The following is a 127298-nucleotide window of genomic DNA, read 5'->3' as shown; positions in this document are numbered from 1 at the left end:
ATCGAATTGTGCAACATGTACTTACACAAAGCTTAGTCCATTAACCTACCACAGCATAACATCTTAACCTACCACACCCCTCCTCATCCTCCAACACCACACCTTAACCACCCACATCCCACTTTAATCTCCCCCACACCACACCTTAACCACCCACATCACACTTTAACTTCCAAAATCAAAACGCAACCTCCCCCACAATGACCTTAACCTCCCACATTATAACCTCAACTTCCCCAAACCACCCTATCTCCCATACCACACCTCAACTCTTAACACCACACCATAACCTCTCACACAACACCTCAACCCCGCTCATCCCACACAAACCACACAATTTTCCACCTATTTACACAACTATGTTCTAACACTTTAAAAAAAAAGTCCGTAAAAATGCAAGAAACCAATTAATTATCTAAATATGACCTCATTTATTACTTTCTCATCATACTAATTATCCTTAACGAGCAGCGCAATTCCTTCAAGTCAATAAACAAATGTTTCTAATGTACCGGCTAATTAAATTTGCTGAACTCAGAGTTCTGATTGGGTGATCTCCCTTCTATGTTGATACAGACACAGGAAAGCTTGCCTGAAGATTTTAAGCGCTTTACAGCATGAATAATTAAATGTGTTTTAATTGCGTTTATAAAGATGTCTTAATCTGAGTACATCATTAATTTAGAATAATTAGCGGTGACTAGACATACAGATTTGATGACAGGCTATTAAAGCGGCTAACATTTTTAATTGATAGCATATATATGTAAAACTAGGTTGCATTTAAAATTTTCGCTAGTGTTTTTGACAGTTCTGACATTTTATTCATGTCTAGAAGCCTTCGTGTTTGCAGTCTTGCCTCGTGTGTTACTAAGGCAAATGCATTTTTTTCTGCCTCAAAAAATTATTCTAACAAAAATATTGTGTTACAATCTAACTATTCGATACCTACTGGTAACATAGATATGGTATCAATTCTTCTAACACATCTATTGTCAAAATGCACCTAATACTTTCAGATGTGTCTTAATTCACCAATTAATTTTAGTATAAGTGTCAACTGGTTATGCGCCATGGAGGCGATCGACTCCGATTTCTACCAGCTTTCTTTTTGGATTTGCTTCCATAGCCTTTGTCCAACCAAGAACAAACTACAAGGCAGCAGTTGTTTGATTTTGGAGCTCTTTCTCCTAGAAGAGTGGCTCGTATAGAAGAGTGGACGTCCCCGGTTAAAGAGCTTCATCTGCCCGTGGGTTCGAACTCGAGACTTTTCGGTTTAGCAACAAGAGCTTTACCGACTCGATCACGCGGACCCTTATTGCCATTGATAGGCGCATTTTTTTTTCTCTCCTCCTAGCTCTAATCCAGGGTTGGGCCACGCATTTTTGGAAATCGTGGATTTAATATTTAGCCCTGATATTTTGCTATAAATAAAAAGCTGTCTAAAGCTCAGTAGCCTTGGTGAAACACTGACTCTGATGTCACACCCACGTGTATTATCTCCTCTAGAGTCGAACGTAGTACTCACCCACAGCCCGTCCCAGTGGGGCCAGCACACGTCAGGTTCTACTCTAACTCGAAATATTGCACTCTCTGACCTCTGTCACAAGACCCCCACCCACCCATCCCCTTCACATTCTCACACACAATACCCCCACCCTTGCTTCATAATGATCAGTTCTCAGGGAAATTTCAGTCTTCAAAGTAAATAGTTTTTAAGATATTTTTTTTTAACTTTTCGTCATTTGATCTAACTTTTTTTTTTTTTTTTACTTTTTGTCATTTCATCTATTTCAAGGGCGATAAATTGCTGGAACCGAGGATAGAAATAAGTGGTAGTTAGGTCCCAACCACTAGACTGTTAACCTTATTTTAGTCATTGAAATATTTCAGGCGGAGGGCGCGACAATTCTGGGGACAGAGACTTCCTGTCCAGGGAATAACCTTACGATTCTTCTCATTTCCAAACGGCAGCTCGGCAATTCTTGCTCTTGAATTTTTAATGGAATGGTTACGATAGCATTTATCTGCCTCGGTTTCAGCTTTTTCTCGGAGATCTTTAATATAAGCCTCTAGAAAGGCAGAAACTCGGATTATGTGTACACACAGACACGAATATTATATATATATATATATATATATATATATATGTATATATATATATATATATATATATATATATATATATATATATATATATATATATATATATATATATATATATATATACATATACATATATATATATATATATATATATATATATATATATATATATATATATATATATATATATATATATATATATATATATATATATATATATATATACATATACATATATATATATATATATATATATATACATATATATATATATATATACATATACATATATATATATATATATATATATATATATATATATATATATATATATATATATATATATATATATATATATATATATATATATACATATATATATATATATTTATATATATATATAGGGTAGTCCATTAACCTTCCACAACACCCCACCTTAACCTAACACAACACCAGATCTTAACCTACCACACCTACCACACCCCCTCCTCATCCTCCAACACCACACCTTAACCACCCACATCACGGGCAAGTGTCCATTCGGGCATTTGTCGCATTCGGGCAAGTGTCCAATCCGGTATTTGTCGCATTCCGGCAAGTGTTAATTCGGGAAATCGGCCTTCGGGAAAACGGCATTCGGGCAAGTGTCTTTCTGGAATTTGTGGTAGTCCCATATATATATAAAGGCCTATATATGTATATATATATATATATATATATATATATATATATATATATATATATATATATATATATATATATATATATATATATATATATATATATATAGGCCTACATATAAAAATATATTATTATATATATATATATATATATATATATATATATATATATATATATATATATATATATATATATATATATATATATATATATATATATTTGATGCAACCAACTCGGATTATTTGTAAAATTTAATTACGAAATTTGATGCACCACGTACACACAGGTCTGAAATCGATAAATTGAATGTTATATATTATGACTGTATGTGACCTGGCTCCGTACAGATTTCACAAGAGAATTAATTTCGCAATTGACCTATAAATCCGACGTTGTGTGTGTGTTTTAATCTTCTTGTCTATTATATCTAAAAATAATTTTACAATTTTGCTCAATAGATGGTGGAGATAAAGAAATTAACTTTCAGTTTTAATATTTATAAAGTTTTCTAAGATTAAGTCAATATCTTTAAAATAATTGAAAGCTTAAAATAAATTCATAATAACATAATTGAAATTATTTTTTTTAATTAAATTAATTTCGATTATTTTTATTAAATTGACCCTTATCAAATTATTAAAAATTCTGACTACATCGCTTAACACAACTGTTTATTTTTTTCTGTGACCGATATTTGATTATTTCTTGGCCGTTTTAAAACTTGAGAAAATCTGGTGTTTCAAAAAATGATGTTTGTTTTACGGGAGAAAACATCACGACGACAATTACATGCTAGTTATCTCGTCAAACAGACATTGCCTCGTGGCAACAGAGTTCCGGTGGCGTCCTTCTATCTGCATCACTTGAGTTATATGGCGTCCGCATAGCTGTATCATTAACAGAGTTCTGGAGACGTCTGGATAGCTGTATCACTACACAGAGTTCTATAGCGCACTTACAGCTGTATCACTCTATACAGGTGTATTACTAAATAGTTTTGAACGTGTACGGAATTCCGACTTCCGGTATCCACTACCAGACATACAGCCACAACATTCGGCATATGGGTCTGACTAACATTGTTACATCTATTTTAAATTTAGACATACAACTTGGCGTCTATGGGATACGTTTAACATCAGACATAAAACACCAACACTTACACAACTTGAAGGATACACAATTCCAACAACCTTCAACAACAGACACACAACACCAACATCACGTACACAATTTCAAAGACACACCACCACCACCAACACTAATTAAATAACTTTAACAACAGACATACTTCTAGACCGAATAAAAAAGAAATCCTGTATTTCGTCAATTAGCAGTCATGTGATATATTTCTGATTGCAGTTCATAAGGTAAAACATGATCCATAGTTTCCTTGGTTTACGGGGTTTTTTTTTTATATTTTGTTTATTTTATTTTATTATTTTGTATATGCGATGTATCTGTCATGTCAAACGCAAATAAGTAGAAGGCCAAAAAAAAAACAACTTTGGTGTAAATTTCATGGATTAGAAAATTGAAAATAATAAATGTATCGTTTGTAGTACACAGACAAACTTTGAGAGGAAAGTTTGAAATTGTGCTCATTAGAAAATTGAAAACATCTATGACAATTTTATTGTTGTAATTCAAAGATTCATCTTCAAAAATAAGGCTTAAGTTTGTATTTAATTTGTTACAAACATTATGGCCATAGTTAGAGTAATATTGGCCATCATATTATCTTATGATTTCGGTAAATAGTTTCCAATCTTATGTAACATACATACGAACCTCTCTATTAGAAATGTAGAGCATTCAAAGTCAATAACAAATTAGGATCTCATCTTCTGAGGAATCGATTCTGTTTGAAAGGCGTCACATTGAGGAGTGGTGGGGTGGTGGGAAGGGATGGCCGGGCGGGGAATGGTTGGGTGGGGGTAGAGTATCGATTCCCTGAGTGTATCCGAGAGCTGGAAGTGGTTTTTGAAGTAAAATAAAACTTTCGCTGTTTTAGTGTTTAAATTATTTTATTTTCATTTTTGGGGGGTTTATTTTATTTATATAGGCCTACTAAACATCGTTTAGTTCATTCATTTGAATGTGTTTGTTCTTCTTTTATTGGAAGTGTGTGGTGGGAAAAAGGGGGAAGATTGTTGTTCTTTTTTTTAATATATTGAAGTAGTTTTTAACATTCTTTAATTTGATTTTGTTAATTTCTTTAGCTTACTGTTTTAAAATTACCTGTATCTAATCGACCACGTATAGGTTCTTCCGTTTTCTTGAATTAGTTCTAGAGAAAAATCGAATAGAACTTCGTACATCGTTAGCATCGATCTTAAAATATTTTCACAGTTTTGATAAATATTTGATTATTACCTCCCCCGCCCCCGTTGTTGTTCCATTTTCTCAAGCAACCATTTGCTAATTATAGAACACGCACTTTTAAAATGTAAATCTGTTAATGGGTGTGAGAAATTTCAAATGTTTTTCTTGTAGTTTAGTGTGGGTGTGAGTGTATACGTGGGTGGGTAGTGTGGTTTTGTGTGAGTGTGTATGTGTGTGGTTAGTTTAATGTCGGTGTAAGTATATGTGGGTGGGTATGTGGGTGGAGCTTTCTATTTTATAAATAAAGATATTTATTTTTAGATATGAACGTTTAATCGACCCTACCTTTCCGAGGAGTTGAAAACACTTGGAATTAATGGCAATTAATTTCCGCCACTAATTGCTAATTTTAATGAGAGTAGGTATGTCAGAAGTTCATAAAAACATGTTTATTTTTTTCTGTTTTAAATGTGTTTTTTTTTACTTTGAAGAAATCGCCTGATTTCATAACTAAACGACCTTTGAACCCGGACATCCGGGCAGACGTTACAACTTCAGACGACACAGCATCTCGGTACTTCCGGTCCGTGACGTCTGCTGATTTTTACTAAATCTCGTCTGCTCTGGGAGCGGCCATCTTGAGGCCTTGTTAGTGACGTGTTGCACGACATCAACCAGTCCATTCAGATGATACAGTCGTTATGGGGGTTGGGTGGGGGTGGGGGGTGGGGGGGTGGAGGTGGGGTGGAGGGTGAGGGCGGGAAGTGTCAAATTTTATGTATCTTCAGGACTACAAGACAAAATGCTGAACAACTCTCTTTAGATGGTCATTGACGATGTATGTGTGTGTGTGCGTGCGTGTGTGTATGTAAGTGTGTGTGTGTATGTGTATGTGTGTGTGTATGTGTATGTGTGTGTGCAAGTGTGTGTGTGTAATTTAAATTAATTAATAAAGAACTTCTTTACACTTGTATGAAGAACGTATTTCCCAGAATTGACAAACTATTTTGGCGAGTTTAACAGTGTATGTTGGAATTGCAGTTTGTAGTTCTGTGTGTTAATGCAGAGTGCTTTATTTATTCAATCATACTTTGTACAGGTGGATCGGTGTATATGGGGGGAGGGGGGGTCTTTACAACCTATTCACAAACACGTTACCTCAAGTTATTTTGTATCACGATAAACCCCTTGCCTCTCACTATAACAGTTATTTATACATCTTTATTTCTGTCAACTTTTCCTCACGAAAATAGAACATATCACACTAACATTACACATTTAATAGATGTATAGCAAAGAAATGAAAATTTTGACTTCTATGTTGTTTTCGTGTTCTTTAGATAAACTTTAAATCACAGATAATTAAAGTTAATGAGGATATTTTTTTTAATAAATACTTCAAATAAGGACTCCCTCCCCTTGTAGTCCCCCCCTACACACACACCCAACTCCACCCACACCGGTCTGCGGAAAGGATTATCTGGATGTCAATAACTGAGAGGCCAATTAATCAATGGCTAATTAGTTATTGCAGCTATCTGTAGGATGAGTTTTAATTGTGAGGATTATGTGAAGTTTGCAGTTTTTATTTTAATTAGACTGTAAACAGAAATCTCTAATTACGACATAAATCTGAGATCTATAATTACGACAGAAATCTAAATTATCAAAATATTAAACAATTGTTAATGTCAAATTACAAGAAATCTAAAATTTCCGATTGTGGCAAAAATCTTTAAACTCTAATTGCGAAAAAACCTAAAATCTCTAAGACTAATCTAAAATCTTGAAATGATATAGAAATCTGAATAAGCAAAAGGACAAAAGCCATGAGAATAAAAACATAAACAAAAATTCAGATTTCATCCGCTTCCTGTTTTTTCACTGCCACTGCGCATGCATAGCCCTCGATAACCAATCACGTCCGACGAAAGTCGAACACGATAAATCACGACCAAGTACCATCGGGACAGACCCAGGGCTGCTGAAATGTCCACTTCCATCACGTCGGCTCGTGAAATGTCCATTTTCATCACGCGGTTGTGGGCTCTGGCCGCGACCTTTCAGACAAGGTCACATTAGGCAACGGTCCCTGGTCGAGCGGGCGGACATCTTGCGGCGATCAATTTATTTTTTCAGCCATTTTGTTTTTTACTCGCTCTAAGCGACGAACGCTGGAATTGATTGCTAATGACAGTACTACTAGATGGTGTCTTTTGATGCCTGATTAGTGTATATTGTTGAATGATACAAACATACTAACAAAATGGGTTAAAATATCTATTTTATTCTTAAGATGTAGCTGTATGTTGGTGAAAATTGGGTCGTAGGGATAAGCTTTCCCCGACGGACAGTACCAGAGTATAAATATCACCTAAAGGAGACCCAGGATAGTTTAACCCCTCCCTTCCCCCCCCCCCCCCCCCCCCACACACACACGCACAACCACCACTGCAAACTTAATTTGCAATTCGTTAAACAACATGTTTTGAAAGAAAAAAAAAGTTCGGTTTGTAAAGAAGTTTAACTCCAGTTCATGTGAATCAAATAGACTGTGTTCTGGTTATCACTTAACGAGTGTCGTAAAATGTCAGATTTTTAAAAAAAACCCGGACATGTGCGAGAGGCCGAATCTAATTACGGAAGTTGCGAGCTACATAAGCGTGTCATTAGGAGACTGGACAGCACGCGGGCTGGCCGGAGATCAGAACAAAAGCCGGCATAGATATCTGGACATTGATTTGCTCTTCACACCATTATTAACATCGTTATGGGGCTAAAAATAGAATAATTCAGGGCCGGTCTTGTCCACGTAATTGTTGTCGTGTTATCCTGTTGGCTGATATAGAGTTCACACATATGGCGGAATTATAATACGATTATATATGATATATATTATATGTGCTTATATATATATATATATATATATATATATATATATATATATATATATATATATATATATATATATATATATATATATATATATATATATGCATATGTGTGTGTCTGTCTATGTGTGTGTGTTAGAATAGGCAAAGCTACTGAAACGAAATTCTCGAATACTCGCTGGGTCTGCTATGTAACACTTTCATTTGACACTGTTTGTGACAGTATAAATTTGACACTGTGACACTACCCTTTGACACTGTTTGATACTCTATCATTCGACAATGTTTGTGATATAATCATTTGAAACTTTTGACACTATCGTTTGACAATGTAACACTGCCATGTGACACTACCATTTGACACTGTAACACTACTGTTTGACACTATCACGTGACACTAGTTCTTACAGTTATATATATTTCATTCCCTCACAGGTGACGCCATTACAGCGATGGCTTCTCCTCGTCTGATTGGTCAGTTCAAAAAGGCCTTGAACACAAGGTGAATCTCAAGGTCTCGACTTACGTCACCGATTCATCAAACACCACTACAAACAATGGCGTCTGCTGGCTGCATCGATCTCCATTGAAACAGCTCAGAAATCTGGAATTCTTGAAAACTTTGATGGTGTTTTTTTTTCAATCATGCGCTGAATGAAAGCCCAACACACATCTTACAACTTGGGTATCCGGTCACGGTGACGTCAGGTGGACACACGCAGACGACACAATGTCCAGACAGGCAGACAAGAAGGGACGCTACTCTCTAACCATGGAGAGCGCGTCCAACTCCATCGCCATGAAACAACTTCCGGTTCCCGCCAAGATGACCTCCGAAGCAGACGAATGCGCACATCCGATTGTTTCCGGGACCGGCGCGGTGGCCACGTGTTTCTTTCTGATTGGTCTGTTGATGTTCCTGGTGGCCTTTGCCTCCCACGATTGGCTGGGGCTGGAGAAGGGTATCACGATTAGCCTGTGGCGGAAGTGTACCCGCCATTTTGATGTGGACGTGTGGAGTTGTCAGCCTTGGGACAGAACACCAGGTAGGTGGGGTGGGGGTGGAGGGGGAGGGTGGGGGGACTAGATAGAAATCATAAACAGGAAAATTGACGGTGTAGCGAAATGCCATCTATATGGACATGCTTCGGTTGCTCTAATAAAGATCCTAATTCAACAACAAATTCCTAACACACTAAAACAAGAAATAAATGGTTCTGAGTCTATTGTATGTGTATGTTGTATGTGTGTGAGTATGTGTGTGTGAGTGAGTGTGTGTGTGTTTTTGTGTGTGTGTGCTAATTCTGGCTTGATTTCCGTTGTAAGATATTTGACTTAAATACGCTTGATTTCAGCCAATCAGCTCCGTTTAAAATTTTGTCACCTACTTTTTAAGTCATGCCCTACATTCTCATTCATGCCCTACATTCTCATTTATGCCCTACATTCTCATTCACGCAATACATTTTCATTCATGCCCTACATTCTCATTCATGCCCTACATTCTCATTTATGCCCTACATTCTCATTCACGCAATACATTCTCATTCATGCCCTACATTCTCATTCATGCCCTATATTCTCATTCATGCCCTACATTCTCATTCATGCCCTACATTCTTATTCATGTCCTACATTCTCATTCATGCCCTACATTCTCATTCATGCCCTACATTCTCATTCATGCCCTACATTCTCATGCATACCCTACACAGCCTTTTCGATAAAACTTGTTAGATGAGTTTTTTCCCCTTGTGGCCATACTTTTTTACCTCCCTTCCCACCAAACTTCTCTCCTCTCTTCACTTACAACTCCCCCCCCCCCCAATATCTGACGTCATTTCCTGCGCCGTGTCTAATAGAGTCCAGAAACACGATTACACTTCTTCTCAAGAATCTTGATAACCCAGTAACATAGCTTCAAGTAGGTGGGAGCCGGTGAAGGACGAATTTTTTTTCACCTGTGACTATTTTACTTTTTATAACTTCAACCTGAAGTCACTGAGACCAGTCAACCTAAAGTCACTGAGACCAGTCACCCTGACTAAATTTTAGACGCCACTGTCAGGAATTTCAATCAAACTGTCATTTCGTCGGCTTTAACTCCACCAGACACTTCTGTTAGATCAAGTTACTGAGGTGCGGCGTGCAAATTATTTTCTAAATTGCTTTTTTTTTTTTTTAACTAGATTGTTAAACAATTTTAGAAACGGACTTTAAACTATTTTGAAATACTATTCTAAGCTTAAAAAATGAACTTTAGAGGTTTTATTTAGTCGTGAAAAAAAGCTACAAATAAATCATGGATGTTACATTAAAATTTCACGAAGTCAGGTGCTTTTTTTTAACATCAGAGTTTAATTTTCTACGCCATTTTATCCCATATTTTTCTAACATATACATTTTTTCTATACCTTTCTAGCCTTTTCTATCCCATATCTCTTATAACAGATTCATTTTTCTATCCCATCCTATCTTAATTTTCTCAAACATAAATTTGTTGAACGCATCCTATCCCGTATTTCTCAAACAAAATGTGTTAAACTATCCTATATATCTCCAACATAAGTAAATGCGTTTGAACCCAACCTATCCTATATTTCCCTAACACAAATGTGTTTATCCCATCCTATCCCGTATTTCTCAAACAAAATGTGTTTATCTCATCCTATCCCATATTTCCCTAACACAATTGTGTTTATCCCATCCTATCCCATATTTCTCAAACAAAATGTGTTTATCCCATCCTATCCCATACTTCTCAAACAAAATGTGATTATTCCATCTTATCCCATATTTCTCAAACAAAATGTGTTTATCCCATCCTATCCCATACTTCTCAAACAAAATGTGATTATTCCATCTTATCCCATATTTCTCAAACAAAATGTGTTTATCCCATCCTATCCCATACTTCTCAAACAAAATGTGATTATTCCATCTTATCCCATATTTCTCAAACAAAATGTGTTTAACCCATCCTATCCCATATTTCCCTAACACAATTGCGTTTATCCCATCCTATCCTATATTTCCCTAACACAATTGTATTAATCCCATCCTATCCCATATTTCCCTAACACAACTGTATTTATCCCATCCTATCCCATATTTCCCTAACACAACTGTATTTATCCCATCCTATCCCAAATCCTCCAACAGATTTTGTCCGCGCTGCCCAGGGCTTCTGTATCGTGGGGTTAATGACCTACTCCCTCTCTGTGGTCATCCTCATCGCCTACCTCACCGTCCAGCTGCTGCAGAAGATCCGGGGAGTCTTGATTGCTCTTTGTTTGTTGATCTTTACCTCAGGTAGGTCAAAGGTTAACCTTTACGTCAGGTAGGTCAAAGGTTAATCTTTACGTCAGGTAGGTCAAAGGTTAATCTTTACGTCAGGTAGGTCAAAGGTTGATCTTTACGTCAGGTAGGTCAAAGGTTAATCTTTACGTCAGGTAGGTCAAAGGTTAATCTTTACCTCAGGAAGGTCAAAGGTTGATCTTTACCTCAGGTAGGTCAAAAGTTTATCTTGTTTGTTTATTTTTATGTCAGGTAGGTGAAAAGTTGATCTTGTTTGTTGATCTTTACGTCAGGTAGGTCAAAGGTTAATCTTTACGTCAGGTAGGTCAAAGGTTAATCTTTACGTCAGGTAGGTCAAAGGTTGATCGTGATTGTTGATCTTTACTTCAGGTAGGTCAAATGTTGATCTTTACGTCAGGTAGGTCAAAGGTTAATCTTTACGTCAGGTAGGTCAAAGGTTGATCGTGATTGTTGATCTTTACTTCAGGTAGGTCAAATGTTGATCTTTACGTCAGGTAGGTCAAAGGTTGATCTTTACGTCAGGTAGGTCAAAGGTTGATCGTGATTGTTGATCTTTACTTCAGGTAGGTCAAATGTTGATCTTTACGTCAGGTAGGTCAAAGGTTAATCTTTACGTCAGGTAGGTCAAAGGTTGATCGTGATTGTTGATCTTTACTTCAGGTAGGTCAAATGTTGATCTTTACTTCAGGTAGGTCAAATGTTGATCTTTACGTCAGGTAGGTCAAAGGTTGATCTTTACGTCAGGTAGGTCAAAGGTTGATCGTGATTGTTGATCTTTACCTCGGGTAAGGCAAAAGTTGATCTTTATTTTCAATTTTCTTATGTCAATTTACAACTCCAAATGATCCCCTCTTGTTATAATAAAATTTCCACTTATTTTATTTTTTCTAAATTTCACTTTCTTTTCTCAACTCCAGGCTGCATGACCTTGATGGCCTTGGTGGTGATGGGGATCAAAGGACACGACTACCTGAAGACGCTGAAGCAAGATGACCGCGAGGTCGTGAGGTTCCTGGCCATGGGCGTGGACGCTCTGGGCGTCTTCTACGTCGGCTGGTCCTTCGTCGTCTCCGTCATCTCCGCTTTCATCACCCTGGCCAGCTTCATGTTCTGCATGATTGAGTTCGTCCACATCAATGACGTCATTGACTAAATGAAAAAGAAGGAATTTTAAACATTGTACGGACATAATTCAATGGGTGCAGTGAGCGTTTTGATACAATTTAAATGCTTGTGTGATGTGGGGAAATGTTACTGGTATTGAGATCTGTTGCTATTGGACAGCGTGGTTGAATGGTAGAGTGTTCGGCTGCTAGCCTGATGGTCTCCAGTTCGGATCTCGGTTTGGACTTGTGACTGAAGGACGTCCCTGATTCCACCCATCTCTTTTGGTTACCTGACTTACATAACAGAAAGTAAGGACGACTAGACAAAGTGCTGACCTCACCATCACTTCATGTGCTCAGTGCTGAAGTCAAGTTACATATGAACTCTACTTCATCTGCCCAAAAGATCGTTTGGTCTAAGTAGACCATTATTAACATGTATTGTTAGTCTAACGGTTGAGAAATACGACAAACGCGACTTAGTTTACCGGTGTTTTCAAATCTTCTATGTTAAAATATAGTAATCTGAGCTGGGTGCGTGGAAAAGTTGTTAAATTGTTGAGTAAAAGTGTTGATAGATGTAAACATTGGAGTGAAATTGTTGAATAAAACTAGATCTAAGACTAGATTGAAATTGTAGAATGAAATTAATTATGAACCATTTCAAGCTATTATTGACACGTATATTACAATTGTATTGCTTTTATTTTGTTGTTGTTTATTATTAATTGCTGACTAATTTGATACCATTAGTATGTCGTTGGAGCATGTCGTGGTGAATATGAGGCAAATTACAGCATGCATGACGAATGTATGGCGAATGACAGAATGTATGACAACAGCATGTAATGTGAATGACAACATGTATGCTGGAGGGCAGCATGCATGAAGAGTGGCATCATGTATAATGGTTCTCATTGTTTTGTATAAAAATAACGGCGTGTATGAAGAGTGACAAAACGTTAATTTAAACTATTCTCAGATGTGAATATTGAAAATAGTTGTGATATTAATATGTGTAATGTTGCATACTGTCTGTGTGACGTAGACTGCCGTGATAATGTAGACTGTATATTGTAGACTGTATAACGTGGACCATATATCGTAGACAATACAACGTAGACTGTAGCCTATAACGTAGACTGTATAACGTAGACTGTATAACGTAGACTGTATAACGTAGACTGTATATCGTAGACTGTATAACGTAGAGTGTATAACGAAGACTGTATAACGTAAACAGCATAACTTAGACCGTATAACGTAGACTGTATAACTTAGGCAGCATAACATAGACTGTATAACGTAGACTGTATAACTTAGACAGCATAACGTAGACTATATAACGTAGATTGTATAACTTAGACAGCATAACGTAGACTGTATAACGTAGACTGTATAACGTAGACTGTATAACTTAGACAGCATAACGTAGACCGTATAACGTAGACTATAACTTAGACAGCATAACGTAGACTGTATAACGTAGACTTCTATTTAGGCGTAGATTGTCTGTATAACACAGACTATCTTACATAGAACTATGATACAAGCTGTACGACGTAGACAATGATTTTGTCTGTCTATAAAACGTCGACCAAAACTTTGTCTGTCTTTATGACGTAGACCAAGACTTTGTATAACGTGAACTTTGACTTGTCTATCTGTATAACGTTGACCAATACTTTATCTGTATGAATGACGTAGCCAAAGACTTTGTATGACGTAGACCAAGACTTAGTATAACGTGAACTTTGACTTATCTGTCTGTACAACCTCGACTGCCTATTGCCGAGACTAAATCAACGGTGCCTACAGTCTCAACAACACACAACACCTGGTCTACAATCATTGCGGTCTATTTTTAATTATTTTAATTAATTAAAATTTAATTGATCCAACACTTAATGTTTATTAATTCTATTCGTAAAATAAAAAATAATATAATTACAATGCGTTGTTTTTTTTTTAATTAAAAAAGGCGTGCATTTATAAAAAGATATATAGATATACTATCCGTATCACTAGCTGGATATAGCTTAAATGGTGGATGTGACACAGCTATAGTATAGCTAATACGGTGAACGTAAGACCGCTGTAGTATAGCTTACAGCTAGTGCGGTGAATATAGCTATACTAGTTATGGAAGTGATTACCTAAAAGATGTGGCTTGTCTACACAGAGGCGAACATGTGGAGCTTATGTGCCCGCCCTGTACTCATAATCATGTGGTGCGGGGAGAACCTGACAATCTTTGTGTGGGTAACGTGTGGGTAACGGTGTGTGACTGGCTTTGTGAGAGGAGTAATCTCTCTCCTAAACCCATAAACACACAGTCACACACACTCACACTCACAACACCACCACCACCACCAACTATCACACTGTACCACTTGTACTAGCCTAACCGCACTCACCGCCCATTAGTCCTTATTTATTATTCATCTTCTGACATAATCAGTCGAACATTGCACAAACTCTGTCTGCAGAACCCTCTTGCGAAAGGTCACAGTCCTAATTAAAGCCGATAACTGCCTGGGTTTAAAAAGTTAAAGACTTGATTAATTATTAATTAGTGCTGTTAGGGCAGGATTGGGACAAAAAAGAAGCGAATAAAACCGATGAGATTGAGTTTTGAGAGTTATATTTGTGTCAAACATTACATAACGTGTACTTCTAAACCTTAAGGTCCATGGGGCAGGTGAAGTAGAGTTCACCTGTTTCAGTGACTTCGGCATATGAAGGGATATTGTGGTCAGCTACACGTACGGCCGCCTTTACTTTCCCTAACGTGAGTCAGGTATCCGTCAGAGCTGGGTGGACTCAGGAACGTCGTATACACTTAAGTACGGGATCAGAACTCGGCATTCGTGTTAGCAGATGATCGCTCTATCATTCGACCAGATCGTCTCACATAGTTTAAGTAATTCTTTAGACATTTGGTGTTATAAACTGATTGGTGGGCGAAACGCTCAATTCTTACAGACGTTATGGTCTTTAATGGCTAATGACATCCCTCAATTCGGTTATACCAATTTTGATATTTTATTGCAGTAGTTTTTTTTTTTTGTTTTTTTTTTTTGTTTTTTTTTTTTGCGGTGGGTGGTGGAAGGGGGGTGGAGTGCGTGTATGACTGACAATTGTATACACTCGCAGGAATGTGTATTCCATAGGCAGTTCCTATTGGCGTGGTGGTAAAATTGTCCGAGTCCCTTGCAAGGTTTCAGCTGACAATATGTTGACACACGAGCCAGGCTTACCTTACCTTGTTATACCTTCCCCGCTGTTTGTGAATGTTAACTCAGGAAACCATATAAAAAACTATTTGTTTGTTTGTTTTTTTTATTATTTCCTGGAACTGCTCTAGAACGCGAGGCAGGAAAACATGTTTGACAGCTGCTGATTTATTTTTTCAATCAACAACAACACCGCGACAAACAAACGCTGTGAACGGTTTTGTTTTATTTCGATCATTTCTTAAATTATTTCCCCTGACTGAAATCACCCATCTAGGCATACTGACACATCCACTTTACTTGTCAGAGTTATGGCCTTTAAGCGTTTGTTCGCTTGTGATGAAATCACAATTTTGAATACTATACTTTCTATCTCCATTAAGTTATACATTTAAAGAATTTTAAAGCACTGTTGTGCAACTTATTTCAATGAATAACATTTTTACATATTTGTTTTGGAGCTTTAGATTTAAGATTTACATCTGCTTCCGTGTTTTTAATAAAATCGTTCGAGTCTGTCAACTATACCACAATGTGTCGGAAGTTTGTAAAGAAATGTTTGAATAAGAGTTATTTAACGCCAAGATGCTAATCCAAAGAAAAAAAATTAACTGAAAGAAAACTTTAAAAAAAAATTAAAAGAATTTTTAAATTGATTTTTTTAGAATTCTAAAAAAAAAGAAACGGAATTTCGTTTGTTTTGCTTTAATCTTCTTTCCTCTGATTTCCCCCAAAAATAAACATTCAGCCTCAATAAGATTGTATGCAATAAAATATTTTTAAAAATAAAACGTAATCCCCTTGATTGTAAAATAATGTATTTTTCGACCGCCATGTTTTTGCTTGAAAACTCTGCTCTTGGTAAAAAAAAAAATGCTTAATCAAACACTGTTTTGTTTATTTCGCCTACGTTCCAAGAAAGATTGGATAAAAGAACTTATTTGCATGTAAAATAAGATCAATAAACATAAATAAATAAAAGCAGTTTGAACAAAGAAAATATCGTCACTATTAAAGTGGTTTTTCCTTTCTAATGTAGACATACGTCAAAACTTTAAAGTACTTCTAGAGCCAGAATATGCTGCTAAATGCTATTTGATTGTTAAGCCTATGGTTTCTACAATCCAATAGTGCGTATGTGAATTTTTTTCTTATTGGAAAGGAGAGGGGAAGTGTGGTTTAAATATGACGTTGTACGATTCAATATGAACGCATTCCTTCCTTGACTTCGCAAAATTTGATATCACAAATCCGTCTAAGCCACAATTTCCTCCTTATGCTGTCATAATTTTAACCTTTAGCCTTTAACCTGTCGCCTCCAGCCTCTACAATATATGCTTGTATATCTTTGGATAGGCGTGACGTGCTAGAAACTGTTTCAAAATGGCGCCCTAGTTAAGCATCTACCTGAGTTTATGATGTGCAAATATTTTATAACACGAAAGTCATCGACAGATGTCAAACATTTTGTTAAAATTTGGCATTGAGCGTGTATTATATACAGTGTTTCTTTCAGACGTTTTTTTTTTCTCCAGTGGGTCGGGAAGCACTTAAAACTTTCGGACGATGGCGTTCTTAAATTCCGGGGGGGGGGGGGGCGAACACTGGTTACAGTATTTATCTTCTAGATATTTTTTTTATTTCATCCGTGGGTGCGGTGGAAGTGCGAACATGCTCTTTGGGGGTGAGGGAAATCCCTATTCCCCACCCCGACATGACTGAAAGAAACTCCGATTATCTAACAGAGAAGCGCTGAAGTAGTATTGAGAAGTGTTATAGAACAACGAATCGAAATTTCTGTTGTTTTTTTCAAACATTCCCCCATGTCTAGATAAACACACCGACAGTTCGCTGGTCTTGTTGACATAAAATAATGGGTTAATGACGACCTACACATTGTTTAATCTGATGTGACTATCTTCAAAATCACATTTTTTAGTACTAAACTGTGGTTGCTAAGGTGGGTGGGCTTTAGATATGCCTTATAACATGAGAGGTAATGCACTAGTGAATTGTTATAAATAAGCGCACGCTTCCTAAAAAATTTAAGATATATCTTAAAACACTTGAAATAAAGAAATTTGTTAAGTCGTATTTAGGTCAAGAGGAGAGTGTGTCACTGTATGTCGTTGTATGTCATTGTGTGTCATTGTGTGTCATTATATGTTATAGTGTGTCATTGTGTGTTATTGTGTGTTATTGTGTGTCATTGTGTGTCATTGACACTCAATGAGTGTCATTGTGTGTCAATGTGTGTCGTTGGTGTGTCATTATGTATCATTGTGTGTCATTGTATGTCATTGTGTGTGATTTTGTGTCATTGTATGTCACTGTATGTCATTGTGTGTCATCATGTGTCATTGAGTGTCATTGTATGCTATTGTGTGTTATTGTGTGTCATTGTGTGTGATTGTGTATTATTGTGTGTCATTGTATGTCACTGTATGTCATTGTGTGTCATCATGTGTCATTGTGTGTCATTGTATGTCATTGTGTGTCATTGACACTCATTGAGTGTCAATGTGTGTCAATGTGTGTCGTTGGTGTGTCATTATGTATCATTGTGTGTCATTGTATGTCATTGTGTGTCATATTGTGTCATTGGGTTATAACCCCCCCCATAGACCCCTCTGTATATATATATATATATGTATATATATTTACACACATATATAATGCTTGGAAAAAAATTGAACCCCCCCCCCCCCCATGAGACGATCCTGGCTACGCTACTGTGTTATTGTGTGTCATTTTAATAGACACAGATTGGATTAATGATTAAGCTAAGTGCACGCATGAGCAAGAACTCGGTTCAATTGGTTGTTTTTGTTATAATAATTAACTGCTTAATGTAAAACGGTTGGATCTAGTTGGGATTAAGTTTTCTCAGAACAGGTTACGTTAAAGGGCGATAATGAAGGATAGAATTATTTATAGTTGCCAGTCTATAGCCCAGTTCTTGTAACTAAAGTCCAAATCTCAAGGGCCTGTCCAAGCTGTGGTGACGTTAGTTGTGCCAGGCATACAGGAAACCATTAAATGTAGGACAGAGTTGACCCGTTACTTGGGGGGTTTTCTACAGGGTAAACAATGTTTTGTAAAGAGATATGACGTGTTGTGATGTGTTTGTAAATATTGGAAGCGTTTCCTCAATATTTTGTTGATTACAAGTGGACGCTTGAAATAATATAACACCAGAATCAATTATAATTATTTTGCGTGTGCCCTAGTACTAGCATAGTTGGAAGGTGTTTACATTTCTATGGACTGAGATGAGTGGGTTTTTTTTTTTTTGGTTTTTTTTTTGTTTGTTTTTTGTTTGTTTTTTCTTGCTTTAATGTTGCAAAAAACTGGTAAACTTTCGTTATTTTAATAATCCACTTGAAACTGCGTCCAAGTTTTACAATGTTGCTATATGTATAAAATACATCATTGAAATATAGTAAAGTCTTAAAAGTTAAAAAAAAAATATTATAAAACAAAAAGCTATAATCTTGTGACATAATGAAAATTATACCTATGCAATTTAAGAATTTGAAAATTATTTTTAGTTGAGCTTTTTAATGAACTACTTATTCAGGTGTAACATACGATTCATAATTTGAAAATGATTTCTATTTTAAACCTTTAATGAACTACATTTACAAGTGTAGGTCATCTCTTACTCCGCCATCTGCTCCACACAGTAATTAAAATATTTTTCTGTCATTAAATTAAGACCTCCATTAAGCTACATATATAAAAAGTACATGTCCCTTGCCCGAACAGACTGGTCTGCCTCAGACAACATCATCTGCTGGGGCATTAAAAGCTTCCTCTAATTAATTCCCTGACCAGCCATCAAGATGGAGATAATCAAGAACAATACAGCTCACTCGTAGTGGGATTATCTTCTGCTGTCTGTACTTGTTTTTATTTTTGTTCGATAATTTTACGCGCCCTAATTTCTGGGCCAGTTGATAATTATGTATAATTCATGTATCAATTCTTGTTTAGACATTTCTTTTATTTTTATGTAGGCCATTGAAATGGCGGTGTGAAAGGGGGGGGGGGGGGAGGGTCCTGCTCTTCTGTACTTGTAGCCGTCTGCCTTGAACAGCAGAATGTTGCGTGTACGGAATGAAGTGGTCTAGAGATAGAACACACGTTGGTTAAAACGAAAGTCACGAGTCTAAAACCCACGCCCGAGATCTAATTCTTCCCTCACCCCCAGCTCAATGAAGTGAAAGCTGTAGCAGAGAAAGTAGAAAAACTGGCGTTTACCCACTGAACCGCAGAAAGGGAGAGGAACATTCTCGATTCTTCAGGATGTTGTAGCCTGCATGACTATCGAGGCTGCTATACCCGTGTTAAACAGATGTTTATTAAAGTTAATATGTTTGTTGTAGGGGTGTTTGTTAGGTGTGTTATTGAGGTTATTATAGGTTGGTGTGGGGTGTTTGTTTTGTGTGTTATTTAAGTTATTACGTTTGGTGTGGGGTATTTGTTATATGTGTTATTGAAGTTTTTATGATTGGTGTGGTGTATACCTGTATCACTAAATTGAACATACACTTCGTTCCACTCTAAGGAACCTTCACCCCGTTTGCTGTGTATAAACTGACATAGTGTTAAAATTATTCTACTCCTTGCATGGCTTCAGTTGTCCACAAGTCGTTACAAGCCAGACTGGATTCGGAGATTCTCACCTACAACAGACCCACGAAATATTTGTCTTCACTAGTTTATTACAGAAATCTTTAATCCTTTCTGTAACGGCAGTCAGACAGGTTAAATACTCGTTACAATATCTCCCTGCATCGACTTGCCGATATCCAGATCATCACGTGATAGCTTGCTATTTATAGTTCAAAGCCTGAGTTCATTTATTATATAACACTAGATGATGAGTATTAAAAAAACAGGAAAAAAACAAATATTTGAGAAATTTGTTTATTATATTGCACAGGCTATAGTCATAGACAATCATACAAAATTACGTAACAGGGGTAACTACAAGCGGTGTATGTGAGAAGTCATTACAGAGTTGTCGGTGCTGTTACGGGGGGGGTGTACCCAGGGGGAGTGCTGTGACACACAACTGGACCCAGGGGCTGTGTAGTGACACACCAAAGCGGGACCCAGGGGCACACCACAAGATGGTCAAACTATTCGATGGGGGGGGGGGAGATGACCGCAGACAATAGACTAATAACGATATGGCCGTAGATGGTTAACATGATTCAGAGTTAATGACGTTATGGATGAAGTGCTAAAGATAAACAGCTAAACGTGGTACGTTAACAACAGTGTTCATGTTGAGCTAAAGATAACAGCCTACAGATCATAAGAAAGATAAAGATAGATGATACAAGTCATAACAATGATAAAGATATATGATAAATGTCATACGAATGACAAAAATAAAAGAAAATGTCATAAAAATGATAAAGATAAAAGATAAATGTCATAAGAATGACAAAGATAAAAGATAAAGATCACAAGGATGATAAAGATACCGATGAAATGGTAAAGATCATAAGAACTACAGAGATACTGAGGTACCTACACGAGAATGTGTGATATTGAAATCACGCAGAAACACACAAAGACATCCGCTTACCAAAACATGCCCAGACATTTTATACATGTGGCTGAAATACAACCCAAAACCGATGTCAACCTGGAATGGTCAGCACACTCTAGACACGTTATGTCGAGACGGACAACACGGAGGAAGTTGACACCATGTAACACACCACAATCTTACAACTGGGTAGCCCAAGTACGGGCGTGTTGGAGTTGTGATGAATGGGGCGCTGATACTAGTTGCCAGAAATAAAGACTGGAATTTAACTAGAGGGTTCACTGCATTCGTCAGGAAACGACGTTCATGGAAAGTAATGCAGTGCATTATGGGGGAAAGTCACGAGACATTCCCATAATGCAAGCAGAGGAATGAACGGGAGGGTGGGTCAAGTAACACGCAATAACTTGGCCCGGAGTACTTTTACTAATGAAATGTAAAAAAATTAAATACGAGCTAAAGACGTGGATAATCAAAGACGATTTAAGAATCTGAGATGTGAGGCTATTTTTAGCCAGGTAAGGGAAAGCGTGAAGACTTAAAAATTTAATTACAAGGCGTTAGAGTGTAAGAGAGAAATCGGTGGCCGAGTGGTCACAAAGGAAATCGATGGGAAGTTTAATGAAAGAAGATGTTTTCGAGTATCGACCATCAGACCTGTTTACAGATATAATTAAAATCAAGTAAATAGAAGTTGATGTTTTCGAGCATCGACCATCAGATCTGTTTATACAGATATAATTAAAATCAAGTAAATAGAAGTTGATGTTTTGGAGTATCGACCATCAGATCTGTTTATACAGAAAGAATGTGAAATCAGGTAAATAGAAGTTCATTTAATGTAGGCATATCTATCCCTAAAATCTACTCGTTGAGACAAAATGACCATATCAGAAATCAAGTAAACAGAATTTGATGTTACAACGAATATCTACCCTCAAATCTGTTCGTTAAGATATACTGAATATGATAGTGACCATATCAGAAATAAAGTAAATAGAAATTGATGTTATAACGAATATCTACCATCAAATCTGTTCGTACATACAAGCAGGTATAAAAAAAAAGTTTGAACAAAAGCTACGTATTAAGTCTATTGGTGGATGGGCAGGCGGTGAAAGGGGACATAATCGGGGCTGTGAGGTTCAATAACCGTGTCAAGCTTTGGAATAGCGACTTCTTGGCCTAAGTTAAGCCATAAATTAACGATCCCTTGACCTAAGCTAAGCATTGAAACGGCTACAAAATGTAAAGCTTTGCAACAACGAACCATGACGTTAATTTAAGCTTTATAACAACGATCCCTTACCATGTGCAAAACCTTGAACCAAAGGATCTCTTCTTACCCAAAATAAAGATATTCACCACCGAACCCTTACGTTAAGTTATGCTTTGGAACAACGACCCAAAACCCTTAAGCAAAGCCTTATCACACGATCCCTTACACAATAAAAAAGACAGTGAAAATAGAAAGAACAATCTGTATGTAAGTAACCAGGAATCTACTACTTAACATTTTAAACTTCTGTTTGCTAAGTTATTTCGGAAACACGTGGTCAACACGACCTCTTCCATCTTAAATTAGGACCACAAGAAACATTGTTTTAAACAATACACAGAACCCATATTGAAATTTACATACATGAGGATAAGTAGGAAACAAAAATATACTTTGAAGAAATGTACAAAGTTATAAGAAAAAAGTTTGGAAAATATACAAGAACTTAAATGGAAAAAGTGTAATTTTGTTTAGGCTACAAGAACATACAAACAAAACCATAAATAGTGAACACATTACATTTACATGGAATTAACATTAAGAAAAATAACATTTCTATACAATAATTTTTACATTCTTATTTTAACAAACATTTTTATATAAATTATAATTTTTGATTCAAATTATTAATAATATTTAAATATTTTTTATAAATTAGGTTTTTTAAAAAATAAAGTAAACAAAAGAATAAGCTTTCAGCAGTTATGGCAGTCAAAATCTCTAAACAAATAAAAATCACTGGCTTAATTTTGAACACTTTAAAACATAGTTACAAAATCTGAGAAAATTTTAGTCAATGAACACTGCTGCTAGATGTGGAATTTGTTTGTTTTTAAATTGTCGCATTGTGTTAACTATCGATTGTTTTATATTTTGACAGGTAAAGTGAGAAAATAAAATTAGATTTGAGAATGTAAAGGAAACAGAAGATTCAAGTACAGGTTAAAAATACAGTAAACAAAAAGTGGGACGAGACACTTGGTCTGACACTCGGTGTGTGAGGATCTGAAGGTCTTTAACATAAGTCTTTCCACACGGTTCTACCATCCTATTTGTTTAGCTGTGTGAGGGTGTGAAGGTCTTTAACATTAGTCTATCCACACTGTTCTACCATTCTACTTATTTAGCTGTGTGAGGGTGTGAAGGTCTTTTACATTAGTCTATCCACACTGTTCTACCATCCTATTTGTTTAGCTGTGTGTGAGGGTGTGAAGGTCTTTTACATTAGTCTATCCACACTGTTCTACCATTCTACTTGTTTAGCTGTGTGTGAGGGTCTGAAGGTCTTTAACATAAGTCTTTCCACACGGTTCTACCAACCTATTTGTTTAGCTGTGTGAGGGTGTGAAGGTCTTTAACATTAGTCTTTCCACACAGTTCTAGTTCTACCATCCTATTTGTTTAGCTGTTCATCTTTGTTCACTATCTGAGTGAGGGTGAGAAATGTATGTGTGTTTGAACAACACTTGATATATGATGATGCAGTCACTTTTTGTGTGGCGTAACACTTATGTCATTCTTTGACTTGACACTTAAGTCAGTCCATAACTTGACACTTATGTCAGTCTTTGATTTGACACTTAAGTTAGTCCATAACTTGACAGTTATGTCAGTCTTTGACTTGACACTTAAGTTAGTCCATAACTTGACACTTATGTCAGTCTTTGACTTGACACTTAATTTAGTCCATAACTTGACATTATATCAGTCAGACGTGTGGCCCTAAGGAGGTTTGATGTAAGTTACAGGTTGAGGTATGAGGTAGGCAAGAGAATGGAGCTCTAATCACACCATATATATAACATGCAGACAATGCAATAGTTTGTCACTGTGGGATACAATACTTGTGTAGACAGCAAGCAGTTGGTTAATGAATGTAAACGATATGCTGTAGTTTGATGGGTCAAATTGATAAATATTTCTTCTAATGAGTTAAGGCTCCTGTGGACTTTTCCAAATAAAATTTGTTTTGAAAAATGTGAAACTTATGAGAATATTGTTAAGTATCTGATATAAGATGATGAGAATTGAGTTTTTAATAAGGCTGGGGTGTTAATATAATCTTGATTTATCAATTTTTAAAAACTGTGTGTTAATTGTCATTAGGCTGATTATACAAGATACTTTTTGCATCTTAAAACTCGGGTCTAGGCTTGTAAATGAATTAAAATTTTGTTCCATTTCAAAATATCTATTCAACCATAATCTTCACAAAATTTCATTTGCTTTTACATTTGATGAATCGCCATAGTCTAGTTGTTATTTTGTTGCTTTAATGCATGTATATATTTTTTTCAATATTTAGAAAAAAATTTGTTCTGTTAAATTTTGTGACAATTTTTAAAGGACAATCTGTATTTCAAAATATTCTTCTAATAATAATTCAAAAATGCTAAAAACTAAACCAAACATGTTGGCTTAATTCTTTTAAAAAAAAAACATATTTCAACAAATGAAGTAAAATAAAATTTCATATAATATGAGGTAATACCATAAAATATATCAATAAATATTTTAAGAGAGTACTTGTTTTGTTTTCATAAGTAGACTGACACAAAAATGAACACATACAATAATTGAAAACTTATTCACAACATAATAAATCTGTGTTCACACTGTTGGGCAGAGCAAATAATGTGTTCACTGGTCTAACAAAAGCAACAAAAATAAATAACAAAAAACTCAACACCATCTCACACAGGAGCAAAGTAGGCTTGGTACAAGCACTAGACCAAAGCTGGGAATGAGAGCAGTCAAAACACTGGTGCAATAGTGAGAGATGTGAACAGGTGCAGTAGAGCCACCCACAAACAAAAGCTGGTGTCATGGAAACACTTCATTTACCATTAACAATTTAATATTATTTTATTAAAGGTACAAATTATTTTAAAAATTGGCATACTTAACAAATTTGGTTACCTTAAATTTTAGTATCGTTACACTGAATGCAAACATGATTTAAATCATTCACTACATTAGCAAACTTAAGGTGAACTTAGTCTCAACTGTAATTACACTGTTTTACACCAAATGTCATAGTATATAATATTATCTATATTTTTTATTAAAAAAACTATAAACATCAACCACAAACAATTTATGTCATATTGAATTAAGTGGTTATATTTCAGCAATTTTGTTTATACACATCAATAAATAAATTATTGCATAACACACAAATCAATTAGCTTTAAAGAAGCAAATGCAAACTTGAAGCCTATGAGTTAAATAAAAAAATATTCAATATTCTAGTTTTTTAAAAATGTAAAACATTTTGAATAGTAAAACTAACATGAAACATTAGTTTATATGGTTGACTCATATGCTGAGAGAAACATAAAAAAACAAATAATAATTCCAGAATCAAAAGTCTGAGATATTTCAATGAGATTTGCTAGATTAAAGTCAACCTTAATCAGTAGTAACAGCATATTTGTACCAAAACTAGTTAGGAAAAATCACTTTACAAATGAAGCATACATTTTGCCAACTTAATGTTATAGGATTTACTCCCTTAAAACATAGGTTGTTTCCCCTTTCTTGCTTGTAATAAATGGTAAATATTATACAATAAAGAAATATAGTGAGAGTTGACATGGTTTTCAAACAAATAATTTGTACAATAATTGTAGAGTACCAGGGTCAAAAAATGTATTTTCCCATCCAAAAGAATATCACATTAAGTTGCCATTTTTTTGTTGAATAATTTAATTTTTTTTAAGTAAATAATTGGGGGTAAATATTAGTAACATGGTCGGCCATTTCATTGTCAGCTGCAAGGCACCAAAGTTCATTTTTTATTTCGTTGTTTGCATTATCTAGAGCAAAACTAAGCCGTGTGTTAAATATATAAAGCCATATTAACTAGTCAATCACCTGTACATACAAAATTTACATATTGTCTATGTTATCTAGCTCTGGATCATTCCTAGTTAGATGTAGACATAAGCTAGCCATATATTTGTATATACTAAACTAACACTGCATTTATTAATACATTAACGTAAACTAATTCCGAGTCGACACTTATAAATTAGCAGATTTCTATGATCTTTGTTTTAAAACTAAGTTCAAACTAATTTTATACACTATACGGCATAAATAATTTATGAATAAATGCTTTTAAATATGGAACAAGTTTAGAATTTCATAATTAAAGATAGGAAGTTAGAGTGGCTGTTGCTTGCAAATATTTCAGATCAAGTTGAACAAAGTAAGTGACTTGGGAGTGTAAAGGAGGAAAAATGTTTTTTTAAATGATGAAAAATAGAAGTAAATATAAATCAGATCTTGAATAAGTTAGGAATAGAGTAAAATATATATTAGTTCAATACAAAGAGAAAAAGTGGTTATAAGTAAATGAAACAATAAAAGGAAACTGAAATATTTTAACAAAGAGTTTTTTTAGGTCCCATTACTGCCTAAAGAAAATTAAGAGAAAACAAACATACAATGATATCACTTGTTGGTTGGTAATTTATGGAGATCTGCAACCATTTTTTATTATTTAGGAAACATTCTAAACAATGTTTTTGCTACAAACATTCTGGGAGCCTATAGGTTAAGATTTAATTTTGGGGTTTTGTAAACTATGGAAGGTGCACAATTTAATACATACATTTAAATCTTTACTAAGTAACAACTCTAATAAATATTAATGAAAAGGCTGCAATTATTCATTCAAAAAGCACCATATGGCTTAATCTGAAGATTTGCTATTATTGTGTTAATGGATTAAATTAAATTTAAAAAAAAACACTGGAAAATAACATGGGCATGATACATTTTGACTACAAAATTGATGGCAAGAAAATTTATTGAACTACTTAACTGTACAAGCAGATTTAGTAAAGATTTAATTTTTATCAGAGGAATGAATTTTAAAGTTATTTACAAGAGATCCAATATACAGTACTTTAAACTTTGATTTATTGTGTAAATAAGTTGGGTATTTTTTACAATATAATACTTTACTTTTAATTGTGATAATAAATTAAAGTGGAACAATTCTCAACAAAAAGATATAATATGAAAAATTAGTCTTTAAAATAAAATAGAAATGTTTTTTTTTAATTAAATGGAGAGAAAAAAAATCACTTATGTTTTAAAAGTTGTTTAGCAACAATACACAAAATAACAAGTATGTTTAAAAGCTTTGAAATCAAAATGAAATCAAAATGAAATCAAAATTCTAACAAAATAGATTACTGATGAAAAAGCAGTTAGCTTTTGTAAAATAAGCAATGATTTACACTTGTAATTTACAGCAAAACTGTAACAAAACCAAATTTGAAATTGCAAAGCCAACACTTAGGCTATGAGAGCATGACTCTACATACACTGACAGACTCAAATATGTGTAATTACTAAACTAGACAATAAAATTCAAGTTGGTGTGAAAGAAACCAAACAAAATGCCTTCAATAAAAACCCAAATGAAAAATGCAAATGAAACAATATTTAAAGCTTTTGGCAACAAAATAAATTGTTAAATTCGAAAGAATACCCTTCAACTAATTGCACTTTTTTTTTACATCTAAGTAAAAACTAAACAAATTAAAAATTATAATGTTGTACAAATACTGAAAGAAATCTTTACTGTTTTTTATTCTCATATGTGTACTTAATTTTCACATTCACCATTCATTCGTTCTCTTTTAAACTTTTAAAGAGTTAACTTTTTTTAAATAATAATTCTGCTTCAATTTGTACTATATTTTTTTTTAAAACTAAACTTTAAAAATATATTACATTTATACATGTCATAATGTACAAATTTGCGTTAAATTTACATATAAATTATCTCTTCTGCTTTTTGACGGTTATATGAAACAAGTAACATAATAAATAGATCTTTACTAAAAGCAAGATATGTACATCCATAGTTTCTTTCTATACAAGTGGTATTTGTACACAGTAATTTATAATACTGAACTAAATCATTTGCTTGACAACAAAAAGTATCACTAAGTTTTTGGGGAAATATTTTAAATGTGGAAATGCTGATATGTGGAAAACATATAAATGACACATTTATCCATAAGAAATGTGATTACATGTTAATGCTGCATGCACAGTAAGACAGTGACATAATGAATTACATGAAATAAGTTTCAGGGTCAAAATTAAATTTTGAAAAAATGTGTAGTGAATTTATAAAAAATATTTTTTAAATACATCAGTATATACTGGCTCATAAATATTGATAAGTTTAAAGTGTAAATATTTATATTGCAAATTAAGAAAAACAAACAAGATATGTATAGTATTTTAGCTAGTAAGTTTTATCATATTACCTTAAGCTTATATAGGTTGTCCATAAATGACAAAGTCAGGCAATCACACTTCAGAAAACAAAGAAATAATTTCTTCCCCAAAGCAGCCGCCATAAATTTAAACTCATTTGAAGTAGTGTTAAAAAAAATCATAGTCTTAGATTTTAGAATGTTTCACTTTTTTATATCTTACATTTTTCTCTTCACAAAGCTGATTTACGGAAATTTTGAAAGAATATCTATCTAATGGATGAAGAAAGGGATCATTTTTTTAAAAGCCTGTTCAACAAAAAGGCGTGAAGATATAGAGTGAACCAGCCTGAAATTATGAATGGACATCCCAAGTGTAAACAATAACAACTAGCTTTTTTAATGATCAAACATTTCTAGTCAAATAATAGGAACTTAGTATGAGCAAATAACAGTCCAGCCAAGAACACAATCTATGCACAAACAATGACACTAAACCACTCCTCTTGTGCAAATAATCTCAGGTTAAATCTAGTTTAAATGAAGATAAACAGCATTTGATAAATAACTAAGCGTTAGTGAGCATTTTTTTTATAGTTAAATACAAGTTTTGTAAGGGAAGTCGTCAGCTGTGGCTTAACATAACAAGCGTCAAACTTTGGAGTGAGGACTGAATGTGGGTAAATAAATTAAACTGGAAGCAGTGAGAAAAGACAAAACAGAGTTACAGCTTAGTTATGACAACATCGGCTTCACTGGCGTCAAACAGACTGATCCCACCCTCAGCACAATGGTTCTCCTGGCCGAAGTGGTTGGGATCATAGCTCCCGTTTGTTAAAGCCAAAAGAGGTTTGGTGAATTCTCCACCCTTATGAAAACTTTCCCTGCCAAACTCGCCTATCACGGGGTCATCCTCTTGCTCGCTATCAAACGGGTCTGGCACTTTAACATCCACCTCACTGTTCTCATCATGTTCACCACAGCTCACATAACTGGACAAGCTACAGCAGCTGAAGCTCTCGTCACAGCTCCCATACAAGACAGCGCCACTGGTCTCATCCTGGTTACTGAAGCTCCGGAACGAGTTTGTGGCCATGCTGTGATTGACATTCATATTGCACTCAGAGTAAACACTCTCATCCTCAATCTCATCGGAACTCTCGCCAATGTTAGAACTCAACTGGTCCTCGACGCTAGACTCACGTATCCTGGAATTCAGCCGGTTGCAGTAACCTTTTTGGTGGACCGCATTTTTCCTGACCCTGGCCTCCTTGGGTGCCCCGAGGGGGTGCCAGAAATCTAAACTGCCAAGACTTCTAGTACGGCTACAACCAAACCTGGCACGTTTCTCCGCCGCGGCCGTGGCATCGCTCTCCTGGTTGTCGGCGCTCACACTGGACCTCACCTCCGCCTCGTCCTCAGCCTCCACGACATAGCTCCCATGGAGTGAGGCCTGGTGCAGCTTCTCAGCAGCCTTCCGCAGCATGATAGGTGAACAGGGCAGTGATTGGCTCTCTTGCTTTGTGAAAATGCAACCAGCTGTGAAGGAGGATGTCAGATGATCTGCGTACCGTATCAGCGACACACCAAATCCATTGCCGTTGAGACTACATTTCCTCTGCCTGGGGAACTCTAGCAGCTTTCTGCCATCCTTGAACTTGCTAATGGAAGCAAATGGGTTGGCATTGGCAGGGCAGTAGTGTGGGTCATCCTTGGTCATGGCCTGGGCTATAATCTGAGGCGTCATCAGTAGCACTTCCTCTCCAGGTATACCGGTTAGGCTGTCACTGTTTTGTATTATGTTGTCCTCTGACCTTGACCTCTTGTGAAGTTTACCTGTAAAACACACGGCAGTAATGTATGATATTAAAAGAAAACACATGAGAGGTGATAATGTAAAAAAGAAACCTAAAATGTTGCCACATATTACAGGGTTGAGTAGATCACACAACTACTGAACAAAATCCAGACACAATACAAAATGCTGTTATCAACCTCTAAGCTAGACTTTTGTAACAACTTTCTCATCATAACAACATTATTTACCTGAATACTCAAATGAATTAGTGCGCAGATTCTTATAGATCTTCTCTAGGTTGCTAATAATAGTCATAGAACTGGGCCGTAGTTCTGGCAAAATCTGTTAATGTTCAAAGTAATATTCACTTTAAGTTATTATTATCTGTATTATTATCTTTAGTAAGTTACAAAATTTGTTTTAAACAGGCAATTGCATCCATGCGATAATTAATATTTCTGATGTCACAACAACATTCATACCAGCCCCATCATTTAAAGCATTTCTTCTGACTTAACAACAACTACACACTAACCCCATAATTTAAAACATTTCTGGCCTAATAACAGCTACACACTAACCCCATTACTTACAATATTTCTATCCTTTAAATTTAAAAAATTCCGGCTTACCTGACAACATTTAAATGCCAACTGAAGAAAATCCAAAGGGCAGTAATCAACCATTTCACACAGTTTGATGTAATCAACACCAAATTTCTGTTTAAAAAAAAAAACAGAATAATATTTAAATCAAAATGCTGATGCCAAAAACAATAAAGCCATTTATTAAAGATAGGCAAGTGAATTTTGTAAGATTAAAAAAAAAAAAAAAATAAGCAAAAATTAAGCAAATGAGCAAACCTTTGTTCTTGGCATGGTCTCTGGGTCAGCATCTATCCTTGTTGTGATCTCCAACAGGATTATCCCATATGAGAACAGATCAGCCTGAAATAGAATGGTCTCAATGAACAATGATGGTCAGTCCATGTAAGACTAACTGGCTGGCTTAAGAATTATGTAAAAACTTTAGTCTAGCCTCCAAACCTTGTTACAGTAAAATTGTGTGTAAAAGATATAAGGACCAAGAACTGCACATACCCTTTCATCATAAAATTGTCCATGTATAACTTCAGGGGCCATCCACCAAGGGCAACCTACTGATGGTAGAGGTTCTTTTGACCTGGGAGTAGGAAGAAATAGAAATATCAACAAAACAATGACAAGCAAAGAAAAAACACAGGCTAACAATGTGTCACATTCAGTGGATCAAACTAGTGATATTCAATCTAACAAGTGATATACAATCTAACAAGTGATATATAATCAAACACAAACTTACTTGGGATCTGGTATTTTTGTGGCTAAACCAAAGTCAGCTATCACAGCTTGGTAGTTTCTGTTATCTCCTTTCTTTATTAGGATGTTCTTAAAAGGAATTGTAAAAAAATTAATTAAATTTATGTAAAAACATGCTTAAATTAGACCAAATAAATGCCATATTAAAGCTACACAATCTTCAAGATTCCACACACTAACCTTGGAAGTTAGATCTCTGTGAAAGACTCCTTCCAGGTGGAGATAATGCATCCCTCTGGCAATGTCCAAGGACAGTTTGATTCTCAGCGTCCATGGCAACTCTTCATCTTTTTTAGCCAATAACTCCTCCAGGGTCCCACCGCTTATGTACTACAGAGACAAAAATAAAGAAATAAAACAACTAATTCTAACAACTTGTTAATTCACATGTCTGTGAGAAAAAAATATTTATTTGTAGGTTAATGTAACTTGTTTTCTTTGGATTTCTTACCTCAGTTAAAGCATGCAGCTGTCCTTCATGAACGCAAACACCCAGAAATCTGAAATATTGACATTAAAAAATGTACCATCAAAATATTAATAAAATCAAATAATATCAAAATCCTCATATAACAACATATCTATGAGAGGTCACTCTGTGATAAATAAAACATTTCCCCCCTAAAGTGAAAAGGATTAGTGATAATAAAACAACTTCCTACCGTAAAATATTTGGATGTGATAATCTGTTCATAAGCTGCACTTCACGCAAAGCACTTGGGCGATTTGCTGAATCTTTGTTGATTTTCATCACCATCTCCTCATTTGTCACTCTATGTGTTGCCTACATGGATGAGCAGTTTGAAGTCAGTCACAGGTAAAGAGAAATGTTTTACATTATCACTTGTTTTGTACAGGTATAGAGTGATGTTCAACATTATCATTTGTTTAATATTGAAATTAAGGTAAAATTTATTCACTAGGTTTGAGAAAAGAAAGTTAGTTGAAGGAATTACTGCCTCACTGCTAACCAAAATAGTTCCTTTTTAGAACAGAAAGTCCATGGTAATGATAAAGTTTATTTATGTTTTTTGACTTAAAAATATAAAATGATTGTGTGGTCAGCATATTTGCGTTACCTAACACAAGTCAGGTACCCATCAGAGCTGGGGAAACCAATGGACATTTTAAGGGCTTAAGACTTAAGCTTAAGACTTGAGGGTTACTGACTGAGTGCTCTTTACACCACAAATGTCAGTTATGTCTAGTTTTGAATGTTTATCGTTACACATTTTTTCTTTATAATAATTGGATTAGAAAAGAATTCTAAATTTTAATTTAAAGTAGATTTATAAACATTAATACACTTCACATGCATATACCTTCATTAATTGTAACTTTCATTCAATATTCTACTAACAAGTACACAATATATAATTAATCAATGTAAAATTGTTAACAAATTAGACATTTAATTATACTATTATTTCTCCCTGACAAAAAATGAATAGCTAGTGTTTCTATATAAAAGATGTGTAAGTGTCAGCACTTGATCCGGTGTCAGTTACTGCCAACAACTGGAGCTGTCAGTATACATGAATGGTGTCAAGTGACCTAAGTAGCTCAAGTGCCCTGTTTATGTCTGTCATTTGTCCTTGACACACATTTCTCCAATTAGGCTATATTTATACACAGCTTTATCAACCATACAAGCAGGTTTAAAAACAATGCATCAATCAGAGATAAACACAGCCATCAAATTCACTGCTTAATATATTTATAAACAATACCACAAAGTGTTAAATACTTTAAACTGCTATAAATATCCAAAAAGCAGTATTAGTTACATTTGACACTTACCTTGTACACATTTGCAAAAAAGCCATCCCCAAGTTTCTCAAGGATAAAATCATCAATCCTTGTAAGGGCAGATACTGCATGCTTCAGGGCCTGGCATGACGAGGTAGGGGCCGGAGATGGAGATCTTTTCCCAATGGCCTCACAGTTAAATGATACTGAGTTTGGAATGAACAAAACACTCATGATTTGTTTGTATTGACTCTCATAGAAGAGCAGGAGAAAGCTGGTCCTCACTGTTAGATAAGGGAAGCTCAAGTAGCTAATGAGATGAACAGTCTAATTTTAGTAAGACAAGGTTTCAAGTGCATGACAAGCTTGTTTCAGGAAGGGAAGAAAGTATTATGCACACATCGTAATTTGCATTCACAACAAAGTTTGACAACCAAAGTCAGCAACAATTACATAATAAAGAAACTGATTAATAATGGGTAAACAAAAGGTTTAAAATATGTATCAAATAGAAAGGATATTAAACTTCAAAAATTTGAGTAACGTTATTTATATAAATCTGAATCAATCTGAATGTATAAAAGTTATTTCTCTTTGATTAATGTGAAAGTTAAGAGTTACAGTGATAATGCTAGAAAAAAGTTCCATAATTCTTCTACAAGTTTATAAAAAAAAATTTTTATTTTTTTTCTGCTCAATAGAATACATAACAAATTAGAGAGTATACATGTTTTAACACAAATATGTAAGTGTTTTTTTTCAAATATTTAAATGTAACAGTCAGTTACAAAACAGATAATTTCTTTAAAACTTTATCTCCCCTTACCTTCAGTGTCTGGTCTACCATCATTTCCCCCAAAGTGAGAAACATTGATGGTTTTACTACGCCGCAATTTCAAAATGGGTTTCCCTTCTAGACCTCTGTCGACTGTTTTATCTGACATTTTGAGATGTTGTTTGACAATAAAGATTGTCATTTTTGTAGGTCACCATAATGCTAAAGAGTTCTGGTGACACAAAGCTGCTGCTTCTGGCTTTTCCAGACCTTCTACCTACAAAAAAACAAACAAATCCATGTGAAACAACCTCTTTCATGTTTACCCGTGGGAATATTTCAACAATCGTGTCATCATACTTTGTGTTCAAAGTGGGTCAGATATGATCTAAACATCCTATGATAATGACAATAAAACAGGGCCAAATATCTGTTAAGTCATACTTATATTAAACTTTGTTGACACTGATATACACAGATTATAACTTAACTGCTATAAATATTGGGTTGTCTAAGTATAATCATACTTACTTGGGGCAGGGGAGAGATTTATTTGAGACTTTTGTTATGAAGAGTCATTAGGGAACAGGGTTTTAAAAAATGACAAGCAACTTACTTTTTTTTTAATTACATTGTAATTTTTTTACAACTATAATTTATTTAATTTTGTAGAGGATGGATCCAGTTCAAATAATGATTGAGGATAGAGAATAAACATTGGCAAATAACACACCCCAAAAAATGAGCTAGATTCAAAACAAATGCTCCATAACACTGATTCACAACGTCAGAACAAGTAAAGCTTGTCAACAAGCAAATTTCATGGTTGTACTAATTAAACAGAGAGGACTTACATTTATACAATGAATCAGTACCTTGAAGGGATTCTAAAGAAATTATTTCATGGTTATACTAATTAAACAGAGAGGACTTACATTTATACAATGAATCAGTACCTTGAAGGGATTCTAAAGAAATTATTTAGATTTTTTACTGTTTTAAAAATATCCATTCCAGGTTAAATAAATCTCACATTAAAAAACTTTAAAGGAAAATTGCTTTTATTATAGTCGCAAAACACAAAAATACCAAATGAAAAAAATGTGTAACAAAAAGTAAAAAATAAAACAAATATAAAAAACTTTAATAAAAGCTCATGATATCGCTTGCATATTTTAGCAGCTAAAGCTTTCATAAAAGTTTTTTACATTTGTTTTTAATTGTGTTACTTTTTTCTACATTTTTTTAAATTGGGATTTTTTTTTTTCTTTTATTTGTGAATAAATATAGATCTAGTTAAAGCTTTTTTCTTTAAAATAAAATGTGTATGTGAGATTTATTTTCCACTACATTAACCTACTACTTAAAAATGTTTGCATTAAAATCCATCCGGTAGCTATTAATCTCTAAAATGGTAGCTTTTATTTATACTTTTAATCTCTAAAATTGAGTTATCTGTACCCAATTAGTTCGTGGATGGCGAAAGGGCACGAAATCAGCCTACTGTGAACTGAAAAAAAGTTCTCCCTCAACAGCCCACTGACCAAGCGCTGGCTAGCATTTTTTATCTTGTTTTCTCCCCTTTTAATATTGATTAAAGTAGACAAAAATTGAATGATAGGAGGGGTTGTCGTGGTCGAGTCGGTAAAAGCTCATGGTTGCTAAACCGAAAAGTCTCGAGTTCGAACCCACTGGCAGATGAGGCTCGTTAGCTGGGGACAGCAACTCCTCTAGGAGAGACAACTCCAAAATCAAACAACTGCTGCCTTGTAGTTTGTTCTTGGTTGGACAAAGGCTATGGAAGCAAATTCAAAAAGAAAAGCAGGCTGAAATCGGAGTCAATGGCCTCAATGGCGCATAACCAGTTGACACGTATCCTTAATTGTGTTGGAGGGGATCACTTCCAACACTAAAATTAAGAACGAAGAAGAATGATAGGAAATAGGGCTAAATTAAATTATTTTAATGGACTCCAACAAATATGAAAGGCTTTTTCTATCATTATTGTTAACATGGATAAAAATTGACACCAGCCAATAAAACATAAGTAACATACACCTAGGGAGCAGTTGTGCTGCCAAAAATTCTACTAAGCCCTACTCCCATTTCATATAGATTACATTATAGAAATAGAACTAGATCTACTAGTGGCAACTTTAAGAGTAGAGTAAGGCGTACAGTCGTACGCTAATAAATTTTAATATTGGATCTACAAATATATTCTAGATCTAGATTTTATAGAATAGTTAGATAAGGTATAAAACTCACTAATTCTAATCTTATGCTTATTTTATGCTACTAGAATCTAGATCTAGAATCTACCTACTGTAACTTTAGTAATAGTCAACATTAGAACTTCAACTTTAAACTCACTTTAGACTGAGTGTAGACTCAGGGAGTACTTTTCTAGACCCCTAGTGATTTGGATTTAGTGAGTAAACTTCAGTAAACTAAGTACTAAGTATTACTATTAAGTATTAAATAATTAACTAAGTAAACTTCTAACAGAACTTTTTATTTTAGCAAAAAGGAACAAGGAAATATATTGAAAATTGCATGTAAAAAAATCCCAAACCAGATTTAGTTTGTTTTCTATTCTTATCTAGATTCTAGATCTAGACTCTAGATCTAGAATCTAGATCCAGAACCCAAAAGAAAAACAAACAAAAAATTTTGTTTTTGACTCACTGAGTGAAAAAGATGTGATTTTGTCTTACGATCTTTCTAACAATTACTAACATCTAAGCAATAACTTTCCTCCCTCCTCTTGTTTACTAACCACGTTTACTCTTTAAATAACTAAACAAAAATGCAATCATTTAGCAAAGGGAAGTTATAGAACTTAATACTAACAAACCTGTCAATTCAAAGCATTTTGGAAAACAAAATTTCCGTAGGCGACCTAAGATTTGTTTTTTCCTATTCAGCCCTTCTGACCTCGGGTTGACAATAGATATTTTTAACTTTGCCAAAAATAATTAAAAAGCTAGACACAGATACACGACTCTATTTTGAAAAGGAAAGCGAAAGTACGATTGATCAGTTAGCAAAGATTAGAGTTAGAGAATCTAGATCTAGATCTAGAATCTAGAATAATTTTGATTTTATATTTTAATATAATATATAGATCTAGGTCTAGATCTAGACCTAGTTCTAGTTTACATTTTATTTTTAAAAAATAGGCTGTTAGTTCTAAATCTATTTATTTAGTGAATTTAATTTAGGTTTTTAAAAGTTTAGAACTGTGAAGTTAATTATTAATTAAAGTCACAAGTGTAAACCTCTTCTGAGCTATCTGGCCTGGTATCTAATCTAGTCTAGATCTAGATTAGATCTATATCTATTATCTAATCTAGCAAGACTAGATCTCAGATCTATCTATGCAACGTAGGATACTCAACAAATGGAAACAATACAAATATCGTTTTGTACCGTGGCTCATTTTAAATATGAAAGACAGGTAGGTAAGATAATTAATAAATGAATGTGGTGAGAAAAAAAAGTAAGTTAACCAATAACATACTAATACTACCTATCGATTTACTGTAATTGAGTTAATTCATTAATTGTTAGCCTACTTTGTTATTATTTTGTGTATGCAAAACATCGTAAATGTTTGTTTTCTTTTTTGTTTGACGTCGTTGTTTTTTTTTTTTTTTTTATATTTTTTTTCCAGTGTCAGTACTGACCTTTAATAACAAGCTTATTATTATTACGCCTGTGATTTATGTAACGAAGCGTAGGAAGGGGGGGGGGGGAGTGTCAGAAAGTGTGAAATCACATTTTTTTTCTTTTTAATTTTTTTTCTAATGAATAGGCCTACATGATTAGCAGGTGTTTTTTTTAATTTACCTTCAACCCCCCCCCCCCCCCACCCCATCATATTGAGAATTGCTTGAAAGCAAGTTTCTTCCAGGCACCCCCCCCCCCCCCCCCCCGAAGAACGCCTACAGCCCCCCCCCCCCCCCCCTCGAACGAAATTATATAGAAAATATATACTTCGACCATTGTCGTCGCCCCCCCCCCCCCTCCCCGGAGTTAAAAAAGTCTGGAAGAAACACTGCTTGAAAGTGCCATTGCATTCCTGGACTTATGGGTTACACCTGTCTTCGCAGTACATCGTTACCCCACAACGTATTTTTCCGAAGCAACTGGCGGTGACGTTTGAAATGTAAAATATGTGAACTCACCACCACAAGACCGGCAAGCTGTTGCTCCGTAGAATGTGTCACAACTGGATCACGTGCGTTTTACTGGCGCTTTTACTTAATTATAGCCTCAATTAATTAGATCTGGGTCATAAGTTTTCGGGGTTGATTATATCTCGGTCAGAAAAAACACAAAGCGTTTGGATAAACTTGTTAATTTTTGCTTTCCTGTTTGATGGCGTTTGGTTTCGGTTATTGGGCTACTGATTCAACACCTTATTAAAACTGTGATAGGATCGAATACATATTGTATAGCACAAAAATATTATATTTTTCCATACCGCAGAGGCGTAGCGACCCCTCCCTGCGCCCGGGGACAAACTTTTCGATTTGCACCCCCCCCCCCCCCTCAAACTTTCGATTTGCACCCCCTCCCCCTCAAACTTTCAATTTGCACCCCTCTCAACCTTTCAATTTATTTTTCCAACCCATTTTGGCGCCCCCTGAGGTCGGCTCCCGGGGACATATGTCGTCGTCCCCGCCCGCCACCCCCCCCCCTCGCTACGCTACTGCCATACTGACCCCCAACTAGCTTTATATAATATTTCCATAGACGGTTATAACGCGCGACTGCTGTACCGAAAGTCTCAGGTTCGAATCGAGTCCGCATGACGTCCTTGAGTCCACCATATTAAAGACATTTGAGTCCACAATGGCACGTCCCCAAGTCCACTGTAGGACGCCCCTGAGACAACTGTGGGACCTCCCTGAGTCCACTGTAGGACGCCCCTGAGACCACTCATCGAGGACTGATAGGCCAGCCTGACTCATCTTAAAGAAAAGAAAGGCGGCCGGGCATGGAACAGAACATACTATATTCCCTTATATCCCAAGGTCACTAAAACAGAGGAACTCAACTTCATCAAATTCATAAATTTTAAAGTGTACAACTACCCCCTCCTTACGCAACGAGTGTGTCAGTCTACTATCTTTTAGACTTTTTTTCTTTAACAAGAAAGAGAAACACCATATCATAATAGTAAAAAAAAAAAAGGTCTTTTACAACATCACCACAAACAGTTGTGGAGAAATATTCAATTGTGTTAAAAGAAATAGCTGATACGTTGAGGGAGGGGGTGAGAGGGGATAACACAAACTACTTTACTTAACTCGGAAAGGGGGGGGGGGGGAAATTCAGTGTTTCTTCAAGGATTTTGTTTCTCGGGGGAGGGGGCACTTGATGAAAAGATGCCTGGAAGAAACACGTGTGTGTGTGTGTGGGGGGGGGGGTCTGATTTGTTTAGGTTTTTCTTTAAATACGACGTTTCCAACCGGTAAATCAAACGGAACTAAATTGCAGTTGGGCGTATGGTTTCTAGATCTAATATGTATTTCAACAAGTCAACAAGCAATGCAATCTCTAAAAAAAATAATTATATATATAAATAAAATCTTACCTTTTAGCTTTATCTAGACATACAAACAATATCTTCACATAGGCTACCCTATTGTATTGATTATTGATCCCCAGTGGGTCACGGTCACCTATACCTCACACATATATCACACACATATACTTAACACGTCCATTTCACGCCTAACTACGTTGAACTCAGTTGTCACCGCTAGCGTCTAAAGTGCACAACACGGGGAGATAACCAAATATTTTGAACGATAGCATGTTGACAAAATAGCTTGTTTTTTTCTACCTCTTTTAATTTTTACTAGTGACTATAGAAATGATGAGTAATATGAAGGGGGGGGGGGGGGGTGTAGTGTTTAATTAATTGTAGAATGTTGATGTCATTAGGGGGCGAATCAGCATACTTGTCAGGCTGTACAACAGAAGGCTGAAATTTCGAAACTGCTTTTCCTGTAGGCAAGGGCCTGTACTATATAGATCTAGACCTTGATCACTTTTGAGATCTGTTTTTTTTCTTATAAAAAAACTAAATCACAAATTTAAATGTATCAGCGTTTGATAATCGTATATAATATGACTGTCAACGAGTTTACTAATGTTGTACCCTAATGGTCTAAAATAATAGTTAAATAATGTAACTTAATGCAATGGTACGATAGTGTTTGCCTCTGACTTACGGGGACAACGTTAAATCAACAAATATTCGTCTCTCGCGTGAAACTAAGTCATGGGCAAGATAAGCTTTGATAATAATAAAGCTAGCAACAGTAAACAGAATGTTATAGAACTGTCACTGAATAATTGGCGTAGCCAGGAATTGCTCATGGGAGGGGTTCAAAAATGTTTCCATATTTCCATACGTATATAATCTCTTATATATATTTATATATATATATATATATATATATATATATATATATATATATATATATATATATATATATATATATATATATATATATATATATATAGGGGTCGGGGTCCATGGGAGGGGTTATAATCCCCCCCCCCCTTGCCTAAGCCACTGCACTGAATCCATGTCCGGACTGAGGACTTAGATTTTAGATCTATGTGAACTTTGAAACTTTGTAGTAACAGGCACGACTAGTGTTTCTTTCGGGCATTATCCGATGGTCCCTCCCCTGGAGCACGTCGACGACACAAGAAATAAGTGCAATTCACTGCATGCAGTTTAGTCTTTAAGTTATAATATTAGTCAATAGTTAGGTCAGATAAACATTAATTATAATTAGATAATTAGTTATGCCTACTCTACAATAACTAATTATATACTTAATAAACTCTCTAGGGGTCGTCCATAAATGACACCACACTCATAGGGGGAGGGGGGGTCGGTAATTTTGTGACGGTGTGTGATAAGGGGGAGGGGGGGTGTTCAGATGGTTTGACGTCACACTTTTGCATTATAAAAAAGCAATGTTAGAAAATTTTAGCCGTTATTTCGCGTTTTAGAAAACTGTTTTAATAAATTGTAATAGGAATTGATTAAAAAACTCAATTTTGAAAGGGTTCAGACAAGATTTTGGAGAAATATCGTATTTTAAGAAAAATTCAACTGCAATTTTGAGGGGGGGGGGGGGGGGGGGGCAGGGGTTGTAGGCTGAGGTGTGACGTCATTTTAGGGGGGGGGGGTGGGAGTCTGGCTTTTTTTTTTGAAGATGTGTGAAGGAGGAGAGTGCGGGAGGTAAAAACCGTCAGAAATAGCGTGACGTCATTTATGGATGACACCCCCCCCCCCCCCACCCCTTATTGATATGCAATACACAGTCAAAACATGAATACAGCCTTATTTAATTTTTTTTTTAAACTCGCATCGACCACTAATCTCGCCTGTTGATTTCGAAGTTTTTATTTGTTCAAACTGTCCTTGTTATTGTTATCTCGTTATACTTTTCATGATTCTTGTAGTTCTTATTTAAGAAATTAAGTTGTCTCCCTTGGCTCATTTTTTTTTATTTTTCGATAGCTAGAAGAATGATAGCTGTTTCACTTCAAAAAACAGCTATTGGCATTGGCTTGCCTGTTTTCCTGCTTATTCCATCGATCACCTGGCTAAGCACAAATATATCAATACATATACATAAATATGTATAGATCTATGCATATCAATATCTACATATACTTGTATATATCATACATCAAGTATCATTAATTTTAAGACACTATTTATTTAATTTTTACATATACTTGTATATATCATAGATCAAGTATCATTTTAAGACACTATTTATTTCATTGTTTACATATACTTGTATATATCATAGATCAAGTACCATTTTAAGACACTATTTATTTCATTTTTTACACATATTATAAGGAAGTAGATTATTTTTGTCTGACTGAAAGCAAATATACCAACATGCTTGACATCACATCTGGCCCTTTACTTGAGGAAAACAAGATGACTCAAACCAACCAAACAAGGTTAATCATCTTAAAATTTTCATACATTTTTCAGGAGTGTGCGATCTGTTTCAGAGAGTGAATCAGAAGTGATTTCTGAGAGTCTCTTCATCTCGTACCTCTATGGGTTCTTAACTAAACTTCATCAACAGTTAAATAATGGAGCGGAGGTAAATAAACTTGAAAAAAACAAAAATATTAAAAACCTAACCCCATAACAAAAACTCGCCAACGTCACTAGTTCAGAGTATTTGTATTATTTACGCCACATTGTTTCATATTTTCATTCTAAGATGGAGAAGTACATGACGGGTCTTAAGGTCATGAAAGAAATCACTGGCTTTACTGTAGAGCGTGCTCCAACCAGTCTTTCATCTGGTGGTCAAGGTGTCAAGGTCACCAGTGGTACCATTCAGCCATGCACCATTACAAGTCTATACCCAGGTTAGTTGAAAATTTTCTTTATGTTAAATATGGAATGGCAAGGTTGAGTACAAGATTGCTAGCCTGAAAGTTTCTAATTGAAGTAATAGGATTGTGGGCTTAGGATACTCCAAAGTAACTCAACTCTATTAGATACCCAACTTAGGTCATGGAAAGTTAAGCTGTGACCACACAATACCTAGATAAACTGAGGTCAAAAAAGTGGATGAACTCTACATTTTCTGAACTATGGACATTAAGGTTTAAAAGAGTTCTTTATTTTATACCAAGTTGTTTATGGTATTATTGTGAAGAGTATGATAAATTTTGATACATTTGTTTAATGTATTTCTTTTTCAGGTTTGATTTATGAACCTCATGAGCCAATTCTGTTTCAAAGTATTGGAAATTCATTTATATTTCGCTGTGCTGATGGGGTGTTATTGGATGGCAATGATAAAGGACTCTCAAAGTATTTGTACAGGTGAGTCTTTCTACCCTGTTTCATTATTCTAATTTATATACAAACATTTATTTTATTCAAAATTAGAAATAACTGCTGGTAAATAGTTTGGTATAGTACCTAATGCTATATTAAGGCCAAAAAAAATAGTTGAGAATATACAAAAATTGTAATTGTTTACAAATTTAAAGGAAGTAAATAGTGCAACTAATTATTGTAATAAGAAATAATTCTAAATATAGGACCAAATTTCCTTTATAAAGGCAATATTTGTTTTATAAGAAAACTGTTGAATAATTTTTTTTAACATAGATCATGTCGAGGGCGAGACAGTTGCTGGCCTTTACCTGCTTGTGATGATAGCTGGTTAACAGAACATACCATCTGTCCTCTCAATGTAGGGCAGTATGTCAATAACCATAACAAACGTATGTAGCTGCAACTATATTTTGTTTGACTACTTAAACTAAAATATATAAGTAGGCCCTATATTCACTGTGTAGTTTAAATTTATATTTTTTTAGTGTTTTTTATATCATAAATCTGTTTGAATTATCAAAATATTTTAATTGGTTAATGTAATTATTAATGGTTTTGTCAAAAAAAAGATATGGGAATGTTCTTTTAATGCGGTATTATTTAAAGGCACATAATTAGTTATATAATTTCCCAGTGCCTGTTTCCACTCCTTTCTTGTTGTCCAAATCAGCTCAAGCTGATAATGACATAACTCATCTATTCACTGTTATGACCAGAATACCCAGCCAATGTGGCATATCAAGAGTTCAACATCCCTGAAGATTTTCCAGCCCACCTCAGACAGTATCTACCCAACAATCACAGCGCATCCTGTCTATCCGTCCCTGAAGGTACACAGAGGTAAAAACCATTCTCTGACTCATAAATAACAATCCTAGCTCATGCTACCTATCAGTAGATGAGGGTGCACAAAGGTAAAAACCATTCTCTGCCTCTCAAATAATTGCTCTTCATAGCTAACAAATATGTTAACATATTACAAACGTTGAGTATTTCACTCATGACAAAGCACCATAGTATTTTAGAAATATCTGTAACTGTAATTTTCTATGAATCATCTCTCTACAGGTTGCTAAGGGTTGTTGCTCTTGTCTCTCTAAAAGAAATCAAATGTGGTGAAGAATTATTTTCATCTTATTTTACAGTAGTACAATAAATTTACATTCAAATTTTTTTTAAATTTTGTCAGAAAATTTCTTATACTTTTCTTTATTACTGTAAAGCAGTTAAGTGCCCCTTTGACCAAAGAGTCTACTGGGCAGATCAAGTAATGTTAATTTGTTTATCTGGCCATGACATGAAGAGATTGCACTAGGCTTACTTCCAATAACAGAGTTTGGATGAAGATAATTGTTATCAAGGTTTGAACTCAAACCCTTTGGTTTAATAATAATGTGCCCAACTTCTTCACATCTTGCTTAAAAATGAGGTATACATTTATCACTGTTACTAGTGACAAAGTTATTTAGAAAAAGAAATGAACAGATTATTGGATGTGGAAAAAAGTATCAGTAACTATGTAAAAAGTGTTGTGTTGGTCAATAGATTTATGTGACTACGGTTTACTTCCCTTATTTACTTCCCTTGTATTAGGCATACAATGTGTTTTTATGTAGCTATCACGTAACTAATAAGCTTTTAAGAACTGAGAGAGCTTAGGGGTGCCCTGAAGTTTTAGAAGAAACCGGGTGACTTACAAAATGAAGACACAATAATTAACAGTGACGAAAATTTCACACAATTTTATTTATACCATTTTGTAAAAACTAAAACAACAAAAAGTAGGGTGTGAGTGATATTTTTTTTTATTTTTAAAGATGTAATAATATAAAAAATTTAGCTATGGATATTTTCTACAAGAAAATATAACCTTTACATTATGTTGTATCAAATGTCAAAATACAAATTTTTAAAATAAATGTTAAATTTCTATGTAAAATCATGAATAATTTAACTTTTAGTTTACAAACAATTATCACAACTATTGTTTTCTGTTCCTTTTGGGAATGAAATTTTAAAAAAAAACTTATTTCTTTTATAATTTTATTGTGGAACATATAATTTAATCAACTGCATTTTTACAAAATATTAAAAACTGTTTAACATATCAATAACATCAGTATATTAGTACTGTACTCAATAACAGTAATTTTTTCAAAAAATGAAATAATGTAAATAAAAAAAACTACTTAAAGATATCACAGCATAACATGAGATTCATGCTATGTGGAGGATCTAAATATTTGACAATAATGTCCCTTGAATACCTCATGCAGGTCAAACAAATGAAACAAACAAAATCCCTGATATTTTGACAAGTAATAAATAAAACTACTACTGTATACACTAATTTATTTGCCAACTTTTGTACGAAAATATTGCAGATGGGGGAGGGGTGTACTTATGAATAGGTGAGGTAAAATTTTTATAATTTGTTTAGGGAAACCAAATATTAAATTGATGGTGCTATACAATTTGGTGACCTTTTGTATAGAAATCTGAATTTTTCCCCAAAAAATTAGTAGTATTGGCTTATAGAAAAGTTGGCTTTAGTGAAAGTTAATACAAGTCATCATGATTTTTTTAAACAGCTAAAAATTACTCCAAAATACATGGTTACATTAAAATGTTTAAATGATGAATGAAACTTGAAAGACTGTAGGATTCAATTGTAACAAACATCAGAGCAATTACACTGGTGTAAACATATTTTCTAAGTTAAATAAAGAAAACATTTTTTATTACAACTGAAACACAGCACAAATTTGTGTAACCAGTATCACAACAGTATCAAACTTTAGAGTTTAAGGTCCAGTCATAGTCAAGGTAGACAACTTTATAGTTGTTGGTCTCCATCACTTGCTTGAGGTCATCCAGCTTTTGCCCTTCACCCATGTGACATGACACAAACTCTACAACCTGAAACAAAATAACGAATCAAGTTTTAAATGGATACATGTTACTGCTTGATCAAAAATAGATTTGTAAAAAAACATTTTACTGTTTCCCAAATTAGGTATTAAAATACTAATAAATACTAAAAAATCACATTATGTTTTCATTTTAGAACATTTGATCAAATTCCTTTGCTGTATTTTTTTCAAAAGGATAAGTGTGAGTGTTAAAGATAGTAATAATAGAAAGTTAAGCGAGGGGGTTGGACAGCTAGAATCACTCAAGAAACCCTGTTGTTAGTGTGACCTTAAGATTGATGTAAAGTGGTCCTTGCAAGCTGGATATAGACTTTTCCTTACTCTAAGACCTATGTCAACAGCAGCCATATATATACTGAAACATTGGAAATGAAATTTGAAAAAATTTCTTACCTCCTTTTTGTTTTTACCAAAGTCCACTTGGAACCATTTGAAAATAGCAGACAATTTAATGGTGTTACTCTTCAAATCTACTTGGCAAGCTTCATCACTATCTAAAAAAGCAGCAGCTGACATCTGTAGTTCACTGTATATATTCTGTAAGACAACATTGTAGTTAGTAGTAGCAGCAGTAGCAAATTACTGTTGGATTTAATGGCCCAAGCAAATGAAATAGAACATGTTTTTTGACCTCTTCATAAAAAGGGATTATAGGGTCATAAGTGTTAAGAGACTCACTCTATTTTTCTGTGGTATGGATTTAGTTTCATCAGTTAAAGATTTAGGAATATAAAACAACCTGTTAAAATGTATATAACAAATACAAGGGTATAATTTCATGACTTACCTGGGCGGTATAAGTTTTTATAGGGGGACAACTCTTAGCTCCACATACAAGGGCAAAATGAATTAGAGGCTCGTGCCTTGTTAAGGCAACTTTTAGTCTGGGATCATCTTTATTAAATGGATTTGAGATCTGACCTGATGTAGAATATTCAATAAGTGATTCATTCATTTTTTTTATTTATTATATTTTACTCTATTTGTCAATCAACTATACAAAATGGGCAAAATTGTTTGTCTTAAATTAGTTTAAAACTTACCAACACCCTTTCTATTAGCTCTAAGAACTCCATTTTCAATATCTTGTAGAGAATAAGCATGACCACTTATAATGTACCTAGTGCTGTTAAAAAACTAAAACAAAGTTAATAAATATAGTTTTTATACATAGCCATTATGAGGTATCAAACTTTTAATTGCAATCTACTTTCATTTTGTCAAACGATAAAAAAATGTGTAAACTATTATTACTCACTTTGTAACGTCCCCATAAATTTGTAGGTGGTCCCCTTTCAATATTGGCATGGATGACCAAAGCATTGTAAATGTTGATGAAGAATGCCAGCTTTTCTTCTCTTGTGGAGTTCTCTATATCAACTCTTATCAGCTCCCTTGTCATAGTTTTGTACAGTTGAAACTCTTCACTTGCTTTAATTCCTTCATAGTCAACAGCCTGTACAAATAAAAATCTGTGTTAGACTACTATGAAAGACTGCATCTGTACTATGGAGAGAAACAAGTTTTAAAAAAACATAACTTTTGGACCAACTCAGTGTTCTAAAATCTCTGTTGTGATAAAACTATTTGAGAATTGGTTCCATATTTTATATTTTGCACTTTTTAGCATTCTGACCAAAATATGTAGTCAGTTCTGCCTCTATGCCCATTGAATGGAATATAATTAGTTTGTTCTGTTCTTTATAATGTGATTTAGATGAGAGCATTTCACATATGTTATGTTTTGAAGTTCAATGTTGAACAAACCTTTCCATCTTGAGACAAAAACACTGAATACAGGTTGAGAACCATCTTTCTTAGCAGTTCACCAACTTCATTGGCTGTAAATTAAATATTTGAGTTTATTTTCATCTCTTAAACAATGTTTACTGCCAGATTAATATTTGGATTTTGATGTACAGGTATTTGCTTGATTTATATTCAAATCATATAATTGGAAATAGTTTAGTTCTTTAAAATTATAGGTTATCAGTATAAACGCAACAAATTCATGGAAAAAATAGCAAAATATTAATTGCGCGGTTTGTTCTTCAACATACTAAAATCTGATATGAGCAATACAATGCCTACATGAATTCAATGATAATTAAACCATTTGAAGAGAAGATGCAATAATTTCTTTTAAAACAAGAGCTACCTGTTTTTGGAAGACAATCAGATACAGGTCCGTTATTCAAAGCATCAGTCTCATCATCTTCAATAAGAACAAACAGATCTTGTCCTACTGAAAATTGTGGGTTATGATTCTGTGACTTTACAAAGCGTCGATCTAGTAAAGCTTGGCCCATCTCAATAGCTTTACTTTCATCTGTGGTTAATAAAAAACATGAAACTGTTTTATGAAGGTGAACTGTTGCTATTGATATTATATTTCTGGACTCAGAGAAGAATATTCTTTTAAGTAAAAAGGTTGATTTCATCTCTCTTATTGTTAATTTTACTGTTGCTATTATTACCTAAACCTTTTTTCTCAACTACCCAATTCAGAAAATCTTTGCCACTAAAAGAATTTTTCTGGGATTTGAGAAAACTCCAGTTTGTTCGGATCAAATTATCTTTTTTCATTTCATTTACAAGTAGAAAATATTCATCTGGTTCACATTTAAAATTGAATGGATCTGAGGAAAAAAAAATAAAACATAATTTCCAACACAGAGAATATAAAAATATTTTTTTTACTGTAACTAGTAACTAATCATATCTTCTATGAACTTTCCTTAAAGATCTGAAGACCAAAATAGGGTAATAATAAATCTGGAACACTGCATTAATTATTGGATGTTTATATTTATATCACTAAACTATGGCATGAAACAAAACTGGATTATTCCCCTTATCCCTGCACAACCCTTCTAATCTACAAAGTTAAGAGCCGTAGGTTTAAAATTAGAGCCTACCACAAAACAAAAATCTTATCCCTACAAATTGGCTAAGTAAAGTAGATAAAAATACCGGCATCAGATACAGCAGAATTGGGATCAGGTATAACATGTGCATCTGCAGGACATAGATTATTCACAACTTGGTTGAGGGCTTCTTCAAGCTGCTCTTTGTTATGAAGCTGAAAATCCATTTATAAAATATGTTGTGTTAACTTTTTACAATACATCAAAATGAAAGCTGAAGACAGTCTACAAATTTCAACATTAAGCCAAAAACTTTTGTACTTAGCAAATCCTGACCTTAAATTATGATTAAATCATTTAGCCTATAATCAGACCTTAAGTAAGCTATGTGTTAAAAGCCACTTCCTTTTATTTATTGAATTTATTTTTTCATTATTTTATCATTAAGCAGAAATAAAATCTGATTGGTTGGTGGGCAAATGTGTAGGGTATACACAGCCAAAATATAGGGGCCCTAATGCTGCTACCGTCAGCTTCTCCTCAAGTCCTAAACCCACAACTGGCAAATGCAACCAAACAGAAGGTCTATCATAAACTATTTACTGTATTAATTATATATTATGTAATAGATCTAACTGTCACTAACATTTGGTAAGTTAAAGATGGAGTGTATGCATAATAATTAAAAATGGAGTGCATGCATAATAATTTGAATATTAATGATTCATATGATACATAGTACATACCAACTGTGTTAAATTATCGTTTCCTCCGATTAATCTCTCATTGAAATATATTTGTGGCACAGTCCGCATCCCACTTCTCTTCATCACTTCATCTTTAATATGAGGGTACAAATCAAGTCTTATATCCTTAAATGGCAAACCCATTTCTCTTAATGACTTTTTTGCTCTCATGCAGTGAGGGCAGCCTAAAATTGAGTAAACCACTACCTGTCCCTTTATATTCTGTATTGAAGGTTGTTTATTTTCATCCATTTTGAAAATTGTACTGTAAATGTTACGTTTAAATGGCTTAAATAATTTATTGTAAGGTTCATAAAATAAGATCAGCGACGACCCCAGTGTTATCCGCGTCTTAATAAACTTTGATTTGCATGAGGTGGGCGGGGCACACTGTGTTTTTATTTTTGACCCATTTAAATTAAAATTTATTGTGTAAAAATGTCTCAGGAATTTGCATTTTCCATTGTTAGATCTAGGTACTAAAAAATGTAATTTAAATGTCAAACAATAACTCATGCTTTATTTTGATCTAGCCTAATTGTAGAGCAAAAGTCATTCTAACTCAACACCACACGCTGTGGATAGAAAACATAATAATAAAATAAATATGAAATAACACATCGCTCTTTCATTTTAAAGTTTTAAAAAATTAGGCCTAGAATGTTACGAAGGGTTTTGCTAAAGCAAAAAAGTCAAAACTGTTAGAAAAAGCGGAACAAAACATGATATGTGATCAAATAAGCCTTGGCCTACGTGAAAAAGAACGTATACAATTTTCAAAGCATTGTGTGCAATTTCAATTTTGCCCCAAGATCTAACGCACATTTTAAAATAGTGTCGGTGCCCGCTGATTATTTAGCAACTGTCCTAAGCAATGGAGGCAGAGCACGGTTTCTTTCAGACATTTTTATTCCGGGGGAAGAGGACTCGAAACTTACAGGGCAGGGCGCACTCAACAATTTTCGTATAAGGTCAGAGTTTCTTCCAGGCATCTCTTCGGGGGGGGGGGGGGGTCAAAGCCCCCCCGAGAATTTTTTACCGCCCCCCCCCCCCCCCCCCCCCCGAACGAAATGAAATTTATATAATTTATATAGAAAATATATACTTTTAACAGTGTCCGCCCCCCCCCCGAAGAAAGTTTACCGCCCCCCCCCCCCCCGAAAATTTCAAGTGCCCATCGGAGAAAAACGTCTGGAAGAAACACTGTATAAGGTGGGGTGGGGGAGGGACGAACATAGGTTAAAGTATTTTTTTTTTCTATGTCGTCTGAGGGACTGGATGTGTTGCGGGGGTTAGTTGTGTCACTATGGATGGTGAAGGGTAAACTTGAGAGTGGATCGTGTGTAATGATGAGTTATTATGGCGTTCTTATATTGGTATTCTTTATTTAGTCTGTTTTCTCGTAGAGCTTCTCAGTGTATTCTCTGCATAAGCTATGCACAGAGGCGTAGCTACGCATCTGTCTTCGTCAACTTGTCTAATGATATCTAGGCATTATAAGCATATATAAGCGTTTTAGTTTTTTAATTACTCCACAATGGCAGGCGTACACATAACGTTATTCAACTGATTCTTGTTTAGGATGTAAGGCCATAAGTCAAGCGAATATTTCCGACCTGTCAGATCTTTAATATAAAAACAACTCGTTGAGATGAACATTCGTTCAGCAACACTAGGAACATGTCTGAACTAACACCTGCACTAACACATGCCTGATCAAGCAGAGGGAGGGGAGATGCAGTCATCCCTCCGTACTGCACCCTTCTAGTGCACTCACCCTTCCCCATCCAGTGGGGGGGGGGGGGCGGACTACAAATTTTATTTTCTTTGTAAATTCCATTCTGTTCGGGGGGGGGCGGTAAGTGAAATTACTGCCCATGTCTTAGTACTGGATTTTGTATCGCCATAATAAATTACTTAATTTGCATAGTTCGTTCAGTGTGTGTTAGAATAAAGAAATAATTCCTGTTACCGAATCCCATCATTCTCATCGATTGCTAGCACGTTTATAGCAGGGAAAACATTGAACTGCATAATATTAATTATGCTTATTAACTCGAGCAAACCAGGTTGCACACAAAGGAGGCTGATTCTGGGGCTTTCATGCTTGAAATCTTCTTTGGCAATCCATGCATATAAATTGTGACAGCTGTTTTATTATATTTAGGCACGATCGTATTTAGGACAATTCATTTGTCTACAAAATATACATATAGGCCCATGCGGACCCCACCTTGCCTTGTGACACAATCTATTTTACGTTACGGCGTAATACATAATAATACAGTACAGTAGCAATACACAATCCGGAGGTATAAAATACAAAATGTACATTATTTAAAACTCCTCTATCGTAAGTAGCAGTCGGATATTTTCGCTGCCCATGTTTAACTCCGTTGTAGCCTAACAGCTGACGAAAGGGCCCACTGATAAGTTTTGCATAGGGGCCCGAAAATCCACTGGACACTAAGAATAAAGTATAGTGACGTGGCAGGGGGTGACATGAAACAAAACCATCCATCCCATGTGCACATGCTGCATTCTTAACATATGACAATACTTTTTTTGCTTCAGAATAACAACTTTTTATTAGCAGTCAAATAAAAGTAAAGTAAACATGGACGAAAGATTGCACAGAAATAGAGACTGGTTCACGTGGCATTGGCAGAGGCGTAGCGACCCTTCCCGGCGCCCGGTGACAAAATTTCAAAATTTGCCCCCCCCCCCCCCGCCATATATTTTTATATTTATAATGCAAAACTGTAGCTAAAATGAGCTTCTAATTTATTTTTTTTCAAACCCATTTTGGCGCCCCCTAGGGTGGCGCCCGGGGACATATGTAGCCCCTTCGCTACGCCTCTGTGCATTGGATTTTGTTGTGAAAACAAACACTGGCAAAAAGAAATGAAACGAGTCGTTGATTTAGCAGGTCACCCTATCCAGGTCGTCACCGGCTTTCTCCACACAGTCCCAGGCATACATGTGGTCACAAGGCGGGGTCTCAAGGTAGTCGACTCCATTGGCGAAGACAATGTACCGTGCGGCGAAGTCGATGTCTTTTTCACATTCATCTTTCACGGTTCGGCGAGTTAGGAGAGGTCTGTTTGAAGGAATGTTGCCCTTGTAGACTTTGGTGAGGGCGAAGATTGATGTATAGTGGGACACCTGGAATGGAGAGATTAAATCCAGAGTTTCATCCAGGAAGAACTTCTACAGCCCCCCCCCCCCCCCTCGAACGAAATGGAATTTATATAGAAAATATATACTTTTACCAGTGTCCGCGTCCCCCCCCCCCCTCCCCCGGAAATTGTATAGGTTAGATGAGATGCATAGACCTCATTCTGCTGTCGTGTATTCAACCATGATTATAAAGTAAAAATAACCTTTATATAGGCCAAGTATCGTAAAAATTACACCATAATTTATGCAATTTTTACAAAAGGTTGTATGTTACTTGTTTAATGTTTCCTGTTCAATTATAGTATTATACCTATACAACAATTATTCAATTTTAAATAGCATAAAATATGTTCTTACAAGATTTAAATGCACTACAAATTAGGTTTTTAAAAATTTCTTAATTGCTGCAATTTTTTTCAATAACTTTTCTCGACAATATAACTCACTTGTAAGACACAACATGTGATATAAATAAAACTTACTTGATTTCCGTTCTCGTCTTCGGAGAGAGATGAACTACCGGAAGTCGGACGTCCCGTAAAAACAACATCAGCATCGCAGTACTTCTCACGGTACTCGTCACGGCTCAGCGGATAGTTGCAGTTGTCGTCTGCCAGAGCAAAGGACGCAACAAGGGCGGCTCCAAGCAAAAACTTGATCATGGTTCTTGGTCTGTAGAGAGCAAGTGTTTACACTGGTGGATTCTAATGCTTCCAGGCACCTCTACACCCCACCCCGGAGCACGTTTTTTTTTTCTAAATTTAAATGCTTGTCTTTTTTTTTTTTAAGTTAAGCCCAATTATCATCATCATTATCTTTTCCCGTTCGTGCCCGAGACACATGAAAAATGAAAATGAAATAGATCTCATCTATTTCAGTGACCTCGGAATATGAAGGGATAGAGTGGTCAACCGTGTTTCTTTTTTCCTACGTGAGTTAGGTACCCATCAGAGCTGGGTGGACTCAGTGACATTCTACTGACTTGAACCCGGATTCGAACTCGAGATTTTTCGGGTTAGTAGACCAGCTCTTTACCGCTAGACCATGTCGTCCCATTTATCATACAAATTGATAAACACATTAAGAGACAACACGTAAACAAAAGGTTTTGTTGGGGTCGTGTTTTGTGTTGTACTAAGATGTATCAAACCATAGTGTTAGCGTCTTTTGGTTCAGTCCGACCCAGGGTTTGTTCCCTTGGGTTTAGAGATACATACAAGGGTACTATGGGCAAGTCAAAATGTCAGCAAAAACTTGGACGGTCATCCATCTATACATCCTACATGGTTTTACTTAAGGCTAAGGGGGTCTTCATTCATCTATACGGCAAGTCAATGACGGAAGGGGGGGAGGTAGGAGGTGTTGTATGTGTGAAAATGTGAAAAACAAACATTGTAAGTTTTCGTTTGAATTTAGCGAGGGATTTTTAGGGCCTGATTTTTTCTGGTGCTGTGGAGAGGTTATGGCTATTTTTTTCTGATAAGATGTGTAAGTGAGGATTTAGGGAAAAACAGCTTTAGAATTTATATGGTTGTTGAATCACATATCTGCATCTAAGTAACAGACCTTTTACCGAGTATTAAAGCCCATAAAAAGATTAAATAAAGTCTTTGATTTATTTAACAGTCAAGGACGGAGTGTCCTAGCGATAGAAAGCTGGTCTGCCCACCCATAAGTCTCGAGGTCTAATCCGGGTTCAAGCCAGTAGACCGTCCCTGAGTCCACCCATCTCTGATGGGTACCTAACTCACGATAGGGTAAGTAAAAGCGGCTGCGCATATTAGTGTCGACCACACTATCCCTTCATATGCTGAGGTCACAGTAACAAGTGAACTCGACTTAACCTGCCCCGTAGCCCGTCAGGTTTGAAAGGGAACTTTACAAGGGCAGGATAAATAATCAAAACACTCTCCACTCAAAGAATATTTGTTATCCTTTCGTGTGTGGAGTGAGACACTAAGCATATATATCGGACACACAGCTGTAACCGGCGAAAACTTATTCGGCTAATCTGTACCTTGTTAGACATTTTGATACTGATTTTAATTTAAACTCAAACACTTATTTTGTTTAGTTTCTTTGAAAATGGTTTAAAAATGTATTTATATTTAAATTATTCTGTACGCTACAGTAAATTAAAGTTTACAACTGCGTGTATTATCCAGATGTTGCGGGTGTAAAAAGATTTCAAATACAACAGGGGAAATACTTGTGAAGATTTTAAAATTGGGTGCCTACAACATAGTCAAGTAACGGTACAAAGGGCATATTCAATGGAGTTCTAAACCTATTCCTTTGACTTTATAAGTGAATTTGTGATCATCACTAACTACAGTAATCTTTAATTTCTCAGACTAGTGGAGGGAACCCTTTAGGGCTGAGTAGACTCACAACCACGGGACCCACGCTACCTCACATCTTAGTGGCGAAAACATTTTCCAAAAAAAAACCCAACAACTTTTTTATACAATTATCCATTAAAATAATAACCTCAGTCATATGAAGTAATATTTTTACATACTGCAATATTTTGCTGTAAAATAGGTTGTTATTTAAAGTAATGTTTCTACTTAATGCAATATGTGCCTTAAAATAGCTTGTTATTTAATGTAATATTTCTACTGATCACACAATGTGCCTTAAAATAGCTTGTTATTTAAGGTAAAATATCTACTTACGGAAGCGTTGAATCTCTCGAGAACAATACGAGCAGGCTTGCAATCTGTGTCTTGATGACGAGCGCACAGCTCGAGTTTATATACACGTCGAGTCTTGAGTAGGTCAGGGCGGCTCAAAAAATAATACAAATTGCCCAACATAACAACCAACCATAATAGTGGCGTGTGATGAGAGGAGGTGGGGGGGTGACAAAAGGGCGTCGTAAACGGGGTGGGTGGGATATATTAGAGCCTAGTTTTGAGGGGGTGGAAGGGTCCAAAAGGGGTCGAGAATAGGGTGGGTAGTTTTAAATTAAGGCCTAGTTGTTGTTGTTGTTGTTTCTGACACGTTGGAGAAGTGTATGAAGGGCGTTATAAATGGGGTGGGTGGGTGTTTTTAAGGGTCTCATTTGTGTTGGGATGGAGGGATCTAGAATAGGACGGGTGGGTTTTTATTAGGGCCTAGTTTTTGTTGGGATAGCAAGAGGGGGTAGGGTAGCGTTATAAATGGGGTGGGGGGGGGGGGGGTTACTCAGGCCTAGTTTATGCTGGTGATCTCACACGTTTTTTTCATTGCCAACCTGCCGCCAAAGGTTGAACTCAACCTAAAGGTCAAAAACATAATGAGATGTTGTAGCACGGCATCACGACTGGGCGTGCTGGTTGCAGAACGTGAGTACCTAAAGTACGATCATTACATCCAGACTGCAAACATCATTTTAGTCGTTAGTTGTGGTTTAACATCGTGAGTAATTATCATGTCCGAGAAGTACGTCAATCATCGTTGGCCCTGGTGCCAGACAGTGTTTTAATGGGTGGGTAATTTGCGAACCAGTGAGTACCACCCAAGTCTCTCTGTTTTTGTATTAGTCACTCCAGCCGCCTGCTTAAATTTGTGTTTTGTAAATTTAATTCCAAAAAAAGTTGTCTTTTTAAATTAACATTTTGAATTAGCATCGTAATCCTTTTTAAATTGTGGCTTTACAATACGCACGTAGGCAGTGGCGTAGCGAGGTCGCCCCCCCCCCCCCATCGCTACGCCTCTGCAGGTAGGACCTATCTAGAGAGAAAAAAAAATTAAATTTTTATTTTGTAGGTTCACTTATAAAACTCATTTTATTCAATATTCGGGTGTGGGGTTGGAAAGGGCGGGCTCAGAGCATATTACATGATTTTAGCGGATTTATTTCCCAACCTTCAAGCCTGCAGTTGACACTCCTTGCAGCTTCATACCAAATGGGTTTTTAGTTCTTAGAACAAGCATTTGTTTATTAAAGAACGTCAAAAACGCATGCTCCACTTTTTTTTCTCCTCCGTTCTTAATTGAATTTATGTTGGAGGATTTAAACAAAAAGTCCAACTTTGTAGAGGAACTGGACTGTGGTCTCCACATCTGCAAGTGCCTCATATAGTTCCTCCCTATTTTTTTTTTTTTTTTTGGTTATCAGTTTAAAAATCATTCAGAAGTGGTAGAGGTACAACAAACGTCGCTCATTACAAAACTAGGACATTTTGGACGCACGTTGTGATTTTAAAATTAAATAATAAATCATCGCGTTTTTTTAAAAACATCATCTTTCACTTCCATCTGAAATTATTACTATTCTTTATGTTGTGTTAAGATAAGCGTATAAGATATTTTGTAAAAATAAGAAGAAAAAAAAACGATATCATAGCCCATAAGTCATCTCTATAACCCACCCCACCCCTACCAAGCAGCCCAACAAATGACATACCACCCCATACCACCCCATACCACCCCATACCACCCTCGTGCTGACAAGACCTTCGTACATGCAGCGTTACGTCATGACAATATGTTTTACCCTGTTCTTCTAACGCAACATGTGTGAATGTTTGTCCAGTGAGCTCATGAAGTTAAAATAACATTTTTTTTCTAACACCCAGTTCCTGTGCATTTCGTGTTACCGGTTTTCATAAACATAATAACAGGCATTTCTATACTTAACCAAATATAAAAGCATAGACGGTGTTAGAAATGTTCTTTATATATTTTGCGACCAACGCTTTTAAATTTTTACTATTTCAGCAATGTATGTTTATCTTCTTATTTTAGAGCATTTAAAAGCTAGCTGCTATTCGTGTTTTTTTTTACTATAAAATAACTGGTAAAAATCCCACCCCCTCCCCATCCCTTATGGCTACTTGACATGTCCTTAGAAGGTCCAACAGTGCACAGAACCTTAATGGGTACGTGACATGTCTATAGAATATCCACTAGCCAACTCATCCCTAATGCTAACATTGGATTCCTATGGCAAAAAATGCTAAATTTACCTCCCCCTCCCTCGACTTCACACTTCTGTTCCCCCCCCCCCCCCCATTACTACGCCACTGCCACAAATAGGTCTAAAAGTGCAACAAATTACTGTTATGTAATTGATAGCTCTGAGCTAGGCGATGACAAAACCTAACCGATGTTTGTACCGGGAACATGAGTCATGAAAGCATATTAGGCGATTTTTTAAAAATATATTTGTAATCACCAGGTCCTATTTATAAGAATCCTTGACACGCCCTCATATGGAAAAAGTTTAAACCTTAAATATACCAGATGTTAACTAAAAGACGCACATGTTTACGGCCATTTAGCAACAGCTTAGCAATGTTTATCCACTCACCACACCTCATTAAATATTTAGATAATTGGACATTACTGGAAATATAATGTAAATATTAGTTTGTAATTCTAAGTTTAAACATCCCGTTCATTACAATTTATAATGTAGCTAATTAAATATTTAGATGTTTTGCGATAACGTTATTGCACTAACCCCTTGAACTATTTCAAACCTAAATCCTCTGACGACGAAACCAACGATACAGAAGAGACTTTCAGTATTAGCTTGAACATCAAACGCCCAGGCTGCGAGTACTTCCGTGGCATTTCACACGATCCTTGCGTACCAATTTTACAACAAAAAAATAAATAACATTGTTTAATAATGTAATGGATCGCTTACATCCACATTGCTCTGTGACCGGCAGTTCACACATTTAGAGACTTCAAAGGGTTGGGTTCAACTTTACTGTATATTTCGCACAACTAGGCAAAGGATGTGCCGACGGTAAGTAACAAAGCTCACCAGTATGTGTTTATGCTTGTGTACGCGTGTATGTATGTGCGTGTTTTTATGTCCATACGTGCGTGTGCATATTTCCGTACCAGCTTGCGTGTTTATGTTTCAATGCTTAAGAGCAAAACAATGGTGTAGAGTGTTGATCGTTTTTCTTTGATAAATGCATTCAACTTTTGTCACAGACATCTCATAAGGAACACAACTATTGACACTAGTAATTCCAATAATTCATCAGTCCTCAGTTTAATTTGAATGTACAAGCCCCCCCCCCCCCCCTCACCCACACATGCACACACATACACAGATGTCAACACAGATGTGCTAAATGCGATTGATGACTTTTAATGGGGGAAAAAGTAGAATGTTTTATTTCCTATTTTACCGTATCAAGTTGATATAAAATATTCTGAAAAAATAAATAAAAGAGGAGGCATACATTTGTTGTGTGTATAAAAAGAAGTTTTAACCTGGCTCGCCCTTCAAGACCTTGGCTCATCTAGCTGGTTCACGGTCTGGGCTCTGTGAGGGGGTGTGGTGGGGGGGGGGGAGGGTGGGGAGAAGGTGGAGAAGACATAAAAATTAGAAGATCTAGACAATTGTATTTTATTTGGAACACAAAATACGTTATAATATTGAGTCCTATATACAATGTCTTGTTAACAGATTTTTACCATTTGTCAATTATTTCCCTTAAAGCATTACATCGCCTCAGGTAAATTATCTCCCTTTGTCGATTTCAATTCTACCCTTCACCAATCCTAACAATAGCATTACAACTGGGAAGGCTGTTTAGACATTGTGTGTAGTTGTGTACTATAAGGTGTAGATGAAGTCGGGTAGTGAAGGAGGTAGATGTGGTCGGGTAGTGAAGGATGTAGATGTGGTCGGGTAGTGAAGGATGTAGATGTGGTGGGGTAGTGAATAATGTAGATGTAGTCGGGTAGTGAAGGAGGTAGATGTGGTCGGGAAGTGAAGGAGGTAGATGTGGTCGGGTAGTGAAGGAGGTAGATGTGGTCGGGTAGTGAATGATGTAGATGTAGTTGGGTAGTGAAGGAGGTAGATGTGGTTGGGTAGTGAAGGATGTAGATGTGGTCGGGTAATGAATGATGGGGTGGGGTAGTAAAGGAGGTAGATGTGGTTGGGTAGTGAAGGATGTAGATGTGGTCGGGTAGTGAAGGATGTAGATGTGGTCATGTGGTGAAGGAGGTAGATGTGGTCGGGTAGTGAAGGATGTAGATGTTGTGGGGTAGTGAAGGATGTAGATGTGGTGGGGTAGTAAAGGATGTAGATGTGGTCGGGTGGTGAAGGATGTAGATATGTTGGGGTAGTGAATGATGTAGATGTGGCGGGGTAGTGAAGGATGTAGATGTGGTCGGGTAGTGAAGGAGGTAGATGTGGTTTGGTAGTGAAGGGTGGGGTGGGGTAGTGAAGTATGAGGTAGGGTAGTGGAGGATGTAGATGTGGTCGGGTAGTGAAGGAGGTAGATGTGGGGTTAGTGAAGGATGTAGATGTGGTCGGGTAGTGAAGGATGTAGATGTGGTCTGGTAGTGAAGGAGGTAGATGTAGTGTATTAGTGAATGATGTAGATGTGGTCGGGTGGTGAAGGAGGTAGATGTGGTGAGGTAGTGAAGGAGGTAAATGTGGTTGGGTAGTGATGGATGTAGGTGTGGTGGGGCAGTGAGGGAGGTAGATGTGGTGTGGAAGTGAAGGATGTAGATGTGGCCGAGTAGTGTAGGATTAGATGTGGTAGTGAGCGAGCTAGTTGTCGTAGGGTAGTGGGCGAACTGGTCGTGGTCGGGTGCAAGACTATTGCTCCTAACACATTTCTAAATACATTCCTAACTAATGTTATTTCCTTAATGTGTTTGCTTTAATGTTGAATTGTCTACTTTTTTTTTAAATGGTTGCAAGTAATTAGACAAACAACCAAACAGAGAGATATACAATCTGCTGATACGTACGTTTCTCAAAGCGTAGTATTGTTTCCTGTGGTTCAAGATGTCTCAGCATTCTCTTGACCGCTGACAGATCCACTGTTGATGTCACCCCCGTTGGTGCTATCCTCTTCTTCCTCATCTGAGAGTTCTTCAGCCTCCATTTCTCGTAACCTTGGCCCCCGTACTATTTCTATTGCACGGGACCGCCCTCGTTTAGCTCTTTCAAGGGCCCTCCGCCGTTCTCGCTCAACTCGTTCTAACGCTCGTGCACTTCTCCTCTTCGCCCTCTCCACTCTCCTCAATGCCCGGGCCTTTCTCCACTCCGCCCTTTCTACCGCTTTTTGCGCTCTTCTCTCCGCCCTCTCCGCTCTCCTCAATGCCCAGGCCATTCTCCTCTCATATTTTTCCACCGCTCTTTCCTTTCTTCTCTGGTATTTTTCAAAAGCCCTCTCTTGCGCTTTTCGAACTGCTTCAGGGTCGGATGACTTCGGCTCGCTATATTATTTGAAAAAAATAATATCAAATGTCAAATGGTTTTTAAAATACGCATGTAATATTCTAATTGAGTTTAACGGTATACTTCTAATTTACTTCTCGTTTTTCAACTGTCAGCTTTAACATATTATTATTGACCTATCAGAACAGCCTAGCCAGTGGTAAATTTTACTGACTCGCGATAATTCGATTAGTCTTCTAATTATCCAGTTAAAACTGCCAAATCAAGACAGCGTATAGTTTTACATCGATCAGTGAAGTCATGCAATTATTTTTGTTTTTAAATACAACACAAAATTACACTTTTTAAAGTAGCTGTTAGAAGACTTAAAAGAAAATTGATTAACAAATGTTTTTCCAATTATCTCTCAAATCAGCGATAGTTAAAAAATCTAAAAGAAAATGTTTAGAATAACACTTTATCTTTTGCTTAAATCCTTAAACTAATCTAAATCATTTAAATCTATAATGTAACGCTAAACGCAAATAAATTTTTTTCTAAAAATATATACTTTCAGAGTGCTTGATAAAATGGGCAGGGTTAAGATTTAAAATTGATTTACATTAAATACTTATTAGGCTTTAAAACAAGTGTAGTTACTACTTTAATGTTAAAACTAACTACCCACAAATTTCGTTCTTCAGAGTTTCAATTACCACAATTTCTTAAATAAAATAAAAAGAACAACAGTAATTTATAGATTTCAAGCAGATTGAGGTTAAAATACACAAAACATGTTTATTGTGTTGCTCATGTGTCGGACAACATAAACAAACAGAAAAGTAATATCTTTAATAACAAAACTGACAGAACAGGTTGTTATCTACCTTCCACTACAATCGCTAGTGAGAGTTATCTTTCCTGAACAGTTGCTGACAGTGTATCCATTGATGATCAGCTTACCCTCATCACTGCTGTAAATCACACTGTCCTTTACTCTGCCGTTTACGAAGGTCACACTGCTAAATTTGCTCGAACTGCCGTTTATGATGGTCACACCGCTCGAGTTCTTAATTATACAACCATTTCTTGGCAACTCGAGACAGCTTGAGACAGCTTGTGGCAGCTTAAGACAGCTTGAGACAGCTTGTGACGACTGGTTCGGATCTGACATCTCCATTCTACCTCTCTATAGCCAACCGTCAGAGATCTAGGGAATTGTACACATCTTATATATATATATATATATATATATATATATATATATATATATATATATATATATATATATATATATACATATATATACATACATAAATATATATATATATATATATATATATATATATATATATATATATATTATATAATATATATATATATATATATATATATATATATATATATATATATATATATATATATATATATATATATATATATATATATATATATATATATATATATAAGTGCCCACACCCCGGAGAGCAATGTCTGAAAGAAACCCCGTTGGAGGAACAAGGAACAACAAGATCCGTATATTTTTTCACTTTGATACAATTTTTTTTTTAGTTTTAGGCGACTAAAAGACGAAATGGCTGTAACAAATGTATTACACGTTAACAGAGATATCCTATATCTATATCAACGCATATACCATATGCACAGAGATATTTCATATATACAGAGATATTCAATATCAACAGAGATATTCCATATCAACAGAGATATTTCATATCTACAGAGATATTCCATATCAACAGAGATACTCCATATCAACAGAAATTCCATATCAACAGATATTCCATATTAACAGATATTCCATATCAACAGAGATATTCCATATCAACAGAGATATTCCATATCAACAGAGATATTCCATATCAACAGAGATATTCCATATCAACAGATATTCTATATCAACAGAGATATTCCATATAAACAGAGATATTCCATATCAACAGAGATATTCCATATCAACAGATATTTCATATCAACAGAGATATTCCATATCAACAGAGATATTCCATATCAACAGAGATATTTCATATCAACAGAGATATTTCATATCAACAGAGATATTTCATATCAACAGAGATATTCCATATCAACAGAGATATTCCATATTAACAGAGATATTTCATATCAACAGAGATATTCCATATTAACAGAGATATTCCTTATCAACAGATATTAACAAGGCACCTCACTCCTAACACAAGATGCCTCTGTAAGAACCCTCAAAATTTTTAACTTTTATATTTCTTTCGGTTCTCATTCAAAGTAGAAAATGAATGTTTAAATATTCAAAAATAAGATTCATATAAACATTAATCAAAACACATTAAAATAATGTAGAAACACCTTACATTTTTTTGTTTACTTTTTTACCAGCTAAACATCCTTCTTGTCTCCAATGTCATCATTTTGAACGTGGTTTTTTAAGCACGTTTTTGCGCATTTTGGTGCACTCGCTCCCCTGCTTATTTAGCGCACCACCAAGTTATTTTTAAACAGCTATCGAATATTCAAGCAGGTAAAATCAGAGAGGAACAGAAAAAAAAAATTCTCACTGCTAACTTATATTTAAACAGCTATCGAATATTCAAGTCGTTAAAATTACAGAAGAGCAGAAAAAAAAATTGTGGGCGGCTTCGACAAAACGTTTTCCACACTAAAATGCCTAAACAACAAACACCACTTTTTTTTAAAATTATTTTACGATTATTTGCACACACACACACACAAACACACACACACACATACACGTAAGTGACATTGGTATCCAAATCAATGGCAATACAAGCCTATCTATTTTTAAAAAAAATAATTAAATATTTAAGTGGTCATTAAAAATTATTAAACGTTTTCGAAACTAGTGGGAGATAACAAAATTAAATCATTCAATAACAGAAGGGGAGATAACTAGCTAGTCTAGTGAGCTGTGGTTCACGAGAATGTTTACAGATGATAGGGCCGGTCGATCTAGTAAAGGCTATTAAGGGCAGATAATATAGTTTTTGAACGATTTGAAACTAAGGGGAGGTAGTAGGATTAAGAATATTCCTTCGATTTATCAGCTTACTGTTGTGTGTACATTGTGGTCACGGACGGCTGCTTTCATGGGGCATTTAACTGTGTTTTAGATATTGCGAGCTACTGTTGGTGTTTTAATGCAAATAATTTTAGATGTGCCGAGTTCACAAATTAGGAATCACTTAAAAGTAGGGAAAAAACAAATATAAAAAACATTTATAGTAACAAACTTTTAAATGCACTGAAAATAAGAAAATAAAACTAATTTGATTTCTTTAATAAAAGCTTTGGCCGCTCATGAGATCTTTTACATATTTTAGCGACAAAAGCTTTTAATAAAGAAAGCAAATTAGTTTTATTTTCTTATTTTTTTTTTGTGCATTTCAAAGCTTGTTGCTATAAAGGTTTTGTTTTAAATATTTTTTTAAAATATCGATAGAATAGGAATCAATCATTTTGACTTTTTAAAAATTTCTCTCTTGTCCAAATTAGTTATTAGTTCATTTAAACATTATACATCCGTATTTTTATCAATATTAAAAATTGGTATTCAGTTAAAATTTCATATGCACTCAGTAATTGAAACGATACCATTTCCGAACAGATTTAGCTTACCTAGTTGGGTTAACTGCACAGACAGCGAATGAGGGGAAGGCCGTTTGGAACATGGAGGAGAAGGGGAAGAGGTGCTGACGACAGTAAAACCTGGCCTGAACTCAGGGGGGGGGGGGGGCATGGTGGAGTTTTGTTGCTGCCTTATGCCCTACAGGGAGGCATGGTGGAGTTTTGTTGCTGCCTTATGCCCTACAGGGAGGCCTGGTAGAGTTTTGTTGCTGCCTTATGCCCCACAAGGAGGCATGGTGGAGTCGTTGCTTCCTTATGCCACACAGTGAGACACTGCTACTAAGCAATTACTTATGTAAGTAAGGCAATTTTATAACATATCATAACTGAGATGAGACGAAAAATTAATGTTTTAATCGTGCATTCCAGCTCAAGCTTTCTCATTGGCACCTTATCTGCAGAACAGTTGTGTGTTGTCAGATATATTTCATAAGGAACAAATAATTTCAAGAGTTAACCAGTCTTCATTTCAACTTCACAATATAAGTACAAGCAACACCCCCCCCCCCCCCCCACACACACATACATACACCCCTACCTAGTGTCTAACAGATGTGATGTGGTAAATGCTTTTAAGGACAAGTAATATTTAAAAAAAAACAAATACATCTGTGATAGTAAAATATTTTATTTCATATATTATCGTATAAAGTCGAGATAAAATCATCGAAAAAAGAGTACAATTATTTGTGATTGTGTAGTCAATATATCAATGTCAACAGCTCGTCTTAACGTCTAGTAGTTGGTTCATATCGTGAACTGCTGGTGAGGGTGGGGAGATGGTGGGGAAACAATTCGATGTTCTGAACGAAATACATTTTATTTTATTCAGAACACAAAACACGATTATAATACCGAATAAAAGTGGGTCTATGTGTAACTTTTTGGGTTACCCCCCTCCCCAAGTATAACAAAAGGTTAAATGATTTCTTTTTACTGATGTAAGCAGGGGTAGTGGAAGCATCTGCTGCTAGGAAACAGGACACTGACCCTTAGTGGTCAATCACCATACTCACACCTTTGACATTTTACTCCTAAGCTCAATAATTTCCCCTTGAGTAGGATTTAACCATTCAGAACATTGTCTAAGGCACGTGACTAAAAACTCGGAACGCTGTTTAATTAGTATGTGCAGTTGGGTAGTGAAAGATGTAGATGTGGTGGGGGTAGTGAAGGATGTAGATGTGGTCGGATAGTGAAGGATGTAGATGTGGTCGGGTAGTGACAGGATGTAGATGTGGTCGGGTAGTGACAGGATGTAGATGTGGTCGGGTAGTTAAGGATGTAGATGTGGTGGCGTAGTGAAGGATGTAGATGTGGTAGAGTAGTGAAAGATGTAGATGTAGTTGTGAACGAACTAGTAATCGTAAGGTAGTGAACGAGCTAGTAGTCGTAGGGTAGTGAACGAACAGGTCATTGTCGGGTGCAAGTCTATTCCTCCTCGTCTGATATCGTGATAACTTCCATCTCCTGTAGCCTAGGCTGACGTGCTTTCCCCAATGTACGGGACCGTTCTCGCTTAGCTCTTTCAAGGGCCTTCAAACGTTCTTGCACAGCTCGTTGCTCTGCCTTTTTCCTTTTGATCTCAGCTTTTTCCAAAGCTTCTTTCTTTTTCCTGTCCCTTTTTTCTTGAGTCAGCGCTCTAGCCCGTTCAGTTTCCTTGGATACGCTAAATAGGTTGAAACAAACTTAAAATTACATCATTTGTTAAATTGTCTCTTTTTTTAAAATATTTTGTTCATTAAACATATGGACACTACATTATTAGCTAAGTTTTTTTCATACTTCAGTTTCTGTATAATATTTTGACAACTAACCCAAGTTAATGAGTGTTATTTTATACGGATTAATAAAAATGTGGTCAGCCGACTGCCTGCTAATTATGTAGTTAATAAGCGAAACAAGTGAGCGTAGAAAAAATTCAGCATTCGCATTTGAATCTTGTAATTTATTTTCAAATATAATACCAAAATTACATTTCATAGCAATTTTTCGATGAACAAAAAGTAAAATAAACAATAATTTTTCTTTTACTATCTCTGAAAACATCGATTCTATAAAACAAATAGTTGGAAATAAATCTAACAGAAATCGCATTGAATACTGACCTAGTCAGATATTACCTAAATTCTTACATGAACCGTAATCATTTAAATCTACAACATAACGTTAAATTCAAGATTTCTCTAAAAATATCAGTTTTTAGAAAGCGATAGAAAACGGACAGGGTTATATCAAATAATTTAAAATATTCAATACTAACTAGGCAGTAGGCGGATGAAAATGGGGTTATTTGAATCTTATTCGGTATAAGTATAATGTTTTAACTTTTCAGCCACAATTGTATTTGGCTACCAAAACTTTATTTCATTTAAATATTTTCAAGAAAATGTGATGTTTTAATTTAATTAGATGCAGGATAAAATACACAACCTATACTGTTGCGGGTTTCTATGTCCGAAAATAAAAACTAGCCGGGTAATATCTTTTATAATGAAACTCAACAATCAGAAAACTGGTTAATAAGTAAAGTTCTCTTGACGGTCCAGACATGAGGGTATGGTATGATCAGCATTATGCAAAGTCGACTTTATTTTCCATTGCGTGAATTAGGTACCCATCAGAGCTGGATGGATTCAGGGACGTTATGCTGACTTGAACCCGGATTCGAACTTGAAACATTCGGGTTAGCCATACTATAGAAAAATTGGTTGTTACCTACCTTTTTCTACAGCCGGTAGTTGCTGAACGGTAGCTGAAATTGCATCCGGTAACGTTTCCATTGATGATTACGTTCCCACTTCCGGTGTTTATAATTGTTGTGTTGTACAGAGCGCCAAAGGACCCATTGATGATTAAGTTCCCACTTCCAGAGTTACTAATTGTGGAGTTGTACAAAGCGCTATTTATAATTGTGCATCCGCTACAGTTCTTGAGCCAATCAACACTTGACATTGTACGTGATGTCTGAATTTGATCCGATCTCTTTATTTTGCACCTCGCAGTAACCGTCAGAGAGCTAGGGAGTTGTACATATATATATATATATATATATATATATATATATATATATATATATATATATATATATATATATATATATATATATTCGCTTATGTGCAGAATAACGATTTGATTTTAACAGTAGCTATTTAAATTAACAAGCATTCCATGCTTTCTGATACAGTATTGGCATCATGGCACACCTCAAACTTTTTTTTTACTGCGCTGTAAAAGAATTAGAATTAAGAAACAAACAAAAGCTTTAATACCTAACTGGGCAAGTGTAAAAAGCGGGTCTAAAATTGGTGCAAGAAATTAGGGCTAGCAGCAGATCGAAACTTAGGGCTTGGGTTTAACTAAACTTTGAAAAAGTTCATTGAAAAACGTAAGTACATTTCCGGCTCCGGAAGCTGAGCGTAACTACCCCTTTACCTAGACGAGCATAGGCCTACCTTTTTTTGTTAAATTGCTCGGCTCACTGGCTTCACGGCACTTAGACCAGAGTTTCTTTCATGCATTTCTTTTAAAAGTATCCGCCCCTCCCCCGGAAAATGTAGTCCACCCCCGCCCACCCCCCGGAGAAAAAAGTCTGGAAGAAGCACTGACTTAGACAACATATTTATAGAATATTTTTTCTATCAAAGACGTTATTAAAGTTAGTCAGTATGGTCAAGTTGGAGTTTTCAATAATTATATTTATAAACACACGTAGGGCGTATTTTTGCAAGTATCAATACTCTAACCATAAACCTTGCTCTAACCAAATCACAAGCCCTAAACTTAAGCGTGGTTAAGTGGTTTTAAAAAAACAATAATTGTGTTTTAAAAATTTTATCGGCAAAGTTTTTGAGAACAAATTACAAAGAAGTGGGGATTTTCAGAAGATCGATCACGGAGTTCCTGTACAGCCAATCAATAATCCACGAAAGTAAAACATCAGGCTTTAACCTGGGTTTGCTTTTAAAATAAATAGAAATGTAGCCTTAAATTAAACTCAAAATTTATTTTGAATGAATGCTAAAATCCTTAGAAAACAACTAGCCGTTAAATATTAGCTGAAACGCGCTTAAACAACATTAAAATAAAATAGAAACATCTTAAATTTTTTGCTTCGTTACCTTCAACAATCTGTTTGGTATCTGACGTCATCATCTTGAACGCGTTTTTTGTGTGTTCGTTTTTGCACGTTTTGGTGCGCTCTTCCCCTCTATTATTTTTTGCGCCTGTTTGAGTAGGTCCTGAGCTCATAAGAAAAGATTTAATAATTTACTTTTATTATACCCTAAAATGACGAAACAAAATGATTTTCTTTAAATAGGTCTAGAATATATAATTATGCTCTACTATTTACTTAACTTTAAACTAGCTTTCCTTGTGATTTTTTACTCTCTTGATCATAGGCGGAAAACATTATCAAGATCATTAATGCCCAAATCCGTTATTATTTCATTTAAGTTTTTCACATCAATCTGTATTCTTTTAATCCATACTTTTAAATCTTCAATGAAACTTGTAGCAGGTGTGTTCGTAATTTCATTTTACTGTGTATCAATTAATTACTATCTGTATATCGAAACACAGTTAAAATTCAATGAACTCCACGAAAAATTTAAAAGGCAAGATTTAGATGCAATAAATAATTGAACCTTATGCCCTACATGGAGGCCATTTTTTGGAGTTTTGTTGTTGCCTTATGCCCTACAGGGAGGCATGGTGGAGTTTTGTTGCTGCCTTATGCCCTACAGGGAGGCATGGTGGAGTTGTTGCTGCCTTATGCCCGACGAGGATGCCTGGTGGAGTTGTTGCTGCCTTATGCCACACAGTGAGACACGGTTATTAAGTTATTACTTATGTAAGTAAGCCAACATTATAACACTGATATCATAACTGAGATGAGACGAAAAATTAAAGCACGTAGAATAATAATTTAAACGTGCCTTCGAGCTCAGGTTTTCTCATTGGCACCTTATCTGCAGAACAGTTGTGTGTTGTCAGATATATTTCATAAGGAACGAATAATTTCAAGAGTTTATCACTCCTTATTTCAATTTCACAATATAAGTACTAGCAACTCCCCTACCCCCCCCCCCCCCCATACACACACATCCCTAATAAAAAAAATGTGGTAAATTATTTTAAAGACAATTAATATTTTATAAAAACAAATACACAAGTAAAAGTGAAATATTTTATTTCATATATTACCGTATAAAGTCGAGATAAAATCATCGAAAAAAGAGTACAATTATTTGTGAGTGTGTAGTCAATATATCAATGTCAACAGCTCGTCTTAACGTCTAGTAGTTGGTTCATAACGTGAACTGCTGGTGAGGGTGGGGAGATGGTGGGGAAACAATTCGATGTTCTGAACGAAATACATTTTATTTTATTCAGAACACAAAACACGATTATAATACCGAATAAAAGTGGGTCTATGTGTAACTCCCCCCCCCCCCCCCCCCAGTATAAAAAAGGGTAAATGATTTCTTTTTACTGATGTAAGCAGGTGTAGTGGGAGCATCTGCTGCTAGGAAACTGGACACTGACCCTTAGTGGTCAATCACCATACTCACACCTTTGACATTTTACTCCTAAGCTCAATAATTTCCCCTTGAGTAGGATTTAACCATTCGGAACATTGTCTAAGGCACGTGACTAAAAATTCGGAACGCAGTTTAATTAGTATGTGCAATTGGGTAGTGAAGGAGGTAGATGTGGTCGGGTAGTGAAAGATGTAGATGTGGTCTTTGCGTCTAGTGGTTGGTTCATAACGTGGACTGCTGGTGAGGGTGGGGAGATGGTGGGGAAAGCAATCATATGTTCTGGACGAAATACATTTTATTTTATTCAGAACACAAAACACGGTTATAATACTGAATAAAACCCGCAGTGGTCAATCACCATACATTTCAATCCTAAGGTCAATTATTTTACCTTGAGTAGGATTTAACCATTCAGAACATTGTCTAAGGCACGTGACTAGAAACTCGGAACTCAGTTTAATTAGTACGTGCAGTTCGGTAGTGAAGGAGGTAGATGTGGTGGGGTAGTGAATGATGTAGATGTGGTGGGGTAGTAAAGGATGTAGATGTGGTCGGGTAGTTAGTAGATGTGGTGGAGTAGTGAAAGATGTAGATGTAGATGTGGTAGTGAACGAGCTAGTTGTCGTAAGGTAGTGAACGAGCTAGTTGTCGTAGGGTAGTGAACGAACAGGTCATGGTCGGGTGCAAGTCTATTCCTCCTCGTCTGATATCGTGATAACTTCTGTCTCCTGTAGCCTAGGCTGACGTGCTTTCTCCATTGTGTGGGACCGTTCTCTCTTAGCTCTCACAAGGGCCTTCAAACGTTCTTGCACAGCTCGTTGCTCTGCCTTTTTCCTTTTGTTCTCAGCTTTTTCCAAAGCTTCTTTCTCCCTCCTGTCACTGTTTCCTTCAGTCAGCGCTCTAACCCGTTCAGTTTCCATAGACACGCTAAATTAGTTGAAACAAACTTAAAATTACATCATAGGTTAAATTGTCTATTTTTTAAAAAATATTAATTAATTAAACATAGATATGGACACTTCATAATTAGCTTAGTTTTTTTTTCATACTTCAGTTTCCGTATACTATTTTGACAACTACGCCAAGTTAATCAGTGTGATTTTATACTGATTAATAAAAATGTGATTAGCCGACTCATACAGTTAATAATGCGAAACAAGTGAGCTTAGAAAAACATTCAGCATTCGCATTTGAATCTTTTAATTTATTTTAAATATAATACCAAAATTACATTTTGCAGCACGTTTTAGATGACTAAAAAGTAAAAGAAACAATATTTTTTTTCTTTTACTATCTCTGAAAACATCGATTCTATAAAACAAATAGTTGAAAGTAAATCTTACAGAAATTGTATTGAATACTGACCTAGTCAGATATTACCTGAATTCTTACATGAACCGTAATCATTTAAATTCAAGATTTCTCTAAAAATATAAGTTTTCAGAAAGCGATAGAAAACGGTTACATATAATATTAAAAAATAATCAATACTAACTAGGCATGCAAATGTGGTATAATGTAAAATTTACAAGCACAAATGTATTTGACCACCAAAACTTTATTTTATTTAAATCTTTTCAAGAAAATGTGTTGTTATTTTAATTTAAGTAGATGCAGGATAAAATACACAACCTAAGCTGTTGCGGGTTTCTATGTCCGAAAACAAAAACCAGCCGCGTAATATCTCTTATAATGATACTCAACAATCAGAAAACTGGTTAATGATTAGTTCCCTTTCGAACCTGACAGTCCAGGGGAGAGTAACCTCGGTATATGAGGCATAGTGCGGTAGGCCCAGTCGACTTTATTTTCCCTAGCATAAACTAGGTACCCATCAGAGCTGGATATACTCAGGGAAGTTATGCTGACTTGAACCCGGATTCGAACTCGAGACATTCGGGTTAGCAGTTTAGGCTAGGCCGTCCCATAGAAAATCGGTTGTTACCTACCTTTTTCTACAGCTGATAGTTGATGAACTGCAGGTGTAAGTGCATCCAATAATGTTCCCATTAATGATTAAGTTTCCTTTTCCAATGTTAATAAATGTGCAGTTGTAGGCATTGCCATTGATAATATTTGTTCCGCCAACATTGATGGCCGATTTCCCACTTTGGGTGTTAATAAATGTGCAGTTGAACACATTGCCATTTATAACATTGCACCCGCCAATGGTCCCATTGATCAACGAGGTCAGACCACTTCCGGTATTATTAAATGTGCAATTGTACACATTGGTATTTATAATATTCCATCCGCTATAGTTGTTGAGCGAAATACCACCGCTTGACATTTTACGTGATATTTTTACACCGCGTAGTAACCGTCAGAGATCTAGGGAGTTGTACAAAGCACATATATATATATATATATATATATATATATATATATATATATATATATATATATATATATATATATATATATATATATATATTTGCTGCGCTGTAAAAGAATTAAGAAACAATCATAAGCTATTTTACCTAACAGCAGAATGGTTTCATGTTTTATTCTTTAACTGGGCAAGTGTTAAAATTGGGTCTAGAATTGGTACAAGGAATTAGGGCTAGCAGTAGGTAGAAACTCAGGACTTAGTCCTCTTTGCTCCTTATGGAACATAGGACCTCCACCATTTCCTTCCATTTCTTCCGATCCCCGGCTATTTATTTTGTCATCTCCCAAGACATCCCTGTTGGCTTCAGTTCTTCAAGAAGACTCCGCCTCCAGGTCTGTCTTGGGCGCCCTCTTTTCCACTTTCCCTGGGGGTTCCACTCAAGCGCTTGGCTTGTAACATTTGTGTGAGCCTTTCGCAGTGTGTGACCCACCCAGCGCCACTTCAGAAACTTAGGGCTTGGGTTTAGCTGATCTTTAAAAAAAGTTCATTTAAAAAAGTACATTTCCGGCTCCAGAAGCTTCCCTACCCCTTTACCTAGACGAGCATAGGCCTACCCTTTATTGCTAAACTGTTCGGCTCATTGGCTTAGTAGAAGATACCGGTGACATCACGGCACTTAGACCAGAGTTACTTCCAGTCATCTTTTCGGGGGGGGGGGGGGAGATGGAATTTATACAGAAAACATGCATTTACCAGTGTCCGACCCGACCCCCTTCCCCCCCCCCCCCCCCACACACACACACACCTTCCCGTCTGGAAGAAACACTGACTAAGACCGCAGTTTATGGGAAATTGGAAAATATTTTGATCAAAGACATTACTAAAGTTAGTATGGTTAAGTTGGAGTTTTCAGTAATTATATTTATAACCACACGTAGGGCGTATTTTTGCAAGTATCAATACCCTAACCATAAAGTAGTTTTAGAAAACAATAATTGTTTTTTAAAAATGGTATCGGCAAAATTTTGAGAACAAATTACAAAGAAGTGGGGATTTTAAGAAGATCGATCACGGAGTTCCTGTACAGCCAATCAAATCATCCACGAAAGTAAAACATCACGTTATAGATTTCTAGATCTAACTTAAGTTTGATTTTAAAATAAATAGAAATGTAGCCTTAAATTAAACTCAAAAAAAATATATTGAATGAATGCTAAAATCCTTAGAAAACAACCTATCTTTAAATATTAGCCTAAACGCGTTTAAACAATATTAAAATAAAATAGAAATTGAAACATCTTAAATTTTTTACTTCGTTACCTTCAACAATTTGTTTGGTATCTGACGTCATCATCTTGAACACGTTTTTTTTTGTGTAAGTTTTTTCACGTTTTTGGTGCGCTCTTTCCCTTAGGCCTAACTAGTTAGGTCTAAGTCTAAGTTTTTGGTAGGCCCTGAGCTCATAAAAAACCGTTTTAGTAACTAACTTTTATTATGCCCTAAAAAGGAAAAAAAACGATTTTCTTTAAATAGGTCTATATAATTATACTCTACCATTTACTTAACTATAAACTATTTTTCCTTGCAATTGACTTACCTGAGATGTGGTTAACTAAAACCTTTTATAACAAAAACAAACCGTGTTATTTATTTTATAAAGAAAGAATTTTTAGCGAATCATATAGGTCTACAAACGTATAGTGAGTTTTTTACTCTCTTAACCCAAGGCCGACAACATTATCAAGATCATTAATGCCCAAATCCATTATTATTTCATTTAAGTTTTTTTTACATCAATCTGTATTCTTTTAATCCATACTTTTAAATCTTCAATGAAACCTGTAGCAGGTGTGTTCGTGATTTAATTTACACTGTGTATCAATTAATTACCATCTGTACATCGAAACAAAGTTAAAGTTCAATGAACTCAACGAAAAATTTAAAAGGCAAGATATTTTTTTAAACTTAGACGCAACAAATAATTGAGCAAAAGCTGATTTATTTTTAGTTTTACTTCATATAGCTCAAGTAACGCTTCAGCCAAGCGACATCTAAGCTCCAGTTATTCTACAGCTGAGCTTAATCTAAGCTCCAGCTACACCCCAGCTAAGCTCTAGTTAGGCTCAATCTAAGCTTCAGCTATGCTCCATTTAAGCTCGAGATATGCCCCATCTAAGCTCCAGCTATGCTCCAGCCACCTTTCAGCTAAGCACTATCTAAGCTCTACTTCGGTTCCATCTAAGCTCCAGCTATGCTCCAGCCAACGTTCAGCTAAGCTTCCGTTAATTTAAAACTAAACTCCGACAAAATCCATTTGTTAGCTCCATCTGCGCACCATTTTGCAGTTGAAAATTTGAAGTGGGTTTTGTAAAATGGTCGCTTTCACAATATTTGTATGTATTAATATTAAAAAGAAGTCTACTGGTAAAATCAGCCACGGTGCTTTTTTGCTGTTTTTTTTTTAAAAAAAAGATCTTCTCCTCTTAAGCGAAGTAATAATGTTACTAGGTACAGTTGTTTTTACGGTTGCAATTTTTTAAAGCAGTAATATATCGACTTTTCTGCGCCTGCTAAAGAAGTTTTTTTTAAAAACACCGTTTTTTGTTGTTGCTTTTTTAAGTCTACCTGAAGTAAATTTTACATGTGCAGGCCCTATTCCTCAAATTTAATTTTAATTTGTATCAAAGCATACCACTGAATACTCCCGCTCTAAAATGAAAGACCTCGGGCAGATGAGGCTCGTTAGCTGGGGACAGCCACTCTTCTAGGAGAGACAACTCCAAAATTAAACAACTGCTGCCTTGTAGTTTGTTCTTGGTTGGACAAAGGCTATGGAAGCAAATCCAAAACGAAAAGCAGGCTGAAATCGGAGTCAATGGCCTCAATGGCGCATAACCAGTTGACACGTAACGCTTAATTGTGTTGGAGGCGCGGTCGAGTCGGCAAAAAGCTCATGGTTGATAAATTCGAACAAAGTCTCGAGTTCAAACCCACTGGCAGATAAATCTCGATCCCCTTCGACACTAATAATTAAAAACGAAGAAGAAGAAGAAGAACTGAAAGACCATTGAGAACTGGAGAGAGATGAAAGAGGTCCTGACCAAAGGACAGTGGGGTATGGTAGGGTTTTGTTGCTGCCTATGTCCCACAGAGAGCCATGATGATTAAGTAAGTACATAAGTAGGCTAATTTAGCACCATAATTTGAAGTGTGTGTAGAGGCAAAACATTAATGAACGTGAAATACAGACTTCACCTTCATTAAAGCTCAAATTTTCTCATTGGCACCTTAACATTCTTCATTGAAGACGTCTAGGTTGAGCATAAAAATTGGGCTGTTCGTATTTCTTTTATGAATGCAGTACAGTGTGTGATGTAAGAGATATCTCATAAGGAACACACACTTTTGACACGTAATTTCAATAGTTTATCAGTCATCAGTTAAATTTGACAGGCAACCAACCCCCCCCCCCCCCCTCACCTTCCCCTAGCACACACATACACACAAAACCATACCAAAAACCTACACAGATATAAATACATTTACCAAACAATTAATTTTTTTTTTAAAAACAAGTAAAATAGATTTGTTTTATTTCATATTTTACCGTACAAGTCGAAATAGATTTTTTTGGGTATATATATAGCAGCGTCAACAGCTCGTCTTTGCGTCTAGTAGTTGGTTCATAACGTGGACTGCTGTGAGGGTGGGGAGATGGCGGAGAAAAGAAACCAAACATTAAATAGCCTAAACAAAACGGGTGCTAAATACTAAATAGTATACATTCTAGGCGTGGCTTTTGTTGGCTTCAACTCTAAACCTACTTGTCTGAACCTAACAAGGATGTGTTTAGTCCCCACTGTTTTTTAACTTTGTAATTGATTCGCTGATTTAAAGTGATAGAAAATTAATTATTCCATTGAAAAACAATGGAACTTTCAATTCATAATGTCGGAAATAATTTAATTTTAAAGTTAAAAACTTGGTCAAACAAACAAACATACCGATAGCCAAATAGAGAAATATACAAACGGCTGATACCTACCTTTTTCTAAAACCATACACCATTGCTTCCTGTGATGTATGTAGTCTGCACATTCTCTTGGACGATGAGACCGTTGTTTCCTGCGATGTAAGCAGTCTGTAAGCTTCTTTGAGCGGTGAAACCATTGTTGTCTGTGGTGTAACATGTCTGATGACTCGATTGGGCTCTGTGGCCATTGTTTGTGTTAACGTATGCAGTCTGATGACTCGATTGGGCTCTGTGGCCATTGTTAGTGTTGACGTATGCGGTCTGATGACTCGATTGGGCTCTGTGGCCATTGTTAGTGTTGACGTATGCGGTCTGATGACTCGATTGGGCTCTGTGGCCATTGTTTTTGTTGACGTATGCGGTCTGATGACTCCTTTGAGCACTGTGACCGTTATGTCCTTTGACGTATGCGGTCTGAAGACTCGATTGGGTATTGGCACCATTGTTTCCTGTTGTGTAAGCGGACTGAAGACTCCTTTGGATACTGGCACCATTGTTTCCTGTTGTGTAAGCGGACTGAAGACTCCTTTGGATACTGGCACCATTGTTTCCTGTTGTGTAAGCGGGCTCAAGACTCCTTTGAATACTGGCACCATTGTTTCCTGTTGTGTAAGCGGACTGAAGACTCCTTTGGATACTGGCACCATTGTTTCCTGTTGTGTAAGCGGACTGAAGACTCCTTTGGATACTGGCACCATTGTTTCCTGTTGTGTAAGCGGGCTCAAGACTCCTATGAAAACTGGCACAATTGCTCCCTGTTGTGTAAGCGGGCTGAAGACTTCTATAGGCACTTACACTATTATTTCCATTTGCGTAAGCGGGCTGAACATTCTCTTTGGCGATGACAGATCTACTGTTGGTGTTATCGCCGTTGATGAATGTGGCGCTATCCTCTTCTTCGTCATCTGATTGATCAACTTCCATATCCTCTAACATTGGCCCACGAGCTATTTCCATTGTACGGGATCGTTCACGTTTAGATCTTTCAAGGGCCCGCGAACGTTCTTGCTCGGCTCGTTCTGCTGCTTGTGCCCGCTTTCTCTCCGCTCTCTCAAATTCCCAGGTCCATCTTCTGTCGGAATTTTCTACAACCCGCTCTTTGGCGCACCCAATTCTTTCAACGTGGTATGATTCCGACACACTAAATTATTTGAAAGAAATAATATTAAAGGTGAAATGATTTGTTTTAATACGACAGTAATATTCTAATATAGTTTTACAGTATATTTGACATTCATTTTTTTAACTGTCAGTTTGAATACTTAATTAACCAATCAAGCCAAGCTAATAGTGGCATGTTTTACTCGTATTCGTAAAAAATTTATTCGTTTTCAAATATCCAGTTAAACGTTACAAAACAAGAGAGCTTATAATCAAATTTAGCTAAGTATTGTAATGCAATTATTTTTATATTAAAATTTAATACAAAATAACAATTTTTGCAGTAACTTTTAGCAGACCTGAAAGAGGAAGGAACACGAAATTTTTTTCGTAATGTTAGTTTTTACTTAAATCCTTAAACTAATGCAATAATTTAAATTTAGAGCAACGCTAAACCCAAATGATCTTTTCCAAATCTCTGTATCCTTCAAAACCGGAAAGTGTTTAGATACAATATTAAAAGATATATATGATACTTTTAGCAGAATGAAAAATAAGTCACTTTAAACAGCTTCGGTTTAAGTTTATAATTTTTCAACCACTAATTTCTTTAAAAAAGCATTTCCTTGAATATTTAACTACCACTTTTATTAAAACCAAAATATTAATTTGACTCAATGTAAGTAGATTCAGGATAAAATGCATACCAAATATAATATGTTTATTGTATTGCATCAATGTGGGATAATAAAACCTAACCATCAGGACATGGGTTAGTACCTACCTTTTTCGATACTCAGTGCTGATGGTGAGACCTCCTGGACGACTGTTGATTGTGCGTCCGTTAACGTTTCCGTTGATATCAAGGTTACCACCCCCCGTACTGTTGCAAATAGTATTCGGCATGCTGGCGTTTACGATGGTCAGTGCGCTGCTGTTGTTGAATGGACTAAACTCTCTTGCAACAGCTCCAGAGATCGCAGGTGGATCTGATCTCTCCATTTTGTTTTACCTAGCAGTAACCAGCCCTCATGGATCTAGGTAGATCGTACATATACATATATATATATATATATATATATATATATATATATATATATATATATATATATATATATATATACATATATATATATATATATATATACTTTTAACGTATTATGATTATGTTAATGCTATTAATAATTTTTCATTGTGTGTGCGTGTGGTGTGCGTACGTGTGCGTGTGTTAGAGTGTAGACACACATTCTCACACAGACGTGCAAGATTGAAAACTAAGTATGCATGATTACAATGCATCATTTATAATCCATATAAGATAAAGAAGGGAGGTGTAAAACAGTGAAAACTGTCAAAATAAATGTTAATATTCCGCACTAGTAGCAAACTTCCTATATCCTCTGTATATTTGCTATTTAATGTCAAAGCAATTCATTTTAAAATATTTTTAAAGACAATAAAATGGGAATTACAACAAAAAAATGTAGCCACATTGACAAAGTAAAAACAATTATTTTAATTTTTACTTTATCGGCAAATTCTACTAAAGCTACTTGGATTTTTAAAACGTTTTGTTAACCTTTATTCTTTTAAATTTAATGCCATTGAAAAAATAATACTCTAGAATCTATTATTTAAAAAGTTATCCTATTCAAATCTCGAGGGGTTAAAGATCTACTATCAAACAGAATATGATCGTTTAGTGCTTAAAATCAATATCTCTCTAAACTCTAAACAGCCTATGAGTTTAAAAGCATTAAAATAATATAAGAAACATCTAAAATTGTATGCTTTACTTCGTTACCTTCTTAAAATCCTTTCGGTCTCTGTCGTCATCAATTTTGAACGCGTTCAATATCATTTGTTTACAAAATTTATTGCGCGTTTTGGTGCGCTCTTTCTCCTTCTATGGATGGTAAGCTAGCGGCACATCATAGTGTTTTAGATCCAGAGGCGTAGCGAGGGGGGGGGGTTGGGGTGCGGACCGCACCGGGTGACACCATTTAGGGGGGTGACACCAAGGCAAAAAATAGCAAAATATATAGAGAAAACTTTGAGGGGGGGGGGGGCAAATCGAAAGTTTGAGGGGGGGGGGGGGGGTGCAAATCGAAAATTTATCACCTGGAAGGGTCGCTCTCGGGGGTGACACACCGGGTGACACCCGACCTCGCTACTGTTTAGATCTATAGCACTACCTTTGATTTTACTTTTTTTTTAAAAATCCTACATTTTGGACCAATGGTTTTCAAGTAACAGACTGGCGCATGCGCAAACAGATCGTAGCTTAATTATGAACGGCTAGAGACAACAAATTAGCAGATGTTATTATCAGCTGTGTCAAATACATGCTACCATGCACACCTTGTTTGGCAACGGGGTATGTGGGGATGGAGGTAAAATCGCATAATGTATATTCATTTGCCTAAGACGCCTATCATCATCATCATCATATTTTCCCGTTCATGCCCAAGACACATGGGGCAGATAAAGTAGAGTTCATCTGTTAGGTACCCATCATCTACTGACTTGAATTCAGATTCGAACTCGAGACTCTCGGGTTAGTGGTCTAACGCTCTAGCGATAGGCAGAGTTTCTTCTGCCCCCCCCCCCCCCCCGGAGAAAAAAGTCTGGAAGAAACACTGTCGCTAGGTCATGCCGTCAATAAGACAACTATAGTCACCTATACCCGTGAACATGTCAGTTACGTTTTCCAACCCATACCCATAGGTAGCTAGAAAGACCTTCCTCACCCACATCCTTAGGTAGATCGAGCTACCTGCTCCCACCATTACCTGCCCCCACCATTACCTGCATCCCCCCCCCCCCCACCTAAAGGCAGCTAGAGCTACCTGCAGAACACACACACACACACACCCATATTTCAGTCTATATTATAAGCTATTTCATTTAAACTTTTTGCATGTTTGTTTATTTGTTTATTAGCTTGTTTGTGGTGTTTTGGCAAATCATGTAACTCAATTTTGACCCATTTCTAATGCAACAATTTAGTTCAAATTTTCAAGAGATGTTCGTCTCCGACAACAATGCAAGAATATTCATTTTTATCCTCATAGACCTTAGATTTGTCTTTGAAATTCAATATAATAATTACTAAACACAATAATAACAGGGGAGATAACAAAATTAAACGATGTCTCGTCCAGATAACCGACGACAGTGAACTGTTTTTTTCCAACGGCTGAGTGATATTTTAAAAATTAAATATATATATATGACAGGAAATTTTATAGCATATAAAAATATGTACAAAAAAGAACTATTTGTTTTTATATATTAAACACGAACTCATTGTTGTTAGTGTGGAAGTAAGGGAGGGGGTGGGGGTGGCCCAGCCTACAAGGGGTCACAGGTCGTTTGTATATGCTGGACTATTTTATTTATAACTCAGTTCTTTTTCTCTAATGGTTCTTATCGGTTCAAAGCTCCCCTAATGTCTATTGGTCAATTTAAAAACAAAACAACAGAAAGCCATCATTAACACACTGACTTGTTGTGTGTAGAAATATAGGAGTTCACGCATCGCTCACAACGTGTGGTCACTTGAGTGTAGGCTTGATCAGATGGTCAGATGGTCGAGACAGGCTCTGGAGGCAGAGACACTAAATCGTCCAGCTAAAATGATTGCTAAGATAAGTTCATTTACTCTGAGATCTACCTAGATATCTAGATTTAGATAGGCCTATATTTCATTTTTAGTTAAGTTATTTAGCAACGGAGATTAAAATAAATAATTGTATTTTATATATATATATATATTAATATAGTATATAGATCTAGGTCATGATCTAGTCTACACTCTACAGCCCTACTAGATTATAGTCCATAGACTAGACAATGTTACAAGGTTCTATCTATATTCTTGAATCTTGATATTTTTATAACTTCAGACAGAATTATAATTTTCTATTGGCATACGAAGTGATTATTAACAGAAGTAGGCCTATTCCTAGATCTATATCTCTTGTCTAATGTTGACTCAGTTTAATCTTATTTACATAAATGCCATATGCTTGTAACTTTACCTCATAATTTATCTCCTGTTAATCGTATTTCTTGTTCATTTTATCTCTTGTTCATTTTATCTCTTGTTCTTTATCACCTGTTCATTTTAGCTCCTGATAATTTAACTCCTGATGACTTAGCTCCTGATGACTTAGCTCCTGATGACTTAGCTCCTGATGACTTAACTCCTGATGACTTAACTCCTGATGACTTAACTCCTGATGACTTAACTCCTGATGACTTAACTCCTGATGACTTAACTCCTGATGACTTAGCTCCTGATGACTTAGCTCCTGATGACTTAGCTCCTGATGACTTAGCTCCTTGTAATTTAGCTCCTGATAATTTAGCTCCTGATAATTTAGCTCCTGATAATTTAGCTCCTGATAATTTAGCTCCTGATAATTTAGCTCCTGATAATTTAGCTCCTGATAATTTAGCTCCTGATAATTTAGCTCGTGATAATTTAGCTCGTGATAATTTAGCTCCTGATAATTTAGCTCCTGATAATTTAGCTCCTGATAATTTAGCTCCTGATAATTTAGCTCCTGATAATTTAGCTCCTGATAATTTAGCTCCTGATACATTGCCTCTTGATACATTGCCTCTTGATACATTGCCTCTTGATACATTGCCTCTTGATACATTGCCTCTTGATACATTGCCTCTTGATACATTGCCTCTTGATACATTGCCTCTTGATACATTGCCTCTTGATACATTGCCTCTTGATACATTGCCTCTTGATACATTGCCTCTTGATACATTACCTCTTGATACATTACCTCTTGATACATTACCTCTTGATACATTACCTCTTGATACATTACCTCTTGATATATTACCTCTTGATATATTACCTCTTGATATATTACCTCTTGATATATTACCTCTTGATATATTACCTCTTTAGGGGTTCGGCGTGGTCGAGTCGGTAAAGCTCATGGTTGCTAAACCGAAAAGTCTCGAGTTCAAACCCTCGGGCAGATGAGGCTCGTTAGCTGGGGACAGCCACTCCTCTAGGAGAGACTCCAAAATTAAACAACTGCTGCCTTGTAGTTTGTTCTTGGTTGGACAAAGGCTATGGAAGCAAATCCAAAAAGAAAAGCAGGCTGAAATCGGAGTCAATGGCCTCAAAGGCGCATAACCAGTTGACACGTAACGCTTAATTGTGTTGGAGGCGTGGTTGAGTTGGCAAAAAGCTCATGGTTGATAAATTCGAACAAAGTCTCGAGTTCAAACCCACTGGCAGATAAATCTCGATCCCCTTCAACACTAATAATTAAGAACGAAGAAGATTACCTCTTGATATATTACCTCTTGATATATTACCTCTTGATATATTACCTCTTGATATATTACCTCTTGATATATTACCTCTTGATATATTACCTCTTGATATATTACCTCTTGATATATTACCTCTTGATATATTACCTCTTGATATATTACCTCTTGATATATTACCTCTTGATATATTACCTCTTGATATATTACCTCTTGATATATTACCTCTTGATATATTACCTCTTGATATATTACCTCTTGATATATTACCTCTTGATATATTACCTCTTGATATATTACCTCTTGATATATTACCTCTTGATATATTACCTCTTGATATATTACCTCTTGATATATTACCTCTTGATATATTACCTCTTGATATATTACCTCTTGATATATTACCTCTTGATATATTACCTCTTGATATATTACCTCTTGATATATTACCTCTTGATATATTACCTCTTGATATATTACCTCTTGATATATTACCTTGTTGCTTTTATTTCTTTGTACTTTAATCTCCTGTAAAACTTGTCTTTTGTTTATCTTATCTCTTGTAATATTTTTGCATTTGCTTGTATCACACCTCTTTAATAATTTAAATATTTTCATTTTTTTTTCTATGTTGTCCTTGTGTAGTCACTGTAATTCTTTACTCTCTCAGCCACTTTACTTTTATTTTTGACTAATCAAACATTGTTTAATCCTTGCATTACATTTTTTTAAAAATCTGAACAAAAAAGTTGTTGCATATAACTATGCAGTGTGGGTATTTGTTTAAATATTTACTGTTATAAATTTTAGTTTTTATTTTAGTTTTTACTTTATTCTCAGTTTTTATATGCAATTTTTCTTACTTAACTGATGTATTTCTTTTAAAAGTTAAATAATAGTATATTGCCTATTTTATTTTTTATGAGATCTATAGCTTATAACCTCTATCAATTTACAGTAGTATCGTTATAGGCTTATATAACTGCCATATTTGGAATTTTGAAATACATTTTTTTATTACTGTTGGTAATGAGCTAATTTCTTTCAGCCTTCACTTTATTCTTTAATCTTTTACAACTATTTGTTCATTGAATTTTCTTTCTTATATATGTATAAACAATACAGGCTATAACATTAAAGAACCTGAACACATTTCTCTAATTTATCGTTTTCTTGATGAAGGTTAATTTTAAGAACTTTAATTTTACTCACTTGCTCTATAATCCATTATGTTTTAATTTAAATTTGTATTTAATTTGTATTTACAGTTTATTTTTTTAAATTTGTATTTCATTCTTAAAAAGACGACTGCCAGACAATATTTTTTGGCTACAAGTTTTTACAAACCTTTAGTCAAATTTATTTACTAGCCAAATGTTTACTAATCTTTGTAAAAGTTTAGTATTCTTTGAGATTTATTTACATGATTATTTACTTAGTTTAACTACATTTATAGAATAACATGTCTTTTGTATGTACTGAATGTATAATTATAATTAAATTCCAAATATTAAGTTAATCTGTTTTCTTTACTAATCATTGAGTTTAAATGTCTATTTAGTTTATCAGTATTTGAAATATTTTTAAACATTCTATATCATGTTGCCTCTAGTCTATAATACTGCATTTAATATATACATTTAATGCCTATATAACAATACATTATTTGATTGCTTTGGCTAATTTTAGCTATTTCAGCCACTTTTATATTTTCTTATAATGTTAGGATTAACTTGCTTTGTTTCCTACATGAATATCTCAAAACCGTTTGTCTTATTTTCCTGGTTTATTACCTCACACAAGTTTATGTTTGATTCCTTTAAGTGTATCCTAGAGACTTTAATTTTGTTTCCTAAATCTGTATGAAGAATAACCCACAATTGTGTTTATGTCAGCTTTGTCGATAAATACAAGCATTCTTAAATCGCCTGTAGTGTACTCCAAAGATAATTACATCTTTTTTATCCTTCATTTATCAATTTCCATGTATTAGTTTTGTCTAATAAGTGCTCCTGGCCCTTTTATTTATACTCGTGATTGTCAATTCCTAATTTTTTTTTCTGGAAACATTAAGTTTATGTAGGGTACTGTATTTTATTAGTTACAAATCTTTTTTTCTTCAAAAGAATGTATAAGGTTGCTGCTTTATTCCTTGATAACAAAAAATCCTATGTCAAATATAGTTAAATCTCTTTTGGTTCTGATTGGATAAAGTTTAGGTTTGTTCTATATACATTTCATTTTGTTGAGTGTCTTCACCTTGTCCAAGAAAAATTATCTTTTAAATTTTGTACATTTCAGATTGAGGATTTGAGATTAGTGATTTGTGTATAGGTTGTACACTACTTGTTAATTTTAACATTCTGTCAACTGCAAGTAGCACAGGTAAAACTGCCATTTTGAATGCTTTCACTGGTAGCTATTTATATACATGTCTTAAGAAAGGTTAATGTGTTTATGTAGGTATGAGGTATTCACGTCTAAGAGATGTGGCAGTGGATCCAGATAAAGACCAGTCTCAAGCAGTTTGTAAGTTTCTTTCATCAAAGATTAACCTATGTATTGTTCTAATACCAGATTTAACTGATTTATAGTAGCATTTTTTGTTTGCAAACCACAGGTGTTGCTTGCTTGATGAAGAAGAAACGGAGACCAACAGGACTGAGCATGAAGGGAGACAGTCATGACTTCACTGGAGCAAGGGGAGATAGTCAGGACTTCACTGGAGCAAGGGGAGATAGTCAGGACTTCACTGGAGCAAGGGGAGACAGTCATGACTTCACTGGAGCAAGGGGAGACAGTCATGACTTCACTGGAGCAAGGGGAGATAGTCAGGACTTCACTGGAGCAAGGGGAGATAGTCAGGACTTCACTGGAGCAAGGGGAGATAGTCAGGACTTCACTGGAGCAAGGGGAGATAGTCAGGACTTCACTGGAGCAAGGGGAGATAGTCAGGACTTCACTGGAGCAAGGGGAGATAGTCAGGGGTGCACTGGAGCAAGGGGAGATAGTCAGGGGTGCACTGGAGCAAGGGGAGACTACCAGGGGTGCCCTGGAGCAAGGGGAGACCACCAGGGGTGCACTAGGGTAACCACTCAGAGAATATCCAATTTACAACACTTAACAGAAGGCTACTAAAGTCTCAGCAACGGCAAACTTTTCAACTGAAGTGATGCTATACGGTTTTCAACTAATTTCATGCAGATCAGATCAGATTTATTTTAAACCTGTGATTCATATTTAAAAATGAGAAATGGCCCGTAGTGTTTAGAAATGAACAAAATTTTAAACTCTGATGTTTTGAACCAACTCCCTTGAAGTTGTCCCTTGCACAAGAAACATTTTCCATTTAACAGCATGAATTCAAGTTGTAATCAAGTCATTCAAGAACATATTTTTGTATGTCTGAACAGTGTTTTCCCCATAAATGATTTCACTTAAATGTTTCTTTAACTATTGTTAAATTCTGTTGTAAACTTTGCCAAATTTTTTTCTGATCTTCTCTGTAGCTCTCAATCCAGACATTTCCTAATGGTGGTGTTTGGCTGGCAGAATTATGCTGGGTCATGTCATTCAGTTAGGTCATTCAGTTGGCTCATGCCGTCCAGTTGGCTCATGTCATCCAGTTGGCTCATGTCATCCAGTTGGCTCATGTCTTACAGTTGGCTCATGTCATCCAGTTGGCTCATGTCATCCAGTTGGCTCATGTCTTACAGTTGGCTCATGTCTTACAGTTGGCTCATGTCATCCAGTTGGCTCATGTCTTACAGTTGGCTCATGTCTTACAGTTGGCTCATGTCTTACAGTTGGCTCATGTCTTACAGTTGGCTCATGTCTTACAGTTGGCTCATGTCTTACAGTTGGCTCATGTCTTACAGTTGGCTCATGTCTTACAGTTGGCTCATGTCTTACAGTTGGCTCATGTCTTACAGTTGGCTCATGTCATTCAGTTGGCTCATGTCATTTCTCTCCATCTTTAACAATCCCCTGAAAACACATTGAGATTTCATATCTCCAAAACTTTTTGTCACTTAATTTATTTTATTTAGTCGTTGACTATTGGCAGTGAATAAAGTAGCTGTGTGTTGCCTCTATACCTGTATGCTGTGTGTTGTCACTATACCTGTATGCTGAGTGTTGCTACTAGTGTGTTGCCACTATATCTGCATATTTGTCAGATGTTGTCAGTATACCTGTATGCTAGTGTTGCCACTATACCTGTATGCTGTGTGTTGCCACTATACCTGTATGCTGTGTGTTGCCACTATACCTGTATGCTAGTGTGTTGCCACTATACCTGTATGCTAGTGTGTTGCCACTATACCTGTATGCTAGTGTGTTGCCACTATACCTGTATGCTAATGTGTTGCCTGTATGCTAGTGTTGCCACTATACATGTATGCTAATGTGTTGCCACTATACCTGTATGCTGTGTGTTGCCACTATACCTGTATGCTGTGTGTTGCCACTATACCTGTATGCTAGTGTGTTGCGCTATACCTGTATGCTAGTGTGTTGCGCTATACCTGTATGCTAGTGTGTTGCCACTATACCTGTATGCTAGTGTTGCCTCTATACCTGTATGCTGTGTGACGCTACTATACCTGTATGCTAGTGTTGCCTCTATACCTGTATGCTAGTGTGTTGCCTCTATATCTGTATGCTAGTGTGTTGCCTCTATATCTGTATGCTGTGTGACGCCACTATACCTGTATGCTGTGTGACGCTACTATACCTGTATGCTAGTGTTGCCACTATACCTGTATGTTGTGTGTTGCCTGTATGCTAGTGTGTTGCCTCTATACCTGTATGCTGTGTGACGCCACTATACCTGTATGTTGTGTGTTGCCTGTATGCTAGTGTGTTGCCTCTATACCTGTATGCTGTGTGACGCTACTATACCTGTATGTTGTGTGTTGCCTGTATGCTAGTGTGTTGCCACTATACCTGTATGCTAGTGTTGCTACTATACCTGTATGCTGTGTGTTGCCTCTATACCTGTATGCTAGTGTTGCCACTATACCTGTATGCTAGTGTTGCCACTATACCTGTATGCTGTGTGTTGCCACTATACCTGTATGCTGTGTGTTGCCACTATACCTGTATGCTGTGTGTTGCCACTATACCTGTATGCTGTGTGTTGCCACTATACCTGTATGCTGTGTGTTGCCACTATACCTGTATGCTGTGTGTTGCCACTATACCTGTATGCTGTGTGTTGCCACTATACCTGTTTGCTAGTGTTGCCACTATATCTGTATGCTGTGTGTTGCCACTATACCTGTATGCTGTGTGTTGCCACTATACCTGTATGCTGTGTGTTGCCACTATACCTGTATGCTGTGTGTTGCCACTATACCTGTTTGCTAGTGTTGCCACTATATCTGTGTTGCCACTGAACCTGTGTTGCCACTGAACCTGTATTGCCACTATACCTGTGTTGCCACTATACCTGTATGCTAGTGTTGCCAATATACCTGTGTGCTACTATACCTGTATGTTGTGTGTTGCCACTATACCTGTATGCTGTGTGTTGCCAATATAGCTGTATGCTGTGTGTTGCCACTATAGCTGTATGCTGTGTGTTGCTAATATACCTGTATGCTGTGTGTTGCTAATATACCTGTATGCTGTGTGTTGCTATTATACCTGTATGCTGTGTGTTGCTATTATACCTGTATGCTGTGTGTTGCCACTATACCTGTATGCTGTGTGTTGCCACTATACCTGTATGCTGTGTGTTGCCACTATACCTGTATGCTGTGTATTGCCTCTATACCTGTGTGCTGTGTGTTGCCACTATTCTTGTATGCTATGTATTGCCTGTATGCTGTGTGATGCCACTATACCTGTATGCTGTGTGATGCCACTATACCTTTATGCTATGTGTTGCCTGTATGCTGGGTGATGCCACTATACCTGTATGCTAGTATTGCCATTATACCTATGTGTTGCCACTATTCCTGTATGCTGTGTGTTGCCACTATACCTGTATGCTATGTGTTGCCTGTATGCTGTGTTGCCTCTACACCTGTATGCGTGTTGCCTCTATACCTGTATGCTGAGTGATGCCACTATACATGTATGCTGTGTGTTGCCTGTATGTTAGTGTGTTGCCACTATATCCGTATGCTATGTGTTGCATGTATGCTGTGTGTTGCCACTATACCTGTATGCTGTGTTGCCTCTATACCTGTATGCTGTGTTGCCTCTATACCTGTATGCTGTGTGACGCTACTATACCTCTATGCTAGTGTTGCCTCTATACCTGTATGCTAGTGTGTTGCCTCTATATCTGTATGCTGTGTGACGCCACTATACCTGTATGCTGTGTGACGCTACTATACCTGTATGCTAGTGTTGCCACTATACCTGTATGTTGTGTGTTGCCTGTATGCTAGTGTGTTGCCTCTATACCTGTATGCTGTGTGACGCCACTATACCTGTATGTTGTGTGTTGCCTGTATGCTAGTGTGTTGCTACTATACCTGTATGCTGTGTGTTGCCACTATACCTGTATGCTGTGTGTTGTTACTATACATGTATGCTGTGTTGCCACTTTTTGGCTTTGTCTACATAATGCGTATTGTCCTTTAATGAACCTACCTGCATTCCCAACCACTTTAATATCCCAACCACTTTTTCACTTCCAACCACTTTCTCACATACACTTGTAAACAAATTGTTAAAACAAGATAATTTCATTTGTTAAATGTCTACTTATCCATAACAATGTACATGCTGATTCAGTGTTCCCCACCCACCATAATATAGATGTGCAGTATCCCACCCAAAGTAAAAATAAAATGTGCAGCATATAATTGTCTAGCTTGATCCACCCACTATAACATTACAACTGGGTGACTTTACCTGTCCTCTGAGTACAGTCCACGATGTTTACAAAATGACGTAGTCAAAGCGTACCATCAGCGCCTCGTCACACGGCATTTAAAGCTCCCTGATGTAATGTTTACCCTGGTAATATTAAACTTTAAATCTCTGATGTCATGTGTACCCTGCTTATATTAGACGAAATCAGATTAGATGCTTGCAGTGATGATAGCAAAATTTCCATTCAATCTCTGATTCTGAGTCAATAATTTACAATTAACAAATGAAATATTTAGTTTTAAAATTTGTAATCTATCATTATTATTGCGTTCTCATGAAATTTCGCTCAGTACTTCAGTATTAGTTATTAAAAGTGTATAGTAACACGATGTACAAGTATTACAAACAAAATTATTGAACATTGTTTTTTTTTAAATGCCCTATTTTCTACAAGATCTCTAAATCTTTTAAGGTGCAGAACTGTTTTCAGTGGGTGCGATTAGTTTGAAATGATGATCTCCCTTTTATTATTTTCAAATTTCAGGTGGTTTTAGTTTTGTTTCTCCCATTGTAAAAATCTAGCTCTCGTTAGGTGGATTTTACAAATTTGTACTATTTAAGGGAATTATCTCCAAAATCTGTATTTCTAGTAGGTTAGTTTGTGTTGATTACGTGTTTCTTTTGCTGGTTACTTGGTTCTTTGTGTTGGTTCATAGTAGGCATAGTTGTCTGTGCTGGTTCCATAGTTATTTGTGCTGGCATAGTTGTTTGTGCTGGTTCCATAGTTGTCTCTCTTGGTTCCATAGTTGTCTCTCTTGGTTCCATAGTTGTCTCTCTTGGTTCCATAGTTGTCTCTCTTGGTTCCATAGTTGTCTCTCTTGGTTCCATAGTTGTCTCTCTTGGTTCCATAGTTGTCTCTCTTGGTTCCATAGTTGTCTCTCTTGGTTCCATAGTTGTCTCTCTTGGTTCCATAGTTGTCTCTCTTGGTTCCATAGTTGTCTCTCTTGGTTCCATAGTTGTCTCTCTTGGTTCCATAGTTGTCTCTCTTGGTTCCATAGTTGTCTCTCTTGGTTCCATAGATGTCTCTCTTTCATAGTTGTCTCTCTTGATTCCATAGTTGTCTCTCTTGATTCCATAGTTGTTTGTCTTGATTCCATAGTTGTTTGTCTTGATTCCATAGTTATTTTTGCTGGTTCTATAGTTATTTTTGCTGGTTCCATACTTGTTTGTCTTGGTTCCCTGGTTGTTTGTCTTGGTTCCATAGATGTCTCTCTTGGTTCCATAGTTGTCTCTCTTCCATAGTTGTCTCTCTTGATTCCATAGTTGTCTCTCTTGATTCCATAGTTGTTTGTCTTGATTCCATAGTTATTTTTGCTGGTTCTATAGTTATTTTTGCTGGTTCCATACTTGTTTGTCTTGGTTCCCTGGTTGTTTGTCTTGGTTCCATAGTTGTTTGTCTTGGTTCCATAGTTGTTTGTCTTGGTTCCATAGTTGCTTGTCTTGGTTCCATAGTTGCTTGTCTTGGTTCCATAGTTGTTTGTCGTGGTTCCATAGTTGTTTGTCGTGGTTCCATAGTTGTTTGTCGTGGTTCCATAGTTGTTTGTCTTGGTTCCATAGTTGCTTGTCTTGGTTCCATAGTTGCTTGTCTTGGTTCCATAGTTGTTTGTCTTGGTTCCATAGTTGACTGTGCTGGCTGCGTGGTTCTTTCTGCTGCCTGTTACTTTTATCTTTGGTATTTTAATGACCCGGCTATATTTTAAAACTGGAAATGTGATTGTTACAACACTTAATACTGTATGCTAGACATTATTTGTAAATCACACAGACTATATTTGTTATTGTAATTTACCTGTTAAAACGTTTGTTTGCATTATATAGGCTTATCTTTTAATGTTTTTACTATAACACGAGCAATAAATGTTTTAGATTTTAGAAAGTGTTTTTTTTTTTTAATTTTTAAAAATTAAGGGTCATTCATAATTGAAGTCACCCTTTTAAAAAAAAGTTTTTGCTTCCTTCGCTCCCCATCGTCACACAACACGTCCGTAATTTTTTGACGATGTGTGGGGATTGTATTATTAAAAAGCAATGTTAGAAATCTAGTTTTAGCCGTTATTTTGCGTTTTAGAAAACTATTTTAATAAATTGTAATATGAATTGATTAAAAAATACTCTGTTGACAGAGTTCAGACAAGATTTTACAAAAATATCGATGTTTATAAGAAAAATTCAACTGCAATTTTGAGGGGAGGGGGTAGATTGATGTGTGACGTCATTTTAAGGGGGGAGTCTGGCTTTTTGTGACGATGTGTGTCGGAGGGAAGGGGGTGGTAAAAATCGTCAAAAAAAGCGTGACGTCATTTATGGATGACCCCTATGCCGGTACCGTATTAACTGAATAAGACATTTGTGGTACTTTTTACCCAGCCAGTGTATATTTTAGATGCTAATATTGTAGCCTACTTGGTTGATACGTTAAACTTTTGATTCACAAATGCTCTTCACAAAAACATTTAGTTTTTCCATTTCCTCTGATATCTGCAACACTATCTGAGACAACAATTTCTCATCTAGTGTATATTCCAGTGAAAAAATCAACCATGCCATTACATGTCAAAATTTTGATAAATATAAGGCGAAAAAGAAAGCTCAATTAGCACCCAGCTCTTATAAACTTCAGATTTTACCACTAGCAATAGTTTTGAGAAATAGTCACACGATGAAAATTGGCAGCAGAATTATAGTGCTAGTCTACAGGACAAAGCAGCAGTGTTTCTTCCAGACTTTTTTTTCCGGGGGAGGGGGGGGGTCACTGTTAAAAGTTTTTTATTTTCTATATAAATTTCATTTCGTTCGAGGGGGGCGGTAGACTTTCTTCGAGGGGGGGGGGGGACGACGACTAACCCCCCCCCCCCCCCCCCCCCCCCGAAAAGATGCCTGGAAGAAACTCTGCAAAGCAGTCTCATAAAATATCCAGCAAACTATAACGTTGGTACAGCTTCGTGTGCTACGCGGGCCTTAAAGAATTTAGATAGTGCTTGTGTAAATATCGAATGCTCATTTGCTTAAAATGGTTCGCAAAAATTGTATGTATATAAACTATGCCAATGAATGTTCTGTATAGAAGTGTAGAATAAATTGGTGATTGTTTGATAGCTTATGCCTATTACTAGGATGAGTACAAAAGAAATTCTTTACACCCTTTAGTACCTATTTGACTCGCAAATGGAACTATTTGGACACACGTGAAATTAGGACCTTACTATTAATTTGTATTAATTACTTTGCTTGCCTTTCAATAACCACGCATTGAAATCATGATTTTTTTTCTGTTTTGTTTACAATAAAAGTTTAAAGTAAAAATAAACTGCTTCTGACTTGAAGAATTGTTAATTTTTTTTTATTTTTAGGGAGTACGAATTACGTACCCACTGAACCCCTAATGTACTGCTATTGAAATCAAGGAAAAGAAAAGTGTTTGTCGCTCATTAACTTTCAGTTGGTCCAAATGTATTCACTACATAATATAGCGAGCCAATCTATTCTGAAGACAAACTTTATATCACATTTCTTTGTTATGTGGTCTTGACCCATATGCCAGATGTGGACGAAAGCGGTCCGTTACCGTCCAATGAAGAATGGACGATAAGAGGAACCAAATTAAACAATAGCTTGTTATAAACGGAAGTTTTATCCATTGATACATAAAATATTGATTTACATAAAAGACTTTAAGGTGGGCAAGCAACTTTTGATAACAGTAATTTCAATAAGTTAACAGTCTGACGCCAGATTTGACAATGTAAAAATTATAGCTTCTCCCTTCAACACCCCCCCCCCCTCCCACACACACCTGTCCTGTGTACAATATTCTTTTACTTTTACCAGTGTCGACAATTCTTGTAGAGGTTAAACGAATGTGTCTGGTCTGTCTATCTGTGAATATGTTATACATATGTTATACACCATTTAATCCTTTTGTATGGTGGTGTGGCCAGCAACTTTTGGAAAGTTGTTCTCATTTTTCGTTGTGTTGTTTCTCGTTCTCCCCCCCCCCCCCCCCTCTCCACCCCTCTGACAAAATAGAAAAAAAAAGTTTATATTGAAAATATAGCCTACACTGTGTGTATACTTTTTAAAATGTCGAATATGTTTCGATAGTCAAAATAATCATTAGATTAATAAAACCCACATCAGTGACAGTGACAGTGTGTGTATGTGGTGTGGGGGGTATTAAGTTTCTAGTCTCTTTTCGCAACTAATCTAGACTATCTTTTGTGATCTAGTTTTTAAATTTGTGCCGCGGTTTCTTTAGCTTCTACTTTTACTAAAAACTAACACCTGTTATCGATAACGGATGTTTACGTTAGAATCAAAATGGACTTTTCCACGTATTATAAATATTCAAAAAACTTTTATATCCAGCTTGTACTTGGATTGGTAGTTGCTTCAACGGTTAGAATATGTGTCTCTATGTGGGGTCACTCAGGTAAGTAGACAGATAAAAAAATACTTAAAACGTAGTCTAGGTCTAGATCTAGCTGATTTAGAGAATCTTAGTCTACTAGAAACTAAAGTCAAGAAACACTGAACACTACGAACAGAAATTCGGTAATCTATCGTTTTGGGTACGTAAAATCGCCCGCGGCTATTTATGTACGAAAACGTTACCTCATTGTCAAGGCTTTAATAGAAGTATATTGTCATACTTTTGTGTCAAATATTATAGATAAATGAATAATAAACCTAAATCAATGGCTAAATATATCGATATAGGCCAGAAATTAACTTTAAACAGCAGTGTCTGAGAGCAAGATTTGCTATATAAACAGCAGCCATTTGTAAAATAGAGTGGCTTCCCCCTGAATCTGGCGCTAAAAGCTTATAAAAATAAAACTTAGACAAGATGGCTGCTATAGTAAATGAGCATGGTTGCATCTGTTGGAAACATCGCTAGTCTTCATTTATTACGGAAAAGTTTTAATTCAATTGTTTAAAAACAGGTACATAAATGAATCAAGGAAACATTTTTGAATTTTTTAATACATAAATCCTCCTCAAAATGTGAAATAATTATTAAAATTTAAAGAGTCACCTGTTTTTCACATTACAAATCGCGGGCGATTTTACGTACCCAAAACGATAGATTACCAGAAATTCTGAGACTGAGAGTCCGAGAGTGTTAGGGCCTATAAAAATTAATAAAAATTACTATCAAATTATAAATATAAAAGTAGAAAGTCTGACTCTAGTGTCTAGAATGAGATTAGAATTCTAGACGTCACACTCGGAGGGGGGAGGTCCATAATTTTAAAATAATTTAAATTATTTAAATTTTGTGACGGTGTGATGAGTGGGGGTTCAGATGGTGTGAAGTCACTTTTTTGCATTATAAAAAAGCAATGTTAGAAAACGAGTTTTAGCCGTTATTTTGCATTTTAGAAAACAGTTTTTAATAAATTCAATATTAAATTATAATAGGAATTAATCAAAATACTCAAGATTTTGGAAAAATATCGATGTTTTAAGAAAAATTCTACAGCAATTTTGAAGGGGTTTGTAGGCTGAGGTGTGACGTCATTTTAGGGGGGAGGGGAATCTGGCTTTTTAAGACAACGTGTGATGGAGGGGAGGTAAAAATCATTTTAAAAAGCGTGACATCATTTATGGATGCCCTCTTAGTCAAGTTAGGTAATCTATCGTTTTAGGTACGTAAAATCGGCAGAGACTAGTAATGTGAAAAAAGGTGACTCCTTAAATTTTAGTAATTATTTTTAACATTTTATGAGGATTTATGTTTTAAAATTTACAAAAATGTTTCAAAGATTCATTTATGACTTTATGTAGCCTACCTGTTTTTAAACAAATGTTGTATTAAAACTTTGTAGTAATAAATAAAGACTAGCGATGTTGTCATCAGATGCAACCAAACTCATTTACTTTAGCAGCCATCTAAATGGTGGGAGATTCAGGGGAACCCACACTATTTTTACAGATGGCTGCTGTTTATATATATAGCAAATCTTGCTAGCAAACACCACCATTTAAAGTTAATTTCTGGCCTATATCGATATACTTAATCATTGATTTTGATTTATTATTCAGTCATCTATAATATTTGACACAAATATATCACAATAAAACTTCTATTAAAGTTTAAAGCCTTATCAATGAGGTAACTTTTTTGCACATTACTAGCCACGGCCGATTTTACGCACCTAAAATGATAGATTACCCAAGTTAGTTAGCAGCTAGATAGATTTTTCTAGATTCTATCTAGACTAGATTAGCTATACTAGATCTAGACTAGCTAGAATCTAGACTCTAGACTAAATCTATTATCTATTCATTCATATTGTTACGTGATGTAATGTACTAGCTTTTTTTTTTTTTAAATTGCTTTTGTTTTGCAGGAGAAAATAAACCCCCAATGTATGGTGATTTTGAAGCACAAAGACATTGGATGGAAATAACTGTTAATCTCCCCACTAATGAGTGGTACGTTTCATAAGTACTTAAAATTTAAATACTATAACTATAGATTATAGATGAGACCCAGTCCTTATTTTACTAGATCTATCAGATTACAATACATTATCTGAAATAGAGCTTCCAGTTCGATGTAGATCTAGTAGTAACCAAACTAGTATTATTATCTAAATTCTAAAATCTACTTGAAGTAGTAGTTAATCTTTTTCTTTAGCCTACCCAGTCAGTATTTTCAATTTTCCAAGACGTGATAGTAGGCCATAGGCCTACATACTTCATAAAATGATAAAATTACCTCAATTATCTAATTTTTAATTAATTTTATTTTCTGATATTTTCTGATAATTCGTTATTTTTAACTGTTTGAATAGGTACAAAAACACATCAGATAATGATCTGCAATACTGGGGCTTGGATTATCCACCCCTTACTGCCTATCATATGTTCATAAATGGGAAAATGTAAGCATTTTTTTTTAAATGAAAGGTTGTGAATTTCTCAAATTTTAATTGCTAAATAGATGAAAAAACCAAATTAATTTTAAATTGGTGTTAGTTAAAAATCTGTATTAATGTATTAGTCTTATTAGTAAAGTACATTATCATAGTTATTGGAAAGGTATACTCCTCTTTAAAATAACTAATAACTGTAAAAGAATTCTTAAAAATTTTACTAGAATTTAGGTAAACATTAAGACTCATGCTTAAAAAAATATTCTACTAAACCCAGAGCTCAAATTGTAAACTCTTCATTTGTTGAGTTGGAGAAATCAAGAGGAATTGAAGGAACAAATGTCAAATATTTTATGAGAATAACAGGTAAGAAAAATATTTATTGTTAAAATTATAATTTTGATTATAAGATTCTACCCTGACATAGAATTGGGGTTGAGTTAGAAAAAAGCTGGTTATAAACAAATATATGAATAAATATTCATACCCTCATGAATTTTAATATTTTGTAAACAGATTTATGCTCTTGTCATAACTTTATTTCATCCATTTAAAAAAAATGACCAATGTTTTATTTTTCAGTCCTTGTAATGGATATACTTGTTCTTATGCCAACTGTGGCGGCATTTTTTATGATGCATAAATCTCACCAGGAAGGGGAAACTGAGATAGTAAGTGACATACTCAAAAAGATCAAAAGCTCTGCTCAGAAGAACCCAAGTGTACTTAGAATCTTTTTTTAAACCTTAAGTAAAGTAAAATGCTCACAATTTTATGAATTTATTTTATTTATACATAGATAAGATACAGAAGATGTCTTTCATTATTGTGAATAATAATTAGTTCTAAAACTGTTCACCATTTTTTTCCAGCTTACAAACATCATAGTCATGCTTGGATATCCAGGCTTGATTCTGATAGACAATGGGCATTTTCAGTATCCTTTTTATTAGAACTGAACCCTGGAGCAATAGGGCTGATTTGAGGTCTTTAAATATGTCATATCCTCAAATGTTTACACATAACAGTTTTTTTTTATTTCAAGCCTAAAAGTGAGTACATTTTAATTTTATACCTTAAAAACTAACTGTAAAAATGTTTGGTTTAATACAATAATTAAATGAACAGCAACTCCTGTAATTTATTCCATTATATCTGGATCGCTAATAACAATATAACATTAGTTATCTTTGCACTCTGCTTAGAATTAAACTAATTTAACCTATTTTAGTCCTGTAACTTTTTGATATTAAATGCCAGCTGTTGAATTTCCTTGATTTGCACCAAGATATAATAATGTAAGTCTGAGCCTTTTTGTATTAGCTACATTGGCCCTAATTAAGAAATATGATCTCTTTGCATCTGCACTCTTCTGTCTGGCTCTCAACTACAAGCAAATGGAGCTGTATCATGCACTGCCATTTTTTGCTTACCTATTTGGATCTCTAATCAAACAGCCAATATCACAAGGGTAAATATTTTATTAGTAAGAAAAGTGTTTTCAATTATGACAAATTATATTATCTCCCTTAATTTTTTAACTTTACTTAAAATTTTAATTTTTTTCAGCTTTATTGAATGCAAATGTTTTGATATATAAAATCACTTAAGAGCAATAAAAAAAAATTTTATTCTCTTTATTGATAGACTATAGATTTATATCAGAAATTAAATGTAAGAATAAAGTTTAAAGAAAAAAATATACTTTTTGAAATAATTAAATCTAGACACAGAAAAGAAATTCTTAAATAAAACTGCAATACATTACTTTAAATTATTACTCAAACTTAAGTATTTAAGTTTACTGCTTTTTGTTGTTTTTTTATTGTAAAAGATGTATTGTTTTTACTAATTCAAGAATTTTTCCCTCAGAATGTTTAAATTTACATCACTTGCCATGGTTGTGGTCATTACTTTTGTTGTCATTTGGTCTCCATTTTTACAAAGTAAAGAAACTGCTTTGTCTGTACTGCAAAGATTATTTCCAGTAAACAGAGGGCTTTATGAGGTTAGCATTGAAAACAAATGTAGGCTTAATTTTTTATGCTGAAATTATTATTTTAATTTGAATCAGATATATAATGAATTTTTGTCATTATGGGTCATCTATAAACATCACTTTTTACTAAATGATTTTAACCTTTCTCTTCCCCAATCACCAAAATAACCCTACAATGACTGCAGGATGAAGCTTATGGCCACCCACCTTAATTATGTTTGACTTATTGTACTTAAACCCTTTTTACAAGCTTTTATTTAACTCACTTCCTCTGTCGTCAGTCTGTCTAGATCAAAACGCTGGAGTGAAAATTCGGACACTTCTACTTGACCGATACGATTCACATTTGACACGTGGGTCAAGACATGAAGACAATGCAATCTGAAATTAAATTTGACTTAATTGGATGCCTAATTAATTTTTAATGAATTAATTAAAATTTGGACTGAATTAGTAGGCATGTCTATCCAACCACACCACACGCGTCATCACGTTCAATAGCTGCGCCATCAGGTTCAATAGCTGCGCCACCACTTTCAATAGACGCGCAATGGTTTTTAGTCATGTAACACTATTGTAAATAAAACATGTAAAGTACTGAAAAAGAATTCATAAAAAAACGTTTTAATAACAAGCTTTTATGTAATGATGCACTAAAAAGTAGAAAATAAATTATACACTACTATTTAAATTACTATAAAGAAAAGCGTGGGTCTCTTCTCAAATATTACTAAAGGTATCCAATAGGTACTAAAGTACTAAAGTGACCCACGCTTTTCTTTATAGTAATTTAAATAGTAGTGTATAATTTATTTTCTACTTTTTAGTGCATCATTACATAAAAGCTTGTTATTAAAACGTTTTTTATGAATTTTTTAAAACCTTTTCTCTATTTAAGAATAGTAGTTATTTTAACAGATTTTATAATGCAAAGTCTTTAATGAAAATATTGATAATCTTGTGTTGTTTTTTTTTTGTTGTTCATAGGATAAAGTAGCCAATTTCTGGTGTGCTGTGTCAGTCATCATAAAATTTAAACAAATTTTTTCACAGTTTGATATGGCTTTAATATGGTAATCATTAATTGTTTAAACTAATTTTCATTGTAAAATATTCGAAGATCATGGGTGGTGGGGGGAGGGGGTAAGGGGAGGGGGGATACACAGTGTTTGCATGTGCAGCATATACTGTTGCTTTTCTGCTATTTCTTATAAAATGCAAAAAGAAAATGGCTATGGCTAGTGCACCATTCATCAAGGTTTATAAACATAGTTCATCTATACTAATAGTTTTGCTGTCTGTCTATGTATGTATCTATCTATCGATCTACCTGACAAGAACGCTATAGAGAAAACAAAAGCAAAATAAAAACTTTCATAGTAAAACGGAAACGAAATATGACGTCATAATAGAAAAGAGTCGAAAGCCGGGAGAGTGCACAAAATAATATGACATCATTGATTCTCGAGTAAACATTGAATTAAAAAGCCAACTTTTGTCTAATCTAATCTGGTTTGCGTGAAGAGTTTCTTTCATACAATTCTTCGGATAGGGGCGAAGCCCCACCCTCGAGAAAGAACGTCTAAGCCGCCTCCCCCCAACTCAAAAGAAATGTCGTCATCGATACTCTATAATAAAATTACCGCCTAATTAATGTGTCTATGCTAAAAAGTGGTTTGCATGCAGAGTTTCTTTCATGCAATTTTTCGGATGGGGCTTCGCGTTTTGCGTGTAGAGTTTATTTCATGCAATTCTTCGAGTAGTAGCTAAGCGTAACACCAGTGTTTCTTTCAGACTTTTTCCTCTCCTGAGCGGGGAACTTGAAATTTTCTAATCTAAAAAGTGTTGAAATTTTCGGAGGCGGGCGTGGGAATTTCTGGGAGGGGAAAAAAGTATATAATTATAGTTCGTTGAATGGGACGGTAGACATGTTTTGTGGTGTGTGGGGGGGGGGGGGCGGAGCCCCCATACTCTTAAGTAGTTGCCTGAAAAAAACTCTAAATGCGACTTTTGTCATGATTGAGATAAGGTGCATGGTTTAGATGTATGGTTACGACTATATTTAGTATAAATGCGTGATAACTACGCGTAGATCATGCTTAAATCCGATTAAAATGCAGATTCTGGATAAAAATCAGTTTTCAATGTCATTTTTCGTTTCTGTTTAAATTTGAAGTATAGGTGGTGATTTTGGTTTTTGTTTAGAGAAAATAGACATCACTATCAACCTAGCGCCCATTGTATCCTTCCTCAACGGGCCATTTTTCTCGTATTAGAATAACAGACAAACCATTGTTTTACATTTGATTAACTCTACTGTAAAAAAGTAAACAAGTGTAGTTTATAGTTTATCTTAACTTATTTATTTAAAATTTAATTTTTAATTTTTTTGCTTAATACTAACTAGTTAAACTAGTTTGATGTACACATTCAGTGTTACTATCTTAGAAATATACTTTAAATACTCCACAGCTTAGCAGTTACATCACTGTTTTTATTACCATCATTCCTTCACCTCATCCAGAACCCGAGTATTAGAAACTTCCAGTTTGCTACAGTATGTATATTAATTTTTGAAGAAACTTAAATTTGTGTTATACAGTCACTTTACTTAAAACCTAGTTTAAAAAAATGAGAGGTGGTTTATTTTTTATATTTTTAAAAAGCCAATCTTTTTAGTCTGAAAATATGGGTCATGTATACTTTCAGATAAATTCTGCACTGGTGTTCTTTCTTTTTTCATTCCATGTTCATGAGAAGACTATTCTTTTAGCTGCTATGTAAGTTATCTACAAGTACTCAGGGTAATTTAATATAATGCTATTTAAAAACTTACAGATCTGGATTTTAGAAAAAAAAATACTTTTAAAACATACTAATTATTACTAAGTATATTTTAAAATATGAATTATTTTTAATTTATTTTGCAGTCCCAGCTGTCTTGTTTTACAGTCAGACCCTTTGGGTATAATTTGGTTTTTGCTTATAACTGTGTTTAGGTAGGTTTATGAAACAGTTCTTTTCAGCCATCTTTATTAATTACCTTACATCTGAAACCTTGATAAATGTTTGAATAAATTGCAAAAAATTATGATAATGGGGAAGAAGTTGTCTAGCAGTAAAACATGAGTTTGCTTACCCAAAAATTATGAGACAGTAGGTTATCCCAACCAAACTGCACTGGGAAAAAGCAAATGCCTTGCACAAACTTATGGGTTTAGTGACTTGCAATACTGGTGTGAGAAAATTTTTTTATTCTTAATTCTTTTTTGAGCCAGTTATAAATCAGTAATAGCAAATTTTCTTTCCTCAGTATGCTCCCATTACTCATTAAAGATGGACTAATTCTACCAACCATAGCTACTGTTTGTTTGTTTTGGATATACATCAATCATTTTCTTAAACCTGCTAAAGATGTTCCTGATAATGTAGTGCAAATTGTAAGTTAGTCAGGCTTTTTAAAAAATGTCTTCTCTTATGCAGTGTAGCTATTGTAAGAAATGTTCTAGTTTGACAAGCAAATTCATGTAGGTTAAACTCCATATTATTTATCTCCACAGTTTCAGTATTCTTTGCTGATGGCATGCTGCATATTTCTGGCAACAGTTTTTATTCCACCACCAAGCCAGTATCCAGATTTATTTCCCATGATCATTTCTATATATTCCTGTGGACATTTCATAATGTTTGCCTTCTATTTTCATTATAAACAATATGAAGAAATTCTCCAGCTTGAAGAATCAAAGGGTAATGATTTTTATGACAACAAAAAAACTGGCAGCTGGGAAGCCGGGCCAAGCAATTATCCTAAAACTTTACGAAATAGGAATACAAAATCTTGAAAGATACCAAATTGTCTTTAGGAATATTTTTTAAAATTTAGTTTTTTTAGTGTATTAGCCTTTTCGAGTAAAGAATTTTTTTTTAACCTCATCGATAGCGGGCTGTCAGAGAGTGCCATAGCTGCTGGGCTATGACAGGGGTGTTCCTATATTTAAAATAAAAAAACTCATGGTTAACTCACCATTTTGGGGCAAGTTCAAAATGTATCCTACCCTAAGATGATTAAGACTGCTGACATGTAACTTATATTGGCTTATTTTATTAAGAGTGAATAATTTATTTAATTTAATTGGTGGATTATGTACTGAACTAAGAAACTTTTCTCAATTTTCATCAGAAAACTTGTGCCCTGTTAACGTTTTTTTTTTAAATATCATTTACATGTTGATTCTAGCTTCAATAATTGTCTATTTGTTTCTTGACTTCAGTCAATTGTAATATTTAATTTGAAAGTGGCTTTATGAAACATTAAATTTTTCAAAAGAGCAAATGTGTTGAATTGATAAAATTTATAAATAAAAGATAAAAATGAATAATTCATAACTTTTAATAAATCATAAGTTTAGTAGCAATTTTTTTTTCTTCAAAATGTGCTGACTTAATAAAACAAACAAAAATTTGTTTAAAAAAAAAATACACAAGCATTCTTTTACAGTCACCCATTTGATACTTCAGTTCAATACCATTCAACCTTCAGAAAATGTTGAAAACTGTCATCATGGTTTGTTTACAGGATCTGGTGAAATCATTCCTCTATCATGGATGCCATCTTTGTCAACAATACGTAGACGAAACCTCCCAAGATTTACTATAAATCTTTTTTGAATCTGAAAATAGAATTCAGTTATACATAGACATAATACAACAAGATGTTTACAACAATACACCAACAAAATATAACCTATACACTATAGTAGGTCACAATAAAAGAATTGTAAAAAAGGTAAATCTTACCTCATTAATACATTTCATCAATAGATCTGTGGCACCATTAAGGTCAAGATCTGGATAAACACACAAATAAATGTTCAAATAAAAAAAGCCATTTACACTTTGAAATGCTATAAAAACAGTTTCAAAGAATAAGGTGACTATATTGGGAAATATTGCAGTACTAAAATTGTACAAAAATATACAACTGGGCTATGTATATAGGAAATTGGTCAGGAATAAATAAAAGAAAAATGATCAAATTCTATCCATGAAATAAAATGAGTTCAACTCAATAAATCAATTTACCTTTTTGGTAGTATTTATCCATTATACTGAGGGCAAAGAGGCTGCCATAACCATGAATGGCAAATGGCATTTTATTCAGTGATGCAAGATAGTCCAGAAAATAAAGAGAAGGACCCTGTTCATTATCATAACCTGCAATCAGGAGGTTGACCAGGTGGCTTCTCTGTAAGACGAAATGTGGTTATTTTTTTAGGGTTTTAAAACTTTTTCAATATTTCCATAACTAATTAACTTGGATTAATATAACATTAATATAACGGGGGGGGGGGGGGGGGGGGTTGGTTCAGATTTGTTATGATGTTCTATGTGGAGGTTGTTCAAGAAATGTGACATATTTTGAATATCGTAAAGTACAGATTGTAGAGCATTAAGAATTAATGTTACATGGTTAGTAAACGAAAGGGGATATTCGGAAATATAATACTTACAGATGATCGCAAGCTTTCTGCCATGTTTCTACGTGTGAAGTTTGCTGCAGCATGTGCAGACAGTTCATAACCTGTTTAGAAACAAAAGCACATTTGTATAATCACAAGCAACTCAGGTAACTTTAAGTCTTCTCCCCACAAATAATTAACACAAGAGTAAATCTGGTCTGCAACTGAGGTGGTACCAAATGTATTGCCAGTATTCCTTTTGAATACATTATCACAGTCAAGAAAGGGAACAGGACGGATGAGCAACTCACGACCTTGTCATTTGACACTCAGCTATGACCCCCAGGGAGGAAACTTGTGAGGCGACAGTCACTAGTTAAGCCAACTCCCTTAGTGCTCAGGGAATGATAACAGAGAAGACAGCGCTTGCTGGGTCATGTCTGCAGCATGCCTGACAGCCGAATCACAAAAGATATCCTCTACGGAGATTTTACCAATGACACAAGATTAAAGGGACAACCTTCTGAATTACGGGAACTGAAGCAAGTTGACATAAATGAACACTAGTGGGGACAACCGACTCAAAGCAGAACATTGTGGAGAACAGCAGTGATGTTGGTCTGAAGCTAATAGTACTTGATCCATTCCTTTATAGCTAAGTTAAGTTGAAAGTTTTTGACTGAAATAATTTTCCAGTGTTCTTTTATATTTTTAAAATTATATAGACCATTTATTAATCATACCATTCCTCATCTTGTAGAGTTGAACATTCTTAGAAATATATTCTGAAAACTGAATGTTGTCCCCTGCTTCACCACAAACAGCCATCAGTAGATTATCACTCAATTTGTACATCTTGTCATGGTCTGCAAAAATATAGTGACACTACAAGTTAAAGGTGGCTATCTAGGACAAGGCAAAAATACTAGGAATCAAAAGCTTATCATTAGATTAGTGGTACACTCACTAATAACATTTTAGTAAATTGGGCAGCAGATTGGTTTTTTTATTTTCATATGGTAGTTCTAACCTATTTATCAATTATATCCTTAAAGTTAAAAAGAATTGGTTATAAGATGAAATGACTCTTAATATGAAAAATAATTAATAAAATCTCTTTAAAAAATCTTCAAGTTCAAGAAAACAAAATGAAACAAAGACACCTAATAATAATTGAGACCAGTGGGGAAGTGAAGTTAAAACCATTATGTAGACCAATATTTATCATGTATATTTACAGTATTATTAATTACTTTTTCCAAAATCTTACTCGAAGATGAGGTACCCACGCTGACATTTCTATCCGCTATTTTTAGTATCATGCCGTCATTGTTACGCTAGTTACCTCACAGAAACAACTAGTTTTTGTTTTTTGCGGAATGAACTGTTAAGTCTAGTATTTTAATTATAATTTAATTGTAGCATGTGTGGAAAAAGTAAAATTATGAAAAAAAAATTCCCTTGAACGAGCATTGTTTAAAATACGCGGCAATTACAAAGGCTAACGGCCGATCAATAAAGTCTAATAGTCGCCCATAATTAGGCCTAGCTCTGAAAAAGGCCACTGAACGAGCATTATTGTTAGAAATAATATACATTTGATACAAATTATAATTATATAGACGTTGACGAGGTTAACCACCGGTGGTCCTTAACGAGCTACTGATAGTGTTTTAAAGAAATATTTTCAGTGTCAGCGTTGGTACTGTCGAATTCACAAATTATGAATTACTGAAAAGTAGAAAACCAACAACTAAATAGCGGCGTATGATATGCCGCGGGCCGGCTCGTTTTGTTATAAAACTGCTGCGCAAATATGAAAATGTTTCTAAAGCAATATTTTATATAAATACAGTGAATGAAAGAACTCCATAGTCAGAAATCTAAAGTAAATTACTTGAACACTGTAATGTGTCTATAACTGCCTTGTTATTTTGGGCAGGTGAAGTAGAGTCCATATAAGCCATTTTGTAATAAGTGAAATGAAGTTATCAGATCAATGTTTTTATGTGTGAATTGTGTATGGATTCTGATTTTCAGCATATAACTATATCTAAGGGTAAGTAGAACTTGAATACTTAAAATTACAGTTAGCACAATGCTAGTGTATAGCAACAGACAGGTAACCTAGTTCTAGGTCTGACTCTTGTCAGTCTAGTCTGACAAAATTGGATTTTAGGAAAAACATATTCTGCAAAACTAGAACTAGAGCTAAAAAAATTAAAGATGGGCATGTAAATATATTTTGAAATAAAAAATTAGGAGATTTGTTTGCACATTCCATAAGAATGCTGTTGTTAGTTGATCAAACTGAAAGGCCGGAAGATCGGGATGAAAAAATATAACAATGGTGGCTACGCGACCTACATACAGTGACTACCTTTGGACAAGTATATCTAATGTCGGAGTCAAAATATCCAAAAACAAATTTCATTTCCACATACTTAAGATATGTCTGCTCAGTTATCTTCTCTCATCTAGAATAACCTTTTAAAAAATCGTGATTCCAACGTATTTGAAACTAGCCTTTATACAGGGGGAAGACCAAAGCAGAGACAGCGTGCAATCAGATCGCTAAGCCATCAAAACAATGGGAAAACCATTCTACTTTTCATTTAACATTAGGAAATGACCTTTTAAACTTAATTAATTACCATAAATTAAAAACTTATTAGTATGCAAAACCAAATCTTGTGCGCCCGGTATCAGAAAGTAATGGGCAATTTCGGGTCATGTTTTTACCGCGATCTCTGCCGATACCGACAACCCTATATTTAGCCATTGATTTATGTTTATTATTCATTTATCTATACGCCTAATATTTGACACAAATATATTACAATATACTTCTATTAAAGCCTTGACGATGAAGTAACTTTTTCGTATATTACTAGCCGCAGGCGATTTTACGTACCTAAAACGATAGATTACCAAAATTTAATGAGCATCGCTAGACAAATGTCTAAAATTTTAAGACAGAAGTTATTGAATTAGACCAAAGTTAAGTTTAGACTTAAGTTTAGTTTAGTTAGAATAAAACTGATCAATTGTTAATATTATAACAGTTAGCCTTTATCAATTTAATCAACTTGGGCCTTTTTTTATATTTTAGCCTAGAATTGCCTTGGCCTCTTAGATTTTTTTTTGTTTTAGATCTAGAAGTCCAACTGAAAAAAACGAGCAAACCATCTTTCATCGCTACAACGCTCCGTGCGGAAACTGTATCCGTCGCTAGCAAAACAAAATCTTTTCCTTGAATCCCAATTAAGCACTCCATTTAACAATTTTGTTGCTGTTTGATTTGTCTTGATTTCTAAAATAGAGAACTAGAGAAGATTTTTTACAAGTCACTCTTCCGCTTCTAACAACGTAGTGAGAGTTTTTCATTACCATCAACAAGCATTAAAAACATCAATTTTCACAACGAAAAGGTTTAAAAAATATATAGTCTCTATATTTAAAGATTTTAAAAGCTAATTGTTTAAGTAAAATTACTTTGATGAAAACAAAAAATTGTGTTTTTAACAATTGAATTTGTATTTCAACCAAAATATAGCTTGTGCGAAATGATTGCGCCATTGATATATTGTATTGTTCCATCTAAATCAAACGGAAATCTTACCTGTTTCTGCAATTTATATTTCCTTATCATTTATGACGAACAGACAGACTGTCGGTTGGAAGGAAGCGGGTTCGACCACACACTAAAAGTAAAGCAGTTCTCCGACACAAACTAGTTGGAACCCATTATATTTTTTGTATAATATATCCTGCAATCGTACCTAATAATTTAGGTATATATTTATACATTAAAATATGTTCTATCGTTTGCATTTGGTGTGTTTTAACTTAAAATGAGTAGTTTCCTGGATGGATATTTTATTCTCGCTAGTTCTCAAGAAGTTGAGTTGAAGTTGATGAGTCATCACTGAAAATAAAAAGTAACAAAATGCGACTAAAAATTGAAGTCTACATCTAGATTAGATCGAGACTAAGATCTAATCTAGACTAGATTCTAGATCTTAGACATTCTTAATAAAGAGATCAATTTTAACAAATGCCTATCTCTAGGGGCTAGTCTAGATTCTAGATAATAAAACTTGTGTGCATTAGGCTTAAACTTTTATTTTAGCAAAGTTTTTTTTTAAGCCTGCCTCACTACAGTCAGGGATGGTGTTGCCCAGGGGTGGAGCACTAGAATCTAGACTGCTAACCCAAAAGTCTCTGAGTTTGAATCAGGGTTCAACTCAGTAGAAGTTCCCTGAGTTTACCCAGCTCCAATGGGTACCTAAATCACATTTGGAGAAATAAAAGTCGGCTGGGCATAGTGTTGACCACACAATCCCTTCATATGCAGAGGTAACAGAAACAGGTGAACTATTCTTCACTTGCCCCATGGACTGTCTGGTTCAAAAAAGGAACTTTACTTGGCTCACTATAGTACAATTAAAATAGTTTAAACTAGCCGACTCGCTGCATATCATACGCTGCTATTTATTTGTTTATTTTCTACTTTTCAGTAATTCATAATTTGTGAGTTCGACAGTACCAACGTTACCACTGAAAATATTTCTTTAAAACACTATAAGTATCTCATTAAGGATGATAACCATAACCCCCCCCCCCCCCCCCTTCGTTAAAATAAACTCCACTTAGTTAACCACCACCACCACCCCCCCCCCACGTTTAAAATCGATTCAAACTAAATTATCTGCCCCTTATAGTCGTCACAAAACCCGGCTCTGCTTGTAAACATTTAGCGTGAACCACAGCTCACCAGACCATGTGGGGGTGGTAGGGAGCGCGCTTACAGCTTGTTTTCTAGCATCTCCCAGAAGAGAATTATATATATACGAGCCGGCCCGCGGCATAACATACGCCGCTATTTAGTTGTTTCTAATTTTCAATAATTCATAATTTGTGAATTCGACAGTACCAACGCTGACACTGAAAATATTTCTTTAAAACACTATAAGTAGCTCGTTAAGGACCATAACCCCCCCCCCCTTCCTTCCCTCCCCCCCTCCTCCCCCCCCCCCTACGTTTAAAATCGTTGGCTTTGCTTGTAAACATTTAGAGTGAACACAGCTCACTAAAACCATGTAGGGGTGGGGAGGTAGGGAGAGCGTTTGCAGCTTGTTTTCTAACGGCTCGAAGAAGAGAATTATATATATAGATAGATTTTCTCATATTTGTGATCTATTGCATTTATCATTGCCTAGTATAACATTTAAAAGTTAACAGAACAGTCATCTGAAATAAATTGGCCTACCAGTTAATTTAACTTAATTGATCTAAAACTCAGCTATTTATTTCAACATTGCCAAAAATCAACAAAAACAGTTTCTTTTCCTCATGGCAATAAACTGACTCAAACATGTTTTTAGCGCAATTTCCATTCTGGAGAATTGCGTTTATTAACCCGTCATTTATGGATGTATGAATGAATGGATGTGTGTCCGCAGGTTTAAGTCGCATCTCCTCAACGAAGCAATATCGAGGACTAGTTCCAAAAGCAATTATGTTAAGCAAGTTACGAGGATGAACATAGGCCATAAAAATTCCGGGTTTCTTTCATGGATTTCCCGGAAAAGCCAAAAAAATCTCGAAAAAATGCAGTTTTTTGCCCATATCTCGGCAACCAGACCACTTAGCGACTTGAAACATGTACCAATCGATTCCTGCCATAATTTAGAACAATATTGCCGAAGAAAGTTTTCAAAAATATCCTTTCGTTCGGTCACAAAAAAATTTTTTAATTAATTAAAATTTTGACCGAATTAGTAGGCATTTTTATCCAACCACACCACACGCGTCATCACGTTCAATAGCTGCGCCATCACGTTCGGTAGCTAGGCGCACAATGATTTTTAGTCATGTAACTCTATTGTAAATAAAACATGTAAAGTACTGAAAAAAATTAATAAAAAAAGTTTTAATAACTAACCAATGGTTTTACTAACCCTGCTCTTGATTTACTCTACGACAGAGCTATTTTTAGATAACATAAGGAAATTGTGCTAAAATTGTCACTAGACTTTTTAATTATCTTGTTTTTTTTATGGTTCCTGTCTTCATTTTATTGAAATGTTTTAATACTGTATTTTTTTTCAATCACTAAAATAAAAAAAAGTCTAGTGACAATTTAAGCGCAATTTCCTTATGTTATCTAAAAATAGATAGTGATCACAAAGACGTATAATGCTGGGGTGCGTTCGAGCTAGGAGAACAATCGGTTTGTAGGTGTTTATGTAATTTAAAAAAAAAATTTGTGACCAAACAAAAGGATATTTTTGAAAACTCTTCGGCAATATTGTTCTAAATTATGGCAGGAATCGATTGGTAAATGTTTCAAGTCGCTAAGTGGTCTGGTTGCCGAGATATGGGCCAAAAACTGCATTTTTTCTAGGTTTTTTGGCTTTTCCGGGAAATCCAGGAAGGAATTTCGGGAATTTTTTTGGCCTATGTTCATCCTCGGAACTTGCTTAACATATTTGCTTTTGGAACTAGTCCTCGATATTGCTTCGTTGAGGAGGAGATACGACTTAAAGCTGCGGACACACATCCATCCAGAAATGAGGAGTTAATAATCGCAATCCCAGTATGGAAATTGCGCTAAAAAATGTAGGCTATTGGGATAAACAAAAACTATAGGCCTAGTACTGTTACTAAAAATACATTTCAAAAAGGTGTTGAAATTTTCCACCACCAGTGGATATAGGCCTTTTTTATATAGGCCCTACTTGTTCTAAATGTCTCAGTAAAAGGTCTATGCTCTTCCGTTTGTGTTTATTTGCAAATATTGTGTTTAACAAATTGAGTGTGCTGTTCAGCTTTAATTACATCTTACTTACAATTACAAATAATCATTTTTACCAATAATAAAAAAAAAGCTAAAAATAAATCATATTTTTTCTGCCACAACAATGGAAACTTCTTAAAAAGGGATGTTGGATTATTGGTAGATAACTAAATAAATCTTACTAATATCAATGCTGACACTGAAAAAGTCCTACCATAGCCCTAAACCCAATTATTAATAATAATCTAGGCCTTTACACCAAAATTAACACATTCACAATGTCTGTTTTATTTGAAAGATGGCAAACGATACTTAAGTTCATTAACCTATTTTATTTTAAAAACTAATAATGTCCTAATTAAATTTTGTAGTTTCCCTTTACTTATCTGCATCAGCCTGTTTTTTCTTCTAAGGCACTACATTTAATCAATGACAGGCTTATAGGCCTACTCATTTATTTGTATTAGGCATTATAATAAATGAATAATAGTTTGAGTTATCAATAGGGAATTTTTGTTAATTCTGCCAATTTGACTTAATAAATAGATTAATTTAAAAAAAATATAAATACTGCATACTCAGAAGAAACACAGATGGAACATTTTAAGAGGATTTCAAGAATGCATTACCAATAATGTATTTTTATATGTGTGACTTTGTTTTCTAAAACTAAGTTATTTACAAGTAAACAATGCCGGTGCTATGCTGTGGGTTTGTCCAGCCTTAAGTGTACGTTAGTCACCCTCCGTAATAATGAGGTGGACACCCATGTGTCGGGCATAAATGGGCGCTCTTATCAGCCACCAGTTACAGTACTGCAGGGGGGGGGGGGGGGGGGAGTTGTGTGCATCCCCTGGTGAGCTTTAGTCATGGTATCTAGTGGCCCACATTGTCCGTATTGTAGGGCACTCTTTATAATGAATGTAGACTCCATATTGCTCTCTCGGAAGTCGAGGGCAAACCCAGGTCACCTGACCGCCAAAACTGTATCCATTGTGAATGAATGGAACGCTTTTAAACAAGAGTAGGCACCTTAGTTCCCTATGCGATCCCAATCAGAACAAAAACATTGAATGAATTGTAGTAGTGAATAGATGAAAAAAGCTTTTTTTTTTCCCTATTATTATCAAAGTGTTTGTCTCAAGCAAACAAATTTACTATTTGGTTCTTTCTAAACATTCAAATATGTATAATTAATAATGTCATAACTTTTAAAATTGATTTATTTAATTAATTAAAATTATTTTAAAAATTGAGACCAAATGAAGACAAAAATCAACATTTAAAATGGCTCACAATTTTTTAGGGCCATGATGCTAGTTAAAACTAATTTCATTCTAAAATTTAGCCCTAATATGTAATGTTAACTAGTTGTAAGGCATATACATTGCAATGGAACAGGTAAGGCTAAGGTATAGGAAATCATTTAATTAAGATTTCACACGGTTAATTTTTAATCGTAGACCATTTGGTTCAGTGAAACTATGTGTTTAATCTGCATTAAACTCACTATTTAGAATTTAATTATATATTAATTCTTTTTGGAATTAAATATTTTAGTCATACTAATTAAGTTGAAGCAGGAATTTGGCTTTTCAGTTAACAATTGAATATATTATATTTTTGGGTGAAGATGCTTATATTATTGAATTAAATGTGGGCTCAAGTTTTAATCTTTATTACTACTCTAACAATTTAGAGCTTGCTGCCTTTAAAATTCAAATTTAACTTAATTTCAGATAATCGTCAATACAGTCAAATATCATGGCTGCTGTGAATGTACACAGCACAAATGCATCAGAAAATAATCTTAGTCGGCATGATATGATAGCTTGGATTAATGATACTCTTCAAACCAGCTACACAAAAATTGAAGAACTATGTTCCGGTAACTTTTTATTTTTATAATCTATATAGAAGGCCATAATTTTTAAACCTAACTTGCTATGTAATTACTTTTTTTCAATGTACAAGATGGACAGATAGCTCAGCCGATAAACTTCAATTGAATGTTACTATTTTCTTTTGAATTTCTTAGGTGCAGCCTATTGTCAGTTTATGGACTTGCTATTTCCTGGTAAGTGTTGATTGCTTTGTTAATTTAAATGCATGTAAATAATCTTGTTTTTAGTATTCTAAAAAGAAATGTTCTTAAATTACAAACACCAAAGTTTAAGTTTAAGTGACCAATTAAATTCTAGCAGATGGATGGGATATCAAAATACTCCAAAATACTTTGTAAAATATTACTGATTTGTCTTAACAATTACTGTGCGTTTTTTTAAACTAAATTATTATCTTTTTAGCTTCTACATATAAATGTTATTTGATCAGATAATGTTTATAGTACTTTTCTTCAGATCTCTTTAGATATGTTTTTGACAATTTTTAAATAAAAACTTCTATTCCTCTAGAATTACCTGCAACAGCAATAGTCACTCTGTATTTCAATATTTATTGTATATTATTTTTAGGCTGAACTTGTATAGCCTGTTTGATTGTGTTAATTTCACACATCATACCTTATAATAGTAGTTCTTACCAGCTGACAGATTAGACACTAGATGGGAACAGCAAACCAACTAGGAAAGAGAATTCCAAAATCAAACATCAGCTGCCTTTCAGACAGTTCTTAAGTGTACAAAACTATGGAAACAAATTCAGAAAGAAAAGCTGGCATAAATCTAAGTCAGCTGGGCTATATGGTGCATAACATTTAACAAGTATTGCTTAATCGTCTTTAATGAAATCCCCGTCAGTATTATTTAATAGAAGAAGAAAAGCTGGAGTCAATATGAAACTCCAAAATCTTGACAATATTGATGGCATCATGTTGACAAACTCTTTGTTATGATATTTTGTGTTGTCTGCATATGTCTAAAGTAAAATGTAATTTCAGTACCAATATTCTATTTCTAGCTCAAAGTACTGCTGGGTTCTTTTAGTGACATCTTTTGTTTCAATTCAGATAAAATTGTTTTATTTGTCTTAAGTCTTAACAATTTGATTTAGATAGGAAACACGTAGCTAATATTAACTTTTTGATCATAACTTTTTTACTGTAATTTTAATGCATATTTTCAGTAAGAGGAAAGCATGTTCTCCATACTGATTTAAATATTAATTTTTGTGCATTTTAACATTTTTTAATGTTTCTTGCAATATTTATATTGCCTGCAAATTTTGCAATTTCATCATATATTTGATTTTTGTCTAGTATACATTTTCAGTAAGAAAAAAAAATGTTTTTGTGCAGATACAGAAAGTAAATTATTGTAATTTGTTTTAATTTTTTTAATGTTATGGATAGAATGATGCAGAATAAGTTGTCACGCATATGTGTAATATCCTGGATATTATACATTTACAGATGGAATTAGCTAGTAATCAGATTTTCTTTAAAAATTCACATAAAACATTGCTCGGAAGACACTTGTTTTCTGGAATCTGTATGTGGAATTTAAATATTATCCATCAAATGCTTTCTTAATTGAAGAGACTTAAAACTGTCATAAGTTTTGGTACATATTTGATTGTCTGCTCTGTCTTTTTTAACTTCATTCATTGACCAGTGCATATTAATAATGTTTGGATATTTTCAGGCAGTTTAAGTTTGAAAAAAGTGAAATTCAACACAAAATTAGAGCATGAGTACATCCAGAATTTCAAGGTCCTGCAAGTGAACTTTAAGAAACTAGGGGTGGACAAGGTGAGGCCACTGGCTGCAATGCTGAACTTACTGCTACTACCACCAACACTCCAACCCCTATTTACCATTTTATGGGATTATTTTATGCATCTGTTCCATCTTTTTTATTTTGACTGGATGACTGCTCAGCTCATTAGAATGAAACTGATTTTTATTAATTTGGCATTGCAACCAGAAGTAAGATGTTAAAATAATTTTGCTTTTTTCTTCTATTTTACAATGGATATGGGAGTTTTTTAAAGCATTAATTTTACTATAATTGAGTTTCTGAAATGAGCTGAAAAGTTTGTATGCATTATGAATTAAATATTGATAGGCCATATTTCACATTCTTCATGTGAATTTTGATGTGCTGTAAATTAATTAAACTTTTAATTTACAGTAAGATGGCCTTTCAATGAATTTATTTTTGCCTAATTTCTTGCATGTGTATGGGAGCATTTGCAACTAACAATAACAATCTTAGTAACTTACCGGTTATGTTGTTTACAGCAATCAATATTCAACACCAAGTTTTATGTGCATTTAGTGTGAGGCTGCATAATAGTTAATTCACACTTTATTTCTAAACTGCACTTATTTAACTTTATTGTAAAACATTATTTTTGCATGCTTGAGATCATTGCTTAAATTTACCGCTGGTCTGTACTATGACAGTGTAAAATGCTCCCACTTTCTAAAAGTGCTTTTATAGTATCCGTTCAGATTTAATAATCTGTGTTGTGCCTGTTTTGATTCTCTTGATGTTTTAACTACAAATTTTTGTTTCAGAACTAATACTTAACATTTCTAAGCATCTAGCATCAGAAGAATTGTTCCTGATTTAGACCTGTTTCAGATACATTGACCTGGTCAGCCTAAAAGTGAATGGTCCTATTTCACTTATTGTCAGTGTTTTGTGAATTGAGATTTACAATTCCTTAGTCTTTGACACTCTCTTGTCTTACAGGTAGTGTGGTACTTAAAAAAGTAAAATTCAATACAAAATTAGAACATGAGTACATACAAAATTTCAAGCAACTGCAAGCCTGTTTCCAGAAATTAGGAGTGGATAAGGTGAGTCTATGGCAAAACAAGACATGGACCTAATCAGAGCCTGAGGCAAGATATGTTGCTAGTAATTCTGAGCATTTTATGATGCTGTGATGTTTAAGGAACTGGGCAGAGGTTTATATGCTATTAATATAATTCATAATGCATTCAGTAGTTCCTGGCTAGGTCCTGTCATTGGCCAAGACTTTCACTGTGATCACTCTGTGCTTCTTTGATACTATTTGTACAAGATGTTTTCTTGTAGAGTAGTAGTTGTGATTATTTTTTTTGTAGTGCTGTTTTATCTTCAAGAAAAATTGTTGTAGTGTTTTGTTAATTAATAGTCAAACTTCAGATTGCTAGTAACTGGGTTTCATTAGAGACAAGTTTTTAAAAACTTGTCCACTTAATGTAGTGCTGTTTAAAATTATTGGTGTGTACCATTTGTCACTACATAATGCTAGATAAGTGTCTTCTAAGCCTAATAGCATTTCAAATGATGTAATTTGTTTAGTTTCAGTGTTCCTTTCGAAATTATGTAGTAAAAAATAGAATATTTGGCTAATGGAAACTGAGAAAGATAACAGAAAATAATTAGTGCAGATATTTTACTGTTTGGTGGCTTTTTCATGCATTGTCACACCCTATAAAATCCTCAGTGAACAAATTCTCATTGGTTTGTATTTGAATAACTGAAAATAAAAACTCTACTCAACATACAGTGATTTTAGCTATAACAAGTAAATTTTTAAAATGATATATGATTTTTTTTACATTAACCAGTTTGCTGCGCATGTCATGTTATTAAAGCTCTGGTTGATCCTTAACCAGATGACATGTCATCAAATTAAATTTTGTGTTGTTTTCAAACACTTTAATGATACATCACTAAATATACAACTACAATACTTTTAAATATTAATTTTTTTAGATATGTCTTTTGAATTAATACTTCATAGTTTACATCAAATCCCATGAAATTTTAAATTTTTTAGCTTGTTTATTTATGAATTGTTGCCTTGTTATTGAGAGGCCAAGCAAATGAAGGCTGTCAAATAGTAATAGTAATTGTTGACAAATAATACAGTCATAAACTAACAACAGTAACAAGATCAAAATTACAGGTTTTTAATTTTTATATCTTTTATGGTAATCCATTTAAACTTTTACTTAATTTTTATATTTGTGTACTACAAAGTCACTCTTTTAAAAACCAAAATGCTTACAATCTGAAGTTTGACTGTACTTGTTAAAAATTTCTATTGGCTGTGCAAACCTCATAATAATTTGCATTTTTTCTTCAGTCTCAGCTTTTATTTTCAATTGTTTTGTTCTACTTTCCAAATCAGCAAATATTACTATGGATAGATTATTCCATTCTGAAAGTAAAAAAAAAAATCAATGTAGTTTGTAATGGTTTTCCTATGCTTGCTTTTTGTTTTAAAATTATTAGTGCTCAATTGAGAGAAATGTGTGACTTAGGTGCTTATTGTTTCAATTTAATACAATAATCATTATTCAAACCTGCAATTTTCTTTATTCAGCTGCAATTTTATTAGTTTATAGTGTTACCTATATTGTTCTGTAAGGTTTCTTTAGAAAACAATTTATATTAATTTTTTTATACTTTCTGTTTGGGGGGTTGTTTTTTAGCTATTAAATTATTGTAAGATTCATTGCTCAAGTAATGCAGTGTATTTAAAATTACCTGATTATTTCCACTCCAAATTTAATGCATGGAATATGTAATTTTTTTTTTTAGTTTGATAGATTTTGTTACTTTTCAGGTATTCATATAGAGTTATTTTACTTACTAACTTCTGTCTTACTCTATTTTCATTAGGGGTCATCCATTTATGATGTCCACATGGTGGGGGGGGGGGGGGGGGGGGTCCGAAAAAATTGACTTTTGCGGACGCGTATGGACTTTTATAAGGGAAATAAGTGGATTTGGGGGGGGGGGGGGTCCAAAATCCCAAAAATTTGTGGACATCATAAATGGATGGCCCCTTATTTCACTCTGATACCCGGTTTCTTGCCTTTTTTTTTTTTTAAATTAATTTTAATTTCAATTAACAGCACTTCAAGTTAAGTTACAGGACTATAAGAATAAATGAATCCACAAGCATTTGAAACCCATGGGCTAGTCATCACAAAGAAATGTATTAAAATTGAAGGATAAATTACAGAACTTTTTAAAAAGAAAGTCATTATAGCAATTTTTTTTAAAAGTAGTCTAAAGATTTATGAGGGAGGCTCTACTGCTAAAAGATTGTGTAATATTGAATGTTGCATTCAAAACACTTGGTTTGTTATTAAACAAAATATTATTTTCTGATTGGATGGTTTTCTGGGTGTCATTTGTTAGTGGTTTCAGTTATAAAGTTGTTTGATAAATATTGTGGAACAAATTTTACACAAGCCTGCTAGCCTTTTTTTAACTGATAAATTTCTATTAAAAGAATCTAAATATTGTACAAGATTTATTATAATTCCTCTAGGAATCTTAATTGCTTATTACAATTTCCAAAAACTTCAATTTATAGATAGTTCCTGTTGAAAAACTTGTTAAAGGAAAGTTCCAAGACAACTTTGAGTTTGTTCAATGGTTCAAACGTTTTTTTGATGCTAACTATGGGGGTCAAGACTATGATCCAGTTTCTGCAAGAGGTGGGGAACAACTGGGTGTGGCCAAACCTGGTGCATTAAACAAGGCTCCAACAGCTAAACCATCTGTCTCCAAAACAAGTCAACCTCCACCTCAAAGAAGTAAGAATACTTTTTAGCAAATTACTTGTATCTAAATTATGGACAATTTAGACATTTTGTCTAATTCATTTCCCTCAATTTTAATATTAGTTGGCTTATATATTGATAAATTCTATGAACTTGCGCTGAAAACTGATTAGGTTTGGATAGAAATTGTATGAGGTGAAAATTTTGAGTATCTAATTGATCAAACAATAATAATTATTGACCTTAAGCTATTAAAATTCTAGTATAGTGTATCCAAAGTATCTAGAAGTAAATACTAAGCATTTATTGTTCTTTAAATTTGTAATAACCTTATTTGATATATGACCATTTAAATTCTTAGCTGTAAAACAACCAAATAAAAGTCCAGCCAGTAATATGATTAGAAGATCTCCCGGAGCAGCAAACCATCCTGGTGGAGACAATCATGTAATAGAAGAACTAAAAGGACAGGTAGCATTGCTTTAAAATAATTAGGTTCAAACATCATTAAACTATGCTTGATTTTCCCAGAACACAAATACTTCTTACTGTATTTTAATCATAATTTTACTCATTTATCAGATTGAACAGTTAAATATTGATAAAGAGGGTTTGGAAAAAGAAAGGGATTTTTACTTTAACAAATTACGTGAAATTGAGGTAATTTGCCAAGACAATGAAGGGATGACTCACATTAAAGAAATAATGGACGTTCTCTATGCAACTGAGGTATGCGTGTGTATTTTCATTTTTGATGTTTTATTTGTTGCAAAAGGCAACCCCACATCCTGATTTATAGGATTTTAAATGTTTTTGTTGGCACTAAAAGCAGCACCAATTGAGCTAGTATATTTTATCTTAATACATTCTAAAATGTTAATCGTGATGATCCGCATTGACAAACTGAAAAGTATTTAACTTATAATTTAATAAAGCTCATTGTAGGATAATTTGTACATAGAAATCATAAGAAGACAGTGCCAACATGCTGAAAATTTAACTGGGGTTGCCTGATGAAGAAAAAATAAATAACCGTAAGAGTTTGGTTAAGAGCAAAAGCCACATTTATACTGTAGTATGATCCCAGGTTCTTACCTCAGTTTATCTTATTTTGCTGTTCATTTTCTTGGACTTGGATTTTAATACTTCCATTTGTAATTTAAGTGGCTTGATTCTTTCTACCTTGCTGTAGCAATTTAAATAATTGCAGAAGTAGACCTAATTAACCATAATTAGTATGCTTACACCATAATTTAGTTCTTCCATCTATTATAATAGACATTAGTGAGCCAGTTTTTATACTGTCATTTTTTTCTCTAAATGATACTGTTTTTGTATAGTTACTTGGCTAATTCATAGATTACTTAGAGTTTCTAAATATGAAAAATCAAAATAAATCAATTAGCATATAGTGAAATAAAAACAGAACAAATCTCACACATCTAATGAAATAGCTTGTTTTAGAAATTTTTTATAATCAAAAATGTCAATTGTCTTGCTGTATTTTCAAACTAGCCTTTTACCGCCACTTGTTTTAAGTCAGATTCTCTACTTCTAGTTCAGGATGTGCATTTGTTAGTAACAGTGTACAATCTATGTGTTGACCATTAATGAAATGAAACATTGTTACATGCTCAAGAAGTTCTCATTTTATAATGATTTAACCAATCCAATTAAATAACACGCAAAAATGTATCTAATACAATCAACTTTTTTTTCCTTTTAGTCATCAGTGCTCTGAATTGTTTTCTTGAAGATGTCCTTTTACAAGAAAATTGATGTAAGATAAATCCTGGTGTTATCATAACAATTTCTTGCAATGATTAAATGTGGCTTAATTAGAATGCTGCTTCCTGAAATTTCCCTTCGCCTTTTTTAGCATTAAAAATAATCCTAAAATAAATTTTTGCTAAATTTTATTTTGGTTTGCGTGTGCTATTCAAGCCTTTTTGTTTTAACAATGTTTTTGCTCATCATGTATATGGCTCTTCAAAGTAACTTGTCAACAATAGTACTTTGACATAGATTGATTCAGGCACTATCAAGGTTATAACTTTTTAAAATTGGGCATTTGGTGGTTATTTTTTCTTTAATTGGCTTTTATACACTGTCGATTCTTAAATTGTGCCAATCCTGAAGTTAAAAAAATGGAGTTGCTCTTTAAAATTGACTCCGCAGCAAAGCATGGTTATTTTCATTAGCTCATCCTTAGTTTGTTAAATGGACAGATATGGAATCCAATTTTCAAATGGTTTTGTGGGATATGCTATTCAAAATGCTTTCAAACGACACACAGGAAGGATTTGTCAACTTTTATTATATGCAGGAGAAATATATTGTATTCTAATAATTTTATCCATGCTGCTTTTTAAATTTTACAAATATAATGTTGCATGCTTTATTATTAATGTTAAATTTATAGCTGTTTCTCAGGTAAAAAGAAAATATTCTATTAACAGAATATTGGGGTTTTTTCTTCTAAAAATCATGGATTATTTGTGCTATTAAATTTTGTAGTCTTCTGAAATTGTCCTTTTTTTCATCAATAGGAAGGATTTGCTCCACCTGAAGATGATCCAGAATTCGAAGGAGAACAAGAAGAATACTAACAAATTATTTGAATTCCCACAGTCTGTATTTTTTTTTTTACAAAAAAAAGTCTAAAATAACTGCTTTCATTTGCATCATCTTCATTCATTCATGACCTTGTAAATATAAGTACATAGGTATAAAATTTCCAAAAAACAAACTGTGGTGCAAATGTTGAAGACTCCCATAAACAAGAATCTGCTACTCACGAATGAATGGATTCAACAATTTAGTCCAAAAACAGATAATTCTACCCTATGTCTGTATTTAAGTGTCGCTGGTGTGTTTTTCTGAAGTTGTAATGTTCACATTTTTGTAACTGGTAATATGTCCAAAAGTAACCATCTCACCAAATATTTCTTTTTAGTGGGAAATAAATAACTTAAGTACATTGCACTACCTAGCAGCATTTCGAGTATAAATTTAAAACTAAATACCAGTACACTTGTATTTTATTTTATTTTTTGTTGGTAAGTGAATGAAATCAAAGTAATAGCTTCTGTATAACTCTCTGGGACTGGTTATCAATAAGCTTGTACTTCCAGTAATTGCTTTAACATGGCTTGTATTTTGTTTATTATTCACATTATTTATTATAACACTTTTCAATAAAATGTCCTCCAGTACTTTATTTTTAATAGATAATTTAGGAATAGAAATTTTGAGAATATTAAAAAAACATTTCTTCAAAGAAATTCATCTGCTTGTCTAACTTTAGTTCAGTTTTCAGTGGATTACAGAATAATTAACACATACTAATGGTTGAAATTTTTTATTTTTAGATATATTTTTTTATATAGCAAAATTCTGTTTTAGATGGTATTGTATTTAAAAACTTAAATTAATCCTACAATGAAGATTGATGAGACATGTCAAAAATAGTGTTTACAGATCAGTTAATAACATAGTTTTCCCCTTCTGTGTAATTTTTTTAACTTGTAAAAAATGTCAAAATTAAACCAATTTTTTTTGCCATGGTACCACAGCGCACTTTAAGAACAACAGGCTTAACCTTTATCACCTGGAATCTTCATTTCAAAATGTTATAACTTAGACAAAGAGAAATTATGTTGAGCATGTTTTAGAATTCTGCTTTAAGGTGACTTCCATGTTTGAAGCTGGGCTTCTTCTAAGTCTGTGATTAATTTTGTCCATCTGTTATTTAGTTTATTTTTCAGCTGCTTTGCCTTTAAAAATGTAATTTTTTATGCAAGTGAAAGAAATATATCCAAAACAGATTTAAAATTACAATATTTGATATCTGGCAAGCAGATTTCTAGCACCTAATAAGGTCAGTTTTTCTTTTTGTGCCTGCAAGAATATACTCATTCTGTGTGGCAAGTTTTGACATGACTTGTGACATCCAATACTATAATTTTCTGTGGGAAGTTTACAAACATGGTTATCACACAAGAGTAAGTGAACAAAATAAGTTAAGGGCTATTATTAATGTCATGTGTATCTGTTTGAGAACAGTTAAAGCATTTAAGGGCTTGCCTTTCTTATAAGTTGTATAAATCTTTTGAGCTAGACATTTTTTACAAGAAATCAGTATTTTCTAGTTTACCTTTAACTATTTTAATAAAAAGACTAAAAGAAATATTTTCTACTTTGCCAATTTTAGGGCTTATAAATTGACTTATGGTTATTTCAGTAATAAATGTCACTACCTGTGTAAATAAAATTTAAAAGTTGTGGATTTGTTTATTTTGTTTACAAAGTACTTGAGGTTTTGTAAGTATACGAGCCGACCCGCGGCGTATCATACGCCGCTATTTAGTTGATTTATTTTCTACTTTCAGTAATTCATAATTTGTGAATTCGACAGTACCAATGCTGCCACTGAAAATATTTGCTTTAAAACACTAACCCCCTACACACACCCCCCCCCCCCCCCCCCCCCCTGAAAGCAGCCTCCTCTTAGTTACCTCCTGTAAGTTTAAAGTCGGTTCAAACTTAATTATCTGCCCCTAATAGCCATCACTAAACCTGGCTGTACGGTTTGTAAACATTAAACTTGTAAACATTAAACGTGACCACAGCTCACCAGACCATGTGGGGTGGGGGTGGTAGTGATAGCGATAGAGAGGGGACTGTAAGGAGGCGCTTGCAGCTTGTTTTCTAACGGCTCGCAGAGGAGAATTATAGATATAGATAAGACTTGCTCTATAAACATGGGATATTAACTTACAATGTAATAATTTATAAGCATTAGGGTGTTAGTTTGTTTTTTAATTTTTGAAATGTTAGATAAAGAGAAAACCAGAGAGACCAGTGTGTTGATAATGACAGTAATACAGACAGCTCATGCTCAATAGTCAAAAATATAGGTATCCTAGTATTAGTTTCTGAGGGAAATTTATCTTTTAGATACCTCTGCCCCATTCACTCTTAGGCAATAACATTATGCTAGAATTTGGCACATCTAGACCTCATTAGTCCCTTAGCCTTAAGTGACAAAAAATAATCACTACTACAAGCAGGCTGGGGCATTTTCTAATCTAATGCACCTGTGATTGCATTGCTTCTACCAGTTAAAATTCCCAAAGGCTTTGAGGAATCTAAAGTATTACATAGCAAAATGTGTTTATTAAAGGCTTGGGTGCATGAAAAATTAAATAATGAGATGTGGGGCAAGATTCATTCAGAAAGCCTTAAGGGAGATAAAAACTTTTAATTTGAACCTCTGTGAGTCGTCAGTCTCACACTCCCTCCTTGTTTTCATTGCCACCATTCCACACCTCTCACAACCAATATCCCTCAACAAGTCGCTTCCCTTATTCACTCTATACAACAAACTTGGACACTGTCTACAACAGTAAGGGTACACACACACAGTTTACAGTATGGTACGCAATTTGCTGGAGTCAAAAGGAATAAATCTAGGAACCATGTATTTGTACACTGTACACCCAAAAAGCAAAATTTTTACAAGCTTTTTCTTTGCTCACTATTTTGACTGACATTTGCAGTGATGTTTTTGAACTCTAGAACGGTAATTTCTAACAAAATATTTCATTTTCAAAATAATAGGATATTATTAAATTAGTCATTAAAAATGGCCCAGATAAAACAGCCAAACTGAACTAGTCAATAAGGCCAGCAACAAATGGAGCCCATCATAGGTACCAAACAAAAGGGCCTTTACAGAGGCATAGCGGGGGTGTGGACTGCACCGGGTGACACCAAGGTAAAAAATAACAAAATATATAGAGAAAAATGATACTTCCTCTTAAGTGACTAATTCGAATGTTAAATAGTCTATTAAAAGGTGCAAATCGAAAGTTTGAGGGGGGGTTCAAATAAAAAATTGTAAGTTTGTCCCCGGGAAGGGTCGCTACGCCTCTGGGGGGTGACACCATTAAGTGCCGCACTGGGTGACACCCAACCTCGCTACGCCACTGGGCCATTAAGTACATTTCCCATAGACAATAAGTCTTCCCCAGATCATGGGGACGTGTAGGGAGCAGTCAAGTGTTAGTTGTAGTTAGAGTTAGTAGATAGTTATGTGTTAGGACGTAGTTATGGTAGGAGTTTATTTAATGTGTAAATAAAGAGCGGTATTATATTAAATTAGACCTTTGTGTTGATTCCACACTGTGCCAGGCTTACATAAGGAAGAATATATACAGTATGTTTATGACGGAGCATTACAGTTATATATAAAATCAAACTTTCTACAACCCTGCATTAGATATGGTGGTAGAAGTAGAACTGCCACAATCACATTTGGTAGGGCTGCAGTATCTTCAACTTGCACCCTCACAACTGGTGTTACTTCAACCCCACCCTCATGGGGCCCTAACTTCTATTTTGACTGGGTTGCTTTGTTTTCGGCCAATTTATCAAGTTTGTTCTAATATGGCCCATTAAGTTGTGTTGCTTTGATGGGTCCGTTTTGACAGTGCATCATTTAATAATTTAAAGATAACCACATTTGAATAACGAATGTTTCCAAAGAGGCTGGTAGTAAAACTACTTGTGTAGGCCTATAGTAATTTTGATATGCGGACATTAGATACCACAAGTCAATCCATAAAATTTCTTTAGAATGATCATTTTTAATATATATCAGTATTAGTAAGCCCACTAATAGGTAAATGGGACGGTGTGTTCAAATTCATTTTATGTTATTAAAACGTTTCTTTGTCCATCCAACTCTGATGGGTACCTAGCTCAAGTCAGGGAAAGTAAAGGCGGCTTTGCATAGTGCTGACCACATTTTCCCTTTCATATACCGATGTCACAGAAACAAATGATCTCTACTTCACTTTCCCCATGGACCATCAGGTTTAAAAAGGGAACCTTATTTGTTAACTAATCGATATCGACTTTGGCATCAACATATCTTATATCTTTACAATATGTAAACAAAAATGTTTACTTTTTATAAACATAATTCTGATTACATATTTCTAATTTCTATGGTAAACATCTATTTGACACAGCACATTATATTTCTATATTCTACTTTCTTATTTATGGTCAAATGTATCTATCATTTTAACTAAACATCACATGTAGAGAATAATGACCAAAAAAACCTTAAAAAAAAAACTTTTATTAAAAGTTTATAAAATCTCTTTTTTGACATGACTAAGCAAATGTAGTTTTTTTCTTTTTTCTCCATCCTTTTCTTTATACTTTCTACACCTCCTTTGGAGACTCCATGGATATCTGTCTTCTTTTGGGGCTTTTTACAAGACAATGGATTTGGACCTTTTCTTTTCTTTTTCTTCTTTTTAATGTCGCTATCATTTTCTGGTATGTGAAGTTCTTCTTTCAATTTAGCAATTGTAGCTTCTTGTTTTTGTGATAACAGGAGCTTTTTAGTTGTCTTTTCCTCGGCAAACTTTTTTGAATTATCTGATGGGGCTTCAAGATTTATACAGTTGTGTGAAATATGTAACAAAGGGATATTATGTTCCCTAAGACTTTCGGCGAGTTCTTCATCCTGTTTTTAAATGAATTTATTATTAATCAACCATTCTGAATTTTTTTCAAACTTAATATTTACTGCAGCTGTTATTTTCCCCTCTAATAAACTTGAAAATAAAGGATCAGATACAAAAATTTAAAAAATATGAGGGATACAAATTACTTCAATAAAGTAAAGACACTTAACCTGTGTAGCAACAATAAAATGATTTTTCTGTTTCAAGGCAGCACGCCGCAGGCATTTAGCACTACCTTTGAACCATGAATGTGGGCATTCATATATATCAAACTGGCTAAGCACCTTGAAAGGTCCATACAAAAGTGACCCTAAATATTGGAATTGAGAAACAAAAAAGGAACTAAGTTAAAAAAAAACACAAACTGTGTAACTATCACTATTCAACATATCAAAAGCATCATTTCTAGATTTATGTAACAACAATAGTTTGTACCTCCTAATTCACATTCTTTTATAGCACACTTTGTAGTAAGTAGCTTGACTTCACCATTTAAATACTTTGGGAGCTGCTCAGCAATGTTTATTTTATCCATCAGTGCTTGTTTGCAAAACGTGCCACAAAACCTACAAACATTTAAAGACATAAAGTATGAATAGTAAAGAATACCAGAATATAATAGTAACGTACCAGATCTATATCAAAATAAAAACCAAAATGTTTTTATTAGTAATATTAGATAAGTTAAAATCAAACATCCAAGTTTGTATCATCGCAAGAATAATCTAGATATTCATAAATATTAAATGCTTGTGCATTGTGGTTGAATGATGAGTGAATTATGATAAATATAGAACAAATTTAAGTAAAAATATTACCAGCACAAGATATGGTGGTTTAAAACCAAAATTGTTGTAATAAAATGTCAAAATTCTTTTAGCTTTTTTGTATCTTGACTTCATTTTAGTGTGTATTACTCAGTCACAGCTCACAACCCTAAAAAAAAATCATGAACATGTATTTATTATATTGTATATAGGCCTATAAAAATTACATTTATTTTATATATAGTATATATAGAACTTATATATATATATATATATATATATATAT

The 127298-nt window shown here is 34.7% G+C and overlaps 13 protein-coding genes and 1 pseudogene across 23 annotated transcripts; 4 read left to right on the top strand and 10 right to left on the bottom strand.

Annotated features, from left to right (window-relative positions):
- The first annotated feature begins 8650 nt into the window (after positions 1–8650).
- On the top strand, positions 8651–12474 carry LOC131953420 (uncharacterized). Its single transcript, XM_059316590.1, has 3 exons — positions 8651–9049; positions 11166–11315; positions 12239–12474. The coding sequence occupies exons 1-3, from the start codon at positions 8734–8736 to the stop codon at positions 12472–12474; spliced, it is 702 nt and encodes a 233-aa protein (XP_059172573.1). The 5' UTR covers positions 8651–8733.
- Positions 12475–24966: 12492 nt separating this feature from the next.
- LOC131953427 (dual specificity testis-specific protein kinase 2) lies at positions 24967–40202 on the bottom strand. Of its 2 annotated transcripts, none has more exons than XM_059316604.1 (12): positions 40039–40202; positions 34485–34710; positions 33710–33864; positions 32572–32693; positions 32361–32409; positions 32090–32239; positions 31893–31978; positions 31652–31733; positions 31415–31498; positions 31184–31270; positions 30800–30893; positions 24967–30589 (listed from the first exon to the last, which is right to left on the bottom strand). In XM_059316604.1, exons 2-12 carry the CDS (start codon positions 34633–34635, stop codon positions 29478–29480), a joined length of 2172 nt encoding a protein of 723 aa, XP_059172587.1. In that variant the 5' UTR covers positions 34636–34710; positions 40039–40202; the 3' UTR covers positions 24967–29477. The 2 variants fall into 2 exon arrangements, with proteins under 2 accessions (XP_059172587.1, XP_059172586.1); XM_059316603.1 differs by lacking the exon at positions 40039–40202 and adding an exon at positions 37291–37416.
- LOC131953428 (SET domain-containing protein 9) lies at positions 37389–44526 on the top strand. 2 transcript variants are annotated; one of them, XM_059316606.1, is made up of 8 exons: positions 37389–37462; positions 37790–37893; positions 42484–42598; positions 42722–42872; positions 43212–43335; positions 43627–43742; positions 44070–44193; positions 44422–44526. In XM_059316606.1, the coding sequence occupies exons 2-8, from the start codon at positions 37814–37816 to the stop codon at positions 44507–44509; spliced, it is 798 nt and encodes a 265-aa protein (XP_059172589.1). In that variant the 5' UTR covers positions 37389–37462; positions 37790–37813; the 3' UTR covers positions 44510–44526. The 2 variants fall into 2 exon arrangements, with proteins under 2 accessions (XP_059172589.1, XP_059172588.1); XM_059316605.1 differs by lacking the exon at positions 37389–37462 and having other exon boundaries at positions 37769–37893.
- Positions 44527–45338: 812 nt separating this feature from the next.
- Positions 45339–50484, bottom strand: LOC131953421 (uncharacterized). 2 transcript variants are annotated; one of them, XM_059316591.1, is made up of 10 exons: positions 49900–50484; positions 49260–49368; positions 48764–48925; positions 48445–48615; positions 48054–48127; positions 47545–47742; positions 47330–47423; positions 47074–47207; positions 46680–46823; positions 45340–46272 (listed from the first exon to the last, which is right to left on the bottom strand). In XM_059316591.1, the coding sequence occupies exons 1-10, from the start codon at positions 50413–50415 to the stop codon at positions 46144–46146; spliced, it is 1731 nt and encodes a 576-aa protein (XP_059172574.1). In that variant the 5' UTR covers positions 50416–50484; the 3' UTR covers positions 45340–46143. The 2 variants fall into 2 exon arrangements, with proteins under 2 accessions (XP_059172576.1, XP_059172574.1); XM_059316593.1 differs by lacking the exon at positions 48764–48925 and having other exon boundaries at positions 45339–46272.
- A 1989-nt stretch (positions 50485–52473) lies between these two features.
- Positions 52474–55892, bottom strand: LOC131953426 (uncharacterized). Its single transcript, XM_059316602.1, has 3 exons — positions 55758–55892; positions 53562–53751; positions 52474–53064 (listed from the first exon to the last, which is right to left on the bottom strand). Exons 2-3 carry the CDS (start codon positions 53739–53741, stop codon positions 52822–52824), a joined length of 423 nt encoding a protein of 140 aa, XP_059172585.1. The 5' UTR covers positions 53742–53751; positions 55758–55892; the 3' UTR covers positions 52474–52821.
- Positions 55893–59158: 3266 nt separating this feature from the next.
- On the bottom strand, positions 59159–69014 carry LOC131953432 (uncharacterized). Of its 2 annotated transcripts, none has more exons than XM_059316615.1 (4): positions 68992–69014; positions 62098–62420; positions 60799–61269; positions 59159–59356 (listed from the first exon to the last, which is right to left on the bottom strand). In XM_059316615.1, exons 2-3 carry the CDS (start codon positions 62388–62390, stop codon positions 60831–60833), a joined length of 732 nt encoding a protein of 243 aa, XP_059172598.1. In that variant the 5' UTR covers positions 62391–62420; positions 68992–69014; the 3' UTR covers positions 59159–59356; positions 60799–60830. The 2 variants fall into 2 exon arrangements, with proteins under 2 accessions (XP_059172598.1, XP_059172596.1); XM_059316613.1 differs by lacking the exon at positions 68992–69014 and adding an exon at positions 63580–63639.
- A 1330-nt stretch (positions 69015–70344) lies between these two features.
- LOC131953423 (uncharacterized) lies at positions 70345–74094 on the bottom strand. 2 transcript variants are annotated; one of them, XM_059316596.1, is made up of 3 exons: positions 74069–74094; positions 72366–72747; positions 70345–71343 (listed from the first exon to the last, which is right to left on the bottom strand). In XM_059316596.1, the coding sequence occupies exons 2-3, from the start codon at positions 72704–72706 to the stop codon at positions 71106–71108; spliced, it is 579 nt and encodes a 192-aa protein (XP_059172579.1). In that variant the 5' UTR covers positions 72707–72747; positions 74069–74094; the 3' UTR covers positions 70345–71105. The 2 variants fall into 2 exon arrangements, with proteins under 2 accessions (XP_059172579.1, XP_059172578.1); XM_059316595.1 differs by lacking the exon at positions 74069–74094 and adding an exon at positions 73789–73939.
- Positions 74095–76332: 2238 nt separating this feature from the next.
- On the bottom strand, positions 76333–79735 carry LOC131953424 (putative membrane protein DDB_G0293934). 3 transcript variants are annotated; one of them, XM_059316597.1, is made up of 4 exons: positions 79687–79735; positions 78667–78919; positions 76794–77922; positions 76333–76446 (listed from the first exon to the last, which is right to left on the bottom strand). In XM_059316597.1, the coding sequence occupies exons 2-3, from the start codon at positions 78882–78884 to the stop codon at positions 76800–76802; spliced, it is 1341 nt and encodes a 446-aa protein (XP_059172580.1). In that variant the 5' UTR covers positions 78885–78919; positions 79687–79735; the 3' UTR covers positions 76333–76446; positions 76794–76799. The 3 variants fall into 3 exon arrangements, with proteins under 3 accessions (XP_059172580.1, XP_059172582.1, XP_059172581.1); XM_059316599.1 differs by having other exon boundaries at positions 76333–76443; XM_059316598.1 differs by having other exon boundaries at positions 79679–79731.
- Positions 79736–81998: 2263 nt separating this feature from the next.
- On the bottom strand, positions 81999–84420 carry LOC131953430 (putative PPE family protein PPE62; annotated as a pseudogene).
- A 6291-nt stretch (positions 84421–90711) lies between these two features.
- Positions 90712–91894, bottom strand: LOC131953422 (uncharacterized). The gene is made up of 3 exons (XM_059316594.1): positions 91873–91894; positions 91214–91785; positions 90712–91110 (listed from the first exon to the last, which is right to left on the bottom strand). Exons 1-3 carry the CDS (start codon positions 91892–91894, stop codon positions 90712–90714), a joined length of 993 nt encoding a protein of 330 aa, XP_059172577.1.
- Positions 91895–94360: 2466 nt separating this feature from the next.
- On the top strand, positions 94361–103286 carry LOC131953431 (putative dolichyl pyrophosphate Man9GlcNAc2 alpha-1,3-glucosyltransferase). The gene is made up of 14 exons (XM_059316612.1): positions 94361–94512; positions 96437–96521; positions 96884–96973; positions 97242–97330; positions 97547–97635; positions 97837–97901; positions 98253–98435; positions 98837–98972; positions 99951–100036; positions 101436–101520; positions 101673–101743; positions 101894–101962; positions 102277–102403; positions 102524–103286. Exons 1-14 carry the CDS (start codon positions 94401–94403, stop codon positions 102803–102805), a joined length of 1569 nt encoding a protein of 522 aa, XP_059172595.1. The 5' UTR covers positions 94361–94400; the 3' UTR covers positions 102806–103286.
- A 49-nt stretch (positions 103287–103335) lies between these two features.
- Positions 103336–107808, bottom strand: LOC131953433 (proteasome subunit beta type-2). The gene is made up of 6 exons (XM_059316616.1): positions 107609–107808; positions 105166–105288; positions 104474–104544; positions 104046–104208; positions 103761–103810; positions 103336–103633 (listed from the first exon to the last, which is right to left on the bottom strand). The coding sequence occupies exons 1-6, from the start codon at positions 107697–107699 to the stop codon at positions 103523–103525; spliced, it is 609 nt and encodes a 202-aa protein (XP_059172599.1). The 5' UTR covers positions 107700–107808; the 3' UTR covers positions 103336–103522.
- A 263-nt stretch (positions 107809–108071) lies between these two features.
- Positions 108072–122985, top strand: LOC131953429 (microtubule-associated protein RP/EB family member 1). 4 transcript variants are annotated; one of them, XM_059316611.1, is made up of 9 exons: positions 108072–108216; positions 112964–113112; positions 113263–113301; positions 114827–114933; positions 118512–118734; positions 119063–119172; positions 119284–119430; positions 120428–120481; positions 121251–122985. In XM_059316611.1, the coding sequence occupies exons 2-8, from the start codon at positions 112989–112991 to the stop codon at positions 120440–120442; spliced, it is 765 nt and encodes a 254-aa protein (XP_059172594.1). In that variant the 5' UTR covers positions 108072–108216; positions 112964–112988; the 3' UTR covers positions 120443–120481; positions 121251–122985. The 4 variants fall into 4 exon arrangements, with proteins under 4 accessions (XP_059172594.1, XP_059172592.1, XP_059172591.1 ...); XM_059316609.1 differs by lacking the exon at positions 120428–120481 and having other exon boundaries at positions 108072–108132; XM_059316608.1 differs by lacking the exons at positions 114827–114933; positions 120428–120481 and adding an exon at positions 115883–115989.
- A 2797-nt stretch (positions 122986–125782) lies between these two features.
- LOC131953425 (rRNA-processing protein UTP23 homolog) lies at positions 125783–127205 on the bottom strand. Its single transcript, XM_059316600.1, has 4 exons — positions 127063–127205; positions 126681–126809; positions 126416–126555; positions 125783–126244 (listed from the first exon to the last, which is right to left on the bottom strand). Exons 1-4 carry the CDS (start codon positions 127145–127147, stop codon positions 125798–125800), a joined length of 801 nt encoding a protein of 266 aa, XP_059172583.1. The 5' UTR covers positions 127148–127205; the 3' UTR covers positions 125783–125797.
- Between the last annotated feature and the right edge of the window lie 93 nt (positions 127206–127298).

Source organism: Physella acuta, unplaced genomic scaffold (genome assembly GCF_028476545.2).
Source record: "Physella acuta isolate Inbredline_101_S28 unplaced genomic scaffold, ASM2847654v3 ptg000921l, whole genome shotgun sequence".
Classification (NCBI taxonomy): Eukaryota; Metazoa; Mollusca; class Gastropoda; family Physidae; genus Physella; species Physella acuta.
Note: the sequence above shows the minus strand (reverse complement) of the source record. Positions and strands in the feature narration are given on the sequence as shown.

Excerpts from the sequence above, each read along its gene's own strand:
- LOC131953423 (XM_059316596.1), bottom strand. The coding sequence starts at position 72,706 with ATGTCAAGCGGTGGTATTTCGCTCAACAACTATAGCGGATGGAATATT. Across the intron at positions 71,344-72,365 it reads ACTATCAGCTGTAGAAAAAG|CGTGTCTATGGAAACTGAAC; the intron begins GTAGGTAACAAC and ends CAACTAATTTAG.
- LOC131953425 (XM_059316600.1), bottom strand. The coding sequence starts at position 127,147 with ATGAAGTCAAGATACAAAAAAGCTAAAAGAATTTTGACATTTTATTAC. Across the intron at positions 126,810-127,062 it reads ACCACCATATCTTGTGCTGG|TTTGTGGCACGTTTTGCAAA; the intron begins TAATATTTTTAC and ends ATGTTTGTAGGT. Across the intron at positions 126,245-126,415 it reads ATTTTATTGTTGCTACACAG|GATGAAGAACTCGCCGAAAG; the intron begins GTTAAGTGTCTT and ends ATTTAAAAACAG.
- LOC131953429 (XM_059316609.1), top strand. The coding sequence starts at position 112,989 with ATGGCTGCTGTGAATGTACACAGCACAAATGCATCAGAAAATAATCTT. Across the intron at positions 113,113-113,262 it reads AATTGAAGAACTATGTTCCG|GTGCAGCCTATTGTCAGTTT; the intron begins GTAACTTTTTAT and ends TGAATTTCTTAG. Across the intron at positions 119,173-119,283 it reads TAGAAGAACTAAAAGGACAG|ATTGAACAGTTAAATATTGA; the intron begins GTAGCATTGCTT and ends CTCATTTATCAG.
- LOC131953420 (XM_059316590.1), top strand. The coding sequence starts at position 8,734 with ATGTCCAGACAGGCAGACAAGAAGGGACGCTACTCTCTAACCATGGAG. Across the intron at positions 9,050-11,165 it reads GCCTTGGGACAGAACACCAG|ATTTTGTCCGCGCTGCCCAG; the intron begins GTAGGTGGGGTG and ends ATCCTCCAACAG. Across the intron at positions 11,316-12,238 it reads TTTGTTGATCTTTACCTCAG|GCTGCATGACCTTGATGGCC; the intron begins GTAGGTCAAAGG and ends TCTCAACTCCAG.
- LOC131953424 (XM_059316597.1), bottom strand. The coding sequence starts at position 78,884 with ATGGAGAGATCAGATCCACCTGCGATCTCTGGAGCTGTTGCAAGAGAG. Across the intron at positions 77,923-78,666 it reads AGCACTGAGTATCGAAAAAG|TGTGTCGGAATCATACCACG; the intron begins GTAGGTACTAAC and ends CAAATAATTTAG.
- LOC131953422 (XM_059316594.1), bottom strand. The coding sequence starts at position 91,894 with ATGCAAACAAACGTTTTAACAG. Across the intron at positions 91,786-91,872 it reads GCAAACAAACGTTTTAACAG|TTTTAAAATATAGCCGGGTC; the intron begins GTAAATTACAAT and ends TCACATTTCCAG. Across the intron at positions 91,111-91,213 it reads CAAAAATAACTATAGAACCA|AGAGACATCTATGGAACCAA; the intron begins GCAAAAATAACT and ends CAACTATGAAAG.
- LOC131953426 (XM_059316602.1), bottom strand. The coding sequence starts at position 53,741 with ATGATCAAGTTTTTGCTTGGAGCCGCCCTTGTTGCGTCCTTTGCTCTG. Across the intron at positions 53,065-53,561 it reads AAGACGAGAACGGAAATCAA|GTGTCCCACTATACATCAAT; the intron begins GTAAGTTTTATT and ends TCTCCATTCCAG.
- LOC131953432 (XM_059316615.1), bottom strand. The coding sequence starts at position 62,390 with ATGGAGATGTCAGATCCGAACCAGTCGTCACAAGCTGTCTCAAGCTGT. Across the intron at positions 61,270-62,097 it reads ACTAGCGATTGTAGTGGAAG|CGAGCCGAAGTCATCCGACC; the intron begins GTAGATAACAAC and ends CAAATAATATAG.
- LOC131953427 (XM_059316604.1), bottom strand. The coding sequence starts at position 34,635 with ATGACAATCTTTATTGTCAAACAACATCTCAAAATGTCAGATAAAACA. Across the intron at positions 33,865-34,484 it reads TGGTAGACCAGACACTGAAG|TATCATTTAACTGTGAGGCC; the intron begins GTAAGGGGAGAT and ends TTCCAAACTCAG. Across the intron at positions 30,894-31,183 it reads TGGCATTTAAATGTTGTCAG|ATTTTGCCAGAACTACGGCC; the intron begins GTAAGCCGGAAT and ends GAACATTAACAG.
- LOC131953433 (XM_059316616.1), bottom strand. The coding sequence starts at position 107,699 with ATGGAGTGCTTAATTGGGATTCAAGGAAAAGATTTTGTTTTGCTAGCG. Across the intron at positions 105,289-107,608 it reads CGTTGTAGCGATGAAAGATG|ACCATGACAAGATGTACAAA; the intron begins GTTTGCTCGTTT and ends ATATTTTTGCAG. Across the intron at positions 103,811-104,045 it reads GGATAAATACTACCAAAAAG|ATCTTGACCTTAATGGTGCC; the intron begins GTAAATTGATTT and ends GTGTTTATCCAG.
- LOC131953428 (XM_059316606.1), top strand. The coding sequence starts at position 37,814 with ATGCAACGTAGGATACTCAACAAATGGAAACAATACAAATATCGTTTT. Across the intron at positions 42,599-42,721 it reads AGTTAAATAATGGAGCGGAG|ATGGAGAAGTACATGACGGG; the intron begins GTAAATAAACTT and ends TTTCATTCTAAG. Across the intron at positions 43,336-43,626 it reads CTCTCAAAGTATTTGTACAG|ATCATGTCGAGGGCGAGACA; the intron begins GTGAGTCTTTCT and ends TTTTTAACATAG.
- LOC131953431 (XM_059316612.1), top strand. The coding sequence starts at position 94,401 with ATGGACTTTTCCACGTATTATAAATATTCAAAAAACTTTTATATCCAG. Across the intron at positions 98,973-99,950 it reads TAAACAGAGGGCTTTATGAG|GATAAAGTAGCCAATTTCTG; the intron begins GTTAGCATTGAA and ends TGTTGTTCATAG. Across the intron at positions 101,963-102,276 it reads TTGCTTATAACTGTGTTTAG|TATGCTCCCATTACTCATTA; the intron begins GTAGGTTTATGA and ends TTCTTTCCTCAG.
- LOC131953421 (XM_059316591.1), bottom strand. The coding sequence starts at position 50,415 with ATGAGTTATTGTTTGACATTTAAATTACATTTTTTAGTACCTAGATCT. Across the intron at positions 48,128-48,444 it reads TGATTGTCTTCCAAAAACAG|CCAATGAAGTTGGTGAACTG; the intron begins GTAGCTCTTGTT and ends TTTAATTTACAG. Across the intron at positions 47,743-48,053 it reads TTTTGTCTCAAGATGGAAAG|GCTGTTGACTATGAAGGAAT; the intron begins GTTTGTTCAACA and ends TTATTTGTACAG.